This window comes from Eulemur rufifrons, chromosome 4 (genome assembly GCF_041146395.1).
Source record: "Eulemur rufifrons isolate Redbay chromosome 4, OSU_ERuf_1, whole genome shotgun sequence".
Classification (NCBI taxonomy): Eukaryota; Metazoa; Chordata; class Mammalia; order Primates; family Lemuridae; genus Eulemur; species Eulemur rufifrons.
Genome location: NC_090986.1, coordinates 44,233,545 through 44,377,723, shown reverse-complemented (window position 1 = coordinate 44,377,723; position 144,179 = coordinate 44,233,545).

Below are 144,179 nucleotides of genomic sequence, written 5' to 3'. Positions count from 1 at the left end.
TCCTTTATGATAGTGGCCATTTGTCTATCTTGTTTTGAAAAGCTCATGTCTTTTGCCCACTCTTTAATGGGGTTTTTGATTTTGTTCTTGCTGATTTGCTTGAGTTCTTTGTCAATTCTGATTATTAGCCCTTTATTGGATATATATCTTGCAAATATTTTCTCCCATTCTGTAGGTTATCTATAAGGAAAAGAAGCCAATTTTATCAAAAAGACACCTGTACTTAAATGTTTATTGCAGCACAATTCACAATTGCAAAGATGTGGATTTAACCCAAGTGCCCATCAATTCATGAGTAGATTAACAAAATGTGGTATATGTATACTATGGAATACCACTCAGCCAAAAAAAGGATGAATTAATATGTTTTGCAAGAATTTGGATGGAACTGGAGACCATTATCCTAAGTGAAGTATCTCAAGAATGGAAAAACAAACACCACATACACTCACTATTAAATTGAAACTAACTGATGAGCAGACATGTGTATAGGGGAAGTAAAACTCAGTGGAAATCAAGCAGGGGGAAGGAGGGAGAAGAGGATGAGTGAAAACCTACCTAACGGGTACAATGAATACAATGTACAATGAACATCTGGGTGATGGACACACTTATAACCATGATTTAAACATTATAAAAGTGATCCATGTAACTAAAGACATTTGTACCCCCCTAATACTTTGAAATAAAAATTAAAAAAAGAAAAGGAGGGAACTAGAGGTAACAGGAAGCAAAGGACAGGAGAAGGTCAAATCTGAACCTGGAGTTAAAGATAGGGAGATTGGAGGGATGTACAGTTGACCCTTGAACAACACACGTTTGCACTGTTTGTGTCAACTTACAGACGGATTTTTCTCAATAAATGTATTGAAAGGAAAAAAAATTAAGTTGAGGATTGCTCTAAAATAGCATTTGAAAAAAGAAAACAAGAAAGGAGATTTAAAAAGAGAGTGAGAAACCATTGCATATTTAGGATCCAGTTGGTTAAAAATTCTATCATTTCATTTGGGGAAAAACATTAAGTAAATCAGTTGCTTGGTCTTATGTAGACAAAACTGACAGTTCATTACTGAATCCAAGCTCATTGCTTTTGTCTCTCTGTCTATATGCACAGTGGCAGGATCATGTTATCACTCAGAATTTGGGCTCCAAAAATAGGCCATGTTGGTTCAAATCTCAGCACTTGCTGGCTAGGTCCCTTTGGAAATTTAGTCTAAGCCTTGGTTTCCTCACCTGCTAAAGGAGAAGGTAATTGCATTTCATCATAGACTTCTTGGAGAATTTGATGATCAATACATGTAATGTACCTCACAGAGAGCCTGGTATAAGTAAATACTTCATAAGTGATAATCATTATTATTTAACAATCCAGCCAGTATTCAATGCATGTATGAATTAAATGATAACAAAATCCCCCAATGTAAAAAAATTTATAAAGCAAAAGACATTCAGGCTTAAGATATATATTTGGCATTACAAAATGACTTAACCAGACTTAGAATTTTTCCTGCATGTCCTTATAATGACAAAATATCCTTCTGAAATGCCTAGATTAGGAATTAAAGACGTGGTTTTATACCAGGCAAGACATTTTAAAAAGACAGCAACATCTCTTATATTACTACTCTTGGAAGAAATAATTTCTATACCAATAAGATTAGATATACCAGTTTATAAATTGTCTCAAAATCTGTATGCTGCTGAAATCCTTGCTTTGACTTTTAAATTTCAGTGGTTGTACCTTTTATTCTATAATTAATAATTGGTTCTTGGCCGGGCACGGTGGCTCACGCCCGTAATGCTAGCACTCTGTCAGGCCGAGGCGGGAGGATTGCATGAGGTCAGGAGTTTGAGACCAGCCTGAGCAAGAGCAAGACCCCACCTCTACTCAATACAGAAAAAATTAGCCAGGTGTGGTGGCGCGTGGCTGTAGTTCCAGCTACTCTGGAGGCTTAGGGAGGAGGATTGCTTGAGACCAGGAGTTTGAGGTTGCAGTGAGCTAGGCTGATGCCACTTCACTCTATCTGGGGCAACAGAGTGAGACTCTGTCTCAAAAAAAAAAAAAAAAAAAAAAAAAAAACCTGGTTCTTTTTCAAAATTTTCTGTCCTTCTCCCCTTGGTCCTGTTCTGTTACCAGATATTTTTATAATGATTTTTACTCCCTCTTTCCAATATATCTGAAATATATAAGAAAGAGAAAAAGAAAATCAGCATTCTTTTTTCTCACAAGCATACCACCTCTCAGCACTCCCAGACTGTGGGGTGTGTATGATTAAGAGAGAGAAAGAAACTGGTATTTACCAATTTTTTAAAAAGCACTGGGAGAACTATCTGATGTTTTTTCACTTTAGAAAAATTTAGGACAGCTGTGGAGGCTGGGATCACAGGAAGAATGAGGTAAGATTCCAGGTGCTGTCTTTGGCTGCCAGTTCTGAAAAACAGTATTGTATTAAAATAAATAAATATATAGATAAATAAACACCGCTCTTTTAATTACCAAAGAGGTAGGTTTTGGAAAAGATGTGCCAAGCCACATATGAGTGCCCATGCAATTCGGATTTTAATTTCCTAATTTGTGTCCGCCAGAGTGATGGGTGCCTGCCAGGGGGATGACCAAGCTATCTGGGGCATAATTGGAATAGGAGAATCATAAGAACTATAAAGTGGGATTGCTTTCCCCCTTCTTCCTTTTCCTTATTGTCCCTCAAGACTTTTAAGAGCACTTATTGGGTAAAAAAATAATGTTTGAAATTAATTTCTTGGAACTATGTACTGAGTCATCTTTATTTCAGCTTCATCATTTCTGAGTTTACCAAAACAAGTCAGGAATAGAATAAAAGGGGTTATACCTTCTCAGAATCCAGTTCACTCTGTGAGTAAATCAGCACATATTTATGGCACATGTGTATAATTTTTCAAAATCTTGAACATAAAAAGATATTGTGGCTGCTCAGATTACAAGATCAGGTATACAAGGTCATACGTGAGGGTTGGGTGCACTTGTCTTCTGTGGCTTCAAGCACAACTCTAGAAATTTTTTCAGGTTCCTTTAGAGAGCATGACTAGGAAATCAAGTCATGATATAAAGGAATGTCAAGTGTGAGGACCCAGGTGTAGCTAAATAAGTTTATACAGGAAATAATAGGTCAACTTTCTCCAGAAATAATCAACTGTCTGAAAATACGGGTAGAAAAACAGTGTTGTGGTCAAACAGGGCAGATGCCAGTGTAAAGTTAAGGTAGCAAAGGCATCGTGGATGAAGATGGCAGCTCCTTGGAAGGATTGGCCATGAGTTGGTGAAGGGAAGAAAAGCCAGGCTACACAGGAGGGTGATGATCTCTAAGATTCTAGGAAGTAGTTGGAAAACTAGAAGTCAGCAGAGCATAAACATATTTTTTTTTTTAAATGAGAGATTTGGAGAATTTGAAGGAAGAACAATTTTAAAATTTAATATCTTGGAAATGGTTGTGAATTAGGATGAAATCATGACTGTGGCTCTGCCTAAAGACTCCTAATATAGAATAGAAGTGAGAGCTGCTGGTTGAGGAGATGAAGGAAGAGCGAGGCCCAGGAGTTGAAAATGTTGTCTATATTGAAGATGGAGTTGAGAGAAGAAGCCTAAGAAAGATTATGGCCCAGGCCCTGCAGCTATGTAAGACATTGGTGGTTCATCCCCAAATCCTTGTATTCAACCACAATGAGGGCCAGGAAAGAACATTGCAAGTGGATCATGTGAACTTATAAGAACGATGCTGTGAGAATCATGGTCCAGAGACAGCAGCAATTCTGTCAGCTTTGAGACATTTCCTTCCTTGCTTCCCTCTGATACTGTCCTCTCTCCTACCAGCCTGAACTTATCAACAACACAGTTGATTCTTCAAATTAGTCGTCATATGAAGCAGCATTCATACCAAAAGGAATTATTTAAAATCAACTACATTACCTGGAAAGATGGCAAGTACCATATTTAGATTGCCTTCTATCCTTTACATGTTAACACTCAGATTAGCTAATTTTCAATTTGGGAAATTCTGAGGTCCTAGGTCCAAAGGGATAAGATATCGGGGTTTGGGGGTGGAGGGATACAAAGGTGAGAGCACCAAAAACTTGGTGGACATTTGTTTTAGTTTCCCAGGACTGCTATAACAAAGTGCCATGAAGTGGATGGCCTAAAACAATAGTAATATATTCTGTCACAGTTCTGGAGTCTGCAAGACCAAAATCAAGGTGTCAACCAGGCATTGTTCCTCTGAGACTCTGAGGAGAATAATTCCTTGCATGTTCCCAGCTTCTGGTAGCGTCTGTCAGCCCTTGACATTCCTTGTCTTGCAGCTACAGCCCTCCAATGTCTGCCTCTATTATCACATGGAGTTCCTCGTGTGTGTCTCTGTGTCTGTGTACAAATTCTCCTCTCCTTAAAGGATGCCAGTAATATTGGATCAAGGGCCCACTCTACATCACTGTGACCTCATCTTAACTCATTATATCTACAACAACCATATTTACAAATAAAGTCACATTTTGAGATGCTGGAACTAGGACTTCAACATATCTTTTGGGGAGAAATTCAACCCACTATAACATCCTAGGGGGGCAACCTCAGAGGCCAGGCTGAGGAGCCAGGGTAGGGTGTTGGGAAGTGAGAGGATGTCAGCCGATGTAGTAGTTTCTGAATAATGGAGCATCATAGAGTAACACCCGAAGTTTGAAACTGACAAATGCTACTAACGCAGTAGGGTGCAGAAATTAGGACTGCTAGGTGAAGCACATGGTCACCAAAACTAAAGTCAGAATGAAATGGGGGGAGGAGAATAGAGCTTTCCATACACTTACTAGAAATGGACTTATTTTATTTAATTTTAGTATATATATCAAACTTTGAATGTCAGGATATACATATTTGCAGTTTAGTCAATTGTGATATTGATTGATTGATCAATAAGTAGCTTTGTTTGTTAATATTTAGGTGTTAGTCCAGTAGCTCAGCGTGGTGGTTAAGGACAGCCCCCGAGGCCAGGTTGCTTGGCTTGGAAAACCATCCCATGTCTTATTAGCTATGAGACTTTAGAGAAATTACAGAACCTTCTTGTGCCTCAGTTTCCTCATCTGCAAAATGAGTACCTCTCTCACAGTGTTATTGTGAAGATTAAATGAGTTAACCTCTGTAATCTATGTCTGGCACACAGAAAGTGTTCAAAATATATTGACTATATTTTTTATTTTAATTTATGAAGTACCTCATTTTTATAAATGAAATTCTTGAATTACATAAAACTATAATGAGTGTCATTAAATTATTGAATTCTATTTCAGCTTAATGTAATTTTAAGGTAGCATTTCTGTTTTTTTTTCTTTATAGAAACATGGTTTGTTTTGCATAGATCTGGAAGAAACTTCTAAATTATTTTATTATATAACTTCGTCAGAAGCTATAATATAGCACTTATTAAAATCTAGTTAACTTTTTTGCATGCTTAACAAATTGTGTCTTCTTATGTTAGTTATTTTATGTATTTTCAGCGTTCGAAACAGTAGTAATTAGATAACATTGATCAATTACTAAGTGCCATTCTACCAAGCACATTATATACATTTTCTCATTTCGTCTATAAAACAGCCCCATTAAGTAAGCATATTATTTCTTTCTCCCTCTCTCTTTTAAATGAAGGCAGTCAAGCACAGAGTGGTTAGGTAATTTGCCTAAGGTAACACAGCAAATGGTTTGGTGAGAATGAAAACCAGTTTTATCTGATACTAACGTTGGAGTTCTTAATCTATTTGCTCTCCTGTAAGGCCAGATTCTGGGCCCCATTTTAATATATAGAGATTTTTAAAATATGAAATATATGGTAATAAAAATTATTTTTTAAAATAGATCCTTTTTGGAACACTGTGGCACTTATTAAACAGACTGGAGATGCTCACTCATTAGGGCTCTGGAAGGATCTTGGAATCTCTAATTTTAACCAAAGTTCCAGGCAATTGCTAAGGTCAGGCAAATACAGAAATCACATGGACTCCTTAACCTGATGGTAAAGTCTGACCACTCAGCTATTGTCAGTTTCTCTCAATAAATTTAGGGACTCTCCTAGAATTAGAGGTGGGTGGAGGTATGTGTCAATGAAAACAAATCTTATGCCAATTTCACCAAACATGAGCAGGCAGGTACAAAACAGCCATAAAACCTCTTCTTAGAAGTGCAATAAAGTCATTACTGTGTTTTTATTTTATTTTATTTATGTTTTTGGAGACAGGGTCTTGCCATGCTGCCTAGGCTGGAGTGCAGTGGCACGATCATAGCTCACCGCAACCTAGAACTCCTGCGTGCAAGCGATCCTCCCGCCTCAGCCTCCAGAGTAGCACTAGAAGGATGTGCTACCATGGCTGGCTAATTTTTTAAAATTATTTTTTGTAGAGTCCCAACCATCTCTGCAATCCCAAAATGCTGGGATTACAGGCATGAGCCACTGTGCCCGGCCTCTCCTGTGTCTTTAGAACTCTGACAGGCACCTTGCATTCTGAGGAAGAAGCAAAGATATCCTGACATCAGAACCAGACAACCTTTTGGTCATGTCAGGCACAATCTGTTGTGAGCTAGGACAGTGCCTCTGAGCACCTTGAACTCTACTCAGAAGGGTCAGCCAAATTCTCATACCTGTTTATGCAAAGACTGCATTTGCAAATGTACAATTGTAAATATGTATAATTATTATGTATCAATTAAAAATAAGTAAATAAATGGGTGTAATACAATATGGCTTTCCTATCTCACAAGGTTTTTTAATCAAATAATAAATATGAAAGATACTTTTTCAATCATGAAAGTACTACATAAGTAGAGTGTTATTATTAATTATAAAAAGGAACAAATCATGTACCTTGAAAACACAGTGCTAAGTGATAAAAGCCAGTCACAAGAGATCACACATGATACAATTGCATTTGTATGGAGTGTCCAGAAAAGTCAAATCTAAAGAAGGAGAAAGTAGACTAGTGGTTGCCTAGGAGTGGGAAGGTTGAGAGGAAATGGAGAATGATTGCTGATGAGTATGGGGTTTCTTTTGGGATGATGAAAATATTCTAAAATCGATTGTGGTGATGGTTGCACAGCCCTGTGAATTTACTAAAAACCATCAAATTGTAAGCTTTAATTGGGTGAATTGTATGATGCCTGAATTTCATCTCAATAAAACTGTTAAAAAATCACACAGGGCTTAAAAATAAAACAGGACCATCAGGTTGACTGTCAAAAAAAGTACATAAATCCATCCTTTTAGTGATTAATTAATCAGATAACCAGAAGGCTAAAATACGTTTTTGAACATAATTTATTTCTAATATTTCTAGAATGACATTGAATAAATTCATTAGTTAGTTCCTCAGTAAGGTTTGCCCATTTTTAAAAAAGTTATTTGCTTTCAGAAATATTAAAAATAGTAGATGACAATGACAAACTCTATTCCTATTGTCTTATAAAGTAAAGCCTTGGTCTAGAAAAATGTTCAAAGGCCAAAGGCCAGAAACATTGCTTTCTTGTTTTAACTTTTGCAGTGTTTTTGGTTGCAACAAATCCTGAAACAACATTCTTGAACCCCTTTGTTGCCTCTTCACTCCTGTGGATTTGTTTAGAATTGTTCTCTACCTCTGTCTGTAAGCACAGACTGATTAAAATGTTTTAATTAAAATTATGCCTACTACAGAAAAATTATTGAGCAATTCTTCAGGATGAAAATGCTTAGTGTTGGAAGCCTAATTCCACTGTTCATGTTCATACTGAGCAATATTTTTTAAAAGGTTCACCTCTGTGTTGTGTAATATTGGATTTAGTCCCAACAGCTAGAAGGTATTGTTTTTAAAACAAGGCCAAGCAAGCATAAAAGTTTGTATGATGATACAGATTTGATTAGCTCTTAAGCAAAACAAGTTCAGCCAGGTTGATCTGTGCAGTTATTCTAGACTGAATCCTATAACTTTCTTCCACTACCATCCTTTTGAGAAAGAGTGGGCTTTTGTTATATTCTAAAATCATTTTTAACAGGAAGAGGTGATGTGATTCCATGGGTCATAGTATCTTGGCAGCCTGCACTCAGAAAAACCGTAGAGACACTGGGATGGAAGCCAAGTTGCTTAGAATTGCAATACAGCTCATAAGAGATGAAAAGGAGTTTCATTAAGGAACCAATATTACCATTTCTTAGGAAGAATGGGGGCCTGTTTCCTAATTGATGAAACTCTCCACCAAGTAGAAAATGCCGCTGCTAACTTTTTGAAAGGCTCTCCTCATTGCCTGGTGCAGCATTCCTTCTACTAGCTGTTGTCAGTGCAGAAACCTGGAAGGACCATCTTGGGCCAACCTGGGGAATTAATTAATGTTAATTCTCCTAATCAAGGAGCAGGCTTTAACCAAGCCAGGCATCCATGCGACCTACAGAAGTGGCCCATTTAAAAACCTGCTCCATTTATTCACAAAGGCAAAGGCACAGAAAATGAGCTTGTTGCAGCGCATCTCAAGCTTTAATGCATATATGGCTCACCTGGGGATCTTTTTTAAATGCAGATTTTGATTTCATAGGTCTGCAGTTGAGGCCTGAGATTCTGAACTTCTATCGAGTGTCTAGGTGATGTGATATTGATGCCGTTGGTCAATGGATGTAGCCAGGCCTTAGTCTCTTACCTTATCTTTTTTTAGGCAAGACCACAGCTTTACCATACTGGCCAGATGAAAACTCACGTCCATTTAAAGACAATCATTTATAGATTGGACTTCTATCACTAACAATTCAATTCAAATTTAACAAACATTTACCGAGAACTAAATTCTTTCTTAGAGTTCCTCCAAATCTTCCACAAAACACCTTACAGCCATTTTCCCTTTCACATAACAGTTTTCTATTCTTTAATATAACCGCTTTCGTCTTTTAGTATAACAATTTTTGTTTAATTTGTAGACCTTTTGAGTTCTGGAGGCCATACCTGTGTGTAGCAAAGTGGAGAAGCTCCTTTTACATTAGACATTATCTGTTATGTTTAAGAATGAATTACTTCAAACAATTGTGAGAGTGGGCTTTGGTTCCAGGATCTCTTGTCAGCAAGTACAATTTGTATTAAATTGTACGAATAAATGAGAATAAGGTATGCTTGGGGCTCATTCTGTAAGGTAGAGGTTCTCAGCCTGAAAGAAGGAAGATAGAAGCTACACACACACACACACACACACACACACGCACACACCCCTTCTCTCTTTCTCACTTCCACCACTCAACAGAGTCTCACAGACCACAGGCTTTTCCCAGATCTTCACCCTCTCTCAAGGCGCCCCCATCGAGAACTACAGTTTTAAAGTCTCTTTGCTCAGGCAACATCTTCCTGAAACCCCACAAAGACATGTCCACCCAGAACCTGTGACTGTGACCTCATTTGGAAGAAGAGCCTTTGTAGAAATAATTATGTTAAGGACCTCAAGAGGAAATCATTCTGCATTAACTGAGCAGGACCTAAATCCAAGCGTCCTTATAGGAGACAGAAAAGGAGAAGACACAGACCCGGGGAGAAGGTCCTGAGAAAATGGAGGCAGAGGCTGGGGAGTTGCAGACCCAGGAATGCCAGCAGCCACCAGACTCAGGACGTATTCTCCCCTGGAGCCTCCAGAGGGAGTGTGGCGCTGCTGACACCCTGATTTCAGACTCTGGCCTTCAGAGACGTAAGAGAATAAATTTCTGTTGTTTTAAGCTAGCCAGTTTGTGGTTTTTTGTTATATGGCCCCAGAAAATGAATACAACCAGTAAGTTTCTACTCACTCTTTTTTTTCTTTTCTTTTCCTCTACTTTCTGTTATTCTTGTATTTTCTGGTTTTTTTCTTCATTTTTTATTTTTAATTGTTAAGGGTACACAATAGTTGTATAGATTAGTGATGTTTTGATACAGACATGGGACGTGTAATGATCAAATCGGGGTAAATGGGGTAACCATCACCTCAAGCATTTGTCATTTCCTTGAGCCAGAGCTCTAATTATTATTTTCTTTCAGCCAAGGGATAGTATTTATATATTAATAATTCTAGCTTGAGGAGATTGAAAATCACCTAAGAACACAATTTGCTTGTCTCTGTACAACACCAGAAAGGCCACTGAATCACTCTACTCATTGTTCTCAAGAATTCCAAATGATAGTTAAGTAAACCAAATTCAGATACTCTTGAATGTGATGTTACATATCCTTTAAAAATGTAACTAAGGGAGTACACACACACACACTAGCAAAAATAATTCAGAAACGGTATAATTACAGTTATGGTAAGTGACCTGAAGGAAGACTGATCACTGTGAAAGCAGAAAGGTACAGCAAAGCTCACTGAGGAGGAGTCAGGAAGGGCACCCAGAAAAAGTGATGTCTGCCTGAATATGTTAATTGACAAAGGGATGGAAGAGCACTCCTGCAGAGGAGGTAGCACGGGCAATTGTCCCATGGTGGGAGGACACCTGCCACTTTTGAGCACTTAAAGGAAGTTTATTGTGAGTGCCTAGAGTAAAGAAAGCAAAAGGGTAATGCTATCGAATGAGGTTAGAAGTGAGGTACAGCATGTATTAAGAATGTGGGTGTTTTTCAAAGTGCAATGGAAAAACAATGTAAGAATTGGATGGGTTGAGGAGTATGGATGATGGTAGTGGAGGAAGAGTGTGAGGATTATGTGATCAGATTTGTAGTTTACAAAGAGCACTCTGGCTGCCCAGTGAAGAGACGTGTAGAGAACAGGAATGAAAGTGAAAGGGACTACTTTGGCCAGCTGATACATTCACCCAGGTGAGAGAGGACCAGCAGGATGGTGATGCAGATGGAAAGAATGGAAAAGTTGAGAGATATTTTGATGAAAAACCACAGGGGTTACCTTTAGGAAGAAGGAGGTGCCAATGATGACTCCTAGCTTCTGTCCTAACTTAAGCAATGGTGTAAATAATGTACTGTGCTATTTATTAAGATTAAGAGAATTAAAAGACCAAGAAAAGGGAAAAGGTCATGACCCAGGTTTGGGAAATGCAGAAATTGAGGTACATTTGAGATATCCATCTGGTGAGATCAACCTGAGAGTTGCATAGATGTTCAGAGGAGAGAATTAATATACACATTTAGAAATTATCAGTGAGTAATGGTATTTGAAAGGGAGGGACAGTATAATGTTCACTGGGAAAAAAGTAAAGAATGAAAAACGAAAGCCCAAAATGGAAGCTGTAGTAGCTATAACATTTTAAGTTTAAGTAGAGAAGAAGAATGACTAAAAAGGAACTGCCTGAGAAGGAGAAAAATTGGAAGAGACTTCTGTTCTGGAAACAAGACATTATTTTAGGAAAGAAAATATGGAAAGCAATGGCCAACTCTGTTGAGAGGTCAAAATCGATGAACTATGTTGCTTCCATGGCAGAGAGAACACAGCATTGACTTTTGCTCCTTCCAGAATCCTTCATTTTAGAGAGTTTATAAAATGAAGGTATTTTAAAAAGTAGCCATAAACCTACAAAGATGGAGATCATGTGAAAATAGATCACAGCAACACAACTTTTGAAATTGGAAAAAAAAAAAAAAACTGGCATACACTATGGGAACTCTTATATCTTATAAATTGAAATCCTAAATGGCCACATAAAAAGCCAAAACCAAACAAACACACAAAACAAAACTCAATTTGTACCACAAAAGTATCAAAGGACTCATGGATTAGATACATCAGCTAGCTCTATAACTGAAGGTGAAGAAGAACTTTTAGGGTAGAATAAAGGCATTTTCAGACATTCATGTTCTCAAAACATCCACCTTTGCCTCTTTTGTGCAAGAAGCTGTGGTATGTTTGTCAAAATGAGTGAGTAAAACAAGGAGAAAGAAAGACATGCATTACAGGTTGCAGGAGCTCCCACAGTGGGCAGAGATAAAGGGACAAGCCAGGGCAGGGGACCCCAGGATGTTAACTGCCCAGCAGTCTGAAGATCAACCCATCCAGACTGGAGCAGGCCATGAATCTCCTGGAGAGATGTCACCAATGAGATGAAATCAATAATGTACCAGGTGCATCTGAATACATCAAGAAGAAAGGTGAATTTAGGTGAAGAGTTTGATGAAATTAGTGATAAATATATAGAAAATGAAACAAACTAAAAATAAGTTAGTTATTAGCTCCAGGAAAAAACTATGCAGGAATATTTATCTAATCTAAACTATGATATGAATATATTGGGAGAATGGGGGGTGTTGCACATGTGAGGAGAGAGTGGGGAAGAAAAGAAAGTCAACAAATAATGACTAAAACTGAAAAATCAACAAAATGTAAGAATATTATTTAGTGACACTGTTGTAGATGTAAAATAACCTGCTAAAAAGGTGAAAATTGTTGCCTTTGAGGAGAGGAAAATGGAGATGTGTGGGAACTGTATGTGTGTGTGCTCTCTCTCACACACACACACACAAACACACACATCTCATGGAATTCTTTGACTCTTTAAGTCCTTTGACTAAAATTAAAAAATACAGGGTAGAGAAAGAATTTTAAAAGTCCATTGAGAAGTTGGTTAATGGGAACAAAAATACAATTAGATGGAAGGAATAAGTTCTAGTATTTGAGAGTACAGTGGGGGAAATTACAATTAACAATAATTTATTGTATATTTCAAAATAGCTAGAAGAATTATAACATTCCCAACACAAAGAAAAGATAAATGATTTAGGCAATGAATATCCCAGTTACCCGGATTTGATCCTTACACATTGTATACATGTATCAAAATATCATATGTACCCCCAAAATATGTACACCTATGATATATCAACAAAATATACCAAAAAAATCCATTGAATTTTTGAAAACAAGTGATTTTTTGCATGTAATCATTAGATTGCAGTTGAGACACAGAAACCATTTAAGGATGAATTTGATGGGTAATGTGCTCACAGGAGATCATTTTAAATCACTCCCTGGGAAGAGACAGAACTTTATTCCTTTAAGTGTGGCCTCTAAACACTTATCTTAGAATCAGCCAAAGTGTTTGTTAATATTTAGGTTCCTGGGCCCAGCCCCATTTTCATGAATCAGAATACAGGCAGAGTATTTCTTATCCAAAGTGCTTGGGACCAGAAGTGTTTCAGATTTCAGACTTTTTTCAGATTTGGGAATATTTGTTGATATTGAACATCCCTGGTAAAAAAAAAATCTGAAATTCAATTATATAGGTGCTCAAAAGTTCTCAGATTTTGGAGCATTTCAGAGTTTGGATTTTTGGATTAGAGATGTTCAAGAAACACTCCGGGTGATTCCTTTGCCTCCTGAAGTTTGAGAAGCACAGCCGTAGGGCAATGGTTCTTAACCAAGTCATCCCATCCAAGTGACTAACGAGCATTTTTAAGGTATCCATTCTTCCTCCTGCCACAAGCAGCAATCCCAATTCAGTAGGTCAGGATTGGTTCCCAGTAGGAATATATTGCCTTGCAAAAGTTCACTGGACACTTCTAATGCTCATTCCTGGGTAAGCTCTCCTGCTGAGGAGTTGCAGAGCTGTCAGCCTCTGCCCTTTTACCACGTCCTTTTTGGCAACTAGACTGTTGTGCAAAGACCTGGGGCCATACCTTTGAAAGCCTGCAGCAGTCAATTCTCTCCTCTGTAGTGGAAAGACAATCCACTTCATTGTCCCTGAACCTTTCCTTATGCAGGCAAACTTGTATCAACTATTGTAACTTATGTTACTTCATTCAATTATTGTCACTTCATTAAGAACCCTAATGTTCACAGACACCTTTTAAGTTGTAGCTGGATACTATATTCCACTAAGTGTCAGGACTATGGAAAGGATCTTTTGCAGCTCTTATATGCTTTACTCTACCACTCTAAGGGAAAAAAAAAAAACAAAAAAAACCTTAAGATATATGCTCACTTCCAACCTGGAGTTTAGAATATATTATCATCCTGTAAAAATCAGTATCTTTTCCTTTTAAAAAATTCCAGTTAGATGAAAAAAATAAAGTATTAAAATATTCTTTCTCATCTCAAGTCACACAAATGTGTATTTGGACTTTTATTATGAGACATTTATTTTGATGATAATGATGTACTATTGTTATCATAAAAATATTCTTTGTGGTATTTACAGCTCTCACACTATCTTACCAAAAAATGTAATTGATGGTAGAAACCTTAAATAATCAGCATTCCCAAATAATTAATATTACATTATATTATCTCTAAGACCTAGGCTTCTAATCTGAAGTAATATGGTTCAAAAAAGCACCCAGTTAACAAACACGCTAAGGAGTGATTAAGAGATCCTCTATTAAACTAACAAGGCCATTTTAGGGAGGTGGCTGAGCTGGAGAACAGTCACACTCCACTAAGGCATCAAACCCACAAGGGAAACGTCCCCACGAATCCCCTCTCATCCACTGGAGCTTATCCCAGAGGATCACTGGTAGTTCTAATATGTTGTGAGAGGAAGACGGGAAACAAATCCCATCAGGTAGGATCAGCTTACATTATTCAAAGCTTAATATTTATAATAAATTCATAGGGCCCTGAGATTATTGACTTTCGAGGAATAAGATTTTCATAATTTAAGGAGTCATGCAGGTTTTCTGCATTAAATGTAGCCTTACAAGTGGTTCTACATGATAAGTTAAAAAGTACCAATTAACAGAGGCAGTAAAAGACGACGCATCTATATTCTCATAATATATGCCTGGAAGGAATCGTCATATATTAACATTTTAAGCTTAAAAGTAACACTTCTACTTCTAAGCCAAAACAAAGTTTTCATATTCAGTTTAGAATTAAGACAATAACACAGAATCCTTATGTATTATTTCTTAAATAGTTAGAGAATGTGTGAAAAAGATGTTTTTAATCTCTCTTGGGCCACCACAGTAAGACCTCTGGGTAGTAAGCTTCCATTAACTAGGTACCCAGAGTTTCTCTGGGTCTCTCCAGACTGGATACTGACAACGTCACAAAAAAAATCATTATGGAAATGGAACTCTTTCTGCCACCCCTACAGAGCAAATCTTGAGAATTTAGGGACGCCTTCAGGTTGTCAAGCATCATTCTCTTCTACCAGGCTTTGTGGTCCATGTTTTGTTCTATCTTATTCCATTATAGTGCCAGAGTGAACATAGGTAGCTTTGTTGTGTGATTCTCTGTCACACAAGGTCACTTGGAGACCTGCACAACATGGTCTGGGCATTCCCTAGTGACATGAAATTAACTCCTTAGTTTGTGCCTGGGGGGCAGAAACCAGTGCTTGGGATCCTGCTTCCTCTACCAATGACTCTGCCAACCCTCACCCCCAGGTCTCCATGAAGGCCACCAGGGCTTCCACAAATGCCTCTGGAGTTTCCCATCTCCTTCAGCCCAGGGGCAGGCAGAAATGATGAACCCTTAAAGGAAATACCCATCACACGGTCAATGAAGAATATTGCTCAATGTAGAATGAGTGCTCCATAGAAACTCATCCTGAATAACAGGAAATTTACAAATAGAGTTTATTTAATATAGAATATAATCCTGAATATCAATAATAGAAAATTTTATTTCCTTAGACCCTTTAAAAACTATCTCTATATATAACCATTTATCAGAAGATATTTTACAAATAAATGATTAAATATATGTATTTTTCATATTCTCATAGTTTTGTAAGATTTCACTACAAGGCTGGATATACAAGAAAAGCGTACAAAATGCAGTTAGAACCTACAGCATAGAGTAGTTAAGTCTGGAACTCAAGGAAATGCTTTGCTGTAAAGATGGCATTTATATCAAGGTTTGGATGATGAATAGGAGCATTGAAAGAGAAGAGGGCTTGGGGTGGCACTCAGAAGCGGGGAGAGTGAGAAGGAGGGAGGGAAGAAAACCACCTATCAGGTGCAATGTACACTATTCAAGCAGCAGCTACACTAAAAACCCATACATCACCTCTATACAATTCATCCACATAACCAAAAATCACTTGGACCCCTAAATCTATCTAAATTAAAAAAAAAAAATTCCAGCCAGAGAGAACAATAAGTGTAAAGGTACACATGGCATATTAAGATATTTTAACCCTGGCTTTTCCCCAAACCAGTTAAGGGTTTGCCTGCAGCTAGTTTGTTTTGCAAACCAATCACATAGAATGGAAGAAGAAGACAATGAAGTGTAAAAGTTGGAAAGAGAAAACTCCATCCAAAGATGCATTCCTGAGCTAGTTACTGTGGACAATTGGGGCTCAAGCCCTTTGGGGACCCTCAGAGGAGCATGTACTTCAGAATTTTCTGCTCAGGACATGGAAAAGGAGTCTATTGATTGGCTGTTACACCCAGTGGTCAAAGGTTTCCCCAGGTGTGTTAACTTGTTTGCTCTTGAAGATTTGAACATGTGTAGAATGGCTGAACAGATTTCTGCTGGAGTCTCAAGTGCTATTGGCAGAGAAGCCCTGGCGGGGGAAATGAGAGATTTATTGAGCAGTGGAGGCAAGATGTCAGAGTACACCTTAGCACAACTGGTTGCTGCAATAAATGCTGGAGTAAAATGTTAAATCAAAAAGATGTGAGGCTGAGTAGAATATGTGTCAACATATAAGGTAAGAATAAATTGTCTGATATGGCTAAAGTGCATATCGGAGTATAGAGAAAAAACTTGGGTGCGAAATTCAGAGAGAAAAATCTTAAAAGTTAAGTTGTGAATATGTTGTGAAGGGCAAAAAAATACTTCGTAAGAATGTTATACTTAATCCTGTACTCAATGAAAAATAAAGATAAAAGAGTAACTCAATTATATTTGTAGTTTAATGAGATAATGCTGGTGTCAGTAGTTGCTTATTTGACAAAGATATTGAATGGAAAGTTTGTACCAAGCCCTGTTCTAAGTCTTGAGCATACAACAAAAACAAAATGAAAAAGGTGACCCTACCTTCACAGGCCTTTCACACTTATTGAGGAAGACAATTCCACAAGCCATTGCAATAAACAAAGGTAAATTTTTGGATGCAGATATGGGTGCTCTTGAATCACATGGCAGGAGTTCCTGGAGGAGCCTAGGGGGCTCATAGGAGGTATTTGAGGAGAACTGATGCTAAGTTAATATTGAAAGGTGAGTGGAAGCTATATGAGAAAGAAAGCGGAAGAACAGCCCGAGCAGAGGAACCAGCACGTCAGATGGAACAGAGGGAAGTAAGCATGCTGTGTCCAAGGAAGTGCAGGGAGTTCAGCACGGCTGGCAGCAGTGGAGCACGAGTTAGGGGTGCTGAGAGACACCTGGAGAGATAGAGAGGAACTCACCTGTGCAGCAATTTAGAAGATGCAGAGCAGAACAAATAATCAAGAATCACTGAACTCAATGAACAAAAATGTTGTGAATCATCCTTGTCCTTTATCGCAAATAAGTTAACTTTTATTTAGATCGAGCCTACACTTTCCAAGCCACACTTTCAACAGGTTTACTTTTGGTAGGCAGAATGGAGCCAGGGTTCCCAGCTCAGCACTCCCCATAGCACTGCATGCTGGGGTGCTATGTATGTAGCCATGTCCCAACTCCCTGAGCTGGGCTCCTTTCTATAAGGCTGGAATCTCATGGCTCACAACAGATCATGGCATTAGACCTTTGAAAATGATACTGAAATTTGTATTATAATCATCATCATCATCATCATCACCAAAACCACTCAGTCTGTCACACTTTTGTTCCACCCTTCTCTCATTCCATACAACAAGCAGGACTTCCCTGAGCTGTTGCATATTTGTTTCACATTTTACCATCTTTGCCATGTATTATGAATAGACTACATCCGCTCCTCTCCTGAGGACTCCGGGTGTTTTGCTGTCTACTACCATCTTTTTGGAGAGAAAAATAAATATGGCATGCAACTCTGAGACAGGAAATATCTGTCTGCTACATTTTAGAAAAATTACAGATGAACAAACGTTCTTACGGAACAGCAGATTATTTGCTTTGCATCACTGGTAGTTTACGAGAGCAAACGCGATGCTCCGGGAATGTATAAAATGTATGTTATGTTAAATTTGAGGTCATCCTCTCACTTGTCAGAACATGGCTTCTAGTCCTAAGTTCCAAAACTTTATAGAGGCCTGTGAAATACTTGGACAGGTGCCAAAGGAGAGCAATGAAAGTGATAAAAGATTTGAAGGCTAATACCTTTGAGGGAAAGCTAAAAGAACAAGAATTATTTCTCTTCTAAATGAGAAGTCAGGGATAATTTAACAATCTTCAAGTATATGAAAAGTTTTATGTGTAGTGTGATGGTGTCCAAATCTGTGGAAGTTTGAGCAAGAGGCCACGGTCCAGCAATGGAGCCCTGGCAGGGAGGGTTGTTATGTGCCAGCGCTGGGTATTTTGCCATAGAAACCCCTTTTTCTGAGGCCTGGAAGACTGGACATTATGCAGCAAGGTGTCATGTATGTCTGCACAAACACTGGGGTAAAATAAATGACTTCTAAGAATCTCTAAATTCAGTAGTTTTCAGATTTTTAAAAGGTCTTCCATTTGAGGGGACTCTGAGGACAAATAAATTATTGGCCAAGACTTTATTCTTACACGTTCTTGAAATAGAAGCACATCCTGATCATTCCTGGTAATAGTTACAACCAGAATTCCAGAAGCTTCTATCGTATTACCAGTTTAGAAATCTTTCTCATATACAATACTTTCAAAAATATTTCTATTCCTATGTTCCTTAGGTCATCTCCATTGCACTTATCTTTCTACAATTTGATAAGATACTGTTGTACTGAACCTCAGAACTGAGGATGATAAATATACTTCAGTTGAAATAAACACTTTTCCATTTCAGGAGCAAAATCTACGCATAGAGACACCTGCATAGTTTTGAAAGTATAGTAAGTTATAATTTTATGACAGACAGCAACATAGCATTCCATTTACAATCTTTTTAGAAAGGTGGATGATAACAGAAGCTAGGACAATACAATAAAATACTATATCTGCAATAAAAAGTCAGACTTCACTCTCCTGAAATGGGCTCATGCAGATCACTATATCTCTGTTTACGGGGAATTTTAAGATAGTCACAAAACAAAACTGCCAAGCATGAAGGAATAATTCATTTAACAGCTGTTCAGTAAGGTCAAAAACACAGAAACTACTGAAGGTTACAAAAGTAAAGCTAGAACTCTTGGGAGTTTAGCTCCATTGCAACAGAGATTTTAAAATCATCTTCCGGTTTTCCCCCACTTCATGTTAGAATGCTTATGATTGGTAATCAGATTTTAGGAGCTCAAGATCAATTGTGTTTTTTGACTTACCACCCCATGACATTATGACTGAGGAGACAGAGCTAATAAATAAAAGCATAGATGTCTCTGATGCTTAGTACAAAAAAAAAAAAGACACAAACGTGGATCAATAGGAACAATCTGACACCAATATCCCAATTTCTGTCCAGACATCAGCAATAGGAAGGCTACTGTACACAATCCTGAGAAGTCTGCTCTCCAAATGCACTATTGACAAAAAAGCTGGACATAATAAGAAATTAAATGAAGCTGAATAAACACCCATACTGAGGGCTAGACATCAAAACTATATTTGGTGAAAAGTAAACAAAAGAAAAAGAAAACACAGATCAAAAGGTCACCATATGAAACATTGCTATTTTTGTGGTTCATGGCTCCAAACTGAAATATAAAATCAGCCCAAAGCCAGATTTCTTTCTTCTCTGGTATTCAATTTGAATAGATTTCTTGCTATTTTTGCATTTATGGAGCTTTGCCTCTTTTACTTCTTTTCTCGCCAAAGTTTTTAATTTTACTTTTTAAAAAAATTCTCAATGAGATCCAAATTTTATGAAATAGTAGAAAATAGGTATAATTTTGACGTTAAAGTCACCTCAGGGAAATTCCAAATGTAAATTTTTTTTTTTTTTTGCAATTCTGTTCAAGAGCATAGAGTGATTAAAATAGAAGTTAACATATATCAGTATAATGTAACCATGAACATAATGTTTATCACGGTGACTCCTTAAGTGCCTTATTAATTAAGCTTATTTGATCTTAAATTTCATACATTACATATTGTGCTTTCTTTTTATTTATTTATTTATTTATTTATTTTTTCAGCTCATTATGGGGGTACAAAAGTTCAGGTTATATATATTGCCCATGCCTCCCCATCCCCCCCAGTCAGAACTTCAATTGTGTCCATTCCCCAGGCAGTGCGCATCGCAATCATCAAGTAGGTATACACCCATCCCTTCCCCCCAGCCCCCACCTCTGTCCGATACCCAACTGGTGTTATTCCCAAATGTGCACTCAGGGAAACCAGCATTACCTCAATATTCCAAAAGCCTCAATAACTTCATATTGTTAATACCACATTTGATTACACTTGTTATTAAAAAAAATAAAGTTGTGCTTGGACTGTGAAAACTGCTTCTCATTTGCATAAATGCAACAAAGCACAACCCTTTGCAAGTCTTGCTTACAATTTAGAATTTTCTTCTATTATAGTGCCACTGACTTGCAATGAAACAAAAACAAGAATTGACTGGAATTAATCATACTTTGACAGAGATTTTTTTAAAATTCCTCAAAGGAAACAATTCAGAAAATTTTGCTTATAAAATGAATCAAAAAATAAGTATGAAGGATTTGACACACTTTCAGATTTGACAAATTTCTCAATTCTGAAAAATTGATAGTTCAATTATCACCCTTATTTTAGAGATAGAAAAATCAAGATTCTGAAAGGTAATGCAATTTATCCAAAGTCATGGCAGTACCAGGTCTAAAAACTAGGTCCTCTGAGTTGAGCCCATGAAACTTGCCTCCTCAACCTCAAACATGTTATGACACAAAGATACACTGGCAAGGAATGCCATTTTTTCCCCTTAACACTGTGGTGAAGAGAATTTGATTTTCTAGAAAAGTCTTTAATTGGCCATTTGTCTAAGAGAATATTTGTGGTAGCTACAGTTCCAATCTCATCTACAATGATGCTTCTGAACAAAGAGCACGTAGGGGTCTACTTTGGGGCACAGGATATACCTCACTTAGTACAGAGGATCAAATTCTCCCTCACTTTTGGGCAGCAGGAACAGGGCCTTTATTAACTGCACCCTAGCTCCAGCAGAAACGTGGTTTAAGTGGGAGCTCCAAGGAACTACTGTGAGGAGTTACCAATTTCTTCAGCCTCCCTTAGATAATTCATCTTAGCTGACTCTCCATTACTCCCATTCTTTTATTTTTCAGGTATCAAAAAATGCCTTCCTTTTGCCTATCCCTGGAAGAAAGGTACTCCTAATTTTCAGAATTTCTTCCAATTTCTATCTTATTTTAATCTCTGAAACACACACATTTCTTTGAATTCTTTTTTAAAAACAAAAAAAAATGTATGCATGAACAAGTGTTTCCTAGCCCTCAAGCCTTTGAAAAGTTTGTTCTTTATTTAGTATCCAGTTAAACTCCTCAGGTATCCATCCAACCTACAGCAGGATGCCGGGGGTGGAGCGGGGGGCGGCAGGGCGGGGTGGCCCACCTCGCAATGTGTCTGTGTATTACCAATTGTCTCATGTTGCCCTGTCTCCTCTCACTACCATTTCACACCCTGAGGAATACTTGACGCCTTCCCATGTTGTGATCTGCCCTCCAACTACAAACCTTGTTAGCTCCTGTTTTCCCTTCCTCTTTCACATGGGACAAAAAAATTACTTAAAAGTATGGAGATTACCAATGACAGTGACAACATGTTGAAAATCTCTGGTCTGAAAGCCTCATGGCTATCTTCATCTGTATTACTTTCTTAGAGTAACAAAGTTTCACAAACTGGGTGGCTTAAAACAACAGAAATTTTATTGTCTCACAGTTCTGGAGGATAGAAGTCCAAACCCAAAGTGTGGGCAGGGCCATTTTCCTTCTGAGACACAGAGGGGAGAATCCTTCCTCGCCTTTCCCTAGAGCCTGATGTTGGCCATCAATCTTCGTGTTCCTTGGCTTGTAGCTACCGTCCTCAATCCCTGCCTCTGTTGTCACATGGCATCTTCCCCGTGTGTCTCTGTCTTTACATGGTGTTCTCCTCTTTGTGTGTGTCTCTAAAGTTTCCTCTTATGAGGACACCAGTCCTATTGGATAAAATGCCCAACCTAGTCCAGCGTTACTTCATTTAGCTTAGCTCATCACATCTGTAACAACTCTGTTTCCAAGTAAGGTCACATTCTGAGGTGCTGAGGGTGAGGGCTCCAAAATATCTTTTTTGGGAAATACAATTCAACCCATAACACTGGTACACGAAATTTCTCCCGGTCATTTCTTTGCTGCAGCCACACCATTTTGGGGGCCCACTGCTATCTTCTCACTGAATAAACCTGTTCTCTAAGGATTTCTAAGACCTGGCTCTGGCCCTCTGCAACTCTCCATCTGGGATGCCAGATTCTATGATTTCATTCATACAGCAAATAAGTGTGTGTGTGTGTGTGTGTGTGTGTGTGTGTACACACATGGGAGCATGTGTATAATGTTCTTAAAGGCCTTTTTTTTACTACATTTATTTAATATTTGATTCTTTGTCTTGTGCTTTCTTGGAAGTGTTTGTGTTTCTTCTAATGAACTGGATTACTTTTTTTTCCTAGTGGTTATCTTTTACATATTAGCCTTCATCTACTATTTGTTAAGGTAATATTTATTGACTACCTATTAATGACCAATATTTAGTAAATTTCCCCTCCCCTTTTCCCTCTTTCCTCTACTCCACCATCAGATTTTAGTTAATTATTACATTTTTTGCTCTTCATTACATCTTCAAATATACCTATGCTTCTATTACTTGATTTACTAGCCTTAAGGAAGTCTTTTGATCCCAGGTTACAAAAGATGAGATATTCAGGATACTTATAGGTCCACTCCATTCTCTCCCACCCCTTCCCAACTTCTGTTAGTTATATCTACATTGATAAGGTTCTGACTTTAACAGTCTGTTCTGCAACTATAGTTCCTGAATTTATTTTAGACATAGTCCTAAATTTAAACACATTCACACATAACTACCAGGCATTTTGCCATAGCATCTTTGTTCATTTTTGGAGGGCACTTATTGTTTGTCATTAGTTCTAGACAATTTTATTAAATTATTATTTTTTAATAACAAAGTCTCTGTTTTTTCTGTTCTTTACCTGAGGAACACTAATTATACACATATTGTATCCCCCTTGTCTGTATTCCTGCCTTTTATTTTTATAATCAGTATAATCACTTTTCACTCCTGCTTAGTTCACGTTTCATCAAACCTTGAAATCCATCTCCCATGCTGTGGCTTCAGCAATGACCATTCTTCTTTCTACTGCTTCTAAAGCGATCTTCATTTCTGATTGGTTGTTCTATTTTTTTCTTCTGTTTTTTTCTCTTAGTTCTGTCAGCTCATGTTTTATTTACTCCTGATACTTTGGTCTATTTTCCCTTTGCTTTGAGATCCTGACTTACAGAGATAATCTATTTCATTAGAGATTTTTTTAATATTTATGCCACAAAGCTTAATCATAATTTCCATATGTTTCATGGCAAGTATTTCTGAAGAGAGTTCTTTTACTACTCTTTTTTTTTTTCCCTACTTTTCCTCTTTTTTCCATTAGAGTATCCTTGTATAGATTTCCAACTATCCTTTTACATAATTATTCACCTTTGAGTGAGACGCGTTCTTCCTAAACTCACTATGTTGAATGAAGTTTGTGTTGGGGATCTGGGGTGGTCAGGGCCATATTCCAAGTTTTAAGAGCCCTTCTCCTGAGGACATAGGGTCGTGTATGTGAGCAAGTTCCTTTTGCTTTTTCATCTCCCAACCCATCAAGATTGATAGCTGTAGTGTTAACTATAATGTCAAGACTCTATCCTCTGGCCTGTCTCACCCACAGACGGCTTCCTGCAAACAAAGGACAAGTCTGTGTGGTTCTTCTATTAGATCCACCTCCCTGTTTTTCCTCGATACCAGCCTGGGTCTTAGGACGCAACTAGGACCAGTTCAGTAGCCAGTTTCTATTTTTCTAAACAATATAAAATCATTTCCCCCTTCATAGCAGGCTACTTTTTTGAGGAATCATGCCTGTTGTATTCATCCAAGTTCTACAGCCATGGGCACCATTTCTTAGCATCTGGCTGTACCACCGTTTGACCTTCTTGTACCAGGCAGCCATATCGTAAGTACTGTGTCTTGGGTTACAAAGGGCTTCTAGTTGCATCAAAGATTAAGGGGTTTTTTTCTTTCAGTTTCTTGTCATCCTTACTGTTTTGGGGTTATTACCAAGAGGCAACCAGGGCAGTACTATTTAATGCCACTATTATTTAAAATCCAAAAATGAAGATTACGCTTTTATTTTTGTTTTGTTTCAAATTTTATTTGAAACCTTTAATTTTTTTTTCAGGAAAAGCCACAAAAATAAGAACATTGAAAACCTACTTTCAAAGAAATTATACATGGTCATGATATAGCACTTATAAGACAAGAATTCTCTTGTTCTACTTCTTAAACTCAGAGAGCTTGCCACTATATCATACTTTGACATAGTTTTAATGGTAGATTTGACCTTATTTCTGAGAAAATAAACATAAAATCTGGACTTTCAATGTACTAAGAACCTCACATTTAATTTCATGCTTGAAAATACAATTTCTATGAGATTTCAAAAGTTTGGAATAATAAATGTTTCTCCAGTGACTCTTTCACACATATTCTGTTTACCCTTAGAAGCAGATTCAGGTAAAGAATAATTAATATATAAATTTTGAACTATGACTATATTTTTCTGAATCTATTTTATTGAAAGGGTATTTACTTCTACATTATCTACACAGCAGCATTTGCTAACACCTGACTTCTTAGAACTAGTAAACTAGAGTGGTATGCCACTTTCATAGTACTACATATGTTGATTTTTTTTTTTTTGTGAATACAAAAGAAAAGTAAGTATCTGATGCCCACCTTTAGATAGGATGTGAAAGAACTTCTGACACTAATCAAGAAACCTAAAAATTCGTTGCCCTAAAGTAAATGAAACTGAAAAAAACTAATGAAAACATTGATGAAAAATGTTTTGGTTCATCGATTTATATTTTTGGACAAAAAGTTAATGAAGGATGACTATTCCTATATTGTTTTATTCAATAAGACCTGGACTTTTACTCACATACATGTCACTAAAGTCAGTACAAATAAAGACTGTGAGGTAGGAATTATCATGGCTAAACCTTGCAGACACTTGAAGAGTTAGGGCAATAGCGTTGTACATACATTGTTTCTTTCAACATGTTCTAACTTTTCTCTTGCTGTTGCCTTTGCTGCCAGGGGTGGGTGGGCAAATACCTTTTAGCTTCTGAAAATCCCTTTGTTTGGAAGCAGAGAGAAGACTGGTTTGGCCTGCCACAATTGTTTCGCTGGTTGGCACCCAGTTTTAGTTATTCTGTGATACATCACAAGATACACTGATCACACAGTAACCACATTGTTCTTCCTCTAGGGTCCTGTCTTGTCTACCCTAGTTTTTGCTTAGGACTGGGTGTTTCAGCTTCTTCATGAATTTTCTATCTGCCCTCTGTGAGTCTTCTTCTTATTAATGTTTTTCTTAATACATTCTGACAGTGAATAGAAAGAATACAAGAGTGGTCAGACATTTATGAAAAACAAAGATAAGGAATAAATTCTTTTGAGGAGGGTCGCTTATGACACAAAGAGCAAACGAGGGTCACATAGATATATTGTCCGAATTATATGTGTTTCGATTCCATCTGTGTGGAAATAGCAGTATAGGGAAAGTTTTCTATCGAAGATCTTTCTGACCTGTCCTTTGATGTTAGACATAACATTAGATACGACCTTAGTTATGTAGATAACAATGAAAATGAAAATATTTAATTTAAAAAGTAGAATGCAAATGGAATAGTTAGAGGTTAAAACCACAGGGCAGTAGCCATCACCATATGTTTATTAAGCATAAAGTACACATAGTAGTATGTGCAAAACAAGTTGTCCACTGTTGTGGGCTGTGTGGATATAAGCAAATGGACACTTGTCTCTCAGGAACCTTTTAACACATTCCTCGAGATAACACAAAAATAAAAAGAAATACAGACTAAGCCAGAAATAAATGATTTCCGTGAACATTAAGTGATTAAATTCTAAGACTAATAAGTTCAGAAGAACTATATCAAGTCAGGATCTGAAAAGGTCTCATGTAGGAGTGGTTGGGCTCAATTCAGTCTTGAAAAGTAGATAGGAATTGGATAAGTAGAGATAAAAAGGAGAGATTTTAATAGTGGAGGAAGGCATGAATAGATTTGGAGGTAGGGAAGTTCTGAAAAGTTATGTGGTTGGAGAAAGTGGTTTATAGGGGTGAGTTGTAGGAAATAAACTTAGAAAGGAAGGTTAGAACCAATTTTGAAAGCTTAGTGCAAAAAAGGATCTCAGGGAGTTAACTCTTGCCCAAAATCTTACTTTACTTTTTTTTTTTTTTTTTTTTTTGAGACAGAGTGTCGCTTTGTCGCCCTGGCTAGAGTGAGTGCCGTGGCTTCAGCCTAGCTCACAGCAACCTCAAACTCCTGGGCTTAAGTGATCCTACTGCCTCAGCCTCTCGAGTAGCTGGGACTACAGGCATGCGCCACCATGCCTGGCTAATTTTTTCTATGTATATTTTAGTTAGCCAGATAATTTCTTTCTATTTTTTTAGTAGAGACGGGGTCTCGCTCTTGCTCAGGCTGGTCTCGAACTCCCAACCTCGAGCAATCCACCCGCCTCAGCCTCCCAGAGTGCTAGGATTACAGGCGTGAGCCACCGCGCCCGGCCCCAAAATCATACTTTTAAAAACTGCATTTAGATGAAGACTTATTTTCCATTCTTGTGAGTTTTATAGAAATGGTAATTTTATTAACTCTCACTTCAAAATTTCTCTTACTTCCATTTGGACTTATTTTCTCCTCAATGCTGAATAGAACTCTACAGAATGCTTCACATTAGTCAAAATGGGCTAATTAATGCTGTGGTAAAAAGATAGCCTCTCAAACGTCGGAGGCTAAATACAACAAAAATGTATTTCTTATTCAAAGTAGAATAAATGTGCAGGGTGGGCTGACTGGAGACTCTTCCACATGATCACCAGACATCCAGGCCAACTGAGGCAATCTAATCCCTCAGCTGCACTACCTGGAGAATTTGGTTTTCTAGGTTGCTTTAGCAAGGGAAGACCTCGCTGTGGGGTCCCAGTGGCTCTTCATGCTTCGGCACATCACTTTCCCATGTCCTACTGGTCAGGTCACGTGGCCCTCCAAGCTGCAGAAGCTGCAAAACATAGGGGAAGAGCTGGAATGTTTGGTGAGTTCCATTGTCTCTTTCACACCCTTTTGTGGGAGGTACATCAACTGAAGTCACATCACAAAATTTCCCCTGCCTTTTGTTTTTTAAAATACCTCTTTTCCTCAAAACTTAAATTTGCACATTTTATTTTCCTAGCCTTTTAATCCTTAGTGTGGCTCTCTTCTCTGAACCATCTCCACAAATCCCTATTCTAACCATAAACAGAAATTAAAATTTAAGTTAGTTCTCTAAGAAATGTAAGAAAAAGCCAAATGTGATTATTTTATTATCTGTATATAGATTTTTTATTTCATAGCTTACCTATAACCAGAGGTAATTTCAGGATAGCATCTCTGGCTACTCTCTGACTCATCCTGCTTTGTTTTATGTTTAAGATTTTGCTCCAGCTCCTTCAACTTCTTGGCCTACCCATTTCACCCTGTCAAAAAATGTGTCCTTTCTTAAGTCCTCTGTCAATCTTACCTTTTCCAAAAGGCTTCCATAGATTCTCCCAATCAAAATTAATCTCTCCCTTTCCAAACTACCAGAGTGTATTTTTTGAATACCTATTACTTCTCTTGGCATACTTTATATTTGCATCTTCGTAAAGCATGCAACAACAACTTTGCCCTCAGACATTAGCAATGGCTAAAGACAATTTTGATTGTCAAAATTTGGAGAGTAAGGACGGCTACTAGCATCTAGTGGATAGAACCAGGGATGCTGCTGAATATCCTTCAGTGCACAGGATAGCCCCCACAACCAAGAATTACCCAGTCCAAAATGTCAATAATGTCAAGGTTGAGAAACCCTGTGGTAGAACACAAATGCCAGAGTAAGAATCATTTTTCCCATCTCCCCTACCCTCAGAGTGTCAACCACAATGCTCTACAGGCAGTAAGGGATTCAAAGTTTGTTAATGATCAAATTTCACAAGTGCCTAAAAGAGTCACCAGGTAGTATTATTAAAAAGGAGAGATTAATTTTAATAGTGTCTGTGGTTGAGTCTTCTAATGTTTGCCCATGGTGTCCTCCTTCAGGCTTATGAAGGCATTTATAATTCCCCATTCTCTTTAAAGTTCAGTATAACTGTTACTTACAACCATTGTGTTATAGGTAGAAGTGACTTGCTGGTGGGAGATCCTCCAGTTCCCTCTTCTTCCTGCTGCTGAAATTATCCTGGATCCATTGTGGATGCACCAGAAACATGGGAAGGATATGCAAGGTGAATAAGAGCTCATTGCTCACCCAAAATGCTACATGCAGGTTCTTTGGTGTCATGCTCATATGAATATTTTTTAAAAATCTCATGTTAAATTCTGCTCACTTCTACAATTCTAACTTAGCATGATTTCTCTAATGTCAATGCTATTGTTGCTGCTTGTATATTTCTTTGTTTATATTGACCTACTATTCTCTGACATAAACCTGTTCCTTGGATTAATTTCCTGATAAATCAACCCATTTTTTAAATCAACAATTTTTGAAAGCTTTCTTAATCAGTCTTTACTGTGCTTCTGAATTTTTGGTTTATGACCCTCCTGCACAGGGCTGGAATATTATTGACTTTACCTTTTCCAGCCAAATGTAGTTTATATATGTTTTTAATTGTGCTATATTTATTACAATTTGCAACATGAATCGAATTCTATTTGTGTCTCTTGGTTTGTAAAATATAGTCTGTTATCATGAAAACACGCATGGGACATGGAAATGCCATAAAGTTATAGAGAGTACAGGAAGTGAGACAGCATGTAGTGCTTTGTACCCAAAGGTAGAAAAACTGGATCCCAGTACAACTCTACCAGCTTATTGCTGTAAGATGATGAAGTCTATACATGCACTTTGTAAACCCTAAAGCACTATACAAAGAGGAATTATCATTAATGTGCCGAGAGATCTCTTGCTGTGTTTCTGTTGCCATGGAACTGCACAACCATGATTAAGTTGAATTCTTGGTTTTCAGTTTCCTTATTCATGTACTAGATTGTACAATAGTTTTTGTCCCTTTTTGCATGCATTGAAAGTCTCAGTTTCTAAACACATTGATTCTTAAATTAATGCTTTAAAAAATCCCACCCTCTTAAAAATTGTGAATTATTCCCTCATTTTTCAAATTATTAAAGTGTCTGGGAGATGAGCAACTTCTATGCACACATCTCATTTTCATTACTTTATACAACAAACATAGTACATGACCTATGGTATGTTCTCAAAAAATGTTGAAATGAATGACTCCTTAATATTAAATCATAAATCAAAAATAACTCACTTGTAGCACAGATTTAATAGTATTAAATACTAATCACAATAATAATAATAGCTTTTAGGTAGGCAGTTTTTCATGGGCATTATATTGATTATTTTATTTAATTTCATAACAATGGTACAAAGTAGATAAAAATAATAAAGTAAAAATGAAGAAAATATTATTTTTTAGATTGGAATATATGACCTGTTTCTTCATTTTAAATTTTCCAAAGCATTTGTGATCACTCAGTGGAATCAGTGTACAAACTATAATCTGAAAGAAATTGGTGGTATTTTTATAGTACGTGAACACAACCATCTGATTTATAGTTCAATCTGTTAATGCACTCTGTTATTAGGCCACCTGGCAGTTTTATGCATTGTGAATTTAAAGAGGAGCTCAATGTAACATAAGCTTTACAAGCTGGGGAAATATTATTGAAATGAAACATGAATGAGGACCATTTAAACAATAAAATAATGTGTATAGACTATATATTTTTTAGTTTTAGCTAATACGTGCCTTAGGTATAAATTCTGAAATAAGTTGAGGTTCTTATGAGACTATAAAAAAGAAATTAAGAATAAACTTATTATTGTACTATTGTTAATCATGTAGTATTCATGTGCTTAGAGAGAAGCAAAAATACAGCCACAAACTTCCTCTGAAAAATTAAGATCGCATATCAACTACATTTTCTTTTAGTACTCACAGAAGTGTACTTGGGGAAATGCTGTCAGAATGAAAAACCAGAATTGGGAGATGAAAGAAAAAAAACTGTAACTTATTGACCATCTCTTTTATGTCTCTCAGTTTTATTATCATTTAAGGAATTTGATCCACCACTGTTGAAGTACAAAATAAGGCCTTTACAAAGATAATCCTAGAAAATATGTCATTGAGATTAAGCAGTGGCATATCAGTGAATCTGTATTAGACTTGAAAAAAGTATACCTATTGTAATGGGATGATATTCATCCTGTATTGTTCTAAATATATTTATTAGTGGCTCATGCCACTTATGAAAAGTATTATATTTTAAGTAAGCTACATTCTTCACAGTGATCCACAAAATTTGAGCTCAATCTATTCAATTTTATATCACCATTGTAGTTCTTTTTAATTAAATTTATGAACTAGGAGTTATAAGATAGTAGTTATTTTTATTCAGACATTACATTACAACCAAATTGCATTACCTGCATCAGGCTTTCAAGGAGATCTTATTATATGATTCATGTTTATATAATTTCAAAACATTTTTCAATATATATTTGCTTTGAAATACATGCAGACAGTTTAAAGGAAACTGTATTTTTGTTTGTACAAACATATCTATTTTCTCTCATTTTTAAAACCAGGAAAATGTGAGAGATTAATAAAAATGTCATGAGTTCTATATTTTGAATTATAAGACACTCCTCAAATAATTGTGGAAAACAATGCCTTTTCAAATAGATATTTCTTTTCTAGAATTTATGGGGAAGAATCAAAACGCTTCTTATTGTCTCAAAGTTTTCAAATACTTAACTGTCAAGTGAAAAAAAAAAAAGAATTACACTTTCTTATACGTTAGAAAACAAAAGCAAATACTTGAAATATATCCAGTAACTGATAGGTTACTATGCTTTCAACCGTAACATTTACTTAATCATTAGATGTTTGGATTCTCTACCCTGATTCTAGTGTTTCTGTTTAATCTTCTAGTTTTAATATTTCAATTCAGAAATTTTGATGCTATGATGTCCAGACTTACAGAAGCAGCAAACTATGAAAATAAACGATCAATTAACAAATGAAATTGTCCCAAGTTTATTAATCACAGCTTATTATTTGGGTTAATGTTTGAGAGTTGGTATTTGGATACTTATTGTGCCATTTATTGAGGTTACTCTGTATTTTTTGTCAGCCTAATGTACCCTGAAGACTTTTGGTTTGGGAACTCGAGGAGGTCACAGGATAGGATAAAATTCATTTTATTGAAGTATACTGGTTATGAAAATTGCTTGTTCCACTGGACGATTTCACTACTTCATTTACAGCGTAAGTGCTCATTGTGTTTCCACTGGCTGGGATCTGACCCCTATATTTCTCATTTTCCTTCTGAAACGTGGGTCAGCTGTGTTGTCAGATTCCTTCTCTCCTGTAAAACATTTTATTTTTAAACATTTTACACTGGAGCCTTCTAAAGAACAGGTTAAAAAAAAAAAAAGTTCTGCTGGCTGGCATTTATGACTCAGAGAAGTATCATTGCCATTGACCTCACAACTCTTCTTAAATAGTCAGAGAAGGGCAACAAAATTGTCAATTAGGCTTTCGGGGAACAGCATTCAGCCCAACTCAACTCGTGCTTGGCAGCATAATCATGCAGATCTTGCTTCTATACGAGAAGCCTTTCAAGCCTATAATAACGAGGGTTCAACAGATTTGAACTTCCTCTCTCAACGGCAGATTTAGAAGCTGTTGATTTGTTATACATTTATTAAAAGGTTTTGTAAGCATTGAAATGTAGCATTGAAATGTTACGTCACATGTTCAACCTAATCCTCTGATTCACAAACCAGAGGTCAGACTTCTAGAAGCCTTTAAGAAGTCCATTTCTGCTTCCATACAGATGGTAGTTTAAAAAACTATAGATGTAAATTATATGTATATTTTTACATATTTATATATAAAACCTCCCTTCTTCTTTTCTTTCTTCTTCTTTTTTTTTTTTTTTTTTTGCCTGATGATGCATTTTGTGCCCTTATTTTTTGGAGAAGGTATTGGGCCAAGGAGGATTTGTCAGTATTCAGTAAGTGGTTACTAAGAAAAATTAATTCGCTTATAAACCACATTTTACACAGTATACTCAGCAATAACAATAAGAAAAAAAAGAAATTCAATTATAAGTTATAACTTTGTCTTGATATTTTACTAACCACCACAATATTTTTATGATTTAAATAAAGATGAATTGCCCTTAGACTAGGGAAAAAAGTAATAGGAAAACCATATAATTTATGTAAAATTCAAAGGAGAAAGAATATAATCAATATACTATGGCAGAAAGAAAGAGTCAGTAAGAGACGCTCCTCTTTTCTGTCAAGTCATTTTCCTAAAACTGGACTTCAACACTTCAACTAGTAAAGTGATATCCAGTTAAAATACTTTGCTTCATGGAGAAATTGTGTCTAGTCTTACCCAGTATAACCTGACCCATTTGTTTTCATTTGTAAATGCATTTTTTTCTTTTTAAACCAGGCCTAGACCTGTTTCTCAAAGGGAGAGACAGAAAGAAAGATGGGACCAAGGCCAATGGTACTTGCTGGGTCTATAAGAGAAGAATTATTTGCCCTTCATGGGAAGAAAGCTAGTTGTAATAATCCTACCTAAAGACAAACAATAGAGGCACACTGTAGTATCTGCCAGAAGCTGAATTAGGAAATCAAAAGAATAACAACAGCTGGGCTGGGTCTTGTATTGGTCACCTATTGCTCTGTTGAGTTCCCAGCCAGAAGAGATCTCTTCTATCTTTCAGGGCAATATATGCACACAAAATCCCAACCACGCTTTTTCATCAGAGTCTGAATTCCTTAGCCAATTAGTGTTGTGATTTTATCACAGCAGTTGTTTGAAAACTGAACTGAAGTAGTCATTATCCATGATGGTCTCTGCTCCCTAAGGTTAGTTGCGGAGGTTGAACAAACCATGAAAAACACCTCAGAGAAAATTCATGCTAGAAAATAACTACTATGTTGGTGTTTTATCAAATAGAGTGCTAGGGCCAGATTTAGCCCCCAATGTTCCTATTACCCGACTTGGTAATAATTAAATCAATTCACAAGAATGGTATATATTAACCAATCCACACTTAAGTGCACATATAGTAGTAACACTCATTGGGCGTGGGCAGATGGGAGGGGAGGAGGGGATGGGTATATTCACACCTAACGGGTGCCGTGTGCACCCTCTGGGGGATGGACACACTTGAAGCTGTGACTCGGGTGGAGCAAAGGCAATATATGTAACCTAAACATTTGTACCCCCATAATATGCTGAAATAAAAAAAAAAATTTTTAAAAAAGGATGGCATATACTTAGAATAGAAGAAAAAGGAATTCTCTAGCTGTTGAAAAGACCTCACAAAATTCTTCCCAGAAATTGTGCAAAAAGTTTGCTATCAGGTGCAGGCATGGAGAACATACATAGCAATTATAAGCCTCAGTTTTTACATATACTAAAAATCTACTGTGGTGATATGTCTATATATTTCTGAACACTTAAGCTCTCCTTTTTGAAAAGGTTAAAGCTATATTGCAGTGCTTAGTCACCCAATAGAAATTATTCCATTTTCCCACATGTACATGCTATATTCACATATGTATAGTCATATGCAAATTGATCAGTTCTGTCATATTTTATGTTGACTATTACAATGAAAGAAGATGAAGGACTACCTAGATAGATTTTCTGTAAGCTTATTCTAAACTGTCTGTAAGTATTTTAAAAATTTAGTTTATAAGAATTCCCACTGCCATCATCTCGTCACTTGTTTTTCATTTTCTCTTCCATTCCCTGAGGTCTGTGCTCAGCAAAAAAGTCTAGATTCCTACCCACCATTAACGTAGTGACTTGTAATAATTATTTGTACCCATACATCCCTCATGTTTGTTCCTTTATCAAGAAGTTTCCTCGGGGTTTAGGGATTCCCCGAGAAGTGTCTAGCTATATGAGGTAGAAATGTTGTCACCAGCAGATCTGAATCAGTATATTTTTAACTTATGGGAGACTTTTAGCTGAGTCACTTGCCCTGGGGAAGAAAAAAGAAAATGAAAAGCAAAGAGCAGGGTAATGATAGTGGGAATTCTTACACACACTGGAAAAAAAAAAAAAGAATTTTGAATTATCTAGAGGAAATGTAGTAAAACTAGCCCTTCATTCTTTCATCCTTTAATATAACATGTGTACAGATGTGGTGTCAATCTTTCAGGTCCATAAACATTTTAGCACATACTCTTTGCATAATATATCAGGCATTAAAAGGAAATATGTAAACTTCTGCCTTTTAGCAGCTGAGACACTAAAGAAGCAACACTCAGATCCAGTAGTAATTTTTGCTGTCACGGTGTGCCTGTCATTACATTGGGTGTTGTCATGTATGTTATTTCATTTACCTCTCATAATGACCTTTTGATATCTGATTATCATGCACCCACTTTTCAAAAGAAGAAGCAGTACTACTCTAATGTGAATTTGCTTTTCCAGCCAGTGGTGCCTGTCCCTGAAGCTCGAAGCATTACTGTGTCAAAACTCCAAACATTTAAAGTACTGTACCTGAAAAATAGGAAAACTACTTAAACAATAAGAAAACTTCACTTTTGGCAAAGATACCACAGAACAGACATAATTTATCTCCTCATTCACAGCGAGCTCTTCCTACCTGCAAATAGAGAAATTCATAAATATAAGAGCAATATTCACTCTTCAATCCCTCTTTGTCCACTTTAAGTGACAGTATTCTTCTATGAATGTAGCAGTTCCTAAACAAAGGGTTATTAAGCAGAGAATCTGCACTGGGAAAATCACAAATGCCAGTGTCTACACTGAAGGTTCCTGCCTGCGGGACTGGGAGCTCAGCGGCTGGAATCAGGGGAGTTAGACTGCAAAGCTCTGTTCCTTCTCGCTCTGTCTTGCCTAGAACCGCCTGAGCCGGGAAAGCTTGGCTCAGCCCTCTAAAGCACAGGTGTTTTATCTTTCCTTACATAAAAATAGCAACCAAAAGCAGCGTTATTTTCTTCAGAGCCATCTTCTTACCATCACTATGTATTTCCTGTTGCCTAGATTAGGAAAAGCAGAGTTTTTATTAGACTTAGGTTGGCACATTTACCTGAGAGGAAGCTGAAATATCCTCAGCTGTTCTAGAGACTTGACTTGCCTAGGTACTTCCAGGCTCTGTAAAAGGACAAATTAAGAGGTATTTGTAGCAGTTGCCAAGGATCCAAGATACCTGTGATTGGAAACTGCCAGGCTGGAGGCATGTGAGATGGCAGCACCTCCCCAGAAAGAGACCCAAGGACTGAAAACAGAGCCTGAGTAAGAGGAGAGGCATAGGAGACCCCAGTCCTGTCCCAGGATAGGGAAAGGGGACTCGCTAGGGATGTGATATATGCAGTATGAGAGCATTTGCTTCCCTGACACACCTCTGGAGGATTTGAATAAGTTCTTGAAAGACTTATTCCTTGCAAGAGCAGAGTAACATTGCAGCATCAACGTGAGATTTTAGTGCACAGATGGTATGAACCACCTTGCACCATCCTGGATGAGTTATCATGTCCAGCTGTGGAGGATGTGACCAGATACTGGAGAACAGAAGGTTCCCAGAAAGGAACTAGATACCATTTCCTGAGATGATTGACCAGAAAAACAGAGAGCAGCCCATGGAGAGCCCCAACGGATGCTGTCACCCCTGAGACATGTGGCTGACAGAGAGCCACGTGGACACTGTATTGCTCAAAGTTCCCTACCATTCCAGTGTGCACCACCCTGTAGGAGCAAGCAATTCAACCCCTACTATTTACTTATCTCTGGGAGAGTAGAGAGAGCTCACTCTTTGTCATGTTCTTTCTCGAGAGAGAGAATAATAATTATCATTCAAATTCTGGAATGGGCTTCAGCCAATTAAGGATGGCCCTTGCATTGAATCCAACCTGCAGGACTGACCCAGGGGGAAAACATTATTACTAACAATTCTAACGAAAGATTTGTTTTAATGTAACTTTTAAATCTTTTTTTTTTTCTGCAAATCTTGACTCTTCAGATTATCTCTATTAATTGGTAACACCAACTATATAAAATAAAATTACTCTGTCATAATTTCTTAGCCAAATTGGTATTTGAATCATAGACTCATTGTTATATAAGAGATTTATTACAAAATCATCTGACTTCAAGTCTAATGAACAATTTATTCAATTAATATTCACAATTGAAAAGCAAAAGAAATCCTGTGGGGGAAAATGAGAAAAATTAACTAGGGGTGGGAGACTACATAATAACATCAATATATATGTTGGTTTTCTTTTTTATTTTTTTCTGTTAAATTCTATGCCCTCTCAGACTTCATACAAAAAGAAAGTGAATATTGAATCAGGAGAATTTTTAAATTATGTAAAATTTCTGCCTATAATAGTCATGTGTGGGGAAAAGTATACTATTATAGAACTTCTTAAAAAGGTTATTACGATTATTATTCTCAGAAAACTTGTGCTATAGAAAAGTTAAATTTGTCATTCTCGGAAGCCAGTTCCACCAGCAAGAGGATCTGCATTGTGATTAAATATATATATAAGATATATGTATGTGCGCAAACACACACACACACATACACACACACACTAGTGCTAGGACTTTGCTGCTCTGGACATTTTCCTAGCATTTGAGAGTGGTAGTTGAAGAGATGGAGGGCTGAGGGGAGGGAGTGGTTTGCAAACAGCACTGCCAGTCTGACCTGCCCACAGCAGAGCAGAGCCATGAGAAACGAACCCTGGGTGCCAGAAGGACTATTGATTTGTTCTTGCCTGATACTCATGGCACTGGGGACAGCCAGGGGATGCCAATGGTCTATAAAGGATTCTTGAATGAAATTCCGGGAAACTAAGTAGTCTGACAGCAGCAAGAAGGTCAGTTCCAGGATAGGACAAATAGGAAGTAGCTAGGTTATAAAGCTTAAAAGGTTCAAAATAAACGATGAGGGGCTTCAGTGGTTATGGGAACCAGTTTGGTAGACCTGAAGAAAAACCCTAAAAGCCCAAATGACCCTGACTCGACACTTCCATAGCTGCAATCGTGAGCCAGCATAGGTGACCGACCACTGCTTAGGACTCCTCAGTCAATGTTCTCTTCCTTTATTCACTTACAAAAAGTCCTGCGTCCTGTGTCAGATGCAGGAGTCTCTGCCCAACACCTGAAAACCCCTGGGATAGAATAATTTGTGGTTCAAATACTCATGGGATTAAAAAAATATTATGGCACTGTGGTTGAGAGTGACCCTATGAAAGACTTTGTAAATATTTGTACAAACACTGAAATGTTTTTACAAATAAAGTAACAATAGAGACTACTGTAGAGATCATATCTTGCTCCTGAGAAATAATCTTGGTTCTACTTTCTCAGAAGTTTAAATAAAATGCTTACAGATTATTTTGCTTTATTTCACGAAGTTGCATTCTCACAGTTTTTTTTTTCTAATCTGGTTCTCCAAACAAATATTAATACCTTTCAACTGTTAAGATTCAAGAGTGTTGACTGCTGCTTCCAATCCCAGAAATCAAAGTAATTTAGATGCTTGAGATTTAAGAAAGCTTTGGTTAGCCATTCTGAAATTGCTGAAAGATATTTCTCAAATTCTCTCAACTGAGACTCCCCCAACAACTCAAGCTCCTCCTGCAAAGGGACTAGGTTCCACCAATTTCTTTTATGTGTCCTAAGGCAAAATCTTTAACTACCTCTTTTAATGTGGGGCTTACTGTTCTTCGTTTGCTCTTCCTAACACTCACTTCCATGTCTGTCTCTTTATCATCAATAGAAGAAATTCAGAAGTTGTATATACTGGGATAAAATTCTCATAGTTGACAAACAATTTATTGGGTGCAATAGAATTTGCGTAAGGGAAACTCAGAGCTTTGAAGGGATTACTCAGTAGAATCCCATCCTAAAGGTTAGGATCCAAAATCATCACACACAATGCCTATAGTCTAAATTAACTTTGAGATATCTTTAAGTTCTCCATAAAATAGAATATTGTACAATTTTATGGTGTATGCAATATATATCAATAATATCTAGTGTGGAACACTGCTGGACACCAAATGAGGCAGTTGGCTAGCATTTGGGCTCCATGTTGAAATGCAAGCACAGAGAGCTGAAATTTTTCAAGGTCAATGTTCTTGCAATGTGAGTTCTATCCTAATCCTGGAGAATAAGTTAATAATAATAAGGTACACCTGCCTAGAGTTGTCACTTCCTTTCCAGACGACAGCAAGATCCAGTGGAATCTATGGCAAATCCAAGAACTATCTTTGGAAAGGTAAATGAAGCTCTAGGCTCAGAAGTGGCACCAAAGCAACTCAACTCCAGTGTTCATTGTCTCAACATCTCTTCAATGCCATTTCGATCAAATTTTTCCTATGGTGAAGAAAACTCAGGAGAGCATATCTGCAATATTCACAAGGTTACCTTAAAATCTCCATAATTCAGGTAAAAATAAATAATTTATTAGATATTTTAAGTGGCTTATTTTAAAAAAATGACAATTTTAAAAATCATTTTCCAGTAAAAAGTAAAAGATTCCTATTGTACTCAACGAGCTATAAATATCCTGTCTTTTCTTTCTCTAAATTATAATTTCCATTTGTTTAACATCTAATTTAGTTCTATAAATATCCAATACCATTTTGATATTTGCTCAAATGTGCCAAGTACTGACCTCTTTACCAAATTAGGTCTGTGATCAAATCAGGGAAAAAATAATACACTTAAATTCTGAATATCTTTATTATTTGTCTAGCAAAGATAGCAGTTAATCTTTAAATATTCTAAACCTTTCTAGAATTCTGTGACTACAGAGGACTTGACAATTAAAGCTCTTCAAATCATCTACCTCAAAAATATTTTTAAAACATTTATAAATTAAATAAACCAAAAGAATTTATTCTAAAATTTCAAATTATAATTTCATGTTTATATGACTATCAATGTTAATTAGATAAGAATGTTTATTTTAACAATTTGCTTTCAGAAGGCCGTTTAGAAACTATCACAGAAATACTACTGAAAACATAAATAGCCTTTTAAAACTTATAAATATAGGACAAGTTCATTGTAAATTTTTGACACAATACAGTTGGAAAGAAAACACCATCTCTCAGAAATAACCACTATTAATATTCCAATGCATATCCTTTCATGTTTTTTCACACACAAACACATGCACCCTTATTAACAGGCCCCAAAATACTGAGATCAGTTGATACATACAATTTTGTAACATACTTTTTTCCATGTAGACATTTATCACATATACATTATAATTTTAAATATGTGTTTGGTATTTTAATTATATGAGCCATAAGTTATGCAGATTTCTCTCTGATGGATATTGAGTTTCTTTCTCCTAGAAGTTTTCTTTTTCTTTTTTCATTTCAACAGAAAGTCAAAAGATGTTTGCCAATGAACAAAGACCTGAATCCTCAAAGAGAAAATTGCATTTAAAGATGAGATCTGGGCCGGGCGCGGTGGCTCACGCCTGTAATCCTAGCACTCTGGGAGGCCGAGGTGGGCGGATCGTTTGAGCTCAGGAGTTCGAGACCAGCCTGAGCAAGAGCGAGACCCCACCTCTACTAAAAATAGAAAGAAATTATATGGACGGCTAAAAATATATATAGAAAAAATTAGCCGGGCATGGTGGCGCATGCCTGTAGTCCCAGCTACTCGGGAGGCTGAGACAGGAGGATCGCTTGAGCTCAGGAGTTTGAGGTTGCTGTGAGCTAGGCTGACGCCACGGCACTCACTCTAGCCCGGGCAACACAGTGAGACTCTGTCTCAAAAAAAAAAAAAATAAAGATGAGATCTGTTTTTGTTAGATTTTTAACAGATTTTATATTCAGTTTAGGAATCAATAACTTTTAAGAGAATGTATATGTTCCAGAGACTTTCCTAGATGTTTGCCTGTACAATTTCATCTAATTTATAACTCTACAGTCCCCAGTTTTACAAATAATGACCCTGACACTGAAATTCAGAATAGTTACCAAATTTTACTTGTAGAATTAACATTTCTTGGTAGCAACTCAAAATTACAAGCCACATTGCAGCTTTCAAAGTTTTTTGTCACTTATGTCATATTATTTAGCCAGTTTTCTCAAAAATGGATACAAAAAACTAATAATAGGGTTCTTTTTATTCACTCCTGACCACAACCTATGAGGTAGTATTAGTTTTATTTGCTACAGTTTGCAGAGGATAATCCTGAAGTTGAGGATGTCAAGGAGCTTGTCCATAATTCATCAGTGAAGGGACAGGTATAACACACACTTCTGCTTCCATCCTGGTCTCCTTGCACTCAACCATCGCACCACTGAGAGAACGAAACTTGATCTAGAAGGGAGCCAAAATAACTATGCTGTGTCTATGTTCACTAAAGGTAATCATGAAATTTGTGTGAGAAATTGAGTTTTCTAGAACAACTCTTTATACTGATTAAGCTAATCAGATAAGTTTTATATCTTTTCTTCATTTTTGGCTATGAAATATCATATGTATGGCACACTAAGATAGAAATAAGCCCTTTCCAGAATTCTATACTGGTGACTATTTTTCTGATTCTTCTCACAATTGGCACACAAATATGACCTCTAACACAATATGGCAATAAACTCATCTACAGGTATCTGTGCTTTGATGGATTATGTTCCTTGTGATTTTACGAAGATACAAAAGAATGGACCCATATTCTGAAATTACTATGCAATTGTTCTACATTATACTATATAGAGTATTATATATACACACACATTATATATATATATAATATATATTACAAATATATACACTAAACTAAGAAAGAGACACACTGAACTCTGATAATCACCTTTTGTTTCTTCTCATGAAGGGAAATGACAACCTTTTTTGGTATGTCTAAGAGGATTGTTCAGGCACAGACTGGATTGTCTTCTTGGGTCCCACTTGCTTTTCCTCCTTTTCAGGTTAGTCTGTGCTGAGATGTCCACTTCTTGCATTAAAGCCCAACTGTGGTCACATATAGTTCTTCATCTTTGCCTTTTTACTCTGCAAAGGACTATGCAATGTGCTGCTTTCCATGCCTTTCTAACACTCGGTATTTGCCATCTCTCTATCAGTGGCTGGATTCTGTTCCATCAGCAGCTCCTTGGCCCAGGGAAAACTGGAGTAGATGCTTCAAAGTCTATTTGCAGGAGGACTCTTCCCCTATTTGGAGTCCAAATCTCAAACCAATTCCCAGCAAGCAGCCTTATGATACTTTCTGAGTAACACACTTTAGTATTCTCAAGGCCATAAGAGCTTCAGTATTATAATGTGTTACTTCATACCCACTATCTTTCATTTATTGCCAAGAAATGGAAATAAATTATAAACATTTTTCCAGATGTCTTACTTGATTTTACTTGTTTTGTTGTGTGTTTTATGGGCATAGATTTCAAGCTTCTCTGTTGCAACACCCAACACATGATATGTCTGTCTCCCCAGCAAGGATGAGCTTCTCATGGCTCATGTACATTTATGCCTCCAGAAGCAAGCCTGATGCCCGACACATAGTGGGCAGCAAAAGTTTGATAAACATAGGAGTGAATGAATGAATTGAGGCTGTCGTTTTGTGCTACTAAACAGTCTATTTCATAAAAATAATGATTTCATGTTGCTATTAAAGCAAATAAAATTTCAGTTACCCTGTTTTTAGAATTGATTATTCCACACATTCTAGACAATTAGTTCTTACATTTTATAATATTATACAGTAGAGTTTAATGTAAAATTGTAAATAGGAAAACAAGAAAAAGCCAAGTCTATAAAAGAATTCAGCAATATTTAGCTAAAAACAGACATGGTTCCCTTCAGCAAGCTTTCCTGTTCAAATCATTTCTGTAAATAAATATTTAACAAGCAATAAAACTGATGTTTATATTTACATGGCAGTCAATTTATGTTCTACAAAAGCTAAATTCACCATCCCCAATAATACTTTATATTCCTTGACATTAGTCTACAACAAATGGCACAATTGTGCTTAAGAAAAAAAAGAAAGAAAAAACCCATAATAAAAACCATTCACTATGCCAAATATGTCATTACATTTTTTTTCCTGTTCAGCTGCCAGATGTATTGCATTATATTATCAAATTGATAGATCTAGTGTTATTTCTACATTTACCATTTTACAACAACAAATAGAAATATAAGGAAGCTTCGGTAACAAATCTTGCTTAATATGTATGTGAAGTAGACAGTTTGTCTAAGAGAAAAATATAACTGATGACAGATTTCATTTCAGTCTGCTAGTGCTTATTAAGATGTCTACAAACAAAAAGCCATATCTGGGTACATCTCTTTCTGCAAACAAAGGAAAGTTTTAATTGCTTTAATCAGCATTTGCATTGTCTTTGTGGTGACATAGAAAAACAATTCAAGTCTAATCAGGAAATGTCTTCCAGAGGAGAATTCTTCAGCTTAGACTTTAAGTGAACCTAATAACATATTTCCTATAATTCTTGAATAAAGCTTAACAATGTAATACTGTGCTGGCTTCTATTTAAATTATTCCTAAGCCATTAATAGAAAGACTGGTGCTGTTTTTTGCTATGTCCTTATTAGGAATATCGTTTTCAGATATGAAAATGGTTCCCATAAAATGAAAAAGCAGACTGAGCAATCAACCCCAAGTGTCAGCATTATAATTTTTTTCCATCAACAATATTTTAAACATAAAAAAAGTCTTTGCTTCCCAGGTAGTCTTTTCAATTTAGTTTCTCCAATATGTATTACATCCCTACTGGGTGAAAGACACTGTTATAAACTAAAAAAAAATTAAAAAGAATAAGAGAACTCTACTACATTTAAATAAATCTGCAGCCTGAGGTACTTGACTGGGAGCATTTTCAAAAATCCTGGAACTGAAATGTGGTGTGTTAAAAAAAAAAAAAAGACCATTTACTAAATATAAATGTTTCCACAACCTTCAATAAGGCAAAAGATCCTTCAATTCATGTTCTAGTACCTCATATTTATCAATTGCATTCTGTAAATACTGCATTGACTTCATTCAGGAAATAAATGTTCTTCTTAATGGATGGATGGTATAAAATGCAGTATGGACTGGAAAGTGGGCTTTGAAATTGAAAAAAGCAGGATTGAAAGCCTCCTCAGTCTGTCTCATTTGAGTTGTATATGCTTGGGCAAGTCATTTCTCACCTCTCTGGGGCTCAGTTTACTCATTTGTAAAATGGGGATTCATTCAGTTTTGTTAAAAAAAAAACTCACGGAGCCTCTCCTGGGGAACAGGCGCTGTGTTAGCACTGGTGACACAGGCTTTGTCCTCATGGAGCTTACCATCCAAAATGTGGGTGCTATGAGGCCACTCATCACACGGAGTGACTGCAGTGTGCCAAGGGCTACACAGGGGAAATTTATAGTTCTTTGGGGGCCTATGTCTTCAGAAAGTACAGTTAATATTGAAAGTGGGCTGGGTGCAGTGGCTCCCGCCTGTAATCCTAGCACTCTGGGAGGCCGAGGTGGGAGGATCACTCGAGGTCAGGAGTTCGAGACCAGCCTGAGCAAGAGCGAGACCCCGTCTCTACTAAAAATAGAAAGAAATGATCCGGACAGCTAAAAATATATATAGAAAAAAATTAGCCGGGCATGGTGGCACATGCCTGTAGTTCCAGCTACTCGGGAGGCTGAGGCAGGAGGATTGCTTAAGCTCAGGAGTTTGAGGTTGCTGTGAGCCTGATGCCACGGCACTCACTCTAGCCAGGGCAACAGAGCCAGACTCTGTCTCAAAAAAAAAAAAAAAAAAAATATATATATATATATATATATATATATATATATAGAAAGTGGAATTGAGTCAGTGATTCAAATAGGTATTCCTATGAGAAAGACCTGGAGGGGCAGTGTGCAGGAAAATGCTTGCATGCATTGAAACGGATTTAGCTTTCCATGTCTTTTCATCTTTTTTGGCTTTAATAAATTTGCTGCCACAGGATGAAGTCCCAAGTCATTACTATTCTCTTCCTCACAAGATTGTGCCACTCTGGGCAGATTACTTAATCTCTTTGTGCCTCGGTTTGCTCAGTTCTAAAATAAGGACTTGTCACAGGTTTATTTGGATTAAATAAGTTGATATTTGTAAAGTTCTTCAAAGGGTACCTGGAATGTAAGTGTTGTCGCTGTCCACTGGTAGTCATGGCATGTTCCATGAGACAAAATGCTGCAAAAAAGAAAAAAAAAAAAACAACTTTAAACATGCATGCCTTACGTTTTCATAAAGAAGATAAAAAGTTACATTAAAGGTACTCTTTGCTGGGGTTTAGAGAAGATGATGCTTTTTTTCTCAAGGCTCTTCCTTCCTTCCTCCTCCCTGCCCTGGGCCAGAGATGCCGTGCTGTCCTGTGCGTGGGAAATCCTGTGAATGGGGGGAAATAGGAAAGTGGCTGCAGCAGATTTTTCTTTCCTTCCTGGGGTCACATCATGACTTCCTGCCTAAGAACTCCACAAACATTGAGCACAAAGATAATTAAGACCTTTGCTTTCAAGGAGCCTACGTCCAAGTTGGTGAGGAAAACAAAACAACAAAAGCACACGTCCCAACCTAATAGCATTGTAGACTAATCCACGTGATTATCAGCTCCATGAATATAAAAATTGAAGCTTATTTATCTTTATGTCCCCCAGAGACTGATAATAATGCTTAATAAACGTTTTCTGGATTGAACTGAATACATTAACAAGCACAAACAAATAGAGTTGGAGCGATTAATTGCCAAAAGAATGTCGTGTCAAGGAGTGATCATGGTGGAACTCCGGGGTCCTCCTCATAACCCTGGTAGACATGGGAGCCCTCAGCTGTTTGTGAGCTCCTGATGATCCAAGCAACTTGGAGTCACTAAGGGGCCATGCAGCCAGATGGCACGTATCAGGTACCATTAGGCATTCCAGAGAGTCCCCCTAATATTTAATAATTTAGTAGTAAAATGTTTCTTCCTTCAAATAAAGTGCCCTTTTTGAACAACTTGTTTTCTGTGAATGATTTCATGAGTTATTTGATTTATAAATTAAAGCAATGGTAACTATTCCTAATTTCATGCTTTAATTTATTCCTGCAAAGTTAAACATTTGCCTAAATGCAAATATTTAGGTGTCAGTCTTTGTGGCATCTGGGCAGGGAACAGAGTTGTCACGTGGCACCTACCAATCTGGAGCAGGGAGTCTCCTTATCCACCCAAGGGTTATAAAATTCTGGCGCTGGTGCTTTTGACGTGGGCTCTAGGTTAGACAGGAACATTCTGTCTTTTGGATTCTCTTGTTCCTTACTTGGCCCTTTTTCTCTGAGAAGGATAAACGTAACACTTTTCAGTTTATCTTCCCTGCCAAAAGCAGAGGTTGACTCTCCGTTTTGAAAAAAAGATTTATTTAATACATTGAAGACACAGGTTACAATGCAAAAATACTTTGTAGAATTCAAGCAGGTGCTGTCTAGTTATCATCAGTTATTCTGACTCTCTTAGAGCCTTGTTACTCAGAGTGTGGTCCTTGGACCAGCTGCATCAACATCATGTGGGAACTTACTGGAAATGCAGCATCTCAGGCCCCACTTCAGACCTAATGTACCTGAGTCTGTATTTTATTAGGAAGCCAGGTGATGTCATGTGCATTACAGTTTGAGAATGCACTGTCCTACGACACACCTTTGGAGGCTCCATTGGGTCAAATGCCCCTGGGAACACAGCTAGACTGAAGTGTGGTTGGGTCACTTGCTGATCCTGTGATATCAGATGGCCACCCCTGACCAGAAGGGCTCCGAGGGATCTTTTGAGGGCTTAGTTACAAAAAGTTCATTCTACCAAATGGATTTTTAAAATGAGTCCCTGACTAATCTCTCTTCTTTCTGAGAAAGAGAGGGGAAGATGAAGTCCGCTATTGATTTGGAGTTATTACAGAGCATCACAGGCAAGCAAGGGAAGGCAGAGATGTCCGGTATGCTCCCCTGTTGGGTGACCACCATCGGAGGGACAACGGAGCATTTACGCAGAGACAGAAAGGCAAGCGCTTACCTTTGTAAATATTTTCCAACTAGGAAGTCAGAAAAGCCTAGAAAAGGCATGCATTAGAAGGATATAATCATCGAGCAGGAGAGTTTTGCTGCATTTGTTTTGTGATGTTTTCAAGATAATCTGCTGTATTATGGTAATAGGATTCCATGTGCATTAAGCTGTTGAAAAACTTTATATAAAAATATTTGTATTTTATCTGCTCTTGAATAAAACTTTATTCTATCCTGTGGGACTATTGTCTGTTATACACCTTTTGCCTATTATCAGTCACAAAGTATCAGTACTGAATTATTCTGTCAAGTGTGAATTTAGGAACTTTACACCTGCCAGTTCAGACTGATTTTCAATATTGTGTGAAAATGCTAAGGATTGGCCTGTCAGTCTGCGTTTGTGACAAGAGTCCTGTTCATGTTGCTCAGTGGTTTGTGGAGTGTATTTTTGAAGAATTATTTTTATATGGTCCAGTACATCACAATATCCCAGGCAATAATTATCTTGTATGCTAGGCCCTGAATAAAAGTGGAGGAACTAAAATGAAAGGGTTTCTTTAATTGGTAATTAATGTGAATATGTTGAAGAAAAATGTATCATCTCATTTTTGTCTGATACTATTCAAACTCTAGTTCTAAATAAATGCAATTTTTGAACATACGTAAGTCTGAGGCAGTTGTGACCGGGTAATGCAACTGTACTTCCACAATGGAGGGTCTCCTATTGTTATGATAATTTATATAAGATCACGCTAACAGGTGAAGGAAAATCTGTGGCAGAAGCAGTCGAACTTCTTTCCCTAACTCGCTAAGGCTGTCTTAAAATTAAAATGAAGCTTTCAGAGGTTTGTGGTAAATTTTGCTGCATCTTTCTTTGACTACATTCTTCCTTCTTATGTTGAACAGGGTCAACAGTAACGGGGCTTGGAGGTGATAACCTGCTGGCAGGCTTGAGCCAAAAACTGCTTTCCCGATAGGTCTGGGGCCAAGCCTCAAGGTTCAGTCTTCATTTCTTGCCCACGCAATGTCAGAGGCCTTAGGCCCCAGTTCCAAGCAATGATGACAGTAGCCAACACTTTGTGAGTGAGCACTGTGTTCACTAGCTCCTGTAATCTGTCCGTAACAGACCTATATGCCAGGCACTGTCCTCAGCTCTCTACAAATATTAGCACATTCAATCCCTGTAATGAATTGATGCCCATTTTACTGATGAGGAGACTTAGGTACAGAGAGTTCAGAGACTTGCTCAAGGTCACACCACAGTAATGACAAAGCCAGGACACCACTCCAGGCAACCTTGCTCTGAAGCATGTCTTCCTAACTGCTCAGCTGTGCGAGGCACGGCACGGCAGTAATATTAAAGCTTCAGTGCTTTCCCCACATCACCTTCTACATCTCATTTGATCCTCACAGCAGCCAAATGAAATAAAGTGTATTATTATAACCCCTGTTATGGTTTATTTCTCTCCTCCAAAACCAGTGTTGGAATTTATTTGTCAGCGTAACGGTATTGGGAGGTGGGGCCTTTAAGTGGTGAGCAGGCCATAAGGGCTCTGCTTACATGGGTGGGTTTTATGCCTTTGTAAAAGGGCTTTTGGGAATGGGTTTTCTCACGTTTTGCTCCTTCACTCCTCGGGCACATGAGGAACAGTGTTCCTCCCCTCCAGAAGATGCAGCATTCGAGGTGCCATCTTGGAAGCCGAGACTGGACCCTCACCAGACATCAAACCTGCCAGTGGCTTGATCTTGCACTTCCCAGCATTTAGAACGGTAAGAAATAAATGTCTGCTTGCCACAAATTACCCAGTTTCAGGCATTCTGTTATAGCATCACAGATAGACTAAGGCACCCCTATTATCATACAGAGACCAGACTTTTTGAAGGACGCAGAGATGGTAGAGGAGAGAATTATGAAAGGTGGACTATGACTCTAAGTCCCATGTTCTTAACCAAGTTGCTCTTTCCAGATCTCCATATCCAGTAGGGAGCAGCAAAGAGTCCTTGTAGCAAGACTAAATTTATTGACTGTGAAGACTAAAGATGGAGGGGAATGATGATCAGGTCTGAGGTTAGTTACCAGAGGTGAAGCCTGCTACCTTTCCTAGAGGGTCACTTCTAAACTCTCAACCATCCGAGCTAAACTCTTGTAGCTTTGGGTTATTACTCCCCCCCTTAGTTTTATTGCCTGTTGTTCTCGGTCTCCTTCTTCTCACTCTAACTTCAGGAAGCCTCTGATGCTTCTCATCAGAATGCCCTGGGATACACTGTCCACTGCCTGAAGACTTTCTCTGTCCCCTGCCCACCTCCTTGGCTACTGTCCTCCTTTCTCAGAACAGAATATTAAGATGGCTCAGGGGTCACTTCCACCAGAATCTCCACCTTGACCTTTCCCTTCAGACTGTTTGGGGTACCTATTCCCCTTTTCTGGGCTCCCCTGGTATCCTTTCTACATCTCTAAGCGCTGTAATTTTCTATTATGTATCTGTTTACCTGACTAGAACATGTCCTTCTGGAGGGCAAGGATTTTGTTTTACTTCTGTTTGAGTCCCACTGCTTAACACTGTGCTTGGGAGAGAGGGAACTCTCAATATATGATTACATGCATGTACTAGCACAAGCCAGAGACACCTCTTAAACCCTCATGGGGAGGTCCTCAGAGCCTCCAGAAAATCACAAGCATCTCTGTTGCTTGTCTATTTTCAGAAGACAGATCATGATCAAGTCTGGAATTTAGAATGCAAATCGTGAAAGGTGGAGCGGGGGAAGGATGTGTCCAGGATCTTGTGTGTGGCCTTAATCTTGAATAGAAATAGAAAAAAGGGGAGAGAGTGTCCTGAAGTTTTTCTCTATCGTGACCTAAGTTAATGCAGAATTCATTCATCCCAGATTTTTCTTGTTGATAATCTTGAATTTGTGTTGTAATCCTCTGGTTTGACTCGAAGTTCAACAAGATTTCAGCAAAAGAGCAACATTGGATTATAATCTTTGTTATACTTTTCTGAAACATCATGAATCCTGACAGATTAAATCTTTGTCCAGTTCCCAGGCTCCCCAAGCCAAGCAACTCTTTAGCTCATCCTGAGTGACCTTTTAGCTATCAGTCCCCAGAAATCATAGCCTCATGAGCTCCCTATGATTTAGGTATCAGTAACAAACTTTTTTTTTTTTTCTGTTCATATTTGAATATTTTATTTTATTTTTATTTTTATTTATTTTTGTTTGTTTGTTTGTTTTTTTCAATTTAATTTTACAGAATCAAAGAGTCTAACAGTATATCTTGTTAGATACAGTATGTCCTCATAATGTATACATTATTTCTTGTACAATGATATGAAATAATATGGGAAATATTCATGATAAATTATTAAGTGAACAGTGCAAGTTAAAAACAATAGTTTCATATTTTTTCCCCACCCCCCCTTTCCCGAGTCAGCACCTTCAAGTGTTACCACTCCCCAAACGGTGCGCAATGCACTCATTGTGTAGGCATACCCCCATCCCTTCCCCCACCCCCCACCTCAGTCTGATGTCCAATTGGTGTCGTTTCCAGATTTGTATTTAGGTGATGATCAGGGAAACCAATTTTCTGGTGAGTACATGTGATGCTTGTTTTTCCATTCTTGGGATACTTCACTTAATATAATGGGTTCCAACTCTCTCCAGGAGAACCATAGAGATGTCGTATCTTCATCATTCCTTATAGCTGAGTAATATTCCATGGTATACATATACCACAGTTTACTAATCCAATCATGTATTGATGGGCATTTGGGTTGTTTCCACATCTTTGCTATTGTGAATTGTGCTGCTATAAACATTTGGGTACACGTGCCTTTGTTACAGAATGACCTTTTTTCCTTTGGGTATATGCCCAGTAATGGGATTGCTGGGTCAAATGGCAGGTCTACTTGAATCTGTTTAAGATACCTCCATAATGTTTTCCACAGGGGTTGCACTAGTTTGCAGTCCCACCAGCAGTGTATTAGTGTTCCTGTCTCTCCACACCCACGCCAACATGTGTTGTTTTGGGTTTTTTTGATAAAGGCCATTCTCACTGGGGTTAAGTGATATCTCATTGTGGTTTTGATTTGCATTTCCCTGATGATTAGAGATGTTGAACACTTTTTCATATGTTTGTTAGCCATTTTTATATCTTCTTTTGAAAAATTTCTATTCATGTCCTTTGCCCACTTTTTGATAGGGTTGCTTGATTTTTTCTTGCTGATTTTCCTGAGTTCTAAATAGATTCTTGTTATCAGTCCTTTATCTGATGTGTAGTATGCAAAAATTTTTTCCCATTCTGTAGGTGGTCTGTTTATTCTCTGGACTGTTTCTTTGGCTGTGCAGAAGCTTTTTAATTTAATCATGTCCCATTCATTTATTTTTGTTGCTGCTGTGATTGCCTTGGGGGTCTTCTTCATAAATTCTTTGCCTAGGCCAATGTCTGTAAGAGTCTTTCCTACATTTTCTTCAATCAATGGATAAACAACACAAGGAAAACACAAAAAAAATACAGGATTTGGAGGAAAAATTCACTAAAGAAATTGAAATATTGAAGAAAAACCAAACTGAACTCCTAGAAGTGAAGAATTCACTCAGAGAGCTACAAAACACTGTGGAAAGTCTCAAGAGCAGGGTAGATCAAACAGAGGAAAGAATCTCAGAAATTGAAGATAACTCCTTCCAACTAAATAAGTCAGTCACAGAGATAGATCGAAAAAGTAAGAGAAATGATCTGAGTCTTCAAGAAATGTGGGATTATGTGAAGAAACCTAACTTGAGAGTTATTGGCATTCCTGAGGGTGAAGAAGATAACAAGCAAGGGTTGGACAAGCTATTTGAAGACATAATTGAGGAAAATTTTCCAGGCCTTGCCAATACTCTAGACATACAGCTTCAAGAAGCTCAAAGGACCCCTGGGAGATTCATAGCAAATAGGAAAGCACCACGCCACATAGTCATCAGGCTGACCAAAATATCCACTAAAGAGTCCCTTCTCCGAGCTGTAAGGAGAAAGAAACAAGTAACTTACAAAGGAAAACCCATCAGAATTACGCCAGATTTCTCAGCTGAAACCCTACAAGCAAGAAGAGGTTGGGGCCCCATTTTCACGCTTCTGAAACAGAATAATGCCCAGCCTAGAATCTTGTACCCAGCTAAGCTAAGTTTTCTATACGAAGGAGAAATCAAGACATTCTCAGATAAACAAAGGTTGAGGGAATTCACCAAGACAAGACCAGCCCTCCAAGAAGTACTCAAAAGAGAATTATACACGGATCAGCTCAAGAAAGATCCACGAATGTAAAACTACTCAAGAGCTAAAGATCAAATTCCAGATACCACAATGGCCCAGGAGAGAAAAAATCACAATGAAGTTCTACCCAACAAGCTGAACAAAAAACTGTCTCACTTATCAGTTTTCTCAATAAATGTGAATGGCTTGAACTCCCCGCTCAAGAGACATAGACTGGCCCAATGGATAAAAAAATATAATCCAAGTATCTGCTGTCTTCAAGAAACTCACCTAACCTGCAAAGATGCATTTAGACTGAAAATAAAAGGATGGAAATCGATATTTCAAGCAAATGGTAACCAAAAGAAAGCTGGTGTGGCAATCTTAATTTCCAATAACTTAGCTTTCAAACCAACAAAAATAATAAAAGACAAAGATGGCTACTACATACTGATTAAAGGCACAATTCATCAAGAAGCCATGACTATACTCAATATATATGCACCCAACCTAGGTGCACCTAGATTCATAAAGCAAACCCTACTAGATCTCAACCAAATGATAGATAACAATACTGTAATAGTAACAAACTTTTATTCAAAAATACAAGAAAGGACACAAGGTCTGAGTCAAAGCAGAATTGTTGCCGATGCTTATTGATACATACTACGTCTTTCAAAGATTGTTCACACTCCACATGTGTTAACCTTTGAAAGATGAGTTCACCACAAGTAATGAAATAGAAAGAACTGGCTTTGGAATTTAGAAACTTTCAGTACATTTTCCAACTTTGCCACTTGCAACTGTGTGATTTCAATCCCAGCAATTAACCTCGATAATCCCACATAAATCCATCTGTAATTATAACTTTCTAATGTGGTGATATATGTAAAGAATTTTTCTGACCTCTGTAGCCTGATACAAATTGTTTTCATTGGTCACCATTACTCCTAATGCAGGTAAAAACACTTACAGACTAAAAAGGTTTCTTGAATGTCGTAATTTTCTATTTCAAATTGCTCTTCTTTGTTATGTTTGATTCTGGGATAGCTGTGAAATCTACTTTAGTTTCCATAATGAAATTTTAGCCTGTTGCTGCTATTGAGTGCTTACTACAATGTACCAAGTACTTGTTGCACCTTCACTGCAACCCTACCACATAAGTAGTAACAAGACTCCAATTTTAAAGGGACTGACAAGGAGGCCCAGAGAGGTTTATATAACATGCTCAAGATTACACAGCATGTAAATAGAGAAACCAGGAAAGCAACTCAGGAAGCCTGGCTCAAGCATGATAGCTTTCAACAATTAGTATATATCACCTTTTAAGAATCTTCTCTAAAGGTATGTCTAATCACAGAGAATACTATGAGAATATGCTCTTCCACCAATCTGGGAAAAGTATAGCTTAGAGTTAGTATCACCTGGGCTTCATACCTCTGTGATTGCAAGATTGAAGACACCAGTTCTGCCTCCTTGATTATCTCTCTTGTTAAATATAGAATTAATACTTTCCAGGTTTCCAGACCCTTAATGGCCAACACATTCTTTCCATAGTTGTTCAAGTCTTGATATAACTTAAATATATAAAGAAGCTATAACTATAAAACATTTAAAGAAATAAATGCTATATGCAAATAAACTATTGTTTTCAATATGTAGAGGGAAAGATGCAGTATTCTGACCATTTCTTTTAAATGTGGAGCATGAAGCTTATGAAGGGCTCAGAAATCATCCACCTTCCCTGAGATTCTTTGTGGCTGCCCCAGATGCCTGGAATCTATCCTGGGATAGCTATATTCTGAAGAATTCTCCAGCATGGAGCCAGCCCAGGGTGTGTAGTATGGGTGGAGTCATCCACAATCCTGCTTGTATCTATCAAATAGCCTCTTGAATGACACAGTATGAACCTCCTCCCCAAAAGCAAATATTATCCAATTGATGCAGTAATTTGAGAAGTAAGATTTTTTTTTCCAACTTAGCTAGCAATTGTCACAATTAATATTGCTATGTTCTTACTTTGTATTCTACTTTTTCCTTTTCATGGTGTTTTCTCGGTGCTGCCCCTCAATACTAATTCAAAATGGTGGCACAATGAACTTTAGATATGCTTTGATCTGCACTGTATCCATTAAAGAAAGCACATGACCAGGGATTGCATTTTATAGCATGATTTATTAGCTTATTTAAGTAGGAAGAAATTAAATATGGAACTCATGCTACCCACTTAAGGTAAAGCTACAGTCACCATGATTATTGCTTTCTCCACTATATCAATTCCTTAGGAAGCCCAATCACCTCAAACTCTTCCCAAATATTTCTGAGTTCTCAGGTGGTGTTTTATGTGATTTCCACTTCCTATTCCTTCTGCTTATCTACTACCAGGCGGTGGTGGTCATTTTTCTCTTCTGCTACTTTCTAAAAGGTGAAATCTCCTTTCTCAGCTGCTGCTCTCTCAAAGCACCCCTACTGCCCTACTGTTGCTCACGCCTGCAGCAAGACCGTCAGTCACATCTGGGCCAAGATGCCATTTGATGTTGCTGAGTTCTTTCAATTTCCCAGAGAGATTTGACTTGAACTCTTCTTTGAGTGTTTACATGTTTTACATTATAGTTGTACCTTCTTCATCCTTAATGAAGTAGACAGTGCTATGATCAGACTCTCTCCTCTCCTAACACTCGATTCCTCTGCCCCGTTCCTTCCCTTAGTCTAAATGTTTCCCCAGTATGCCCCTCATTCACATGGACCCCGGCAGGTTTTCCTTCACCAATATTTCATATGTGCCAGGTTTGTTTGACTCTTAAGGTGAACATCATTTGTGCTCCAGTTTTCGGTATCACTAGCTAAAGAGGCCAAATTTCCATAATGCTGGTAATGCAACAGTCATAATGAAAATGCATTTCCTTATTATATAAGGGCTGCTTATGAAATCCCAGTACATTTCTCACAGCCAGATTAAACATTTTTATTGCCTGTATTTTTCATCAAGTATGCAAATTCTTTTTAGCAGGTTTCAGTTTTGATTTAAAACCATTTTTCATGAAAAACTAAATCATTTACGGCCATATGGTCTCATGACAATCCATAGTTAAGAAAAAACTCAGTAAATTTTATACAGGAATGCCTCTTTGATGTCCTTTCAAGGGAAAGAAATACACTTTCTAGCCAAAGAGTGAGATGCTTTAGGAAAGAACTCTTAAATGTCGATAAACATGTAATGTGGGTACTTGCCAAAGATAAAAGATGTAAGTCAATACCATCCTTTTCCTTTTACAGAAAAGGAAGATATAGTTTGGTTACCAGCAGGAGGAGTCAAAACAATTCCCTTATGTTATTTTCTATATGGAACCAAAAAAAAAAAAAAAAAAGACACGGAGAAGATGTGTGTGATGTGAGAACTAACACGCGATCTGTTGGTATTTTCTGTACTGACATATTCCACATGGTTTCTCTCCTGGATTCCTGGATGCAAGGAGTTCAGGCAAAACTGTAGGAACTGCCAATAATAAAAATAGTTACCATTTAGTGTAAATCTACTACGTACGAGGCTCTGTAACGTGAGCTATACATTTGTTAATTCATTTAATTAAGCCTCACCACAATATTCAAAAAACATGCTAATAGCCCTACATATAAGCAAGGAAACTACCAAGGGTCAGGAAGGAAAAGCAACTTTCCCAAGCTCGTAAATGGCAATGTTGGGGCATGACCTCAGGTCTGCTTGCCTTCATAGCCCACACGTCTCCGTAAGTCTAGGATGCCTTTCAGTAAATATATAAATAGATAAATAATCAGTGCTGTTAGAGATCCTTTACTCTCTATTCCTAACTCCTACCTGTACTGCACAGCCAATTAGAAAGCAAGTACCAAGCAGCCAGGAAGCAATGCATCATGGCCACAAGGAACCCCTGTACTGGGAGCTACCAAGGCTTGAGTTTGAATCCCACAAACACCAATGATTAACCTTGTATGATCTTAAGAAATTATTTAATTTGCCTAAGCATTTTCTTCCTTATCTGAAAATGGCGATAACAAACCTATTCTCAAAATGTTTTTTAAAGAATTAAATGATGTAATATATACGATACCTCATCCTGTTCTTTGCTGAAACAAAGGAGAGAATATTAACATTGAGGGCTACTGGAGCCCACCTGCATGGTCAGGGTCTTGCCTCAATGTCCTCTCAGCTACCTCTGAGAGCCGCATCTCTGTCTCATATTATGTTCTTGCCATGGAACCTCATCATTACCTCTTCTTCCTTCTCTGCATGAGAGGACTGAACTCTCAGACCCAGCCCTCCTCGGCTGATAGCTTCCCTGATCTCTCAAGCCGTCTGATGGTCTGCGATACAGCCAGGAAGGAAGTTGTTTTCTTCTCAGTTTGAGATCATACTTTATCATGTGAGCCTCTCAGACAGGCTTTTGTTTCTTGCTGAGAACAAAATTTCTTTCATAAACATTACTGCTTTACTCACTGGTTCTAAATCACTTCTTTCACTCACAAAACCAGTTTCTCCAGCTAGCAGAGGACAGATGCTATGCGTTCCCCACACATCATCCATTCCCTCCTTCTCCCTTCCCATCTTCTTTCTCTCCGTCTTTGTTCCTCTGCCATCAGTCAAAATACAAAAGTCCCCTTGTGCCCTTATTTCCATGAGGAAATAACTAGAAGGGTCACCAGCTAGTGCATTTTGCCAAAGTCCAGACTCTGAATCCCAACTTGGCTTAACTCTGTCTGATGGGAAAATTTCATAGCACACTTTCTGTTCTATGGCAACTATCTGGTAAGTGCTAACTGCCTCATCTAATCCTTGTACTACATGGGAGCCTTTACAGATTGGAAGCCATGCAGTCTGGGCCCTCTAGGGTGTGGCGGCTGAAGACAAAACATAGGACAAAGAAAGAAATTTACTGCTATAAATGTCTTGCTGTTAAATATACAAATATCATGACCTAGCAATAGGGCAAATGCCTACAGAGAGACTATAAGTAAAAGTTAAATAGAAAAATTATGTATTAATTGACAAAAGAATTTTCCCCTATCTTCCTATTTGGGGAAGATATTCATGAGGGAGTTCGGATATCAGGATCTGATTCAAGGAAGGTGTTGGAGGCTTTATCCATCCCTGGGAAAGGGTCTAAGGACTAGTGAAGCCTAACAAAAATTCTGAATGAAGTACAATCAACCAAGGAATGGGAACAGGCAGAAAAGCCTATGGAGGTAGAGAAGCTGGGTTCCTTCTGTTTGAAACTTATGGTGAAGACAGCCTAGAAGCAGAGTGTTCAGGCCTGGAGGATAAATAAAAGTGGTGGGAGAGGTACAGGAGAGAAACCGTCACGAAGACAAGGGTTGAAAACAATCTGACTAGAGAACAGCATTGTATCCTGAATTGAGAATAAGGATATATGAGAAGTAGAGAGTCGTATTACTCAATGGAAATATTTTAAAAATGCATCTTCTTAAAATACCAATGTAGGCCGGGCGCGGTGGCTCACGCCTGTAATCCTAGCACTCTGGGAGGCCGAGGCGGGTGGATTGCTCAAGGTCAGGAGTTCGAGACCAGCCTGAGCGAGACCCCGTCTCTACTAAAAATGGAAAGACATTATATGGACAACTAAAAATCTATATAGAAAAAATTAGCCGGGCATAGTGGCGCATCCCTGTAGTCCCAGCTACTCGGGAGGCTGAGGCAGTAGGATCGCTTAAGCCGCGGAGTCTGAGGTTGCTGTGAGCTAAGCTGACGCCACGGCACTCACTCTAGCCTGGGCAACAAAGTGAGACTCTGTCTCAAAAAAAAAAAAAATAAAATAAAATAAAATACCAATGTAATGCCATTATCCTTCGTTGTACATCAAATGTCTCTCATTACTCTCTAAGTCCCTAATATGGCCTTTAGGACCCCGCATGGTCTGCCACCTACCTAACTCTACAGCCTAGAAATATAGTTCTTTCAGCTCCCTGGACTGTGTCATGTCCTTAAATCAGAGCCTTTGTTTGTGCTGCTCCCACCAACACTTGGCTTCTGGTCTTGATCATACTGTTAACTTGCTGGGCAACCTTGGGCAAGCTACTTCCAGTCTCTGAGCCACAATGTCTGCACCTTTATTAGAGGGAATTAGATGAGGGCATCTCTGACTGCCTCTTCCTATCAAAAATTTTTGAGTTTATGAATATTCAGGAGAATATTATTAGCATAATACCAGGCTCAGGGAAAAGGAATGGTAATTGACATTTATTAAGAGGCTACCGCAATGCTTTGTTTTGACCTAATAAGAAAAAAAGCATGCTTCATTTATAGAATTCCTCCAATTGTAGATATTGTAAGGAAGGAAAAGTAATCATCATAGAAGGTAAAAATATGTTATAAAAATGTTACCTTTAAAATATTGTTTACTAAATATATGTAGGTTAATAAAGAAGTCATTTCTGTTATAACTGTTAATACTACAGTCATTATCCTTGCCTGTAGTTTGACAAATTCATCCCCTTCCTTAAATATTTCTATAACCTTCTGTTTACACACCTTCTGAAGATTTCTCTAAACTTCTCAAATTCTTTGTTCTACTTCTTCCACTAAGAGTATGAGATCATAATTATTTTCAATTGATTTTCAGATATCTGTCTTAAGTCTATTTTCTTTTTTTCCTGTCCAGAGATTCCCCCACTTCCTCAATAATGTCAGTTCTCAGTAATATGACTTGCGGATGTGAAAAATGGTAGAATCTGAAAAAGAAGGAAGGGACAAGAGAGAGGTAGAGAGTCAGCCCCCAAAGAAAGCCATCCATAGAAAGGGGTCGGTCATCACAGCTCTGGGTTCATAGAGGTCATGGAAACATAGTGAAATGCCAGACAGTTGTTAAGATTGAAGGACTCATCGATCTGGGAGGACTAGACCAGGGTCCAATTCAGAAGTGTAGGCAGATGCCCTACTCAATGTCTGGAGCACAATGAGTGGTGAAAAACCAGGACCTTCCACTCAAATCAGAGAAAGAGACACCAGAAATGGAGTGGATGGAGATGTTGGAACATAGCTAAATGGTGCAAAAACAGGGAACTGAGACTGAAACAGAAGATATGACCCCTCTCTTAAAGCAAACTGAACTCACAAGTTCTTCAGTATTTCCTGTCCCCACAGAGATTTCTGTCAATCTTTCCTTTCCAAACATCAATTAAGGATACAGACTGTGAGCATAAAATAAACAAAGTGGTTATTTAATTCCTTTGTTTTTGCCAAACAAATATTTTCTTTAAAAAAATGAGTAGCATATATTAATATAAATGGGATCATTTAATTTAGCCATAATATGGAAATAATAATAGTTCTATTAATATAATTTGTTTTAAATTCAGTGCTAATTCTGACTTTTGAAGTATTGAGTGCAAATTGAGAGACCCTAACAATAACGTGGGCATCTTTAATTACATATGCGAACAGGAATTCATGTATAAGGGTATTGTGGAAATAAGACTTTTACTGTGGTATCAAGAATTATAAAACCTGACCATCACCTTGTAGCATTTACTCTAGGGAAGCTTTCCTCTCATTTAATAATCCTGGTTTACCCAGTGAAGAGGAAAACTAATAACAATGAATAGAAACATACTGTATTTCTATCTAAAAACATATTCTAACTAGGTTCCTGGATTTTTTTAAATCCTAGATTCTTGACACCTATAATATGGTACCAGTTCACTATGAAAGGGTGAATTTGGCAACTTACTCATGTTGGCAAATCCGTTACAGTGAAGTCTTACTCAGAAATCACTTCTCCTACTTGTTGTTCTTTTTGTTACTGAGATGTCTAAAATTTATCTATGTTTTATGACATAGAATTTTGGGGCATTAGTTCATTAGAGGTATCTATTTTAGAAGAGTTAAAGATGTTGTTGGGAAAATTATGTGCTCTCTCCAAACATACACCTCTACACCAGCTACAGTGAATTTCCCATTACCTGTACGCCTACGTTTTCAAAGCATTATCTAATTTGCTACTTTTACAGTTGATAAGAAAAATATGAGCACTTTTATTTAATCAGCCGCTTAGCAGATGGGCACTTCAGGTCATGATGAGTAAATTCAGCTTAATTTGACTGTGTTAAACCATTTACCGAAAGTTCCGTGGAGGTGCTGATTTTCGAGACAAAAGAAGTTGTTCAACAAGTGTCTAGGGAGGGTGGCAGCACAGTACAGCTTGAGAATCACCTTGCATACTTTTGCAATTTCTACATTATCTGCTAGAAATCAGTTACTACGGGTGACTCCATTCCTCCCAACACTGCCTTTTCTCATTCTCTAGAGTACCTGGACCACATGAGCCCTAACATCCAAGTTGAGAAGCACATCTTCAGTACTACTATTACTGATGGAGGAAAATCCTATTCCTCAGGTTCATTAAGGCCATTAGAGGCCAAAACATTGAAAATATCATGGTCCCCATTGACATTAGTTGAAAATTAAAATACTTTGTTATAGTCTAAACAAAAATCAAACTGTTCAGAATGACAGAATTTACATGTATGTAGAATTTAAAGCAGTATCTTTCCAGGTTTTTCTGTTTTATTCTTTTTCTGATAGGCTTTGCCTGTTGAGTTATTCGGCACTAGTTGGTACAGAAAAGATTTGAGGACCATTGATCTAAGGGATGTTCACTTTCTATTCCTCCAAAGTTCTCTAAATGCTATTACTGACCTAGGTGAGGGCATCTGAAAGTAATATACCTGGACTATATTATCTTATTTTCTGGAAAAATGCCTTCACTGAATTATGATTTAATTTTATGCCCTCAGCTTTTACAAAAGGTCATTTTTGAAGAATAGTCATTCATCTATTTGGAGAGCTATTCTGTATCTTTTGAAAAAGCTAGTGGAAGAGTTTGAACATCATGTAACTCTAAGTCTCTTATATGAGCATTCGTGTGACAAATTTTTTCCTATAATTTAGTGACAGGGAAATATTTTTTCTCTCCAGTTAAGTTTGCTTTTGGGGGACCATTTAAAACTGTATAATCCAAAGAGTTTTCTTTTTTATTTGGCTGTTAAAAAGTGCAAAATTAGTTTTAGTTCTTTATTGTTACAGCTGGCTCATCATCCCAAAGGAAAAATGTTTCTCTGATCTCAGAATAAAATATTATTCTGACAGTCCTAAACAATGGTGTGTTTTTTATCTAAAGGACACTGAATCTTACCTGTGATGATTCCCTCTTCACATTACTTGTAAGAAAGCTTGAAGCAATTTTGTGCTCCATCTCTAGTAAGTACATAAGGTTTACTGGGATGAATTTTGTTACTAATCTGTTAGATCCACCTTACTGCCTCCTTTTTTGCCTTTACATTTCCCCATTTAGGTCTATAATATTATAGTATATCTGACCTTACTGTTAATGTCTGCATAGCCAGTTTTAAAATCTCCCTGTTTCTTTTTATTTTTCTGGTTAAAGGAAAATGAATGAATGAATGAGTAATTTTGAATGGCTCTTCAAGATTTCTGTTTTATTTATTCTTCTTATAGTTATTCCTCAGATTTCAATCTATTTATTATCACATTTTAAAATCATATGACTTCTTTCCACAGGCATGGTGCAATGATACTTAAAAATACTATAACAAAAATAATACCACTAATAGTGGGATTTAAAGTTATAAAGGAGTAAGGAAGGCAAAGAGCTTGGTTTGGTAGGTAGGCTGAGAGAATGATAAAAGCATCTGGCTCAAGCTAGAGAGAAATTGTGAAAAAATATGGAGGACACACAAAGCATGACTAATTTTTATTAATGAGACATTCTCCAGTTCTCTCTTCTTTCTGATTTTCTCTTTGTCTTAGCTTTTTTTCCCTCCAGATACAACTGCTTTGTTGAAATCTCCACATTTACTACTCCATTTCTCATTTCTTTAACACTATACTCAGTATTAAAAATAATCTCAAGCATGGACATACTCAGGTCCACATCATGAAAATATAGTTAGTGCAAATAAAACTCCATGGAAGCTACATAGCTAAACTTCGATTTCTCATTGAAATACATATCTTGACAGCAGTGATTATAGAATGCCTAGCCAAGGCAAACTCATTTTACTGTTAAGATACTACTCTCAAAATCACATGTGGGGAAGAGAATATGGACATAAAGCTCATACCACCTGAATATAATGAGGACATATTTTTGCATGAACCTGAGCAAATTAATGAGAAGTGTTAATGAGAACCCATGAAGATGGTGTGGGGGAGGGAAAGATACAGCTTTGAGGATTTGTGAGCATAACCAATGAGGTGATTTGATAGGGCTAAATATTTCATAGATTGCGTTGATAATTTATAGCTTCCTTCAGAAATACTGTAGTAGCCTTTCCTTCTATATTTTGTATGTGCATATGTATATGTATGTATGTGTGTGTGTATATATGTGTGTGTGTGTATATGTGTGTGTGTGTGTATATATATATATACATACACACATATATCAGTGACTCTCAATGTGGGAAGGAGGGAGTGAGGATTTTTGCCTCCCCAGGGAACATTTTACAATGTTTGGAGTCTTTTTTGATTGTCACAATTTGGACTAAGAGTGCTACTGGCATCTAGTGGGCAGGGGCCCAGGGTGCCACTAAAATCCTATACTGCACTAAACAGCCCCCACAACAAAGAATCATCGGGCCTCAAATGTCAATAGTGCTGAGGCTGAGAAACCCTGCTATGCATTAGCTCTGTATTGCTATCTGCTGCTGCACTCAGTCATTTAGCGCTTTATTGTGCAGCACACTCTGTTCACAATACCTGGTGCAATGAAGGGCACATAGTTGTACAAAATAGCCTGACCCCTTCAAAAGGCTCACAGTAGAATCTGGTATATAATACACAAACAGTTTTAATTTGAAGTCAAAATGATAAATACAATTAGGGTGATTTTTTAAAAGTGCTATACGAATACAAATAGAAGGAGATACCATTCATTTCTCACTTGGCAGAGATAAGAGAAATCTTCCATCATGAGATGGCATTTGAATAAGATTTTTAAAGTTGTGGCGCTATGACCACATTATATAAGTATATGACTACACAAAAAATATTTTCTTTCAAATGTATGAGTATACTTAAAAGACCAAGTTCCTTTCATTTACACCACAATGAGAATGTAATACATCTGCATGGAATTTCTTTCCCTGTTACTTATTTTTGTTGTTTAAGAGAAAACATGCATGGAGATGTCCTATATTATCTATTTCACTGTCTTGGAATTCGCTACTACTCCTTGGCCCAAGAGAATTTTACTGACGATCTTGAACTACATTCAGCATTTGAAATCCACCTGACCAAAATGTGATTTTGCACTTCTCTGTTAAACCAGATCAGCCAGGGAATGCATCTCTACTTTTCAATCACCTGCAGCAGTTCCATTGAGAGAACAAAGTCTACGCACAGGTGGCCTGGTTTATGCACGATTTTCCTGCAAATTTGATCTTTCTGAGAATACAAAGAGTATATTTTAATTTTTATTTGGGGGCACTGAATAACCTAAATGTTTACTTGCAATGGCATAATGTTTAAGCAAGCACGATCAAGACATTTTAGGATCCTCACTAGATAAAAATAGAATCTGTGTACTTGGAAACCAGTAAGATTCAAATGGAGTAATGAACCATAGGTCATTCACACTGAGACTCATCCAAGAGGGTACAGCAAATTAAAATTTCTGTGGAAGTGAACCAAGAAGTCTTTATTTTGTTGGAGACTTTTAATCATTCTAGTATGCAAGCCATCTTTAGCCATCTTCCTAAAAGTATATATTTGAATAATCTCAGAAGCTATTGAAAACATAATAAAGCACATATTTTTCCCTGATGCTAAAGTATTAAAGATCTCCTCTAATCATAGCATTTATGTATTTTATAAATATGGACAGACATTATGAGCTATAACTCAAATATACATTTGTAAAAAAGAAAAGGTTAAACTGCACATATTTAATAATGTCTCATAAGATTGCATGTGTTCCTTGTTTTATGAACCACATTGTTCAATATCTTACAAGCTGCACTTTAATCCCAATAAAATTTTTTTTAAGTGGGAATGACATTAGGACCGTAAGTGAAACAGCAGACCTGGCTTCCACACGCTGCCATGTCAGCTGTTTCTAACTTGCCGATACAGATCTGCATTCGAGTGTCGCGAGTCGGGTCAGAACCAATGTCTGGTCTGCTACCTCAGAAAAGTAATAACTCTTACAACTGCCTGGCTAGATAAATATCTGATTAAAGGAAAGTCTAAACGGATCTGAAGATGAGTTTGTCCACACCGAGATGTAAAACTGTTATTACTCCGGGCTTCCAGCGAGGTTTGAGGAAGACAGGAAAAATGTAATGTAGGCCACGCAGAAAGGCTGAAGGCGCCGGCAAACTGAGTTTCAAACTGTCTAACTTTTCAGTTGTGTGTTTTTTCTATGTTAAATATGGTTCAGAAGATTAAAGTCTTCATTTTAGGCAAAGAAAGGAAATAATGTTTCCTGTCCCATTTGCCAAGCTAAGTGAACAACTGTTCCTGCACAATTAGAATTGTTAATTGATTTGAAAACATAGGGCTTTGAAGGTGGAAAACTGCTGACATTATTTCAATGGGGAAATGCACTCCTGAGAGAGAGTACTGCAGTACAATTTCTCTCCTTGTTTTGTTGAATATACATCTATAAAAACACTGTGAATCATGCAGTAAAAACTGCTGTGCTGATATCATAAATCTCTGATAATAAAAATTTCATTGTTGAAACAATAAAATAGACTTTTATTATAACACAGAGTATCCACCTAAACATTGTCCTTTTAGCTTCTTCGAGTTAAATGTATGCACAGTTTTACAGTCTATAAACAGATCTGGAATAAAAGTTAATAAATGTCAAAATTTGCATTTCAAAAAATTCTTGCTGCATTTTAGGGAAGATCAATCTATGAACCTTTCAACATTATGTCAAATGAAATGCTAATTGTACCTTTAGGAATTTCAGAGACAGTGACAAGAAACTAAATGCTCTGTTCCTTTGCATCAGCAAGTCGAGGATAATTGTATATCTACTCTTGTGAACTTCTAAGAAAAAAAAAGAAAAAAAAACTAAGAAAAAAGGGTTTTCTATTCTTTAACTCAGGAGGGTAAACTCCTTCAGCCACCCTCCATCAATCTAGCTTCAAATAAAGTGTGTTAACATGTTGACAGTGGACAAATCACACAGTGCTGCATTTATTCATTTTATAATAGGTTTGTCAAATGAGCTTCAGTTAAAGAGATTTAAGAGTAAGAAAAATTTTCAGCCAGAAATAACCGACTTATTCCATTCAAATTGATGTAAGGTTTAAAGGTGTACTTCTTAAAAGCCTAATCTTTATTAAAACGCACAATTTTTGAAGGCTAAGTCACAAAAATAAATACCAGGAGCCCAAAAAGTGCTTTTATTTTCCCTACCCTTAAGATAAAACCCTAATACATGCCTTTCCTTTTCTGTAATAAATCTGAGCACTGTATCTCTAAGAGATACAAATTATGCTCTATACTGTCTTACAAGTGTGAGTATAGATTGAACCAATGAGCAATGTTATCTAGAAAATAGCACTTAGTGTAAGGTTTGTACCATTTTTTTGAACATTATCCTATTTGTGGCACTGCCTTCATTTCAGAGTCAGGCTGCTGAAATATTTGGCACACCTTCAGAGCAGTGAAAAACGAAGGTCCGTGCAACTGAGAAGCAGCTTATGTTGTTAACCTGCCGTGTTTGGTCACCTATCACCACTTTAAAAATAAAATAGGCATTTTCACCTTCTTCAAATACCATTATAGATAATGTGGAGTCAAAAGCAAAGATTGTCCCCTCCATGTTTCTGGGTCTCTACACTGCCTATTGATATGTATTAGGAATATGAGGCAAAACCACTTCAAGCATTTAAAAGACTTCATTTACAAAGTATATTACACGGGGCCATTTCCAGGCTCCTTTCGGACAGCCGATTTGTAATCCTGCTGCTCATGTGAAAGAAAAACACTCAAGCATCCTGACAGAGAAGTCACGATTTGATTTAATGAATTCTATGGTTTGGAATATTCAGATGGAAATAATACATATTTCTTGCTCTACTAGATGACACTATTTTATACAAACTCTAGGTTGCGGAAAAATATGTATATTTTGGGTTTTAATTTACTCCACAGATTTTTTTTCTCACTGAATGGATGAATATGTTTTATTTCTAATCCTGTTAATCCTTAATAAAAATTGAACTTCTCTACAAGTCAACAAAAATAACAATATATTTAATGAAGATATGTAAATAAATTAGCAGAGACATTAATGAGCATTATCACAAAATATAAGCAGCTTCTGCTCACTTCAGATGTCAATATTTCTGTAAAGTGAGCAACTCTTTGTGATGGCCCATTTACACATCCTTCTGCACACGTGACCTGCAGAACTGGATATGGATTCTATTTAATTTCTGGATATAAAACAGTATACTGTTAGGGGTAATGAAACAGTAAGGGATAAAATAGCATATGCCTGCTCTAAAAAAAAGTTTAATACACAAAAGTGGTTTTCAGACAAATTATGAAAAATTTGTCCAGCATAAGAAAACAGTAACATAATATTTTATAGTACATAATGCTTTACAGACATTTCCCAACTCTTTCTAATATGTACATTTCCCAAATAAATGCAGAGCTGGCGGCTATTCTGAGCAATCTTCAAGCAAATTTTTCAGTACTAGTTTTGTTATCAATCACCCTGATTTTGTTCATGTTGCATTGCAATGGTGAAAAATAGTTGTGCAATGGATAAGTATACTACTAAACAAAATGCTCATCTTTTGCTTAAGAGTCAAAACGGAAGGCTAATAAAGACCATTTAAAATAAAAGGGCCCATTACTCCTCAGTTTTATATGAGCTTACATGCTTTCATTGTGCAGAGTGTGTTATTAATTTAACATGCCAGATTCATAGGTTTCTGCAATATCAGGTTTGATGTATTCATTATCGGCACTCAGTACATTAATTCACGCTGAAGTCCGGTAAATCAAAATTATACCATCTGGCTTCCTGTTCTTAATGATGAATTTGATGTAGGGGTGATTAAGATTGTTAGGCTTTTGAATTTTAATGTAAAAATTAGGGGATTAAAAAGGCATTTAGAAATGACCAATAGTTAGAATAAACTTACTGACAGGATCTAATTTGTGTACTTGCTAGTAAAGCTCCATTTTAATTAGCAGCCACAGTCTTTCAGCACAAGCTCAAAGAGACAGAAGTTTAGTGATTAAGAAGATGAAGCTGTTAAATTGATAAATTGACCTTGAAATACTTGTAACTGTGGGGGACGGCCCAGTAACTCAAATTGTTAGTGTGTTGCGTTGCTGCATGGGGAACTGAGTCCAGGAGTGACCCCAGACACAGAATTTAGCCTTCTCATTCTCCTACTCCTTCTTCTTCTTGTTCTTTATGTATTTCTTTCTTTCTTTATTTATTTTTGGTTGGCTTACCATCCTCATCTTGATGGTAGAGGCTGGGAAGCACAGATAAACAAATATAAAAACCTCCCAGTTGGTGCTATAACAGTAAGATGGTGAAGATTCTATCACTGTTCCAGAACTTCTTGACAGGTGACATTTCAATAGTATGTCTAAACTTGAAAGCATTGTATTTGTCCTCTCAGTTTCCTGCTACAATGATGCTATACACATACAGCGAGGTGTCTGGGAGAACGACACTCAAATAGTGATTAACTCAGGAAATCTAGGACACAGCCACCAATAGTCCCCCTTTTGCACTATATTTCAGACGAGGAGCTCCCAAGATGGAAGATTTCTAAACATCCGCAACATAGAGCATATATATAACACACAGTCATTGCACTCAAACTTGACATGAGACTTCTTTTAATTGAAAGACCAATCTGACATGGATGTTCCTTTGACAGTTAAAATTACCTCTGATTTTAACAAAAGCACTTGAAATGTTACACCGAACTCATTACACATTTTCTGCATAAAGAAGTTTAATAGTTAAAACAAGTTAAGACAGAATAGAATCTTAATGTACAATATTACTGGAATAATATAAAGAAACATCCTCATTTTTTCCTAAGACATAAAGCTAAAAGTGCAAGAAGCCATACAATAGAAAAGTAAGGTTCAAAATAGAATTATTTCCTAAGAAGAAAAAAAAAAAAAAAACTACTACCTTGTGCACTTTCATAAAATGAGATGCTTTAGTTCCCGTGAAATTAATAAATGCAGTCACTAATGCACTAAAATAAAATACAGTCAGAATGACTTACATCAGAAAACAAGTACATCTGTATATATCAACAATTTGAAGGATTCCGATTCCTGGCAAGTCAAGGAATATTTTAAATCTTATATTTTAGAGGAAATCGAATCTTGACTAACCACTGCAATTTATGTCATTTTAAATAAGATATATTTGAATAAGTATATTTTTCATGCCCTAAAAAGACTGATGTCTTCTTTTATAAGCTCATCCTGTGACACACTTGAGTAGGTAGGTATATTGATTTTTTTTTCTTTTTCTGATGGCAATGAAGTGTAAATGGAAAATATCAGACTTGGCAATCACTTAAACCATGTGAAAATTTCAGAGTGAAGGCTATTAGAGTCACTTTGTGATCTCCCCAGATGACCAGAGGGAGGGGGGAAGGAAAAAAAAAAAAAACATTTCTACATTTCTTCAGATCCTTTGTGTGACAGCTAAGGAGAATAACATTCTTTCTAATACGCCAGTTTTCGTCTCTAGTTGAGAATAACCTCAGTGCTTTCTTATGTCACTGGCTGAGAGAAGATGAAAGACCCAGCCTTGTGTAAATGGCTTTGTCTAACCATCAGTCTTTAGCTCTGCATGGCAGCTGTACTATTGACATTAGCTTGTGCACTGGGTGAAATTGAAGTGAGTTAAATGTGACCTTGGCTTAGTTGTTGAAGTAGAAATGAACTCTACTGGGAGTGAAAAAAAATAAGACCAGTTTCTCTAACTTCATTTTTTCTTTAATGAGTTTAACAGCACTCTTAGGATTTGATACATTTTATAAAAACGCTTTATTTCCTTTTCTATTATATACTGAGTAATCAGCATTTAGTAAGGTTAGCTTGCCCTTTTGTTATGAAATCCTTGTTTCAGGTATTTATATGCCATATTCTTTAAAAAATGGCACACTTATTTTTCCTTTTTTCCCCCTTATTAGTCATACCCATAAATATGAACTGAAAGTTTTCCTGTATATATGTCCATTGACTTTAATAACAAATACTGGGCCACTGAAACATTTGTAACTGCTCAGTGTTTCTGGTGACATTGTGTTGTCCACTAGGATACATGTGCACTCCGTAAACAATCTGCAAGTAAATCATGTGCAGTGACTATGTGAGACCTGCAGGTAGATGGGCTAGGCTGGAACACTTCTAATACTGCAGCTCCTTTATTTTTTCAAATACAATATGAGATAGTGTTTTCATCGAAAGATTATATTCTTTTAATGGAGACGATGTAGAAAGTCTTCAGAGTTTTATTTCTATTTCCATCATTCCTAAGTCATATAGTATATACATGTATATCCATAAACAGACTAATTCTATATGTTTATATGTGTATGGATAATTATGTGTATACATGTATATATAGGTGAGTGTGATACATGTGTATACATATTATTTTAGCTTACAATAATGATACATGAGCAACAATTCAGACATTTCAAGTTCAATATCTGCCACCAAATTTATCAAAGCAGCACATGATGGGAGCTTTAATTAGTCTATCTGATTGAACTTGAGCAAGCACAATCTAATCGACTATCTTCCAATCCCTGTTTTATCAATAATGCCTGTCTACCTCTGCCCTATGATGATACCTTTGTTGGTTGTTAGGGGAGCCTTACCTTTTGACTTCTTTCTTTAACCATCTTTATACTAATTTAATGCTCCAAACTTTTTTCTTCTCCCTGCTTGTTTTTGGTGGAATGATATCTCCCCAAAGACATCCACATTCCAACCCTCAGGACCTGTCAATATGTTACCTTATGTGTCAAAAGGACTTTGCAAATTTGATTAAAGTAAGGATCTTGAGATGAAGAAATTATACTTGATTATTGGTTGAGTCCATTGTAATCATAAGGGTCCCCATGAGAGGGGGACAGCAGGGTCAGTGTCAGAAGCAGAGGACAAAGTGATGCAGGGCCATGAGCCAAGGGATGCTGGCAGCTTCTAGAAACTAGAAAAGGCCAGGAAGGAAACAAATTCTACCCCCCCCCCCCCCCCCCCCCGCCAAGAGTCCCCAGGAGGAGCATAGCCCTGCCAACCTAATTTTAGCCTCTGACCTCCAGAATTGCAAGATAATAAATTTGTGTTGTTTTAAACCATTATTTGTGATAATTTGTGAGAAAAACAGAAAAAAACTAATACATTAATGCAAGCGTATTTCAGTTATTTGTAATGCACACTGGCATGGTTATTAATACCAATCATTTAAGTAATGTATTTATCAATTATTGTATTCTCACCTTTTCACAAGTAAATACAGAATTCATAGTTATGTTGTTTAGGAAGCATTTGTCAGTGAATTTCAAAAAATTTCAAAAAGGAATCACTGTGGTCTTTAGAAATAGATAACGAATTAGAAAACCTATAGGTAACTCTGCATATATCTAACTGTAAAAAGAAAATGTCAATGCCATCTGTAGAAGGTCAACACAGTGAGAACAGAGACTTGGGAAAGGCCTTCATTTGCGTAAAGTATTGTGGAACAATGCCAATGTGGACAGCTGGCCAGGTGCCATTTCTTCTAGAGCACAGGGTCAGAATTGTTTATGGTGAGGCCTTTTAGGCAAATCAAAAGGAGGAGGAGGCCAGGAGGTTTGTGATCACCTGATCTCAGCTGAATCACCCAGGAAATGTCCAGGGGACAGCAGAGAAGATAACCAAGGATTTTAAAGCTCAAACTAGAGATGGTTGCTATGCTTATGCTTGTGCATATATTTGCTTACAGGGTATATCATGAATTTGGAGATAAAAGCTAACTAGGTCTGAAGTGAAGCACTTTTCCTTCATGCCATATCTTTGGAGTGTCTCTGATCAGAGATCACACTCAAGCTGAACAGGCTGTGGCTCTTACCTTCCCAACTCCCAGGGAGGCAGTGCCCTCCCAGTAAGGGAGCTTGGCATCATAGACTGAGCAAGGACTTTGGACTTTTAAAGTGGGAGAACCACAGTGGGTGAACTCCAGCACTGCCCCTTTGTGGGAGTGCGTGCTTGACTAAGTAAGCTCCCCAACCTCTCTGAACCTTACTTTTCTCCTTTGAACAACAGAACTAGTAATGCCTTCTGAGTAGGCTTTTTATGGAGAGTAAAAGAGATAAAGTAAGAAAAGTATCTAACAATGTCTGGCATGTAAGAGGTGCCCAGGAAATATGAGTTTCTTTCATTTCCCCCAGGTTTCAGTTAAAGGAGAGAGATCATTTTGAATGACCAGCATAGCCTGACATTGACTATCCTTTCATACATACCTTCTTTGGGGTTTCTGCTGGGCTTTCCACAGTCTTTATTCATCTTGCCTCTTCCCTCGTCATCATCTTTGTGTATCTAGCATTCTGAAGACCTATTCAAGATAATCATATTCCCCAATTCTCCAAGATATTGAAGACATGAATTTAAAAAGGAACCATGTATAATCTTTTCAACATTAGGCTGACATAATTTGCAGGCTCATTTATCATGTAGATATCATTATCATGTATAAATGAAAAAATTTTCAACGGCTGTTTCATATACATATATTGTGCAAGGGACCATGCAATAATTTTTCAGCTGGCCAAGGTGAACCCCACTACTAGAGTGTGTGGGGGGAGGTGTGGAGGGTATCAGACTAGCTCAGGGACTTTTCAAATTGTACCCCTCTCATCCAGATTTTGATGAACTCCCTCAATGGAAGAAATATCTGCTTTCTCTAAGATGAGGAGTACACATGGAATATCCAGAGGCATGCTTCAAATGGTACCCGGCACCAATGGTTGAATACCCTCTTGGAAAGGTGCCTCCTCTCCTGGTGTTGAGAATAATTTCCCTGCGGTGAGTCATTGTTGCTGGTGCCCTATGTTGGCATCTTGCTGGCATGCTAGTGGGAAAGCTGCCTGGAACCACTTTGATTCTTAAGCCTTCTTAAATTCTTAAAATTGTCCCCAAAGTCATTATGAATGTTGAGAAAATATGTATTCCCTTAAGGTACACACACACACACACACACACACACCCCATATGTATACACATGTATGTAGTAATCCATAAGATAATTCCATTACAGATAGATTTATTGCAAATATATACATGCAATTTTTTAAGCAACAAGTGAGGGTCAAAAAAAAAAAAAATACACACACACACAATGGAACATAAGCAGAGATTAAGATTCAATGATATCCAGGAACCACAGTGGGCACTTTTATTAGATTTATGTTATCTATCTTACCTTAGATTTATTAGTTTTATTCCATCTTGATGACTTAGTATCACCCCTCCTTTGAGATAAAAAACCTGACTGACTTTCCTAGTTCATAAGGTGGCAAAAAGTAGACCTATAGGCTCTGAGATTTACTTTATTATGCTATATTTTAGAAGATAAACTGACGGTCTCAAGGAGAAACTGGGGATATATAAAGTTCAGGGGAATAGGCCCCCAGGGAAATCCCTGCCGTCAGAGGGCAAGGTTTCCAAAGAGAATGAAGAGCAGCCATAAGTGGACATCTGTGCAAATCTAGCAAGAGGTAAATGAGCAGCAAATGGCCAGAGCAGGTAAAAAAGACAACCTGGAAGGAGCGCAACATGGAAATCCAGGGAGGGTGAGTTCTGGAGTGGACTCCTGCGTTTAAAGCCCAACTCTTCGGCAACGTGGCCAACTCTCACTCTCTAGGACTCCCTTCCTTGTGTTCCTTGTGTGCAAAACGAGGACAATGAGGCATCTACATCAGAGAACAAAGAGCTGAACACTTGTCTCACACATACTAAATACTTGGTAAATAGCATTTTTTTCTTTTTTTAAATTTCAGAATATTATGGGAGTACAAACATTTTGGTTACATAAATTGCTTTTGTCAAGGTTATAAGTGTGCCCATCCCCTAGATAGTGTGCATTGTACCTGTTAGAAGTGAATTTACCCTTCCCCACCTCCCCTCAACCTGTTTGATTTCCAATAAATGTTATTTGCATATATGCACGTGTGTGTTAATTGATTAACTCTAATTTAATAGTGAGTACATGCAGTGCTTGTTTTGCCATTCTTGTGATACTTCACTTAGAATTATGATCTCCAGTTCCATCCAGGTAAATATAAGAGGTATTAGTTCCCCATTTTTTATGGCTGAGTAGAACTCCACGCTATACATATACCACATTTTATTAATCCACTCATGTATTGATGGGCACTCGGGTTGTTTCCATATCTTTGTGATTGTGAATTGTGCTGCAATAAACAGTCAAGTACAGGTGTATTTTTGATAAAATGACTTCTATTCCTTTGGGTAAATACACAGTAGTGGGATTGCTGGATCAAATGGTAGATCTACATTTAGTTCTTTAAGGTATCTCCATACAACTTTCCATAGAAGCTATACTAGTTTGCAGTCCCACTAGCAGTGTATGAGTGTTCCAGTAAATAGCATTTTTTTTTTTTTGGTCTTTGTTAAGTCAGCAGGGAACAGATCAATCTGCTTCTCAAGGGAAGCAATATCTACTCTCTCTTAGTAAAGGAGAACACCAGGCACAGAGAGGCCTTCTTTTTTTTTCCTTTTTCACCTGTACTCACCTTCTCAGGGAAAACAGAGGCTTTCTTGAGTAAGGCTGGGTGACAAGAACTTTGGTACATGGCTAAGAACAAAGCAAACATTCAGTTACTAAAGCCAGGGGTGCAGCTTTAAAATATAACAGACAAGGAGTTTGACTTGAAGTTGAGTCAGCTGAACAACCAAATTGGGGCTTCTTGCTGTAAAGGTGGGTGGTCCCAGGACCTGGGGGTGAACCTTATCTGTTTAGAGGGTCAAGTGGTCCCTAATGTGGGCAGAGGTTGGCTGCAGGAGTGAAGGGTTTGAGAAGGGGGCAGTTAGACGATCGAAAGTATAAAACTCTGGGATATTTCTCTCAAAAGATTTTAGAAAATAACTGAAAATTTTAGCCACCTACATAACTTTTACTAAATCTCTGTACTTGTTAGTTTCAGAGAAATAGTGCTGTGTTTCTTGCTATGGGTCATATTTCCCATATAAATAAAAATTGGTTCTTGTGGAAAAAGAGCAACACCCCTGCCAAACCTAGGTGAGTCACCCTGCTGTCTGGGTGGCTGTCTGAACCGAATCGAACCTCTCAGGAATGTGGAGGGTTTACCTGAGGAACAGGTCAAAGACTTCCCCAGATATGTAGCCATTAGGACAATAACCATAGTCTGCTGCCTGCCCACTTGATCTCACTTGTTCTATTTTTTATTTTTTCTTATTTATTTTCAAGTTCAAATGTACTGTATACTTTTGGTTTTGTTTTCATCTAGCTTCTCCCATGGGAATATAAGCATCTTGAGGGCCAGAATCTTTGTCGTTCTATTGACTCTTGTATACATCTAGCACTTTGGAGAATGCCTGACAGAGGGTAGGTGCTTGGTCCACATGGGTGGCCCAGCTGATGGACCAAATGATGTAAAATTGTGAATGACTTTTGCCCAGGTTTTTGCTCTAACTTCAGAGTTTTGCTCTAACTCTAGAGCCCCCTCTGACTCTGACTTGTTTATTTAAATTGTTTTTCAAGTTTGAATTAATCTTGGACTTACAGAAAAGTTGCAAAAGTAGTACAAAGAATTACTACATATCCTTCGCTCATATTCCCCAAATGTTAACACTTTACCATTTTTGCCTTATTCTGTCTCTCTCACACTCTCTCTCTCCACACCTCGTGTTCAGGTGCACACACACTTATGTATGAGCTTTAGCAACACTTCCGAGCAAGTTGCAAACATAATGCCCCTTTAGCGCTAAATATTTCTGTGTCTATTTCCTAAAATTAAGAATATAACTACAGTATAATTATCAAAATCATGAAGTTAATATTATACAATATGATTTCTAATATACTAACCTGGTTCAAATTTCGCCAATTGCTTCACTAATGAACTATGTAGAATTTATTTTCTCATTTCTCACATCCAGGATACAATCCAAGATCGTATATTACCTATAATTATCATAGCTATTTCATCTCTTTTGATCTGGAAAAGTCTATCAGAAATTCTTTATTGTTTATGTTTTTAACATTTTGAAGCATGCAATTATTTTTTAGTGTCCCTCAATTTGGATTTGTCTGATGTATACTCCTGATTAGATTCAATTTAGGCATTTTGGGCAAGAATATATTAAAAGTGATATTTTGTCCCACTCATTGCATTATTTCAAGAGACATATGATGTCTTTTTGTCCTCTGATTAGTGATGTTAATGTTGATTACTTGGTTAAGGTGATATCTACCAGGTTTTACCACTACAATATTCTTATCTATCCCTTTGTAATTAGTAAGCACCTCGAGGGGAGATACTGTGAGACTCTGTAAATATCCTGTTTCCCATACTACTTTCATTCTCATTTCTTGGAGGGTTTTCATTCTATATAGATATATATGTAACTTCTGTAAAAGTTTTAACAGGGAGATGTTTTCTGGGTATCTGGACTTAGTGATCTAAGAATAATTGTCACTTGACTCATTATTTATATAAATCTAGTCTAACTTGCCTTCTTACCTTGCCCACTCATGCAAAGTTATTGGTGAAAAAACTGAACTACATCATAGAATAAAGTGTCTTGTACAAGGGTGGAAATTTTCAAGAATATTATGCATGATACTAGATAATTGGGTCCAGCAGATGCAAATAATTTTGTTTGGATAAAAATATTGCTTTTATTATTGGGCCAATATTACATAAAATTCTGAATTTAAATAATATGTTTGGAGACAAAGGTGTAGAAAAGAGATAAATCAACCTAAAGAGTTTTAAATTAAATTCTCAAACTTTCCTTTTTCTCACTATTGCCCTGGTATGTCAGTCTAAGAAGGAAACTATCATTTTTATAATTGTTTTTGCACATAAGAAAACATAGGTATGTGTGCTGTGTGATGGTAGAAAACCATTTACCAATCAAATATTGAAAGATGTGAAGAGGTCACTGCTGAAAGTAAAAACCTGGCGTTCTCATAGTGGTAGACGCATAGAGAAATCTAATCACATTTTTATTTCTTCACTTTTAATTTAAAAAATAAAATTTACATTCAAGTTGCCCATCATTAGCCAGATACTGAGCTAAATAGGCAAAAATTAAAGTTTGGAGCTTACTGATTTGAATTCTTGCCAAGATTTTTGCAGAGTTGTCCCCTTCTTATTGCCTTGGCTCGGTAACTTACCACAGATAGTCAAGATATTTCTCTGTGCCTTGGTTTCTTCATAATTAAAATGGGAGTGTTAATAATTGCAATAACATCATGAGGCTAGGGTGTGAAATTAATGAGTTCATGTGCATAATGTTCTTAGGAAAGTGCCTAGAACAGAGTAAATGTGATGTATCAGCTAGTCAGTATAATTATTATTTATGTCAGTGCATGAGGATTCACCAGGCCCACCTCCCAGATTTAATCTCAGTGGGACTCAACACATAGATTCATGGCTATGACATATTACACTGAAAGGATACAAAGCAAAATCATCAATGGGAAAAGGCACTTTGGTTAGAGTCCAGAGGAACCCAAAGCTTCTAAGAGTCCTCTTCCAACAGAGTGACACAGGATATACTTAATTCCCCTAAAGATGAGTTGTGACAACACTTGTGAAGTGTTGGCTACTGGGGAGGCTAATTAGAGACTCAGTGCCCAGGGTTTTTAATAGGGGATGATCAGATAGGCACCTTCTGCTTAGCATGTACAAAAATTTCAAACTCCAAGAAGGAAAATGAGTGTTGAACATAAACCATACAGTTTGCACGAACCATTTAGGCACAGTGAGCCACTCATATCAATTAAGGTATTAAAACTCTCCTGAAATCCAAGTTCCTAGCTGCCAGCCAAGAGCAAACCATGTAAACAGGCTTTTCTAAGGGTAAAAGGGCTGCTGTGTTTATTCTTTTCTGTATAGTTAGATTTGCTGTCATACTGCTCTTCATAAGGATTCTTGCTGAATGCTTAACTGGTCACTTACCAGTAGAAAAGTAATGTGCCTTAGAAGCATAAATCAAATTGGCTGATATGTACCAAAATTAGTTGCATGCTACCAGGTGTTACTTCTAGACATTGCATTCATGCAAAATATTTTTCATGTGCAATGGAAACAAGGCAATGTAATGATAACCTTCTGCAACAACATAAGGCATCTTTAGGTATATATAAGCTAGACTTATATTTTAGTTTAAGCAAGGCTTAAACAAAAGCAGCTTGAATTTAATTCCTTAGTCTCTTGCTTTTACATATCCAATTTTCCAGTTATATCTCTCACACCCAATTCAAAAACAGGCTCAATTTAGAACTCTGAACAGCTAATTGTCAAGTGTGTTCAGACTATAGTGGTGAGTAAGATAAGCCCTCCAGTATCAATAAGTCAATGGAGGTGCTATAGCATCATGAGGCATATTCAGGGATAGAAGACTCAATATCCATATTTAATAATGCATCTGAACCTTACAAAGAAATAGGCACTGATGATCTCCAAGCAAAGAACTCAACTATTGCTTATGTGGTGACATAATGAAGGGGGTATGTTAATCCTTAATTATAAAAGAGGCATGTGGTCAGATAAGCTCATCAAACATCTATATAATGTCAAATTTTGGCTAGAGACAATGAGGTTCTCACCTTGAGGGGCTTAAAATCTCTGAGGGAAACAGCCATGTGATGTAAATACAATTCAGTAAGTTAGAAAAAAGATGCATGGTAAAGGTGCTATTGAAAAGGCTAAGCAGAGAAGTTCCAACTTAAGGTATTTTGTTTTGTGAGCTTGAGCAACTCATTTAACTTCTCTAAGTTTAAGTTTCCCCATTTGGGAAGCATTATAGAACTGTGCTAAAATTATATAATTCAATTAAGAAAATTTTTTTCTTAATCCATTCATGTATTGATGGGCACTTGGGTTGTTTCCACGTCTTTGCAATTATGAATTGTGCTGCTATAGAATTTACAAGGATGGTAAGAGTCAATGAAGTAGCTATGATGTCTCATATCTTTTTTGAAAAATAATGTTAAGATTTTATTATATAATGTCTGAAATATTAAGAATGTTTTCAGTCAAGAAATTTTGCTCTGGGAAATAGATATTAAAAATCATTTATTTACCTTTAGAATTACTCTGGAATTAGTATGATCAGTGCATATTTGTGGTAGATGTCAAAGGCAAGGTTGATAAACTTTGTGATTTTTTTCTACTAAAATATATTTTTGAAGTAAAAACTCTTTCACAACTAACTCTTCCTTCCTGGTTTTATTCAAAACTACTGGAACAGGCAGTTGGTTTCCTACTTGTAACCGACCTGGGTAGTGCCACCAAGATAAAGTAAGAGCCCTTAAATTGTTGACTTCAAATTTCATGGGAAAAGTCACTTAATAATTACTAAATCATTAGTACAGAGTTTAAAACAGAAGCTCCAAAACATCTTACACAGCATTTAAAGATTTAACAAAGTGTCCTGGCTGGACAGAATTTTTGCCATGTAGGTTGCGACATCACAAGATGCCTTCAAAGCCCAAGGTAAGGCTGAGAGAATTGATATATGGATAGTAATTAGGTCTAAAGAAAGTGTAGAGCCTGGTGAAAGAAGTTATTGCTTCTATTCTCGAACAGAAATGAAGAACTGATTATTATGCAACAACAGAGTATGCTTACTATAATATAAAGTAAAGCTGAATCAACTATATCTCTTGAATTTACCGACAAACACATGAGCTACACTGTAATAAAATAGTGCCTTTTAAAAAACCATGTAACAGCACATAGTAAGGAATTGAATCCCTGGACATTCCAACTTGAATTGTTTTCTAACTGTGATAGCAAAGCCATCAAGGAGATGAAAAATATAACATCTGAAGTTAATTGAATCATTGCCAGAAAAAAGAAGAATGCAAATGATGATTTTGCACTATGGACAATATTATTTCTAAGGTCCAATTCATCTCTAAATTTCTATGAAATGCTAATTTTAAGAATCCAGAACAATTAAAAATATCACATTAGGATATTATAACAGCAAATCGCTTTGAGGAAGTTTGTAATTAAGAGCCTAGTGCAAAAGTCATGGAATCCCAGGGAGGTGTTTTGAAACTAGAAAAAAATCATCAAGATCATCTCTTTCTATTATTTTCCATTGTTATTTTTTTCAGTAAAGATTTTGTTATTTACCTGTCTCTTCTTTAGTCCTCACATCTCTTGTTAACAGATTATTTTGGAATTGAAGTATTTTTAGAAAATCAAAAAGCACACCCTCATGATGGCTATTGTTCAAAAATAAAGTCAAAAAACACATACCTCTTTATATTATCTTTTTAAAAATCTCATTTCCTAATCTATCAGCTCAGGAGAAACACCATGGAAGCTACTCCTCAACTATGAAGTTCCACCAACATTTTTCATGATTCTTTGCATGTTTCATGATGTTCAATCTTCAAGGATGTCCTCAAAACCCATTTAAATAAATGAAATTAATTGTAGCATATTCCAGACCAACTTGGGTCTGGATCACTGCTGCTTTCAAATATTTCTACTGTTGAAAAGAGAATTTAGGGGAAGAGATTAAGAATTTTGAGAAGTAATGTCAACAATAACAAAAAAAGGAAATTTAGTTAAGATTGCTCCCTGTCCATTAAATTAATAAACTTCTTATATCTGCTACCCAAGATATATCCTAGTCAGCCATAACCAGCTAAGTCTCATCAGGTATTTATGACCACATAGATAATACATTCATGGAAGACATTATCTTCGACATCATGAGGAATTACCCAATAATACATTTAAACTGTCTTTCCAGATTGGTTATGGAATTTTATATGTTCTATATCTTCATTCCTCCATTCCTCCAATAGTTAGCTCAGTATTGTGAATCCCTGAAAATAATATTGGTAAGAGTAATTTTCTTATATACAACAGGAAATCTTTGATGTTGTGGTTGTTATGTCTCTGAGTCTTAAGGCAAGGAAGAAAATAAAGTTTTGAAAATAACACGTATCTCTCCGTCTTTCTTATATAACATTGCCCTCAAAGTTGATACAATAACCACAAATTTTATTAATATACTTCTTCCCTGACTCCAGGATATGGTTTGAAATTTTGTAGCACCTCATTCACACATTCAGCCTACCTTTCTGGAGGTATCACCTCTCCTCTTCCCATATGTCTACTTGAAACTGTTCAGATTACAAATCACAAACAATATGATTTGAAATTTTACAGGAAAGAATAAGTATGATCTTTGTGGGTTGAGACAAGTTTAGTATACATCTGTAAAAGGATGTAATTTGCCTAAAACCGGGTGTAAAAGAAGAGACAAAGAAGCAGCACTCTACTTAAAAAATTGTATACACACAAAGGTGAGAAGATAAATGGATAAATACTGGATGGTTCCCCTGAAAATTACCCCCAGGTAGTAAATATGAGCTGGGCCCTGGGCAGGAAGGGGGAAGACTTCCCTTGATATGATATTTGGTTATAAAAATAAAATTACTTACAACCCCACCTCAAAAGAAAATCTGAGATCCAAGCCATCCACATTAGACTTTTAAAATCTGAAAAAAAGGTTGCTGTTTTTTATTTTCCATTTAGTATATATTCTATAGCACAATAAATATTTTCAAAGCTAGAAATTTCAAAGGCTTTTCAATTTTATCATGTACTTTATTTTCAAAATCTTGAAAGGAAAGTGAAATAGCTATGCATACACTGAATTATCTACTCTCACAAACCAACAATCTTAGATCCATTTTTTAATTCATCTCCATATACTTCCCTCTATTGTCAAAGGAAAAGTCCATCTCTTCTTCACAAGGTAGATAATTTCATCTGTACTGTATTCTACATGCTTTCCCACATGCTTGGGTATTGTGTGCCACCAATTATTCTCCTGTCATTTGCTTTTCAACTGTTCATGCCCACTGAGTCATACTCCTGAGTACATTAACATACTTTGCTTCACAAATGACAAAAACCAAAACCAGCTAGACCTACCTGACATCCACGGCACATAGCACCCAACAACAACAGAACATACATTCATCTCACGTGCATATGTAACATTCTCCAGGATAGACCATATGTTGGGCCACAAAACAAGTCTCATTAAATATAAAAAAGACTGAGATCACACAAGGTATCTTCTCTAAGCATAATGGAACGAAGCTAGACAGCAATAACAGAAAGATAACAAATATGTGGCAATTAACCAACACACTGTTAAGTAAAAAATGGATTAAAGAATAAAATATAAGGAAAATTAGAAAATGCTTTGAGAAGATTGAAAATAAAAACACGACATACCAAAGATTGAAAGCTTTCCGCCTTAAATCAGGAATAACAGAAGGATGCCCACTCTTAACACTTTTATTTCACATTGTACTAGAGGTTCTAGCCAGGGCAAGTAGACAAGAAAAAAAAAAAGCCATCATATTAGAAAGAAAGATTGATGGTAGTTACTAATTAGCGGTTCTATTATATTTGTTTTGTTTTGTTTTGTTTTCACTTGTCACTATGTTTGGGAGACTCTTGCATGGTGCTATTTATAGATAACATTCATTCATTTTCACTGCAATACAATTAAAATAAATATTATTTTATTTATCCATTTTAGTGTTGGCCAACATTATTGATCGTTTCCAATTATTTGCTATTACATAACAATGTTGCTATAAATATTCCTATACGTAGGGCCCGTGCAAAAGATTTATTAAGGTATTTAGGTAAGAGTCAAATTGCTGAGTCATAAGGTATACACATAACCAAACTTAGTATGTAACAGAAAATTGGTTTTCAAAATTTGTTAAAGTAATATATATTTCTATTAGCAGTATGTTATGAAAAGAGAATGTTGTCATGACTTATGCCAGTCAGGAGGATGTGAAATGGTATCACATTGGGGTTTTAATTTGCATTTTTGTTTTTTCCTAACAAGGTTGAGTGTCTTTTTTTATATTTGAAGTCCATTCGTGTTTCTTCTTCTGTGGAATGTATATAACTTTTGCAATGATGTTATTAACTTATTTGTCTTTTCTTACTGATGGATGAATAGGTATTTTTACATATTCATTATACTAATATTTTACCAGTTATATTTATTATAAATATTGTCTTCCAACATCTTACTTGCTTTGTACTCATTTTCAGGGGATTTTTTTAGTTTATAATTTTAAAAGTGTCAATATTTTCAAATCTCTCTCTTTTTCTGTTTGGTTTGTGCTTTTTTTCTGCCTTAAGAAATCATTCATTATGATTCATGAAGATATTTTCTTATAACAGTTTTCAAGTTTTTGCATTTCACACTGAATACCAGTCCATCTGGAACTTATTGCTGTTTATAGTGAGAAATGGGAATTCATTTCATTTTTCCACACAAATAATCTATTATTATCTAAATTTTATGGAATAGTCTATTCTTTCCCAGCTGATAAAAGAGAGTTCTGATATACTGTTTGGGGATTCCTAATTCTGTTCTATTAAGTTATTTGTCTATCCCTTCACTATTACCACACTTTTAAATTTGCTATAGCTTTAAATATGTGTTAATTCCACTTCTAACTTGTTCTTCTTTAAGAGAAGTTGGTTTTTGGACCTTCTATATAAATTCTAGAATAATTTGCTAAGTTCCAAGAAAAATACTTTTGATATTTTGTCTAGAATTTTTTTGAATCTACGTATCAATACAGAGATTTTCAGCATCCTGTTGTTTATGAATAAGGGTGTCTCTCCATTTTTCTTAAATTTCAGAATATTAGGCGGGTATAAAACATTTTGGTTACATGATTTGCTTTTGTGTAGTTTGAGTCAAAGTTATATGTGTGCCCACTGCCAAGATAGTGTGCATTGTACCCCTTCTCCTTTCTCCAACCTGCTTGGTTTCCATTGAGTTTTAATAATATATGTGCTCATAGATGTTGATCAATTAGTTCCAGTTTCATAGTGAGTACATGTGGTGCTTGTTTTTCCATGCTTGTGATACTTTACTTAGAATTATGGTCTCCAGTTCCATCGGGTTAATATAATAGGTATTAGTTCACCATTTTTTATGGCTGAGTAATACTCCATGGTATACATATACCACATTTTGTTAATCTACTCATGTATTGATGGGCACTTGGGTTGATTTCACATCTTTGCTATTGTGAATTGTGCTGCAATTAAATATTTGAGTGCTGAGTCTCTCCACTAATTTAGGTCCTCTTTCATATCTTCCAATGACATACTATAATTTTCTCCAGATAAGAGAATAGATATATTTTTAGGTACCTTATTTTTCTGTTGCTAGTGAAAATATCTTTTTAATTGCCCATTTTATTTTTTGGTACTGGTTTAAGAAAACACAATTGGTTTTGTAACTCATATCTGGAAAACTTGCAAACCTCTCTTATGTTTTCTAATGATTTATATATAGATTGAGGTTTTCTAGGAGACTGTCATATTATCAGTGGATAATGACCTCTTGTTGTTTCCTTTCAAATTCTTTTCCTTTTTTTTTTTTTTTTTTCTCTCATTGGTTGTATTTGTGCCCTGGGACTGTCATAACAAACTACTGCAAACTTAAGACAATAGATATTTATTCTTCCATAGCCAGAAGGCCAGAAGTCTAAAATTGAGGTGTTGGAAAATCCATGCTCTCACCAAAGGGTCTAGGAGAGAATCTTTCATTTCTTCTTCCACCTCTGGTGGCTCCTGACATTCGTTGGCTAGTGGCGACATAACTGCAATCTCTGCTTCCATCTTCACATGGCCTTCTTCTCTCTGTGTTTCTCTGTGTCCAAATCACCTTCTCCTTTCTCTAGGAAAGACACTATCATATTTTGGGCCCACCCTAAATCCAGAGTAATCTCTTCTGGGGATCCTTAACTAATTACATCTGCAAAAACTCTGTTTCCAAATTAAGGCCATATTCTAAAGATCCAGTTGGACATGAACCTCCTGGGGGGCATAGATTCAACCTGGTATATTGGTGTTGATATGAGCACCAATTTAGTGCTTAGTAGACATCCTTATTAATGCCTTTTGAATGAATAATTATAACAATTCACCATCCCATATGATATTTTGCTATAGCTGTTGTAGATGTTCTTTATCAAGCCAAGGAAATTTTCTTCTCCTCCTAGCTTGCTGAAGTGTTTTCTTTAATCAGTTATGTTTATTAAATTTTGTCAAATAGTTTTTTTGAATCTATAGAGAATATATATTTTTTCTTCTTTAATCTATTACTTAGTAAATTGCAATAATCAATTTTCCTATATTGAACCAAATAAGTTTGCATTCCTGTAATTAAACTCAATTATTTTACACTAGAAGAAAAATGAATTTGGCACTGGACCTTATTTCCTCAAACCGTTTTATTTTTATTAAATGTTTGGTAAAGCTGAATGGCCTTGATCCTTTCTTTTTGAAAAAAAATGTTAAAATACTAATCCAAATGTTTAATAATGATAATTGGATCTTTCCTTTTTTAATTTATGTTTTTTCTAGAAATTCAATCTAATATTTAGTTTTGTTGATTCTCTCTATTGTAGGCTTGCTTTTAGGTCTTTTTGCATGTTCTTGTATTTCCTTTTTTCCACCTCTTTTGAATTTATTTTGTTCCTTTGTTACTCATACAATTCTCATTGAATTTTAGCTCTTAAGTGTGTAAATTCCTCTCTAACTATAGCTTAGCTGCATCCCCCAAATTTTGATAGGTAATTATTTATGGCTTAGTTTTAAGAATCTTCTTCCTTCCACTAAGATTATTATTTTTTTATTTTGTTTAGTTCACCAATTAGTCAACTTTTAATCCAATTTAGTTAACTACTAACCTGAAGCCTAGTCCTGGATCAAATAAAAACTGAAGCTTTGCTCAAAGAATGCTAGTTTCAAGACACTGAATTGCTCACTGGAGTTAGAACAATGTTTGGAGATAAGTTAATGCAGAAATCTTCGAATTAGTATTTGCAGACAGTCCAAAGACATTCTTTTGAGAATTAAGATCCTATCCCCTTATTTCAGTAATCCTGAGGGCTGCAAAGAGTAAAGTTCTGAACAAAATAATCTTCACAAGGCATAAGACAGTATGTGCATACAACTTGTTCCCACAGCAGCCAGTATCATGTTTATACTTCAGTAAAACAGTAACATCAATTCCATTAATACTGTTTTAGTGTTATTGTTCTTGAATGCATTTATTTCATAAATCTTTTCATTAAAGCTAGAAATAAAATTTATATCAACTTTTATGTTTGTATAAATTTCAGAAATAGAAAATTAACTTATGTCAACATTAAGTCAACATACATAGTCATAATAACCTTTGCCCTTTATACAGGGTGCATATAGAAGGGAACTTCAAAAAGTTCATGGAAAAATTGAATTAAAAGATAAAAATAAAAAGTATAAATATTATTTCTCAACATAAACTCTATCAAGTTCAAGACCCTTTGTAAGCCATTTAGTCCATCCCTAAAGGATTTTGGGTCCTGGCAATTTAACTATGTCAATGCAGTCTTGTTTACACTATTAACTGAAGAAAAATGAGTAGCCTTTAAAGGTTTTTCCAAGATTAGGAAACAAAAAGAAGTCAGAAGGAGTCAAATCAGGGCCTTAAAATGGATGTCTAATGATTTCCCATTGAAACTCTTGCAAAATACCCTTGGATGATAAGGGAAATGAAAAAAAGAATTGTCCTGGTGAAAGACTAGCTGGTGAAGCTTTCTCAGGTGTTTTTCTGCTAAAGTTTTGGCTAACATTCTTAAAACATTTTCATGATAAGCAAATATTATCATTCTTTGGTCCGTCTGAAAATCAACAAGCAAAATGCCTTGAGCATCCCAACAAACTGTTGCCATGACCTTTACTCTTGATTGGTCCTCTTGTTTTGACTGGATCACTTCTACCTCTTGGTAGTCATTGCTTTGGTTGTGCTTTGTCTTCAGGATTGTCCTGATAAAACCATGTTCCATCTCCTATTACAATTTTTTGAAGAAATGTTTCAGGATCTCAATCCCACTTGTTTAAAATTTCCATTGAAAGCTCTGTTCTTGTCTAGAGTTGATTTAAGCTCAATGGTTTTGGCACCCATCAAGTGGAAAGTTTGCCTAATTTTAATTTTTCAATCATAATGGTGCAAGCTGAACGAATTGAGATGCCTACGGTATTGGTTATTGTTTCTGCTGTTAATTGTTGCTCCTCTTCAATCAGATCATTAACAAGATGAATTTTCCTCACAAATTAATGTGTGCCACAGTGGGCTTCATTTTCAACATCATCTCATCCCTTCTTAAAACAAGTTATTTATAAACTGGTCATTTCTTTGGGGCATTGTCTCCATAAACTTTTCATAAACTATCAGTGATTTCACCATTCTTTCACCCAAGTGTCACTATAAATGTGATGTTTGATGTTTGTTTTTGTATCAATTTTAGCAGATTTCATGTTGCTCTGATCGGGGCTCTTTTCAAACTGATGTCTTATCCTTCTTACTGCCTCAAACTAGATCTTTCCATGAACCTTTTGAAGATTCCTCATCTCATATTTCTCAAATTTGAGAAACACCCACAATAACATGCCTTGTTATAGAAATCCTAAAGTTCTTGATCAAATAAATCTGACAAATGATGTTCTCTAAGAAAAGCACCCTTCAATTTTATTTCTTCCCTGGATATTTTAAGTAATTAGCTTCCCAGATCCATGTATCTTTTCCCAACATCTCTGATGGTGTAATTCCTTGATATGAATCTTTTTAGCTGGATTCTTATTTCCTTCTTAATTCCTTCATTGTGGCAAAGTGTGTTTCAGAAAAGGGTTCACTGAATTAAAAGTCAGCATGAGCCAGGCTCTCACTATAGCTCCTCTGGAATCACATACCTAGGGCCAGCCATGCCAAGAGCTCCCAGGTTATTTCCACAGTAGAGAGCTGGAGACTCATTGGCACTGTCCCAGATTCATCTCAATTTTGGTCCCCTCTTTCTGCTAAGCATTCTCAGGCACAGCCTTACAACAAGTACAATTGTACCAGATTAAGACAGAATGGGTGAAAACAGAAGGAAGATGAGCCAGTTACAGCAAAACCTACTATCCACACTCCAATGAAAAGGGAGGAGCAGTCCAGATTGATTTTTGACTAGTGGGTTATTTAGAATTTTTTTCAAAGATATATTTATATGTTTGTTAATGTTTTTTTAATTAATTGTATTTATTTTGGGAAATTTGAGATTCTAGTAATTTTTTTTATTTTTAAATTTTGCCATAAAGTCTATTTTGTCCAATAATAATAATAGAATTACACCAGCTCTCTTTTGGTTATTTTTGCCTGACAATTTGCCCATAAGGATTTTCTGTTCAGCTTTTCTGAATTCTTTTGTTTTAGTTGTGTCATTTACAAATAGCATATAGTTAAACTGTAAATTATGGGCCGGGCACAGTGGCTCATGACTGTAATCCTAGCAATCTGGGAGGCTGAGGCGGGAGGATCGCTTGAGGTCAGGAGTTCGAGACCAGCCTGAGCAAGAGCAAGACCCCATCTCTACTAAAAAATAGAAAGAAATTATCTGGACAACTAAAAATACATAGAAAAAATTAGCTGGGCATGGTGGTGCATGCCTGTAGTCCCAGCTACTCGGAAGGCTGAGGCAGAAGGATTGCTTAATCCCAGGAGTTTGAGGTTGCTGTGAGCTAGGCTGACTCCATGGCACTCTAGCCAGAGCAAAAGAGTGAGACTCTGTCTCAAAAAAAAAACAAAAAAAAAAACTGTAAGTTATGAATACAATCAGATAATCTCACTTTTTAGAGAGCATAAACTATTTACATAGATATTAATCAACTTATTTTGTGTCTTCTGTTTTTTTGTCCTCTTTCTTGCTTTCTCCTAGATTGACTAATATTGCTAATATTACTATCCTTGCCTCTATTCTTTAATTTTCCCCAATTTCTCCCTTTCCTGTTTTGGAACTTATGAACTTTTTTTTTCTTTCCTTTTCTTTTTTTTTATTTCTACATATTATGGGGGTATAAATGTTTAGGTTACGTATATTACCTCCTCCCCCCTGAGTCAGAGCTTGAAGCATGTCCATCCCCTAGACGGTGCACATTGCACTCATTATGTATGTATATACCCATCGCCTCCTCCCTCCGCCCATCTGCCTGACACCTGATAAATGTTATTCCTATATGTGCACTTAGGTGTTTATCAGTGAAACCAATCTGATGGTGAGTACATGTGGTGCTTATTTTTCCATTCTTGGGATACTTCACTTAGTAGAATGGGTTCCAGCTCTATCCAGGAAAATACAAGGGGTGCTATATCACCATTGTTTCTTATAGCTGAATAGTACTCCATGGTATACATATACCACATTTTATTAATCCACTCATGTATTGATGGGCACTTGGGTTGTTTCCACATCTTTGCAATTGTGAATTGTGCTGCTATAAACATTTGAGTGCAGATGTGTTTTTTATAGAATGTCTTTTGGAACTTATGCCCTTTTTTCTGTTCTATTCTTTTAGTAGTTATCCTAGAAAATTTTAACATATACATATATAACTTACATTTTAAAGTTAAACAATGTGTTTACATTCAACCTAAAGCTTATCTTTGGGCTTATCTTTGATGAATACTCTCCTAACATAAATGATAATTTGTCCAGGATTTCAGTATTTCAGTTCTAGCTTCATTTTTTTTTTTTTTTTTTTAGAAATGGGGTCTTGCTATTTTGTTCACACTGGAGTGCAGTGTCTATTCTCAGGTGTGATCATAGCACACTATAGTCTTGAACTCCTGGCCTCAGTGATCCTCCCAGCTCATCCTCCTGAGTAGCTGGGAAAATAGATGAGTGCTATTGCGCCCAGCTTCTATTTTGATTTTTTAATTACACAAATGAGATGTTATCATTATTCTTTTATAAGTTTCCATGTTTATTTACTATTTTTTTCTACTCATTATTTTTAATTATATCCCAGTCTTCTCTCTTAGGTTTATTTTCCTTTCTCTTGAATTCATCCTATAGAATTATCATCAGTGATAATTCACTGGTAGTGAACTCTTACAATTTTTGTCTTGCAATATATTATTTTGCCCATGTCTTAAAAGAGAGTTCATTGATATAAAATCTTAGTTTCTCAGCTAGTTTCTCTGAGTGCATTAAAGTTATTATTGCACTGTCTTCTACCTTTCATTGATGCTGTTGACAAGTTAGCTGTCCAAAAGTTATAATCTGTATATGGTCTTTTTCTGATGGTGTTAAAGGTATTTTCTTTATTTTGATGAGCTTCAGTTTCCTATTATGTGTCCAGGTTTGAATTTGTTGGGGTTCTTTGGGATTCCTGAATCTGAGGATTATTATCTTTCATCAATTCTTGATAATTCCTGGATATCATCTTTTAAAATATTGCCTCTCTGCCATTTTTTTCATTATCTCTTCCTGGAATTCTTTTATATATATACACACACACACATATATACGATATGTTATCATATATAAAAATATGTTATGTAAGTATAATACAAAAGTATATTTATAAATACATAGTGTAAACATAATCTTATCATGTGCTTATGTGTTATACATATGTAATAACCTTTCTGCTGTATCATCTCTGTTTCCTGATTTTCACTTATTTTTCTCTCTGTGCTGAATTCAAGAAAAGTTTTTCAAATTGCTCTTTCAATTTATTAATTCTCTTTATGTCAAAACTGCTGTTTAATTTCATTGAGTTTTTAATTCAATTGTTAAATTTTTTATTTACAGCATTTCTATTTTTTTCAAATTATCCTAATCAATTTTAATATGCTCTTGATATCTTTTAAAATATCTTTTTTTATTTCATGTCTCAGCCTTGGTTTTCCCAGAAAGCTGAGATTGAAACAAAGGGTTGCTTGCAGCTAAAGTGATTTGATTAAGTGATTCCAAGAAATACTAATAGGTTACCAGGAAAAGAGAAAACAGGAAAATAGGGAAAAAAAATTCAATGTCAAGTTTTCTCCTCAAGCTGGTCACTATTATGGAAAATTGGAGTATGATCCTACCAGAACTATCTTAGGAGCTGTGTAGAATAATCTTTAGGATCATTTACCTGAGGAATTATAGAAGGGGACATTAGTCCACTAGTTCCTATTTCTTCTTTTTTTCTAGGGATTTTAATTCCCTATATTTTCAGGTTAAGTATGAAAGAGTGAGTGTTAGGTGGTAGAAGCTATTAGGAGAAATAGCCTTTCCCACTGTGTACAAGAGAGTCTCTAAACCTGATAACATTAGTACTCTGTTAAAAGGCTCATTTCAGGCAAGACTGGAATGACTGCAGAAAGAGGCTGACCAACATTCATTTGACAAGTCCTCTGTTCAGCCTGTTAATCAAGAAATTTCTCTACCATGGATGTTCTCCGGTGGATATTAAGATGAAACCCAAAGATCTGCACCCTTTTTGCCCACTCAAATGGGTTCATTCTCATATTTCTTTCTCAAAATCCCTTGTCCCCAATCTTCTGTGGTCATTTCTTCCAAATCTCAGCTAAACCAGTTAAGCCATTTTCCCCTGCCTAGAAGTCCAAGTTTATTTGTAACTCAGGCTATTTTTCCTTCATATAAAGCAAATTGCCAAATGCACTTTTTACAGTTCTTCCCACTAGAGGAATTTATTTTTGTCATTTTCCTTCAGGCATCATAAACTAGGGATGTAGTCATACTGCAATGCACTGGCAGACCACTGACAGCTAGTATCAATGTATTAGGCCAATCCACTTTTGAACCCAAACTGAATTTTCCACTTGCTGCCCATTGGTGCTGTGGAATGCCTGCCCTCCTCACGAGGGCATAGGTGTAAAAGGAAGGAGAGTCATTGATAAAACAGAAGTGGGTGACAAGAGAGTCTTATCACCACTTAGTACAACTTATTTGTGCTCTTTGGAACTTCTTGGTCCTAATCTTGAAAGTACAAATAATTTCCACTATATGATGGATATTTACTTCACCCAGTTGACTTAAGGATTCAATGAATCTAATAAGACCCAGTTCATGTCCAGTTTTGGTGAAATGATCAGTTGGTATCCCGTGATCAGCTTTCAAGAGTAGGGAGAGCAGCACACAAGAAGCTGCTTTCAAATAGTTAGTAGTCCTCTGCTACCGAGTGTGGTTTTTTTTCTTCAGGAACCTAGTGGTCCATAATGTGACTCTTCTATTGGAGTTTGCTAAAGATTCCAAATACAACATTAGCCACCACAGTTATTACTAGCACTATTATATCTGCTCTGTTATGTGACCTAATCAGCAGGACAACTTGCAGCCCAACCTGGTCCTGCTACAGTTTTCTTTTTCTCTTGGCCCAATTCAAAAGCCACCCAGTAAATAGGTCAGCACAATATTCCCAAAGACGGTGCCACTAAAATCCAAACAGGATTTTATGTCTTGACTCTAAAATCCAGTTTCACCAAGGACTGTCTGGCTAAAAGTTTCAACAACCTGTTCTTTACTTGGAAGAAATTTCCTGACATGCTCCAGACCAGTAAATCCCTAAAAATTTCAGTGATGTGTCAGGCCCTGGATCTCTGTGGCATACATCTTTCTTATTAGGCCATTCAGAATATATGTCCCTTCCTGATCTCCAGCTATGATCAGTGTGGGGTTATTAATATAGTGAACAAGTATATTGTTCGGGTGTCCATCAATATGAACAAGGTCCTTTCAACCTACATTGTGAGAGAGAAAAGGAGAGTTAACATAACCTTGAATGTGGACAGCGAATATGTGTTTCTGCCTTGCCCATACAAAACCAAAGTGCCTCTGAGTCTCATTATGAATAAGAATTAAAAAGAGTACCTTTGCCATATCTAACCTATGGATCAAGTGCCAGAAAATTAGTAATATTATGATGTATATTCTTTGTGATATTGTCTAAAATATATTAAGGATCCAAGGAGGTTATAATTTTGGGGTCTTCACTGTGCCCTTCTTAGCATAATGGCTCTTAATGCAGAAGGTAGAGAACAAATGTCAATTCCTCCAAGTTGATAAGTAAATCCTTTCCAACTATGTACTGGAGGCCAGAGAAATAGTCACCAGGTGGCTTCTCGGGTCCAGTGAACCAATGTGAGATCAACCTGGATTAATCTCCATTTATTATTTGGCCTCCACAAGCCTTCACTCTGGATAGGGGACGAGGATGCCCTCTTGAATTTCCTGATATACATGTCAACTGAGAATCTCCTCAGTGCTCACTTAATCTGGTATCTGGCTGCAGGTCTATTCAGGGAAAGATTGGAAAATATTTGTCATATATACTTGTAGCAGTGTGTTACATTTTTTACTCAAGGGAACCCATTCCCCCCTTTAATAAAGACTCTCTCAGTTGGAGAACTAGCTCAGATCTAAAAACTAATGCAGGGCCCTGATATTTCATTGCAGCAGCTGATGTCACCCTTCACCTTAAAAACTCTCTATTTTTTTTCTGGATAAATGAGTCAAAAAAAACCCTACCTGACTACCCATCTCTGTAACCTCAAGAATACAACAGGCTATCAGCAACAATTTGGCTGTACCTGGAGACCATTATCCTAAGTGAAGTAACTCAAGAATGGAAAAACAAATACCACATGTACTTGCTATTAAACTGGAACTAACCAATGAGTACACTTATGCACCGAGGGAAGTAAAACTCAGTGGAAATCAAGCAGGGAGGAGAGGGGAGGAAGGGATGGGCAAAATCCTACTTAATGGGTACAATGAAAACTATATGGGTGATGGGCACACTTATAACCCTGACTGAACCGTAACAAAAGCAATCTATGTAACCACCATTTGTGCCTCTGTAATATTTTGAAATAATAATAATTAAAAAAATAGTAATTATATCCACCCTACTCTGTTGGTTAGTTGTCACAACCTGGCCTCTGAATTTTGAATCCTTATTCTTATTGTTTCTAAGGAACCCAGTATTATGACACTACATGTGACTCTCAACTCCAGCCTACAGAGGACAGCCACCACCTAGTTTCTCAAAGAAGCAACCTCTTGCCATTGTATTTCTTATTAATTTATTGAATTAGTTGAAGGAAATCTTTTGTACCTTCCCAGGGAATCTAGGTGGTGGGGACTCTGATCTCATGTAATGAATCCATTGTATAATTACCATTTACCTGAGATTTCTGAGTCTTCCTCAACACTCTGCTAAAGCACCTCCTGTATCTGTACTTCATTTCCATCAAGCTAGAGGCATGTCCAAGCATCAGGGACCCACTAGGAAGCATAACGATCACTTTCCAGGACTTTAAACACTGAGTCATGGGAAAGTACTCCCCTGACAATTAATATCCCTCTAATCTATCACCCTCAAGTTCTACTCAGCCCATGTTTTTGCAACTCCTGCTGTTATATGTTTTATAACATTGGAATGTATATTCTATTTCCTCCCAGAATGGGATCAATATTTCTCTGCTTGGGCTCTTCTGAGATTGGACCCTGGTTATCCATCTGGAGGCAATGAAAACAGGCAGCATGAGAGCTTGAGGAAGACATACCAGCTTGTGAGGCACCTGCCCCAGCTGAGGTCTTTCCAGGTTCTCCAAGTGAAGAAAGTCTAGTTTAATTCAAGATTCAGAAGAATCTGTAGCTCAAGATTATCTAGCTTATTCGATTCATCAAGTGTCCCCATGCCAGTTCTGAAGGTACCACTCTTTATCTATTAGGGGCCTGCACTTAACCTAGTGCTGTGAAAGGTGTGCATTGCCTGCTTTTGTCATTCTGTTAACCCTACAATTAAATCCTGGGTCTGGTTTTCATCATCTGTTCTATGGCTACATGAGATAAGGGGCCTTTTAAACACTGACATACAGACCCCCTTAGTTTCACAGCACACCTTGAAATGATAAGGGGTTAGCCTGAATCTGCCATTTTCTCTCTCTTTTTTAAGGTTCCTAAAGCAGATAACAAAAGCCAGCAAACTGCATAGTCCTTATAATTATCATTGCTCTTACGCCTATCAAGTGCCATTGCTACTGCATAAGCCTCCACTTGCATTTTATCTTTACCTGCCAGTAAGAGTCTTAGTGATTATAATGCTACTGTGTGCCAGGGGTTATCCCCACTCCACCTTTTCTCATTAATGATTGCTCCAGAATTTCATTCTGAAGGTCAGTTTTTAAGGTCACTTGCAGTCCCAACTGTCTTTGCCTAGGGTCCTCTTCCATCACAGAGAGTTGAGTCTGGATCATTTCTCCTCCTCAGAAAGCAGAGCCTGAGATACAGACTTGTATGTAAGCAGCTTATATTAGGAATTTGAAAGAAGAAACCAACAAAAAGCTATGCCATCAATATGGTCACTGCTGTGGGCAGTTGGGGTTTGATCCTTTTTAAATCTTCTGAACAGCCACATAGAAAGTCCTTTGGGATTCCCCCCACCAGAAGATGAAAGAGGGAAACATGCATTTACTAGTTCCCATCCCTAATTGGTCAAAGCCTGCTCTCAAACTTCATGCATGTGAAAACATGTATGTACAGGCAGCCCACACTTGGCATCAGAGATGCCTGCAGAAGAAAGGCAGAGAAACGTAGTTCAGCTAAGATGAGACATGTTCAAGTTACAACAGTTGAAAGCTGGTTACCACAGTGATGGCTGGAGGAAAAGGTGGGCTAAGTCAATGTCAGGCAGGATGCAGGGAAGGTCTGATACATTTATATAAACTTTTTAAACAGATTTATTTTGTAGTTTGTAACTGATAACCCCAAAATCCACAGTTCTTGCCAAATTCAGCATTTTGTTTTGCTAACGTTCATCCATGGTAACTTGTTACATCATGTGTTTAGTAATTTAAAATTGTGAACTCCTATTTCTTGAAACTATCTGTGAGATAAAGCTAATTTTAGGCCTGTGTTTAAAAAATGTCCCTCCAGAGAAGCTATCAATTCCTCTCCACCAAATTTTCTGTGAGCATTATCAATCAGAGGCTACTGTAAATGAAATTTTTGACTTGGTTTTTCTTGGACACATAAATCATGTGACTTTTAGTTTCAATCCTATTGTGAGAGCTTATAACCAGAAATTCTCAGGGGACACTTTCTTTTTCTTTTTTCCCTTTGCTGATAAGCAAGGTCAAGATAGATAAGCTTTACTACCATCTTCTATTATGGCAGACTTTTCTAGTTGTTCACTAAAGGTGCCACCCTTTGGGAGAGCCAGCCTTTTTAAGAAATCCCAATTTTATCCTTCCTCTCTCCTCCACCCATATTCCTTAACCTACAACAGCGTGGCCCACTAACCCAGCTCCTAAGATGGGGAGATTCTCTGAAGGTCAGAACAGGCTCCAATGCTCAATTACCTTTCTGGATTCATGCTTTACCAGAATACATATACCAATTATTTCTTTTCTTTTCTTTTCTTTTCTTTTTTTGGAGACAAAGGTCTCACTGTGTTGCCTAGGCCGGATTCAAACTCCATGGCTCAAGTGATCTTCCTGAGTAGCTGGGACTGCAGATGCATTCCACTATTCCCAGCTTAATTACTTCTTTAACTTTTCTAACAACTCAATTCTATTTATAATATTTTGAGAATTCTGTACAGGGAGAGTTTTCTTCTTTTTCTTTCTCCCTGTTCAGTTTAATTTTTTTTACTTTTAATAGATTTAGGGTGCACAAGTGTTTTTTATTACATGACGAAATGTACAATGCAGGGCTTTTAGTGTACGCTTCACCAGAATAATGTACGTTGTACCTAATGGGTAGATTTGTATCCCTAAACCCATTTGTAGTTCTCAGTGTCCATTATGCCACTTTATGAACATATATACCCCTCATTTAGCTACCACTCATAAGTGATAAAATGTGATATTTGATTTTCCATTCCTGAGATGCTTTACTTAGGATAATGGTCTCCAGTTCCATCCAAGTTGCTACAAACGATATTATTTCATTCCTTTTTATGGCTGAGTAGTACTCCATTGTGTGTGTGTGTGTGTGTGTGTGTGAGCACGCGCATGTATCACATTTTCTTTATCTACTCCTCAGTTGATGGGCACTTAAGTTGATTCCATTATCTTTGCAATTGTGAATTGTGCTGTGATAAACATTCAGGTGCAGGTGTCTTTTTTGTAAAATGACTTCTTTTCCTTTGGGTAAATACCCATTAGTGTGATTGTTGGATTGAATGGTAGGTATACTTTTAGTTCTTTGACAAATCTCCATACTATTTTCCATAGAGGTTGTACTCATTTACATTCCCACCAAAAGTGTACAAGCATTCCATCTTTACCATATCTACACCAATATCTGTTGTTTTTTTAATTTTTAGTAATGACCATTCTGACACGGATAAGATGGTATCTCATTTTAATTTGCCTTTCCCTGATGATTAGTGATGTTGAACATTTTTTCATGCTTTTTGGCCATTTGTTATCTTCTTTTCAAAAAAATCTGTTCATGTCTTTCATCTACTTTTCAATGGGGTTATTTTTTTCTTGCTTTGATTGGTTCGAGTTCTTTGTAGACTCTAAATATTAGTCCTTTGTCAGATGTATGATTTGAAAATATTTTCTACCATTATGTAGCTTTTCTATTTAGTCTGTTGATTATTTCCTTTGCTGTGCAGAAACTTTTTAATTTAATTAAGTCTCATTTATTTATTTTCATTGTTGCTCTATTTGCTTTTGGGGTCTTAGTCATAAATTCTTTGCTTAGGCCAATATCCAGAAGAGTTTTTCCTGTGCTTTCTTCTAGAACTTTTATGGTGTCAGGTCGTACGTTTAAGTCTTTAATCCATCTTGAGTTAATTTTTGTATATGGTAAGAGATAGGGATCTTGTTTCATTCTTCGGCATCTGGCTATCCAATTTTCCCAGCACCATTTATTGAATAGGGCGTCCTTTCCTCAGTGTATGGTTTTGTCTGCTTTGTTGAAAATCAGTTGGTTGTGGCTATATGGCTTTATTTCTGGGCTCTCTCTTCTGTCCCATTGGTCTATGTGTCTACCTTTATATTAATACCAGTGCCACGCTGTTTCGTTACTATAGCCTTGTAGTATAATTTGAAGTCAGGTAATGTGATGCCTGTAGATTTATTCTTTTTGCTCAGAAATCCTTGGGCTTTTCAGGCTCTTTTTTGGTTCCGTATAAAGTTTGGGATTGTTTTTCGTAGATCTGTGAAAAATGGCATTGGTATTTTGATGGGAATTGCATTGAATTTCTAACTCAAGTATGGACATTTTAACAACAATTTTTCCAATCTACGAACAAGGGATGTTTTTCCATTTTTTTTTTTTTTTTTGTATCATCTATAATTTCTTTCATCAGTGTTTTGTAGTTCTCCTTGTACAGATCATTCACTTCCTTGGTTAAGTATATTCCAAACTATTTTATTTTCTTTGGAGCCATTGTGAATGTCATTGAGTTCTTGATTTGACTCTCAGTTTGCCTGTTATTAGTGTATAGAAATGCAACTGATTTATCTATATTAATTTTGTCACCTGAGACTTTACTGAATTCATTTACCTAGGAGTCTTTTGGTGTAGTCTTTAGGGTTTTTTGGATATAAGATCATATCATAGGCAAAAGTGATAATTGGACCTCCTCTTTCCCAATTTGGATGCCCTTTCTTTCTTTCCTTGACTGATTGCTCTGGCTAGGACTTCCAGTACTATGTTCAATAGAAGTGGTGACAGTGGGTATCTTTGTCTTATTACAGTTCTGACAGGGAATGCTTTCACCTTTCCCCCGTTCAGTATGATGTTTTCTGGGTTTGTCAGATATGGCTTTTATGATTTTGAGATATGTTCCTTCTATGCCTGGTTTGTTGAGGGGTTTTATTATGAAGGGTGCTGGATTTAATTGAATGTTTTTCTGCATCTATTGAGATGGTTATATGGTCTTTGTTTTTAATTCTGTTTATGCAGAGAATAACATTTATTGATTTGCATATGATGAACCTTCCTTGCATCTCTGGAATGAAACCCACTTGATCATGGTAAATTATCTTTTTGATGTGCTGTTGGATTTTGTTTGTTAGTATTTTTTTGAGGATTTTTGTGTCTTTGTTTATGAGGGACATTGGTCTGTAGTTTTCTTTTTTTGCTGTGTCCTTTCCTGCCTTTGGTATCAGGGTTATACTGGCTTCGTAGAATGAGTTAAGGAGGATCCCCTCCTTCTCCATGTTATAGAACAGTTTCAGTAGGATAGGTGCCAATTCTTCTTTGTAGGTCTGGTAGAATTGGGCTATGAATCTGTCTGGTCCAAGGCTTTTTTCAGGGAGAGATTTTCTTTATTACTGTTTCAATCTTCCTATTCACTATTGGTCTGTTCATGATTTCTGTTTCTTCTTGATTCAACTTGGGAGGTTGTGTTGAAATTTATCCATTTTCTCTAGATTTTCTAGTTTGTGTGCACAGAGGTTTTCAGGGTAGTCATGGATGATATTTTGCATTTCTGTGCTATCAGTGCAATGTCTCCATTTTCTTTCTGATTGAGCTTATCTGAGTCCTTTCTCTTACATTTCCCATTAATCTAGATAGTGATTTATCAATTTTGTTTATCTTTTCACAGAACCAACTTTTTATTTTGTTGATCCTTTGTATCATTTTTTAGTTTCCACTTTGTTTAGTTCTGCTCTGATATTTGTTATTTCATTTCTTTCTGCTAACTTAAGTTTTGGTTTGCTCTTCTTTTTTTAGTTCCTTGAGGTGTGACATTAGGTTGTTAATTTGTGATCTTTGTGTCTTTTTGATGTAGGCATTTAAGGCTATATATTTTCTTCAAGGAGATTTTGGAAGCTTGTGTCATCTTGGTTGTTCAATTAAAACAATCTTTTTGTTTCCTTCTTGATTTTGTCATTGACCCCAGTATTGCTCAGCAGCAGGTTGTTTAATTTCTAGGTGTTTGTGTAGTACTGAGAGTTCATCTTGAAGTTGATTTCTACTTTTATTCCACTGTGGTCTGAAAATATACATGGTATTATTTCAATTTTTCTAAATTTTCTGAGACTTGTTTTCTGGCCTAACATGTATGCTTTATCTTGGAAAATGTCCCACATGCTGATGAGAAGAATCTATATTCTGCCATTTTGGGGTAGAATGTTCTTAAATGTCTGTTAGGTCTGTTTGTTCTAGAATCCTATTTAAGTCAAGTGTTTCTTTGTTGATTTTTTGCCTCAGTAATCTGTCTAGCTTTGTCAGTGGCATGTTGAAGTCCCTGGCTATAATGACATCACTGTCTATTTCCTTGCTTAGATCTAGTAGAATTTGTTTTATAAATCTTAGAGCTTCTGTGTTAGGTGCATATATATTCAGGATTATTATATCTTCTTGTTCAAGTGATCCCTTTATCATTTTATACTGACCATCTTTTTTTTTTTTTTTACCATTGTTGATGTAAAGTCTATTTTATCTGATATGAGAATAACTATTCTTCCTTGCTTTTGATTTCCATTTGTGTGGGACCTCAAAGTGGCACCAGTCACAGCACCCAGGATTTGGGGGCCAGTGGGACCCTGCTGTGCCTTCTTTCTGGAGCAATGATGCTGCAGTGTCCACTTAGCTGCTTGTATCAGACCAGAGGGCTACTGCAGTGGAGGGGCCTTTTAGCAGCTCTAATTGCAGCATCCATGGGGAAATGTGGAGTCACAGGGTTCTCTCCTCTCTCCCTTCCCCACGTGTGGGTGCCTTCCCAGGTTCCTCTGATCCTGCCAAGCAAGTCACCCTACTTCCCTCTCCTTCACTTTGGGTGCCTCCCATTGCCTCTCTGTTGATTCACAATGCTCTGTCCTAGACTATCAATCTGAAAGTTAATCTACTACTTTTGATCCTGTCTGTGAGAGCAGCACTGAGGGCTGTTTGTAAGTCCACCATCTTGGACCCCCACCCAAGGAGAGTTTTCTCTGAATAATTAATGTACCATACTGCCAGAATAGAAGTCTCTAAAACTTGAATGTCTTTACCTGAATATCTCAGAAAACTTTTAAAAGTTTATGTCTAAAACTACACTCATCCCTTTTCTCCACAAACCTGCTCCTCTTCCTGTATTATCACCCACTTATTCAGAAATGGATTTTAGAAGCCACACTTTTGCTCTTTCTTTCCATCATGTTACCACTTACATCTCTTGAGCTTTAGCTTGCCCATACTCTATTTTCCACTAGCATACCACTACTACTTTAATTCAAGTTCCTTAATATTTCTCTCCTGAACTACTAAAATAGCCTAATAAATAGCCACCATATTTTTGTTTACTTTCTAAACTATTCTCCAGGCTGCTGTCATAAGTGGTATTTCTAATACCTAATCTAGTCATGATATTCACTGGTAATATCTTTGTCACATTCTTCTTACAAAATACTATCCACACGACTTAGAATGGTATATAAGGTCATTTTTCACCTACCTCCTGGACTTGCATGCCACTACTTTCTGGTCTATACTCTTTACTATGCCTGGAACAGCCTTCTCACAATCCTCTTATCTACTTTGAGTACTCTTGATCATCCTTTGACTCCATCCCCTATGGCCTTAGTAGATATCCCTTTCTCTGGGTTCTCATAACTGTTTTGGCATACCTCTATTTTAGTGCTTTCCACTGTCTGCCTCCACCACTAGGTTATAAGCACCTTTGTATTTTATACCTCCAGCAAGTAGCAGATGCCTTAGGTTATGGTATATTAAGTAAATGTGTGTTAAATGAATACATAAATGAATGAATGAATAGGTTTTATATCTCCTCTGAGATCTAATGCTAAACAAGGTTGGAGGTTGTTACTGTCGAAAAGGAAGAGATAAATAATACAAGTTTCTCTAAAACAAAAGATAAATGAAAAATACTTCTTTATATCCCTTACATTCAATTTTTATTCAAATTTGTTTCCTACTATTTTTAGTCTTTCATTTAAATTTAATCATATTAAATTTTTATTGTGTAAAGACTATCAGATGATAGCATTTGCTTCTTGAAAATTATTATCTAGTGTATTTTTGCAGAAATTACAATTTATATTACCTAATAGAAACACTCTTTGAGTAGAATGTTTTCACATTAATGTAAGTTTAAATTGTTTTACATGGAGAAATGGCAAGCAATAATGTTCTAGTGTTACTTTAATGTATCACAACATTAAATTTTTCACCCTGATTTCACAATGTAACTTACAAATATGTAAAAAAAGGAATATTTAAAATGATTTTTGTATTAAAATAGTGTCAAAGTGTTTATATTTTGTAATAAGGATAATGAGATTAAGCAATAATAAAAATATATGAGGTACTAAAACTGGTGTATAGGTTCAGAAGAATAAAGAAGATAAAGGGATGTGGAATTCACACACTACAGTACATAGTATTACTATAGAAATAAACAGAAGATAAAAATACCAATGGATATAAAATAAATGATATGAAATAAGCTCACAATGTGACCTTAAAGGATGTAATTAAGTCTCTCACAAATGTTGCTTTACATGTAATATATATCGCAAATATATGTTACATGTATACACATATACATATATATATTTAATATGCAAGTCAACATTATGTTAAGAAACATATTCTTGCACAATGTAGCACTGCTGGAGTTTCATTAATGAACAGGTAGGATAAGCCCCCCTCCCACCCCAACACTTCCTATCTTCCTTTTATTGCTCTGTATTTTTCCAAAGCATTTTTTACCATCCAACATGCTATATAATTTACTCGTGTATCCTTTATTCATCTCTCCTTCATCTATAATTTAAGCTCCAAGAGCTTACAAAGTAGATGTTTAATTAGTATTTATTGAATAAATGAACACTGCCATCTCACTCACTCAGTCTTTAGTCTACGCTTACTATATAACTACATAGCTCTCATGGTTTAGCATTGCCTACCATTCTGCTAAAGTGAGAATGGTGAAAGAAATTTTACACATATAAATAAAATATAAAATATATTGTGTGTGTATATATACACAATGATATATTATGTATAAAATTAATATGTATATGACTATATGAGTTATTAACAAATATTTAATTAATTTCTATAGTTATCTAGAGTGAAATGAACACAATTCATCCCTCATATTTTTAAACAAAAAGAAATAATGAGTATAGTAAAAGCAGTTGACTTGGCCAGGTATTTGTAGGTTCTAATGAAATCACCACTTACTTCTTATATGCTTAATTGTCAATTTTAAAAGGGCCTCACACAGCACCCTCCATTTAGGAAACTTACTGAAATTGATATCCATTTACTTGGAGGAATTACATTAACTATATTATAAAAGGGATCACAGAATTATGTTAAGAATTATTTCCAACTGCTTACTCTTAATTGATTCTATATTAGAAATGGAAAATAAAGAGGACAGAAACACCATCCAACATTTTACCAATTAGACTATACTACCCAAGAGAAAATTAAAAATACTCATTTCTTTTATGTTTCTTATCCATTATAAGTAGTATTACCATTTGGACATTCAAAACCAGTAGTCAGTTAAACAATTCTTTATATTTAAAAGAATAAATAAAGCTTTTTGGAAGCTCTTATTACAAATCAAAATCCCAAGTAAATTTTTATTATCAAAATATGAATTTTTAAATATTTAGAAAAATATTCTCCACTTGCTTTCCTAAAAACTCTACTAATCCATGGAAAACTAGTGTCCCATAAGATGTTAACCAATTTTTTAAAATATATACTTTTGATTGACTCATTTAGAAAATTCCACATAAAGCATATTTAAATAAGTTTATTGCAGAATTTCCCATGTCTTATCTCAAATTTACTTGCTCTAATTGTCCTGAGCCTACCCCCAACACACACATACCAGAATTACTTACCTTGAGGTGCACTTATGTTCTGAGAACTGCAGCATCAGTATAAACATCATCAAAACAATTGTTTCTTTATTACTATTTCTATGGAACTGTGGCTTAAACCAAGAAAAGTTTTTTATGACAATAAATATTGTAGTGCAGGAATTTGCATAATGTACTATTCTTTATTTCATCTGAGGGCAAAACTCAAAGAAAGGAATCTGAATTACAGTAGAAGGATTTTGAGTGGTTATAATGAAAAATTAATGAAAGTCACTGCTTATAATTGGTATCAACAGTGCTTATATAGACAACTTTAAAATAGGACTTTGAAGATGTAGAGGATGATAATGGCTACTTCTTGGACGAAAGGGAAATTTTCTGCACTGATGGGTGAAATACTCATATATGTGCATAAGAGACTTATATAAAAGAGCTCTTTTCGGCAATGTTTCTAACAGTAAAGAACTGGAAACATTTCAAATTTTAATCACCACAAAAATGGATGCATATATGGCAAAATTTTAATATAATGGAGTACTACACAACAGAGAGCCAGAGCTAAATTTTCAATCATTAAGAATGCCCACATACATAAAGAACAAAAAAATTGTATATGGATTATATAGAATTAATAATTTTAATATAGTTTTAAAGCATATAAAATAATGCCATATATGATATATATTATATACAAATGGATATATTTGTGATAAAATATTAAAACATGTGTGAAAATAATAAACACCAAATTCAGGATGATGGATATACTTCTTGGCAGGGTGGGAAATGCAATCAGGGAAGAATAAACTAAGGGCTTCAACTATATTTGTAACATTTTATGTCTTATGTTGTGTGGTGGTACTCAGATGTTCATTACATAAATACACTATCTTCTTATTTTGTCTGAAATATGTCAAAATTTAATAAAATATAAAGAATGTTTGGTGAATCTTATCTTGGGAAAGAGAGATACAGTGGAAAATCTTTCAATGATGTATGTTTAATATTTCGATGAAATTAAGAACAATTAGGTTTCATTAATATAAACATTCCAATTTTTTGGAAGAAGAAGAAGATTTCATTCCTCATTTTTCATGTCTCCTCAGTTCTCCCTGTTTGGGCTTTCATTCCTACTGCTATATTGAAACTGTCCCTATCAAGGCTATTCACTGGTACAAGTTCTGCTTTTACATGACCCAACATTCCAGCAACATCTAAGACACTCTTCTCTTTGAAACATTTTGAATATTGTTTTCTCTGTAATCCAACCAATAGTCATCTTGCCACAATGGCCAATCATTCTTTTTTTTTTTTTTATTTCATCTTATTATGGGGGATACAGAATTTCAGGTTACATACGTTGCCCATGTACCGCCTGTCCCCCCAAGTCAAAGTCCAGGCGTGTCCGTTCCCCAGACAGTGCACATTGCACCCATCATGTAGGTATATATCCACCCCCCCCAGCCCCCTCTCCCCGAGTCAGCACCTTCAAGCGTGACCATTCCCCAAACGGTGCGCAATGCACTCATTGTGTAGGCATACACCCATCCCCTCCCGCACCCCCCACCTCAGTCTGATATCCGATTGGTATCGTTCCCAGATGTGTATTTAGTTGATGATCAGGGAAACCAATTTTCTGGTGAGTACATGTGATGCTTGTTTTTCCATTCTTGGGATACTTCACTTAATATAATGGGTCCCAACTCTCTCCAGGAGAACCATAGAGATGTTGTATCTCCATTATTTCTTATAGCTGAGTAATATTCCATGGTATACATATACCACAGCTTAGTAATCCATTCATGTATTGATGGGCATTTGGGTTGTTTCCACATCTTTGCAATTGTGAATTGTGCTGCTATAAACATTCGGGTACATGTGTCTTTGTTATAGAATGACCTTTTTTCCTTTGGGTAGATGCCCAATAATGGGATTGCTGGATCAAATGGTAGGTCTACTTGAATCTGTTTAAGATATCTCCATAATGCTTTCCACAGGGGTTGCACTAGCTTGCAGTCCCACCAGCAGTGTATGAGTGTTCCTGTCTCTCCACATCCATGCCAACATGTGTTGTTTTGGGATTTTTATGAAAAAATGCTCAACATCCCTAATCATCAGGGAAATGCAAATCAAAACCACAATGAGATATCACTTAACCCCAGTGAGAATGGCCTTTATCATCATTCTTTACCGGTTCCTCAAGTTCTAAACTGTTCTTAAGTTCATACAAGACCTCTATGTGGCCAAATTTAATCATTAATTCTCAGTTCTAACCTGCAATGGTCAATTGTCAACTTGACTGGGCAATAAGATGCCAAGATACCTGGTTAAATAGTTAAATATTTTTTCCATTTGTGTCTATGAGGGTGTTTCTGGAAGAGATTAGCGTTTGAATCTGCGAACTGAGTAAAGCAATTTGCCCTTCCTAATGAGGGTGGGCATTACCCAATATATTGAGGACCCAAATATAATAAAAAGACAGAAAAAGGGAGAAATCTTTCTCTCTGCTTGACTGTTTGAATTGAGACATTGGTCTTTTCCTGCTCTTACTCTGAGACTTACCCCACTGGCTCTCAGAGTCAGAGTGGAAATACACCTGATTCTCATGCCTTCAGACTCAGACTGGAATAACACTGCCGGTTTTTCTGGGTCTCCCATTTGCAGATGGGTAGATTATGTGACTTCTTAGCCTCCATAATCTATGAGACAATTCCTTATAATAAGTCTCTTTATATATGTATGTATCTATGTCTATATACTGTGTGTCCCATTTCTCTGGAGAAGCCTAACTAATAACTTTATTTGATCAACTGATAACATTTACCATGTTGGATCAACAGGTATATTTCCACTTGTTCCCTTCTCAGTGCCCTTAGTCTTCTTTATGGCTATTTTATTCTTTTCCCTCAGATCTTTATATGACTGTCTTTTTTTCACCATTCGGACTTCAGTTTCAATGTCCCCTCTTCAAAATAGTCTACTATGAGCCTCCAACTACAGAATCTCCCCATTGGTTTACATCATATTAACATGTTTTATTTTCAGATAGAATAGATTTTCATCTAAAATCATCTCTTTTTTTGTGCATTCATTGTTTATCTCTTTACGCTAGAATATAAGTTGTTTGAGGGCAGGGACTTTTCAGTCTCATTTGTCAATGAATCTCCACAGCCTAGAACAATGCCCAGCACAAAGTAGATGTTCAACAAATATTTGTTGACTGACTTCTTGTGAACACCTCCACAAGTTACCAGGTGAGTCAATCATTTTAATCTCATTTATTTTGGGAGTATCTTCTTTCCTCTTAATAGTCACCTAAGGGTCCTAGGAGGCTTAACAGATATTAACAGAAAGAGTCTTTTGGCCTTCAGTGAATATTAGTGTGGTAGCCAGACTAAAAGATGGTCTCCATCTCCAGAAGACCCTCATCTTCTGGCATCCATACCCTTGTGTAGTCCTCTTCCACATTGTACCAGAGATACAGCTAAGTAAGATCAACAGAATATGGCAGAAGTGACATTGTATAACCTCTAAGGCAAGTTGGAAAAGATGTCACCACTTTCACTTTGGATCACTCACTCTGTGAAAAGCCAGCCACCGTGTCATGAAAATCCTTAAGCAGCCGCTATGGAGAGGCCCATGTATTAAGGAACTGAAGCCTCTGGCCAATGGCCAGAAACCATTTATAGACATGGGAATGAGCCATCTTAGAAGCAGATCCTCCAGCTTCCATGAAGTCTTCAGATGACTGCAACTCTGGACAACATCTTGGCTACAACTTCAGGAGAAACCTTGAACCAGAATGACCCAACCGAGATGCTCCTGAATTCTTGATCAACGGATATTATATGAGATGAATGTTTATTATTATTTTATGCTGGTAAGCTTTGGGATTATTTTAATATAGCAAATAGGTAACCAAACAACTGATCTCTGCAGATATGTTCATTTCTGAGCCCCAAAATTTCTTTGAAGGTGAGAAATAATACGTGAAATAACAACTTCATCCTGTCTCCTTGCATTTCTCCCCTATTTGGCTTGCTGCTCCTTCTTAAAATGTTAGCCCACTCTTTCCTGCAATCCCTGTTCCTCAACAAACCAAGAATATTCCAATTAAGAGACAAGAGAGGAGGGTCTTCTGGGTGTCTGATAACTTTGCTTTCAGCTCTATAACACAATGCCCCTCAGCCACAACTGCAAAGATTGGCTGGTTTCTTGGGAAGCAAGAAGAGAAAAAAATGACATATTAAAAAAATCCAATTTATCATACGTAAAATGGAAAAAAAGAATAGTATCTACTTTATAGGTGTTTTGAAAGGAACAAATGAGAGCATGCATATAAAGCTCTTAGCATAATGACTGATCCATGGTTAGTGCTAAATAAATACTGGCTATTATTATTGACTTTCCTTTTTCCTGGCACCTTTTTATTTGAACAGGCTTTTAATTTGCTAAAATAGATTAGTGAAAATAGTATATTATAAACCCCTAACACTACACAATAGCTGATGATTTATATGAGAGAAGTGTTTTCTAAAACCTGTTATCATAAATTGAGAATAGACTTTTTAATACATACATATTCAGAGAAAAAAATTAGGCTGAAAATTAACCAAAGGCTATGTTATCTAAATTATAATAAGAGATTGTCATCTTAACATATTGAAAATAGAGAGGGATGAGCAAGAGACTTAAAATGTAGTAAGAAAGTAAAAGCAGCAAGAGATTGACTTGAATGTCATTATCTTATTGCCTTTTGGAACTAAAAATGTATTGTTTCTCATATAAAGCAAAGCACTGAAAACTATTTGGCAGCAAGGTTATTATTTCACATATAATTACATCTCATACAGAGGTACACTGGCAGACATGTGGTGGCTAAATTGTCCATTTTCAACTGGAAAAAAGAAATGCAATTCTTTTTTCACTTCCATCAGTCAAGAAGATAGCCGCCCACAGGAAGAGATAAAGACTTATTTGACACTAGATCTATAACCAATGATTTTAGTTATCACTTGAAATTAGTGAGAATTTTGAAATAGGCTTAAGAATTTTTGAAGAGCAATTTGGCACCACAGTGAAATAACAGATGAACTGCAAAAGTCAAAAAAAAAAAAAAGAAAGAAAGAAAAAAGAAAGAAAAGAAAAGAGAAAATGCTATTTTCATTCTGTGACTGTGTTTGGATTTAGGGATTTCTAAAATAGGATTTCTCATAGACAGATAACCTCTAAAAGTACAGATGTATTAATCTATCATTTCTTAAAATAAATTAAGCATTTGATTAAATTATCTTCTGTATAAACCAATTAGATAAATCCTGACTGAGTCAATGAATATACTAAAACATTATCCAGGATACTAACAACTAAGGGTATTATTTGTAAAATCCAGGCAACTAAACTCTAACCCTCTAATCTGCCTGTTCTGAATATTTATTCAATCATCAGAACAGTTCTGGTAATTACAATTTTAGACTAAGTATGATCTGCTGGTATCTGTAATATAGATGTAATACCAAATAGTTATATACTTGAAAAACTGGGAAAAATTTTATCATCTGAATTCCTTTAGGGAGAAAAATATCTATATGAAAAAAAGCCTTGTGTTAACTGAGGTATGCAGGGTGATATTCCTAAGGCATGTTCAAGTTATAAAACTGTGCCTGTAAGTTGCCAGGTATGAGATATGGAGGGGAGTCTTTTTTCCATTTTGGGGGCTGAGAGGAAAGAGAAGAGATGGAGATGATGGGAAAAGAGGCTAGACCTAAGGAGATGGAAGCTGGTTGTTCACCATGACAGGCCTCACAACCTTCCAAAGTTCAGTGAGGTCAGCCGTACTCACAAAGTGTTGAGTGGATGCGTGTGTGCGTGTGTGTGTGAATTGATAAAATATCTGATTTTCAAGGATAAGGGAGCATGCAACAGATAGAACTGCAAAAACATGAGCCCTAGAGAATTCTCAGAAATCATGGGGAAGGATAGATTTAGACATTCTCAGGTCCTAGAATGGAGAGTTTGAGGTAAATTCACTTTGTTCTTCAAAGAACAGAGAGACAGCAATCAATTGCACAGAGCCTGGTTTTCAGTGAATAGTTCCTTCTTTACACCCATGATCTTCCATCGTTAAGTAAGCAATTTTCACATCAGTTAGGCTTCTGATCTCACCTTCCATGAATTCCGAGTTTTCACTGTATAGTTGATGTCATAATTATACAGTTAACTGCTGAAAGGAACTTTTAAAATATGAAAGAGACTATGAAGAAGAAAATGAAAGTATAGACAATAAGCAAGTAAATATAAGAAGAATAAGAGAATACAGAGTGAGCATGTTGAATAACATCCTTCCGAATCCCATGAGATAACTTTTCCTCTGAAAAATCTTCAAATTTCCAACTGTTTACATTTTCATGATCACTTTTGTTAAGAGTTTCTATTTCTGCTGACCTGTCTCATCTCTTACAGCTTGTATACACTGTTCACAAGCAGTGCATAATAAACACAGCCCCTTTTCCTGTTTTCAAAGGGTAGGTGCAGATATATATGTATAGAGCATATAAGTATAGAAAATTTTACTGAAGATTTGGGGTAGTATGAAGATTAAATTTCAGAACCACACAGCAAATGCTTTACCATATGATACTAAACACTTTTGATCACCAAGAATTTCCACCACCTGTATTTTAAGCAACCATCCTGACTCTTGTTCAGAATGCTCTTCTCATCACTCCCTTTACCTTATCACCTCCTTTTTGGGCTTTCACCTTTAAATTCTTTCTTCTTTTTTATTTAGTTTATTTTTTTATATCTGTTTATTACAGGAGTACAAATGTTTAGGTTACATACATTGCCTTTGCCCCGACCCAAGTCAGAGCTTCAAGCGTGTCCATCCTCCAGACAGGGAGCACCACACCCATTAGATGTGAATATACCCATCCTCTCCTCCCCCTCCCATCTGCTCGACACCCGATGAATGTTACTACTACATATGCACATAAGTGTTGATCAATTAATACTATTTCACCCTTAAATTCATCTTCATTTGTTACATGGAGAAGCCTCTCTATCTTTTTGTCTTGGAGTTTTCCTTGGTGTCATACCCTAGAAATCTTACTTTGTGATCAAGTCCTTCTACCCTTGAAACAAATCATATCACTCACTTAAGAGCAGAACTGTGTTTTAGAGTAGCATTTTCCCTCTCCTCTACGTGTAACTTTTCTCAAAGGCAATGGCAAGAACCTGCACTTTTAGTATACTTCCTTCAGTTCTGCACATTATTGGGTTTCAAGCATAATAAATGCTTGTCAAAGATTTAACAAATTTGGTGACCAAATTCAGACAGAAGCATGAATTATAGTTATCTTTCCTTATAATATAGTTTGACTTTGCTACTTATGACAGGCTAATCATTTGATTTTTTATGCCTCATTTTCCTCATCTGCAAAATGGAATTAAATGGTAATATGCTATGCATCTCTTAGAGAGTTACTTTATGTATCAGAAGAAATACCTACATGAAATTATTTTGAGAGCTGAGAAGTATCCCACAAACAATTGAGGACATTACTAATCTTTATCTTCCACACTGCAAAAAAGACTGATATATAGAGTACTTAAGCATTTTGTGAGAATAGAAGTTCTGCTTTTATAAACACACACACACACACACACACACACACACACAGAGAGAGAGAGAGAGAGAGAGATCAGTAGAATCCTGTATACAAATACAAATATTTATAAATTATGATGACTAGTATATTAGGGTAATTCTTACAACAGTCAAATAATCTACTTCTTTATTTCTCATACTGCAAAACCATTTCTTCAGTATCAGTGGCATTTTCCTTCTGAGATGAAATTTTATCAGCCTAACATTACCTTCTCTTTAATTCTCCCTTGCTATGTCTTGCTAGATGCCTGAGAAGGACAAAGCTGGGACACTAAAGGCCCATCATGACATTTATCTAGGTCTCTAGGATAAAAGGAAAGTTGGGGGTGGACCCATCCACGATTAATCATGGATGGTGATGTCTTTATTGGCTACTGACCTTGCAATGAGTTGCATGAGTTATAAGAAGGTTCTCTGTTACCCCAATCCCTATTTTCTTGAAGGAGGATATAAATCACTTGAGCCTCATGAATTTCTCATATTTACAAAGTATACTTCCAAATTTTCCACAGAGGATGCAGTGTAGCCACTTATTTTTCCAATTTAAAAAAAAATAATTTTTCAGCTTGTTCAGATGTCACATAAGCAGGCTGATGATTGAGATGATCTGGCTGAGAGTGACCCGAGGATCCAAGGTGGATGTCAGCAAGAAGCCCAGAGAGAAGCGGATAGTTTCCATCATCCCCATTTTGAGGTTGTTTGCATTACTTCTTCTCTAACCTTATGCTCGAAGCAACAATCATGGTAGATTGCCTTATTCTGTTCCATTAAGAACTGAAGCATGCAATAAATCAAATTCCATAGTGACATATCTTGCTTCAGTGGCATGATAAGTTGCTTCTTGGCTGAAATTCAGATGAAGAATATCTGGATTTTGTAAATACACTTCTCCATGTGTTCTTGAAACTTAAACTTAAAATTTAAGTATTATATGGTGCCTGGAAAAATTAATAAAAAGAGAGAAGAGAGAAGGAATGCATCCTTCAGAAATATCAAAAGATTTCAGTGGGAAAACACCATAGTGTGAATTCTAAATAAGTGTGTGTGTGTGTGTGTAATAATGCTCATGAGGAGAAAAGTAGTTTAAATACATTCACTCTTGCTCTTAAAGATTCTATTTATTAAATGTGAATATCCAAGACCACTATGTAATAACATGCTACACAAACAATATATTCTATCATGTAGCAAAAATAGAGTTATACTAAAGTAGAATTTCTCTCAAGAGATAATCCTAGTTTTGTTTCACTAAGTCTAGGAAAAAACCTATGCTGACAAAGATGGTCTAGTAGAGAAATTTTTAACACAATTTCAAAATTTCAAGCTACAAAAAGGAGTCTAGTTACAGACTAACATGACAGTCACATTTTGAAAGACATGGTATTAAAATAGTTAGTCATTAAAGAGATATTTTTCAATATTTCCTCTGCCTGATTGCTGTTTTGTGACAATCATGGACACAACAACATATACAATAGAATGTCATTTGAGCCCTAAGGGTTCCGTTACCCATGGACAAGATAAAGACACCTGTACATGCAAGTAGGATACAGGGTAAACTAAGAGAAATGTGCACTATGATTAGAATAAACCATGCTTTAGTAATTTAGAGCACAACATTTTGTTTTAATAATCGTACAATTTTCATGATAGATACAACATCTGACCCCATCCTTGGACAGGAGTGGCAATTTGATATGCAGAGACTGGGTGACGTATCAGATGGTAACGACTGCACAAACAAGCCATGGGGACAGCAGTAGTAATAGTGATATCTGACATTTAATGTATGCTTACTGTATGCTAGGCATCACCATGAGCATTTTCATGTTTTAATTCATTTCATTTCCACTAAAGCCTCGGGAGGTGGTACTGTTATCGTCTCCCCCGTTCAACAAATGAGGAACAGAAGCACAGAGTGCGTAAATAATTTGTCCGCGAATGTCAAGCTTGGTATTCAAACTCAGTCTGGTTCACACCCATGCTATTTTCAGTGTTCATTGGACCAACTGGATTTTGAGAGAATAGGGGGATAAAGCTAAACAACACATATTGTGGAGGATCTCAGACAACCAGGACTCACTGATCATTTCTGAGCTGAGAAAACTAGAGTCTTTAGAAAGACATCTGACATCCACATGTATATTAGATTTGAAAGATAAGCTTTGTAATCAAAGGGACTGGTTAAGAAGCTATTGCAATAACCTAAGAGGTAGAAATGGGAACTTGAAATTGTGAAGAAAAATGCTGGAATGCCAGTCCAATCTTCTTTTCTCAATTTAAAATGATATTTACCTCCCACCACCACGACTGGGTTATCTAGACTTGAAGGAATGACAAGATAATCCATCAAATAGTATATTTAGTCTTATTTTCTTAGGGAATTAAGTTGCTTCCTCGGAGTAAATTACAAACCTATGGAGAGTATTACTTAATTGCATCAAGGTAATAATACAACAGCTGTGCCTAGTGGCCTGAAGGAATTAACATACCTTTGAAGAATTAACTACTATGTATGCAATAAAATCAAAGCTTATTAATACACAAACGCTCTGGGTAGATATTTCCAATTTTTGAGAATGTCCACAGTTTTAAAAACTTTGCAAGAACAATTTATTATTGATTGATATCTAGTAATTATTACATTTTAATAACAATGGATATTATATGTCTCTTCTTCACTTTTAAACTTAAGGTCCTAATGATCTTTGTGAAATTCTTATTATGACATTATATTTAAGAAGGGTTCTTAGCTAACTTAAAAGTTTTTATGTGAATTTTCATTTAATTTTTTTTCCCTGAACTTTGAAAAAAACAAAGCAGGATTTCACTGGTTTGTTTTTGGTGCCATCTGTGTTATTAGCAAAGAAAAGCTAGCATAAGCTTAAAACAATGCAAGAGAAAACTATGTAAAATTAAGCCAAAACTGTCACAATGAAGCTGCTAAATTTCACAGAGACCAAATTCCAGTACACTGAAAATAATTCTTGGGACTGCCTAGAATTTCTCACCTCATTAGGTGTGAAAAACATAATTTGAGCACTGTTGTTTGTTTTGTGTGTGTGTGGTTTTTTTTTTTTTTTTTTTCAAAATTTTGTCCATGATGGGAACAGTTGGAGAAACAAAGATCTTTATAGCTTTTAGGTCTGGTATTTGGAGAAGTGAAAAAAGTGATTGAAGGCTGCACCCTTTATAGATTCTGGGCACTTGCTCAGTGATTGTTTTTGAATCTTCAAGTCATTTATGAAATAATTAATTCATTCCCACATTTTCACTTCTTTCTAGAACACAAAATTAGCACTCTCTTTGTAAAAGAAAAGGAAGGGAGATTGACAGTCAAAATATCTGGTCAAATATAATATTCCAATGCCAGATCTGAGGTCCAGAACTCCTGCTTTCTGAGTCAAACTGTTCAACTCTATATACTGCATTTTTTAAATATTCCCCATCTTTAAATTTTAGGAATACCTGTCTGCTTGCCAGACATCTAGGTGGGATTTAACTGTACGTGCATATTAATGCATTCAATTTATAAAGGTTGAAAACTCTGACTCATTGCCCATCAAGTTAACGCACAAATTCAAGATTTTTAAGTACTTAATCTGTACCATGTAATGAGATTTATATTACAAGTTGAAAAAAGAAGTGCACTTAGGATACAGTCCAAAATAAAACTACCTAGCATAAGTGTGAATGTGTGCTTCCAAACTGTTTCTTTATTTTCCACACATTCTCCCCCAGTGTCTATAAATGGAACATCTTTTATTATCCCCTAATCCTGTACCACAAAATCCTACTTTCCTGCAAGGAGTGTAAAATTCCCTGTCATACCACTAAAATTGGGCATCTTTTAATAATAATGTTTAAGAGCATACTGAATTTTCTACAATTTGACTCAAACATTTCTCCTTACCTACGAGGACAGTAGAGACCACTGAATGTACACCCACGTTGGATACATATAACCATCACACATTGCCATGGCAACTTGTCCTTTTTTTTTCTGCAAAAAGTGAAACATGGCTCAAAAGTGAATAATACAAAAGGTCATTTCATCTTCCAATACCCAAAATGTTTTTATACTCTACCTCCTACATACTCCCACCCTCAAAAGCAAAGGACTTTGAAGATTGGAGTAATAAAGGGTAATTATAATAGAGTTTAATGAAGTTGGAAACTAAGGTATTTTATATTAGTGAGTGTGTTATAATTAACTCTAGTAAATGATACCAAAATGAGTATTTTAGCATTCACTATTCCAGGCAAAAACCTGAAGGGAGAAATAAGTGTAATCATGCTTTCTTCCATAAAATAAAGGGGAGGAATAAATCTGTTATTATGTTAAAGCACGGTTTCTAATATATTTTGTTGGAAAAAAAAAAAACTGCTAAGGAGGGAATACCTCAGCTATAGTATTTACAGAGAAATGATAACTTCCAGACAATGAGGTTAATGTTGGTAGATAATGTCCTGTGGATATTTCAGAAGACATGGTATTGATCCGTTGTCTGTTTACTTAACTAGAGGATAATAGTTTGGCTTCATTGGAAGGTTGACACACTTAGAATTTGTAACTTTTTTTCTAAACAAAACGAATCTACTTTTATCAACTGGAGAACAGTACTAGAGGAAAAATGAAGGGTAGGGCAGGGAGACACAAATTTACTGCCTACAGAGCAATGAACAATGAGAATTGAAAACTTATTATATGATCAGTAACATACTAGAGTTTGTGAAGGAGTACAAAAGATGTTCTTGTCCTCACTGAGCTTATACTATATACAGGGAAGTAAAAAAACACAACTATAGAATATTTAAGATGAATCTTGTCAGCATGAGTAAGAGTCTTTTCCCCATGACAGTTAAGCAAATTCTCCTGCCTCAGGATTCTCAGAGGAAAGGCTGTTTACCAAACCTGGGATCTTGGTGAACAGGGCAAGTTAAGACCTACACTTCATTTTCATTTCAAAGTTCCAACAGGAAATACAATGTTGAGACCAGAAACTAAATAGAAACACATCATGCCATTTTTTGCTTGTGCTAAATATATGTATACATATACACACACACACATATATACACACACATACACACACACATACACACATAATGTAGAATATTCCCTTTATCAGAAACTTTCATCTTCTTGCTATTTATATATAACCAAATCTCCATGGGTTGGGAGAGAAGCAAGGGATATAGCTATTTGTGCAAACTCTCAAATCTCCAAAATCTGTAAAGTATGTTCTGTTTAAGGAAGAGCTGCCATTTTGGAGCTCTTCCTCCCCAAGATCTTTTTGCACAAGGGAAATTACCACTGAAACATGGAATGTAATACTTTTCTTTTGCGTTTATATGTGTTTGGGCTTGAATGGTCAGCCAGTTGTGAAGGCACCTCCTATATAATCCAGGCACCATTTTTCCCATTTTACCCACAATGCTTTCATGACAAATTCTCAGATATACTCTATGCTGCTTGCTTCATCTCCCAATCTAGCCACACTGTCAGAAAGGAAATGAGATTAGCATAGTTTTTGAATCCATGCTGACTGCTAGTGTCACTTTTCTTTGTTCACTAACTATTCTAGAATACTAGCAGGGATAAACAATGGGATTACAGATCTATATATTTAAAAATATATCCTTTTCTTTTTTTCTAAAATTAGGACAATTTCCCATCTATAATACCCTAACTTCTAATTTTCTTAAAGATTATTGACAGTAACACTTCTAAAAATTCTTTAGAACTGAGAAAATAATGGCGCATACCTATGACCAGATCAGATGAGGCATGACGCAGGAATGCAAAAGTATTTTATTCCTAAAGTGCCACCACCGGAAGCCCTGTCATATTGGATGGCAAGGCTTTCCCTCAAGCCCACCTAATAAGTTTATGACTTAAAAGCCACTTCAGGAAGGGTATGCTCTCGCTGCCCTGCCCGAACTCACCTTTCTACTCATGTCAACTTCTTTCTGTCTTCCATGTCTCCGGAGGGGTGGACATAAAATTGGATATGTTAGGACACCAGGCCTCATAACCCTAGGATTAATTTTCAGACACAGAGACAGAATTGCTTCCAGTTCGTTGTATGAGCGTGGAAAATTCCTGACTGAATATTAACATACGTTAAGAAAGAAAATACAAAACTGCAAAGTGGGAGTAGGTTTCCAGCCTCAGATGTTGAGAAAAGGGAGAGGGACAGAGAGGAACATTAGTGCCACTCACATAGGAGCTGTCCAGGACGTAGAAAAACTTCACCACTTGGACTTAATTACCATCGTGCCTTTTCTTCCACACAGGTGTTTCAGCTAAGAAAATTTAAGACCAACTTGTCATTATTTCTGTTTCACACTCATCAGGAAAATTTCTGATGATTTTGCTTCACAAGTAGTTTCTTTACTGAGAGAAGTGCATTTTGCTGAAAATTTATATTTCCAATGGGAGCCACTTCACGAAATCAAGTTCTCAGTATTGAGTACTTAACCTACACCATGCATGGTTCTAAGTGCTAGGTATGAACTTGTTTAATCCTCACAACAGTCCTATGAAGTAGTTGTAGCCACCACTCTTTCTCTCTTCCAGCTAATATTTTGAAAACCTGCACATCACTCTCTTATGGGGGAAGTTCAGTCTTTGTGGCTTTGGTCTATGATTGTCTGATCATCCTGATGCCCATCAGGTCTAAAGCAGGCCAGTTCACTTGCTAAACCCTTCAACAAGAAAGAACTGGAGAATCTGCTTATTTCACTACTCCTGCTGCTTCCACATACAACGTTGTTGAAAATTGATCTTGTATAGTCTAACAGATCCTCTTCCATTACTGCTCCGGGCCTCGAGCTATGCTGAGTTTACATTCATATTTGCAGTCGTTTTCCTGAAAGCACAATACAATGCCAGGAGTTCTTATTCCTAAATGGCCCAACCCCACTGGTACCAGATCTGCCCTCCTCAATATTTAGGTCCTTGGATTCTGCTCAGGTCGCTGGATTTAAGTTCCCTTTTGCAGCCATCAATGTCTTCTCTTTCCTATAGCTTGTATCTTAGCCACACAAGTCTACCCTAATGGGTTTCCCTAACTTTTAACCCAAGAGATCGTGACTTTGAGGTCTCAGTCTCTTATTCTACAGAAGGTTCCTGGACACCACTTGCCAAATTGTTTTTTCCTTCCCTATAGTTAGCATATCAGGTGGTAATGTGTGGGCCTTACCTTTGTCAGGGTACAGAAGGTTCTATTACACTTTTCTCCATGTATAATAAGTGAAATAGGACCTTTACATAGCCAAGAGGCCACATAGTATCACTTCCATGAAAAAGATAGATGACTTATTAAATCCTTCTTGACCAAAAATATCTGGAGTTATTTATTTTTACCTAAACTTGTATTACTGTCACTTATACATACACTCATTATAGTTAAGTAATTAGTGTACTTATTTCAATTTCCCCCTAAGAAATGGATCCACTTTTTGTGCACTAGTATGATCCACATACATCAAGGTAAAGGAACAAAACTAGAACTATGTTGAATTGAGAACATGCCACTCCGCTTCCTCCCGTCTTACTAGGCTACCCCCTTGAATATGCCAGGTTCCCCCTGCCCTCAAGCTTTTATATGTGCTACTTATCTTGTCTCAGACATTCTTTTTCTACTCCCTTTGGCCTGGTCTACTCCCCCTCTCCCCAAAGATCTCAGTCTGACTTCACTTCCTTCCTCAGAGGCAGGAAACATGTATTTATTTTTCACCATTTCAGAGCTCTACTGCCTAGTGTGTTATCTAGCACTTGGAAATGCTCAATAAATAACACTGAACGAGTTCATGTTCTGCAAGGATGGCAACCAGATTCTACCAAGTGACCCCAGCTTTGTCCACCCAAAATCAAACTCTGTCCTTTCCCTCAAAACTAGTTTTCCCTCCACACTTCCCTAACAAGAGACACAATATTCTTCTTATCACTATGAATCAAAACCTTCTAATCCCTCCCTTTCATCCTCTGTTCCAATTACTTTAAAATGTCTGATTCCTGTCTTTATAATGTCGTTTGGAGTCTGTCTTCCTCCCTTCTGACCATGCCATTATGGTCTTATGATCTAATGTGTGAATTACTGCTATCATCTCTTAAATGGTCACCCAGGTTTCAGACTTCTCTCAACATTCCAGATGGTCCTAAATATCACTGCTAGGTTCACTTCCTAAAATACTGCCTTCAGTATGTCACTTATGTGTCTGCTAAATCAGGATCAAATTTTCCATTTTTTTTTTAAGGACCTTCATAAGGGTACCCATGCTAATCTCCAAATTACTTTCCATTTACACACTCTAGTGAAAGAAAATTCCTTACTGTCTCAACAGGTAGAGCATCTAGTATCACTTTTTGGTTCATGCTCACTGCATATTGTAATATATATAATATATGAAATGTCATCCAAGGATGTTCAAGCCCCAGTGCCTACATGAAGACATGAAGACATCTGTCACTAAACCATAGGAATATCTTGGTTATCTCAACACCCTTACCAAAAAAAAAAAATCATTTTGTAAGACAATTTTATTGGATTTCATAACTTATCCTTTATGCTTTCCTAATTATTATATGTCATCTAGGGATCATTTTTAATAACAGTGGGCATCTTTATGTTTTCTTTTTAACTGACCAAGTCACTAGAACAATATTACACACAATAGATATTCCACAGGGTCTTGGAGGAATGGCTGTATTCATTCATTCAGTAAATAATGTCTGATACTATGTATCAGACATTGAGGATACAGCAAAAAAGAAAAGAGACATTATATTCTAATGGGGGACATTGAAAACACAAAAGAAAAAAAGTAAAAACATAATCTCAGGTAGCGGTAAATGTATGGACTGCATATTAATAATGTCATATTTACATTAAATCGTGCTACAGGTACAAATAGCCTCTTGTAGTCATGTGTTATACTTGACAATTCTTACGTCCTCTTATCACTATCACTAAATCAGTCATCACTTTCACCGCTTTTTAGGTGTAGATTAGGTCCTTGTTTGTGCAAATAAACGTTGGTAAGACTTAATGTCTTCAAACCAGTGGAACTGAAATATTATTTTTAAGAATTAATTATAATTGAACATATGCCAAAAGTACATAAAGAAAAGAAGCTCTGGCATGCTATACTGCCAGAATAGAAATAGATTTTGGACTCAGTTCAGTTCCTAGTAAATTAATGTCCAAAAGCACACAGAAGCAAATGTGCACACATTTGTAATCTCAGCAAAGAGGCCAGGGTACACACAGGCCCTAGAATTTCATCTTTTCCTCCTCTCCAGAGGGTAATCTCATCCATGGTCTCTATATAATATTTACCAATCATAATCTCTATGATGCTTCCTGAAGTCCATTCTTTTAAAGGACTCTGTGTACATGAATTGGGAGTGCGGTTTTATTGTTATTTGCAGTAAGGGACACATTTTACCCCTTCTCTACAGTGAAAATGAGTCACAACGTGGTTAACTCATTGGCCTCCATAAGGACCTACAGTGTGATGCTCACTGAGCTATTTACTTTTATTAAGAAGAATCATAGTTGTTGTATATACTCGTCACATCTTATCAGGTTACCACCCTGTGCCAGGCATTGTGCTCAGCTCTAAGGATGCTGAAATGAAACGTTACAATTCCTGCTGGGAAAGAGTTCACACTCTAGTGGGGATGACAAAACCCACAAATGATCTACTATGATTCCAGCTGATACATGCAGTACTAGAAATACAAATAGCATCACTTTCAAGGAATTTTAGAGCTGAAAAAAAAAAAAAGAAAACACCTTTACCTCATTGACTCCAACCCAAGTGAGAGAAAGGAGTTCTACCTACCACGTTTGTTCCTAAAGGACGACTGGAACCCAGGTTTCTTCTTATCAGGAGGATGGTCACTCCACTATTACTTTCTAATTCAGCCATTTGCTAAAAGGTTGATTTTGTCTTCTAAGACTGGGTGGTTTGCACAATCACTGAATTTGTTTCAACGTATGAAATTATTTAAAATGCATTCATATAGTAACACAAATTATTTTTAGTTAATATCTCACAAACTGTGATGATAAATATTGTCATAGGTGACATTCAACACACTGTTAGTCCTTTTTAATTTCCTGGTTCCTCCTACTTTTGTGGGTTAGGCAATTTATTAAATTATTTTCAGGGTTTAGTTCATACTGAACCATCGCCAAATTCTATGACAGGGGAAAAAAGATAGGAGAGGCTATATATACATAACTACTGTGGACTTAAACAAATTATCATTAAACACACATTATTCTGGTGAATTTTCTCACCCAAGTATGTGAGATTCTTATCATATGAGTTTTACGTTCTCAATCTGTTTCTGCATATATATTGAATATATTTGGCTTTTTTCATTTACAATTGCTTGTATTACCCCAAACTTTGTATGTATTTATGAGTAATTCTGATGTGAATATGTGCATATTGTGTGTGTTTTCAGGACCTAACTAAACAAGCTCAATAGGACTTTCTGTTGTATTTTATAAGAAACCCAAGACCAAATTAGGGCATCTTCTATAACTATTGTAATATTGCATTAGATTTATTAAAGTGATCTTGCTAATGCTTCTTTTCAAAAAATACTAATGCTTTCTGGTCCCTTCTATCCTTACCTTTTAACAAAGACTATTTTAAGATGATTGTTTCAGATTTTAGCCACTTATGCAGTTTTAAAGTATATGCAATATTCCAAAAGAGCCACACAAAAATAGAATATATATACAGTAGCAATCACATCAGACAGAAAAGAAAAAAAACATTTTAAAGCAAAAGAGGAATGTTACTTATTCAGGAAATATAAAATATTTCTTAACCAATGATAGAGATTTTTGAATTTACAAAGAAATGGCACTTTAAAAAATAATTATTTGTTTGAAGGAATATTTTTAAAAACATAAACTACAGAAATTAGTTTAATATCCTATTAATTCAAAATCAAACATATTTTCTTCTTGTGAAGTATCCAGATAATTGGGGTAATTTAAAGAAACTTTTTTTAATTACCTGGGAAATTGCCTCAATCTTCCATCTCAATCTTCTATTTCACTTTGCAGATTAAATAGCCTTTCAAAAAAAGTAGAACTATTTCCTCCTATCTCTCCTTTTGGGTCATTGTAAGTTCCCCGTGGAGTCGTAAGATTAAAGGTGTCAAGGATGTGCAAAAAGATTCCAACTTTTAAATAAATCTGATTTCCTGTTTTAATCAGGTAATTACCATATCAAACCTTCTCAAATTCTGTTTCCTCAAGCCATGAAAAAAAATGGAGTCCTGAATAGTTTCCATGGTAACTTCTACATGTCATCTTTATATTATTTCAGTAAACTAAAGTTTCCTTAAACACAATTAGCAAGAGTGTCAGTAAAACATGTTTGTTTGTTTGTTTTTTTAATCTTTTCAATTCTAAGTTAAGATGCCTCAATTTATGAAATCCTTAAAGTACTTGCTTCCAACATGTACTCCCTGTTCACTGGGACAGAACAGCAGTCACTTTTAAGCCACAGAAACATCTGTAACTATATAAGCCTTACAATTATAAGCCTATTCTTCGGAAAGTAATATTTGAAGAGTAACAAAAATCATAGTTTATCCGACCTGCATATAAAACCATTCAAGGATACTACATTTATCATATTAAAAATGCATCATTAAAATTTAAAAGCAGGTGCAGTTGCTCAATAAGCTAATGGTATAGTCTGAAGACTCTACTCAAGATTATATTGTTGAATTCCCAATTGGATAAAGGAGAAAGAGAAAAACAGAGGGGAGGGAATTTGAATGACCTTGCACCAAGGTGGTAGGGCCTTAAGATCCTATGCTGTAGGCTGTGGTTGAGCTCCACTCTGAGGATCTTTACTGCACTGCATTCTAACAGCTGAGAATGAAAGTGTCCTTCTTAACAGATGAACTTGAAATCGCTTCACCTCAGAGCTGAAACCCCTGTGAGTCTCTACACGCATGTGAATGTGAGCACATATTTGTATTTATGGGGTGAATTTATGGGCTGTTTGCCTGTGTGCACCAATGACTCAATGCTTGTCAGAGAACACATTGTAGAAAAATGGCATAAAGAAATTTAACGAGAAAAAAACTAATGGAAGAAAATTTAACCTTCATAAGAGTTGTGTCAATCTATAAGCTATTAAATGATCACCTTTATTACTGGTTGGTTTATTCACCTCACATCATCTTAGGAAGAGCTAGACAAGATTCCTGAAATCTATTAATTAGTTTTCTCTAGCAAATATTAACTCAGCAAAATCCTATTCTTTCATTAAATATGTTTAGAATTTTAAATTGAAATATCTAAATCTGTATACCTATTTCTTGATTAGATAAATCTAACTTGTATAACCTTTGCTTTAAAAATATAATTTAATGGAAAACTCACTTTATTGTTTTCCGTAATTCTTTTCAAACAAAATGTGCATATCTAAAGTTACTATAGTTAACATACCTACTCATTGGTAACAAGAACACAAAATAATGATAAATATAATTTCCACCTAAAATCTTTTACAGAGGAGATGCCCACAGAGTAGAAATTAAAAAGAAAGAGAGAGATAAAAGAAAAATAGTCATCAATTGCCTTCTCACTCCTTGGGATACTGTTTTTAAAGTGGTGGTTGTAACATAAAATAGTTGGTATATCTGTATGGGGTCTCGTGGGATGGTATTTTCCATGACAGACATTTTAAATACTGTATGGGAAAAATGCATTGTCCCACACTTTGTAATATAAATACTATGGTGTAAAAATCCAATTTATAATAAAAATAGATCTACTTATATTTTTTTTTTGCAGTAGTAGAACTCCTTTAGTTCTCAACAAATATCCTCAATTATTAAAAATAAAACAACCACATCAAAATATCTATTAAGTTACTAAGTTAGTTAAATTATCAGAAATATTATTCTCCCTTTTGGAAAAATCAGTCTATATTTTGAATCTAGGACACCAAAGTAATCTTTCAGAGGCAAAAGCATAAAAATCTAAAACCTTTAAACATTATTTAAAGTAATCTTTCCATTTTCTCAGGTAATTTAACATTATTTTCTAAATTTGTGCTTTGGGTTTCAGTGATTTTAGGAACTGTGTCTCTTCCTTCTTATTTATCATATTTTCTTGATCTTTTCATATTCCTCTTCCTCTGGTTGCTCTCTGTAAGCAATTATTTCCTTGCATATATAAGCTGATCTAATACCCTACTGTGAGATAATTTACAGTTCTTGTGAAATATCTATCAATGTGCCTACTTTTTTAATGTAATGGATTTAAGAGATACGCAGCTTGAAAGATAAACTTCAGTAGATGCATTTTACATTAAAAATTAGCATCTCCTTGCCTTCTAACGCTGAATACCTCAGCATTGACCATAGCACCATTTTCTCTTCCACCAACTTTGTGTACACCTGCACATGTATCTCAAAAACCAAAATATTCTCCTGTTTACTCTCTCAAAAAAATCACACAGGTTTCATGAAATTTGCAGTTTTACAAAATAAGGAAATGTATCACTGAATGTGAAAAGTTAGAAAGTGATTCATTATTGTGCTCCAGTGAAATATTTTTGTTGGCTATTGTATTTTCTTAGTAGCGATTAAGTTCTCAAATGCTCATAACACTTGCTTACTACTAATCTTACCCATTCAGGAAGATTATTTAATCTAGATAAAGATAAGATTTTCACTGAAAAAGGATAGGCTGAATGAACAAAGCATCTATTAATTTGCTTATTTGTTTGTTTGTTTAATAAACCATCATTTAGCATTTTCAGCGTGCCTGGAACTACAAGGTGCTTATTTTCATATATACTCTCTTTAGTCAAAAGAAGCCTGGAAATTCTCAGCTGGAATTTTGAAGTAAATTTTTAGAGATGATTTACAGAGATGTAGGCAAAGTTAAGAAAAATCAGCAATGATTTTTTGGATCTTCAAGATTAGAAACAGTGGAAATCTGGAAAGTCATTAATCTTAGTATTAGGCTTGGAGGAGCAAGAGAAAAAGATGGCATAACCCGGAGCCTGGTTAGATTTGTAGCCATGAGGGCGTGAGGAGGGAATACCTCCAACCAGGACCTGTAGTCCTAGAATCCTGCAGCTACAGCAGCAGGAAGTTAGTAAACAGCAGGAGATGAAATACATGAACCTTCCTTTCCTGCCCACTACCTTCCTTCTGTGCTTCCCATGGGCTGAACTCCACGGGAGGCTGGAGAGAAGGAAGCCCAAGTGATGTAGTCCACAGTCAGCATTCAAGGACACAGGGCAGGGCAAAGAAAGGCAGAGAATTGAGGAAGGGAGTTGGCAACTGAGAATGGCCACCATGGAGCTGAAGATAGAACATAAATAATAAAAGGGGCTCACAGATTAACCAGGTAGTTGGATATGTAAATAAATATAAGCAAATAATTTCAATACTGTAAAAGTGCTATACCAGAAGAAATTTATTAGCAATGACCCAAAGCAGGCAGGAATTCATTTCCATTGATTGAGTCCATGTTGGCTTTATGGAGAATGGGAGCAGCCAGAACTAGGAATCCACTGAACTGAGTTCTCTTAAAGAGCACAGCAGGCTGGGCGCGGTGGCTCACACCTGTAATCCTAGCACTCTGGGAGGCCGAGGCAGGAGGATCACTCAAGGTCAGGAGTTCTGAGACCAGCCTGAGCAAGAGCGAGACCCCCATCTCTACTAAAAATAGAAAGAAATGATTTGGACAGCTAAAAATCTATATAGAAAAAATTAGCCAGACATGGTGGCACATGCCTGTAGTCCCAGCGACTCGGGAGGCTGAGGCAGAAGGATTGCTCGAGCCCAGGAGTCTGAGGTTGCTGTGAGTGAGGCTGATGCCACAGCACTCTAGCCGGAGCAACAGAGTGAGACTCTGTCTCAAAAAAATAAATAAATAAATAAAGGGCACAGCAGATGGGTGAGCTGCAGTGATATAGCATGAGGGTGAAATTCTAAATAGTGAAATTTCACAATAAAAAAGTAAGGTGGACCAATATAAAGGTCTGCACTCTGTACCCTTTAAAAGTGCATCTTTTCTCAAAAAAAAAAAAAAAAAAGTGCATCTTTATTTCTTCACTCAAAAATATTTAAAGCATTTCCACTTTCCAGATACTGTGTCAGGTTCTCACGATGTCTAACATTTAGTTAAAGATATCAGCAGATTGAGGATGTGGAGGATGATCTGGAAGTGCACAGTAATGGCACTGAATCTACTACCCAGGTATCAGACATGATGTCCATCAGGAAGTGATGATAAGTTGAGACCCAAAAGATGACTAGAACTTATTCCTTGAAGAAAGAGGAAAAGATTTCTTCAATTAAGAAGCATCTACAAATGTGCAAAGATGACAGAGAGCATGGTGTGGTCAGAAAACTGAAAGGAGTTGAGTTTGAGGGAACATAGGGCATCCATAATAAGTGTGTACATTTTGGGGGCACTTACTGTGTGCCGGGCACTTCTCCTAACTTATTCCACCTAATTTTTAAAACGCTTTTGTGCATGGGTACTACTGTTGCCTGTATTTTACAGTGGAAGAAACTGAAAGGTGGAGAGGTAAAATCACACCGGTAAAGTAAGTCCTGGGAGTGACAGGATCAATTTTGAATATTAGATCCCTCCAATAGCCAGAGAAGGAGAGGATCAGAGGAGTGTAGGACTGGCTGCTGGGAGACAAATTAGAAGATAATTGCATTAGAGCACATGGTATTTGATGATGACTTAAACTAGGGCAGTGTGGCTTATGTAATGTAGAGAAGAAAGAGATGTAGTTGACATCACAAAGATGGAACCACAGGATAGGGTCATGTAAGAAGAACAAGGTGCAGAAATGAGAACTCTAGGGAGAGCCTAAGTTTCTGGTTTGGTTAACTGAGATGAAAGCAATGCCATTAACCAAAATATAAAATAATAAAGAAGAAACAAATTTGAAAGAAAAAAAAATCGGGTTCTTTTATAACATGAGAAGGGGCACTTATGAGACATGAAGTGGAAAGTGTCTGGGAACAGTAGGATAAATGCAGGAATAAATGGTAAGAAAGCTGGACTGAAGCTATAGATGAGGGAGTCATTCTCATAGGTGACGCACCTGTTTGATGAGACAGAAGGAAACCCCGGAAAGGGAGTGGACTGCATAACCTGTCCAGAGAGTCAAGGGTAGAAGCCCGGTGAATATGCTAGCATTAGAAGAAGAAGCAAGGGAAGGTAGAGAAAAAGCAAGACAGAAAAGTTACAGTCAGAGACAGGAGAAGCAGGAGAAATGATTCTTACTGATGCTAAGCAAGAACAGAATCTCAAATAAGGATGAAGAGACATCACCAAATACCATAGATGAGTTCAGAAAAGAATCCTTGAGTTTGGGAATTTGAAGGTCATTCATAAGCTTTCCTGAAGTATTAACGGGTCAGTAGCAGAAGACATCTTGCCACAGGCCAGAAACTAAACAGAGAAGAACTTCCCCATTCTCCTCCTTTGCCCCAGATAAAACCAAAAATAAATAAAATACCAAGAAAATTGTCTTTAGTGACAGTAAGAAATAGCCACAACTCCAGCCCACAGATTTCAAAACAGCTCCAGATACAGTGGAATTTGATGAAATCAATGGAGCTGATGCCCATTTGTACAGATCTCATGCACCACCAGATTTCTTTGATGTGCATCCCTGTTCCTTGCCTGTAAAAAGAAGTTCCAAAGTCACGGTCAAGCTTCAGGGGGTTTCCTGGATTTGGCTCTACATCTCAGAGCAGCAGGGACACCCAGGCTGAAGGAAATTTATGGACACATCAGAAAATAGGGTGTGATCGTGGCAAAGTGGTAAAGGGGGGGGGGGGGAGTGGCAGTGGGTTTGCAGCTGCTGATCACAGTCAACTGAAGATGATGATCAACCTTCGAATATCCTAGACCACGCAGGGCTGCACACACCCAGGTTAAAGAACAAAGCAGATTTGGAGAAAAAAGTGATCAGAAACTCCACTCCTAAATTGAAGCTGCCGGCTCGATTCTTCAAGTTAATTCCTCTACTCTTTCCCTCAAAATTCTGGAAAATACCTAGCTTTATAAAGTTTCCTTCACTCAAAGATGAGTAATCCACGTAAAAAAACAGCCATAGAACTAAACAGTTTTGTTTTAATTCACTGAAACACACATATACACACAGAGAGACACAAATACACACACACATGCACGTGCAAATTACACAGCAGCCAATAAAATAAGCCAGGGAGCAAAAGGACATTTCAAACAGACCCTTCAGGCCGGGTGCAGTGGCTCACGCCTGTAATCCTAGCACTCTGGGAGGCCAAGGCAGGCGGGTTGTTTGAGCTCAGGAGTTTGAGACCAGCCTAAGCAAGAGCGAGACCCCGTCTCTACTAAAAATAGAAAGAAATTATATGGACAGCTAAAAATATATATAGAAAAAATTAGCCAGGCATGGTGATGCATGCCTGCAGTCCCAGCTACTCGGGAGGCTGAGGCAGGAGGATCGCTTGAGCCCAGAAGTTTGAGGTTGCTGTGAGCTAGGCTGACGCCACGGCACTCTAGCCTGGCAACAGAGTGAGACTCTGTCTCAAAAAGAAAAAAAAAAGAAAAGAAAAGAAAAAAAAAACAAACAGACCCTTCATTATTTCAAAAAAAGTTAAATAGGCAGTAATGGGTAATGGTTTAACACACGGACTCTCACACAGATGGTGTGGGTTCAACCTGAGTTTTGCAGTTTATTGGCTGCACGACCTGGAAGAGTGCTCTTCATTTCTCCTTCAGCTTCTTTGTTGGCAAAATGAAGACAATAATAGGTTCTTAACAAGAAGTAAATGATTTGATAGAAGTAAAGTGCTTGAGGCTGTGCCTGATAAATACTAAGTATAATGTAAGTGTAAGCGTTTATTAGTATTATTATCCTCTTTGAAATAAAAGCTCAAAATAAAAATAAGGATTAAAAAAGAGATTATATAACAAAAGACAGAGGAGATTAAAAGCCAGGTAAATGTACTTAGGAAAGAAATAGTAAAACAAAACAAAAGTAAATAAATCGTTGCAAAAATCTTAAGCTAGTACAGCACATACATAAATACTGGAAATATGTGAGGCTTACTCTTTTTGGGTAAAATTAGAAAGTATTTTAAAATATCAAATAATTAAAATTTTTGCACTTCTTGAATGCAAAGACATTTAAGATCTTATTTCATGTTATATATATATATATATATGCAGTATGAAAAAATCATATGCTTCAGACGTTTTTGCATTTCCTCAAAGTATTAGCTTAAATGCACACTTTGAGGCTTTCCTTTTCAATGTTAATAAGCTCTTTTTCTCAACCTCCTTCGGTTAAATGAAGAGGAGAGTCAAGTCATAATCAATCAGTGAAGACACTAAATCATCATATTTTTAGGTCAAAACTTTCTCTTTTTCATCAATGGCAGCTTATTAATATCTTTAATTTTTACTTTACCTTTTCAATATAGATTTAAGAAATAAATGAAAGTCATGGATCTCATCTTAACACCAATGTTTCTGGTTAGGAAAAAAAAGGCATTTCTAAGATTTAAAAAAGGCACCTTTTGTCTGGAGAAATCATCAGTCTGGCCATTACCTCTCTGGAGTAAAATTTATTTATTATTTTTAAAACATCTCATAAAGGAATGCCATGTATTTTTTGATAATATCTTATTTTGAATTTTGTTTGAAAAGATTATCTGTTAATTGGTAAAATGGGATAATAAAAATAAGTTAAATGGTTATTTTTGTGCAGTCTTTATCTCATCTTAATGTCTAAATTTCACATGCATATTTTAATTTTTAGAATATAGTTTCATTTGTATTTTTCCATAATATCGTACAGGTAGTCTTAGATTCATACCTGAGTTTAACCAACAGTTTTAAAAGACTATAAAGCTAGTTTTAATTCATTATAAAAATGTGATGCTCTCACTTTTAAGCATTCTTACTTAAACATGAACAATGGTAAACCATATATAACAAAAATATCTTAATTTTGAAAATAGACCATGGCTGTTATTTTCTAATAATGTGACATATTCTGTTTCTTAATGTGTGTGTGTGTGTGTGTGTGTGTGTGTTGTGTGCTTATGTGCTTACAATTTAAAAAGAACTGGGACTCTGATGATGTGATTTTTGTTAAAAATATCTTTGTAAAATTTTGGACATTTTTAGCACCCAAAAGAAATTTCACTGCTTATGAATTATAAGAGGTAGCATATAAGTTAAACATATCACCTAATTTTAAATATAATTAAGTAAAAGTAAGAAGACAATGTACCTGAAACTCTGGAACTTCAAATGAATAAGCAAACAGTATTGAGGGTAAATAATGTTTATGGAGGTAAATGTACTTGGGCTGCAAGTAAAGAGCAGTTACATATTTAAACAGAGTCAGTCATCAGTGAAGAATTTCTGGAGGAGGTGAATTTGTTGGAGCTATGTGAATGAAAGAAAGGGAAGACATTCTTGGTATTTGAATCAATGCTAGAGGGTGAGATCGCACAGATAGAGTGTGAATTGAGTGTGAATTGAGAAGAGTGAAGTGGAAAGCAAAAAGGGCAGATGAAACAATGTGGGGGAGAGACATTTTTTAAAAATGTGCAGAGACAGTAAAGAACATAAGGAGCAGTAACCAACAAAACAGGGCAAGGATCAGGAAAAAGTAGCACCTTGGAGGAAAAGTACTGGAGCAAAAAAAGCACTTGAAGCAAAAGGAAAACATATTTGTAAAGGAGCAAGTGTTCAACCCATCAGTGTTACAAAAAGTTTAAGGACAGGAATGTGCCCACTATTGATTAATTAGGAGTTCACTGGTGACCTTTATCAAAGGATGGAACAATAGGTGGTATTAGTAGCCATATTTCTGGGTGATTCTCACTGGTGATTGTTGGTAATGAAAAGTGGAGAATTAGAGACAGCTATCATGGACTATTCTCTCTGGAAATTTGGCTGTGAATGAATGGGGGTAACTGGGCATGGGGATAAGTCACATAACCTTAGAGTCATAATAATGGTAATAGAAAAATTAATTTTTATTATCCTCAAAGTATTTCAGTGTTTTAGAAAATCCCTGAAAAATGTCTCATTTGCAATGAAAACTCCAGTCCTTGAGCATCATGGAATCCACTCTTGCCCCCAGCATACGTGTGTTAGTGTAGTTCTCTTGGTTTTGATGACATGTTTTCTCTCCTGCTTTGGCTGCTTTTGCTATTGCTAATAACACTAATTTCTTTTATTTCAAATGTATATTAATTTAGTTGCAACTTAGGTCACTGAGTCCACTTTTTCCTCACTCCTAATGGTTGCTGTCTTCTATTTCTTTGGCTTCTGGTTTAACAGTGTCTTTCTGTAGTAGGAAAACATCTATTACCCTGAATTGTTCTGTCTCTATAACATGGATAAAGTAGCTGGGATTTGTTCCCTCTTACTAGTGTTATATTATTTTTAATGTCTTCTCTTCTCAGGCCTTGAGCACAAGATATTGGAGCAGATAATAGAGCCATAAAATAGTCTGAGCAGTGTACACTCTACTAGTATGGGTGGAGCAGAGCAACTTGTACAAGCAAGTTAGAAGTAATCCCACGGCCTCTGGAAAGCAGAATGAGAAGCAGTTTGGAAACGACTGGAGACGAATGGATTGAGAACATGTATGCATTTCTTGGCTTTTGTTAAACAAGTGTATGTTGAATGTCTATTGCTTTGGGAGAAAAATTAGGAAGAAGGGATTTCCTCAGTAAATCCCCTACAACACCTAATGCAATGTATGATTTACCTACCCTAAAAGATCTGACTATGATATTGACTAAATGATATAATTAAAGTACAAAAATTAAACATATAGCCAATAAAATTACACCAAGAAAATCAAGGTGTATAAGTCCCAAACACTTCATATGAATTTCAGAATCATGAAAAAAAATTTTACCTGTCAATTTAATTTAAAAATAATTTTTAGAAATTTCAGAATCAACATTTGATAGGCTAAGACAGTAGTTCATTCTCGTTAAAATACTGAAATAAAATTTTGTTAGTTTTTTTAATAAACATGAAATTAAATGTTTCCAAAATTTGTTGTCATTACTCACTAAAGATAATTAAGTGTTTTATTATTTATCACTAGTGGTCCATTTATGTCATGTGACTAACTTTGTATTTTTCTTCTTTGAAAATTAACAATGAATTAGAATTCATTCAAGCACCAGATCCTTATAGATACATGTGAAATAGTTTACAGAATATATTTTATGTTATTCTTTTTGAATAAAATATTAAATGAATATTAGGCAGCACTTTTTCCCTAAAAACTTTTTATATTCTTACAAAATTCATATCCAGATGATTTATTCTTTTCTGATTAAAAATGAAGAAGACCATAAGTTTATTAATTGTTAGATTTATATCTGCAACATAAATGTGAGTAAATCAAATGTAAATTCCATGTCATATGCAAATGTATTAGATTTATATAACTCAACAAATTTACCAAGAAAATTTAATGGCATGCACTAAAAATTATTTTTGCAGCACACATAACATAAAATTGTTACTGTAAACCAAGGTAATGTCTGAAACTCACACATGTAGAAAAACATGCTTAAAATCTCCAAGTTATTCATTTCATCTTACAAGTACATAAATAGTTTTACACTCTGGAGAAGGCATTGCAATTTCCTTGAATGGAAATTATTCATTTCAAACCACAAAACCAAACTAAATTCCATCTTCCACAAAACCCAAAAAAGTAGAATCCTAAGTGTTCACCAAGGTTAGTATCTTGCATGAAATTCAAATCCTACATGGAGACATATATCTTCTGGATTGGACAGTGTCCTGGTTGTTCTAGTGTTACATCATATAAAGTCCAATGTTCTCAACATTTTACAGCAATTTTCATGCTTTCCCCATCTTTGAATTAATTTTGTTCAATGTTCACTTTAGAAATAGACAGAAATGATAATTCATTTATTTCAGATGACACTTGGTTTATAGAGAACAAGTAATTTCATATTCTATGAAAATTAAAATATTGTGATTATAAAACTTCTAGTGAAAATCAAGATTTATTGTTAGAAGACACTCAAATGATATTCTATAACTTTATAGTCATCCAGCCAAAGGGTAGTTTGGTTTCATACATAACTATGTTAATAATAATTTTGTAATTCTCCTGCTATTAGTATAGCTTTATATTTAGAAGAATTAGTGAACAAATAATTATCCATCTTGCTAGCAGAGATTTTCTTTCTAACTGTCCTACATAAAATCTTTAGAAAAAATCAAAACTTTATAGAACAAATGAATTAATTGAGAAATTAATTGGGCCATTTTTCCACTTTTAAAAATCAAGTACATTTTAGTGAGTCAGTGAAAACTTACCAAAAAATCTGTAATCAGGCTGAATATACTAGTAAAATTGTCTCCCTACATTTTTTGGAAATATTTTCTGTTCTTACCAAGGATGCTTAACAAATATTATATAGAAATAATAAGAAAAATTTAAATAATGGTGAAATATTTTACATGATTTTCAATAGATAAGAAATATCACTGATATTTAGATTGGAAGGCTCAATTTGCAAAGATTTCACATTAAGAAATTTTTCAGTTCCTACAAATACTAAATCCATAATGAAAATATAAGAAAGTATGCTTTGTACTCCAGTTGGATAATATTTCACTCATTTTATTCACTGATTTTTAAATCTTGCTTAAATATTTGCATTGCTCAATCTTGTAGGAACTTCTTCCAAGAACCGAAAAAAACTACAAGTCAGGCCCAGTTGGGAGAAGAAATGGAGGGAAAATTAATCCACTTACTCCTGTAAGTCAAAGGTATGCCCAAGGCTCATTGACTCCCTTGAACTTCCAAGTTTGGCTTGCAACCCTGAGAAAGAGGAGCAATTTCCTTCACTCATACATAAACAGGGAAGCCCCAGAGCATTAAACAAAAGTTGTGCTTTCCCTAATTTGAAATGTTGAGATGGTATACCACAAGATTGATGCAGAAAGAATTTCTATAAGGAGTTGATGCCTTGATCCTCATCTGAGCTTTCTATGAGATGGAAATCCAATTTGGGGGATTAGCTGCTGATATTTAGGGGTTGTTTGCTGTTAAAGCATAACCTAGCTTATCCTCACTAACACAGAACTACACCAGAATGGAGTGTTATCATAACAATATGTGGCATTGGCTTAGATATTGGGTTGGGGCAGTAAGGGAATAGATATTGGAATTTGGAAAAATGGCAAAATATTCAGTAAAACTGTTACCTGCTACAATTTGTGAAGTAGTATGTTGCATTTCTGAACTTATACCGTTAGGGTAAGAAGCTAGAGAACAGACTGTGCTTTTTGTGCAAATGGCTGCATTTGAGAAGATGTGCATTCAGGAAAAAGCACGTTGAAAGGTAATGAAGGGATTTCAAAAATTGGGAGACTTACAATTTTAGAATTGTTCACACTTGTTTGTACAGCAAAACTTGATTAAAGCTTGGTTTTGTGAAAAAGATCAGCCTAAAGATGACCTTTACGCTTACTGTTAAAACCCCTTAATAGTTTAACATGACTCAGGAATGATCAGGTTGAGGTATTGGTTTCCCACAGACACTAGATAACCCTAGAGCTGTGGTCCCCACCCTCCCGGGTACCAGTCTCCCACCTGTTAGGGACCAGGTGGGAGAGCTTGGAAGCCACCCCCTCCCAAACTTCTAAGTCTGTGGAAAAATTGTCTTCCATGAAACCAGTCCCTGCTGCCAAGAAGGTTGGGGACCACTGCCTTAGAATATCTTTCTTCAGCTTAAGAGAGAAGTAGGAAGATGAAAAAGCAGAAAAATATAACCGATCTATGAACTATTCAAAAAAGAAATGTCTGTAGACGTGGTTACTGGCTTATGGAACTAATGGAAATCAATTTTTTGAGAGAGTTGCACTGCCAAAGAAATTCTGAGCCTAGACGAAAAATTCCGTGACTACTGGAGATTTAGGTGACTGCGGAGCCCCCAACCTTCCTTGAGCAGGAAGTTGCCTGAGAAATCTGTTCATCAGACAGAGCATATTCTCCAATGCCTTTTCTGATTTTAATCCAAGAAGACAATAGAAAGGAAGACCTTCCTGCAGGGTGGAGCCAAGAACCACGGAGAAAACTGGACAAAGCAAATCATCCCGAGAGAGTAGGATTGTGTCTTCGTCAAGGAACACTCTTTGTGCCCCTCCAGTAGGGGTCCTCACCGACTCTTGCCCACGTGGATTTCAAATTTGTTATAGACCAGAGACTGCTGTTTGTCTCCCATTCTTCTCTTCCTAATTAGGAGTGTTTCATGCAGTTTCCCTTCCCTGTACCATCATTGTACGTTGTGTAAATGTGTGCAGTGGGGAGGGGACAGACAGCTTGTCATATTGGTCTCAGATATCCTAACCTTTAATCTCAACAGTGTGACTGGAGTGAGTTCAAGAATGGAATGGAACGTTGGGTGCGAGGTTAAATGCTACAAATTAGCTCAATTGCACTTAAATAGAAGCATGGCTCTGACTACTACATCCTGGAAACTCCCTGAGGTCGTCAATGCTCTTATGGTTTCTAAATCTGGTAAACTATCTATATAGAATCATGCCACAAAAATATCTTGACTTGTTCTCATGTGCTAAGTATTCTTCTAGACAGTGTAGATGGCAAAAATAAAATAAAAATAGCCAAAGTTTCTGGACTCCTGAAACTAACATTCTTGTGGGAGAGAGAGAAAGAGAGAGACCACAAGCAAATTTTAAAATTTTTATTATTATAAAAATAAAGTTTGTAAAAATAATACACCCAAACATATGCATAGGTGAGTGGATGGATGCAACTATATAAAAGAATTGGTAAATAGTTAAGATAAATTAAATAGGATCCGAGGGTAAGAGATTCAAGGGGGTTAGGGAAGGTCTCTCTGAGGTTGTGGTTTACCACATTTAACGCACTATCGCCATCTTAACTCTAACTAACTTTGAAGTTTATAACATTCCTCTTATTTCTTTTTTTTTAATGGAGACTCTTTCTAAGGATTTTTCATAAAATAAAGGTAATATCTACCTCTTTTTTTTTTTCCTTTGACATTTAGAAATATTGGTGAGCCTCTGTCTTCTTTTCTTGCTCTACCTGCTTTCCTTGGGCAACTACATCATTCATTCATTCATTAATATATTACACAAACATTTTTGAACAAATACTATATACTAGGCACTGTGCTAGTCTCTGGGGAAACAAGATTTGCTATTATGGTGTTTGCAATAGAATAGGAGATACAGCTGTTAAATAAATGATGACATGAATAATTATTTAATTATGATTGTGATAATGCTAAAAGGAAAAGTACAGGCTGTTCTGAGAGTGTGTTAAGGATACCCAGAGAGGATCGGGCAGGTGGGAACTTTCTAGACAGAACAACCTGTGCAAAACCATGAGGCAGAGAGGAGCCACTTCTGGACCAGTAACCCTTTGAAGGGAGGAATTGAGAATGCCTCTAATTTCCATTTGTATCCCTAGAACTAGCACAGCATTTGGAGCGAAATAAATACTGAACAAATTTTTAATTAGTGATGAAGAAAAATAAAGCCAGAGAGAAAGCTATTGGAATAGTTGAGAAATTAGCAAAGATTATATACAGTATAATTTATATAATGTGAGTTGCTAATGAAAATCTGTTAATTCTTTTGTTAGGAGCAAAATATTATTTAAAGACAAGTGTTAACTTTATGAGTAACCCGTGTGCTGTATAGAACTAAACTAATTCTCAAATTCAAATTAAATTCTCAGGACTTATAAAAGAAATTATTTTTTTCTTGCTATCTGAAATGAATGTTATGTTAAAAAGAAATATGGGCTAGGTTTACTTATGTAGTACTTCTAATATAAAGTTGGGATTTATAGCCTACATTAATTATATAAGCTATAAAACAATGGTTCTGTGCTCTGGCTTTAAAAATCACTTCCATTCCGTAGTAGCAAGATGGTTTCTGGTTGTTGGTGGTTCTATTTTTTTGTTAAAGATAGAAAGAATGAAGTTAAGAGTCTTATATCTTCCCAGTCTGAGACCTACTTATCACTTTACACTAGGTAGTACAATTTAATTTCAAAATGCTTTTGCATATATTATTTCAGTTAGTCCTAACCTGGGAAGAAAATAGTATAGTTATTCATATCCTGTTTTAAAGCTGCGTGTTTTATAGATTTAAATGGAGTTACATGGTTGCCAGGGTAAATCACTATTGCAATTCTGTCTTCCGAATACCTCCCTGAGTTTTCTACCTCTTGCCATTCCCACTACCCCATTTTTACAAGCTCCTAGACCTCTGGAAAAGTATCCTAACTGATCCCACAACTGTTTTGGTGCCTCAGTAACCAGAGTGCTTATATTTTATACCTACCTGAGACTGTTATTCCTTCTCTTAGAAATGTTTGAGAGAAAGTGGAAACATTCATTCTGTATTTTAGAGCAACAGGAAGAGGAGTCAGATTGCAGTGAGTTAAAGAACAAAAGTAAAGGAAAGAGAGTCAATGAGTGTAGATTGAATTTGCAACAAGTTTGGCCAGGAAGGAAAAGAGAGAAAATGGAAGGTTAAGGGAACAAATGAACCAGGAGAAATGTACTAATTGTTAGGAGAACGTCTTAGAGAAGTCTAAAGGAATAAGAGAGAAGGCATAGATGAAGGCCTTAGTCTCAAAGAAGAATGGATGAATAGGTTGAATATTTATCTTGCTAATAGAGGAGAGAAGGAAGAAAAGTGGGAGATGGTACAGAGATATTAGAAATTTGAAAAATTACAACATGAATAAAAACATATTGGATGATTTTTACCTCCTCATTTAACTAGGAGATAACATTATCTACAGAAAAAAATGTAAAAATTAAAATATATGACTTCCATTATCAAGCAGTCATTGAGATTTCCTTTCATTTTATAAACTGAAAAAAATGCACTGTTATTTTACTGTAAGACTAAGACCAAACAACTTCTTCAAATGCCTCTTTAGTAAACCTACGCTAAAATGAGCACAAACTATGAATGTAATTCAACTGAAGATTAATTATATATCTATGCCAGTACCATAGAAAAATAATCATTATGGAAGCCAAGGTTATGATCAAAGACTCTTGAGTCTAAATTGAAACTATGCCCAGATCAAATGTGGGACACTTATAAGATGTCATTTAAAATAATTTTTAATGATTATGATAATAGGTAATATATTTTTAAATCTTGTGTTGGGATAAGTTCTTTCTTTTGAAAAGGTAAATTTAATAATATTTCTCTGATACAAAAAAATCAAATAACAAATTCTAAATGGTGAAGATGATAAATGGTAAAATATCATTTAAATTAGTGTAAATCATTGGAAAAATCTGATTTAAAAAAGCAAAGCAGTTTAGCACATGGTCATATTTCACATCATAACTGTGAAATATTATAATTCTATTGTCTATTCTTTCTATGAAAGTTAGCTCCTTCAGGAATGTCTTAATGAATAATAAAACTGACTTGATTTTTCCCACTGCAGTCAACTTTTCTGTCATGCTATTAATGATTAATAATGACTGTATGCACAATCATTTTTTCTACTCCAGACAAAAGTAGCATTCTAACTGAAGATTTTTGTTTTTTAGTTGTATGGGGGTAAAAAAATACTCTGAACATACAGAAAAGCTGACATAGAAAGAAAAAACGTCTATCAAAAAAAAATCATTCTACTAAAAAAATCAACTTTTTATAATACCTACACTTCAGTAGGTTTTTTTCATTCTGTTATAGAAGAGATAGCATATTTTTTGCATATATTAAATTGTCTTTATTGGTATTTTTATATTGTAATACAGTAGATTTGAACTTAAAGCTAGACTTTTTTTGAATAAGAAAGTACAGAACCAATTCAAGAATATATAAGCTTAATAAAAAATGACAACCCATATTTTTAGGACTGTAGGAGTTCATACTTGTATAAATGTTTCTCAACACATTTTCAAGAACAGTGTCCTTTAACAAAGGTCTAAAAATGCCTGTGAAAGCTGAGCATAATAACATTGTTATTCTGCTACTTATTAACAGAACAACGCATGCTATAACAATTAGATATGAATATTGCAAACTGAATTTAATATTAAGTTGTCTTTGAAATGCCACTTTGCAGCAGGTTTTCAAATGCTTAAAGCACAGCAGGAGGTTAACTCTGTCTTCAAATATTAAATCAAAACCTTTTTTTAACCTGATAAATCTTACTGAAAGCAAGGGTTCTTTTTCAAGAGAGAATTATTCAACTATCAGAAGAGAAAACTAAACCTCCCAACTATTGTTAACACATGGTCTGTTTCCACAATGAAATAAAAAGATTGAAAGATTCGAGAGACAGAATAGATAGATACAAAGAATAGTCATCATTCTTTCTGAATTAGTCTCAATAAACGTGTTTGCATGCACTTTTGTGACTGAAGCCCAATTTTTGTCTTAAAATGGTAAATACTTCATCATTTGACACTTGCTATGTTCACACATTATCTCCCATCTACATAAACTCATTGAAGGTCTTATATTTCTTTGTATTCATTAAGGATGCTCAACATTTACTGGTTTGATAGTTCTTTATAAGATGTTACAAATACATTTATGCTCAGCATAAACATACCTACAAAGTAATTTTCTATCTACATATCTAGCTACCGTACATTCATCTATCTCACTAATTTCTACCTATCTACACATCCATCAATTATAAATTTTTTGTCATTTGCAAAGCAATGTTAGTCTAGCCAAGAAGCCAGTACTTGATCCTCAAGCTTGTCACATGAACTCTAAGAGTCTGTTGTCAACCACATTGCACCTGTGTCACGGGCAAACTGCTCTGATGCTGACTGGCAGCCTAATGTGGGTAGTTTCTGTGTTCCACATTCATTAATTCCCTTGTGGAGCTGAGACTTCTTCTTGAACTAATTCTACAGATCAAAACACCAGGAATTTTGAAATAACTATGTCATTTGCATGACAGAAAAATGCAATAAAAAGCCAGAATGAACATATTGTGAAATATTGCTAAATGTCTTATATAAAGAGTCCTACTTAACTCATTTGAGTTTAGGGAGAAATGCTAACATACTGACACTATTTTTCTTTCTCTCGTTTTGCTAATGCCTACCTTTATTTTTTTCTAGCAGAGAAATGTCAAGTATGGGGCCAACTGAAGAAATTATTTTTTAAGTGGATGTTTATTTCCAAGAATTTATAATAAGATGATCGGTTTTATTTCTTAAAGCCAAAGAGCTCAGTGACAGATAGTAACAACTCACCCCTAACTTATCAAATATAGAGAGGAAGATTCACTTCACTCTCTATACACGGTTATTTGCTTTTTCTATTTTATGGGCATTGCCACTCTCTTTAAAATTGAGTCTATAAATAATATATAAGTGGGAATCTATCAGATGGTGCTTGTTTACTTGTGTAATACTAATAATTCAAGATTTATGTCTTGTATTTTAACTGAATCTGATTAAATCATAGGCCTACTGAATGTAATTCTTCAATTCTATACATTTGTGCTAAAAAATTTAAACTATATGAACTGAACAGATTTACTTGTTGAGCTAAAATACCATAGTGTAAATGTAAAAGCAGTTTCAGAGAATGACAGATGTAATTCCTTACCCTAGCAAAACCAACTATCAACTGTGTAACATGAGTTAGGTTCCTCTGCCTTCAAGAGATCCCAGTTTCTCTATCTCTAACACTGGAGTACCAATCATATCTACCTTATGAGATAGAGCTAAATATTAAGTTTGATAATATTTTAATAGAATGTTGACAGAGAATTTCTGTATGTACTGTAGTTGGCCATTTCTCCCCCAAACTCAGATGGATCAGGAACTCAAAGGCCTAATTTCTCCAACAAATCCACCAAGGCTAACTAAGAAAGAGGCAGAACAGATTTTACCAACATTGGCAGCTACCCAACCCCAACTTCACTGGCAAGTAAGAACAGACAAGAGAGGAGAGATTAGTCATATTCTGCATTGTAAAAAGTGTTGTGTTTGTGGTAAGAAGATTTATTCACCCTTTCCTCTGGAAGAGAAGGGTGGGGTGACACTCACCAAGTCATATTGGAGAAGACTTCAAGATACTCACTCATAGAGATGAGGGCTTTGTATAAAAATGGGAGCTCTTTGGCCGGATGCTCTTTGAACTGGAAAATCTGCTGCTCCACTGTGGTACTACAGTTGCTGTGGGCCTTGGGAGAGCAGGACAATGTCTCTGAAAGTTTAGAAGATAATAATTACAGACACTGGTGTTTGGTTATGAAGCGAGAAGCTACTATGGTGTATGATGTGTGGAAGGAAAATCAGATCCACCTCTACTCCAGCTCAGTCCTCTCAGAAAGCATAATAAGAGAAAATCATGGTTTCTCTTTCTCCATCTAAAAGCACAAGGAGATCAGAGGAGGAGGGAGGAGTTGGGGAATTGCCCAGGGGGCTCCTAGTCCAGTCACGGCAACTTTACCAGGGGCATGCTTTAGGGGCTTAGTCTTCTGGCAGGACAAAGAGGAAGAATGGCTGTCTTTGCTGAGTGGATCAGCAAATGTGGAGTAGGGAGGTTAAGCTGAACAACACCCAAGGAAAAAATGGACAATAGCAGCAGAAACTTCCAGAAGCAATAAGAGGAAGTCTTAGTATAAATAAAACCCAAGGATTTAGCAAAAATATTCAAAACTTTCACTTGATAAGCAGTAATACATTGCAAAATTTTAAGTAATAAGGTCAGGAAATTGAGAGGAAAAAAGAGTGTATGGAGATTTAACACTTTGGTTAGTCTAGTACTTTCGTGGTGGACACTATCTCACCAACCTATATGACAGCCATGCACCAGACAAATCTTTCTTAAATGTGCGTGTGTTATATGTGTACATGCCTCATTTGACTGCTCAGAAAACCAGAGATTACTAGTACCTCAATTTAAAAAAATGTCTATATATTATGTCATCTCTATTACTGTTATTACTATTTGATGTTTACTATAGAGCAGGCATTTTGCTAAGAGCTTCATTATATTATTTAATTTTTTATTATCCCCATTTTTAAAGATAAAAAAACTAACACTTGAAGAAGATAATGAAGTAGTCTAAGATTACACAATTATTAAGATTACACAGGAATCAAACTTGCCTGACTCCAAAAATCCATGCCCTGAAACACTATGTGTCCTGATTCCCAATTTTTCACCAAAATAAATTCTCCTCAGTATCAGAGTGGCATTATTACATGATGACCTTCTCATAGTCATGCTATTCCTTCTACCTGAAATGTCATTCCCGTTTCTTCTGTACTATACAAATCTTAGCCGATATTCAAAGCTCATCATCTTAAGCCCTGTTGGCCTTTAAGAGTGCATGCAAAGCAACAAAACTTGTATGTAGAGTGTGTTGGGTGGTGTATACACACACACACACACACACACACACACACACAAATATTTGAAAAATATATATATGACTGATTCTTCAAAAATAAAACATTTCCCTGATGATTAGAGATGTTGAACAGAGAAATGCAAACCAAAACCACAATGAGATATCACTTAACTCCAGTGAGAATGGCCTCTATCAAAAAGTCCCAAAACAATACATGTTGGCGTGGATGCAGAGAGACAGGAACACTCATACACTGCTGGTGGGACTGTAAACTAGTGCAACCCCTGTGGAAAACAATATGGAGACACATTAAACAGATTCAAGTAGACCTACCATTCGATCCAGCAATCCCATTATTGGGCATCTACCCAGAAGAACAAAAGTCATTCTATAAAAAAGACACCTGCACCCGAATCTTTATAGCAGCACAATTCACAATTGCAAAGATGTGGAAACAACCCAAATGCCCATCAATTCATGAATGGATTAGCAAAATGTAGTATATGTATACCATGGAATATTACTCAGCTATTAGAAATAATGGAGATATGGCATCTCTTTGGTTCTCCTGGAGAGAGTTGGAACCCATTCTATTAAGTGAAGTATCCCAAGAATGGAAAAATAAGCACCACATGTACTCACCAGCAAACTGGTTTCCCTGATCATCACCTAAGTGCACATTTGGGAATAACACCAATTGGATATCGGACAGAGGTCGGGGCTGGGTGGAAGGAATGGGTGTATACCTACTTGATGAGTGCAATGCGCACTGCCTGGGGAATGGACACGCTTGAAGTTCTGACTGGGGGGGATGGGGTGGGGGGAGGGGATGGGTGCATACCTACATGATGAGTGCTATGTGCACTGTCTAGGGAATGGACACGCTTGAAGCTCAGTCTCGGGGGGATGGGGGCATGGGCAATATATATAACCTGAATTTTTGTACCCCCATAATGAGCTGAAATTTAAAAAAATCCTTAGAATACAAAAAATAAATAAATAAAAAAAAAATAAAACATTTTCAATTGCTTACTTCCACAGTTAATTGCATTTCCCATCATCCTAAGTCTTTTTCTTTTGCCTTACTATTTTCTTATACATAATTTTTAAATTTCTGACAGTCTCTGATGTTCACTAACCTTTTGATTAATTGGTTAGATGAATATATTCTTCTGTTTGCAGGAAATTTTTTTTTGTATATTCTCCATTATTGAGAAAATATTATAGACAAGATTATAATTTATGAAATGGGAGATCATCCTGGAACAAGAGACTAAATAGATTTTTAGCTACTTAATTAAAACAATCCATAAATAAAACAAAACACAATGCCAAGATAACCTTTGTAGTTAAGTTTCTAACAATTACTTTTTTCTCACCGGTGGCAGTGATATCATATATAAGAAATAATCCCTTTGTTTCACTTTTCAAGAATTCTTTTCTTATGAATGTGACTCACTATCCAAGGTACCCAAATATGATTAAGTATACTGTCAATCAAATTTCTTTCTTAATCTGTCTTGATTTTTTTTCCCCATCCTCGAAACAGAACAATTTCTGGTAGAAAATTCAGGAGTTAAAATACCTATATTCAAAATCTTGCTCCATTCTTGTTCCAACATTGCCCAACTGTGTGAACTTTGGCTAACATCTTTTCTCCCTGTGTACTTCATGTCAAAATTTGGGTCATCTTACTTAACTCATTTAAATTGTTAGGAAGTTTACTAAAGTAACATGAGGTATCTGTAAATTGTTCAGTTCATGTATAAAAGCTTATTCTTTATTGAATCCAAAATAGCTCTATTTCTCAGATATTTTCCTCAATTTACTCATTAAATATATCCTCAGTCACCACTAACTTTATCCTTTGATCCCTTAAGCTTTAGATCATAGGATGTTTGAGTCACACAACAGACGTGTTGCCCAACTAACACTTTTCAGTAGTTGCAATGTGCAAAGCACTGTACCAGTAATTCTTATAGATGATATCATTTAATTATCACAGAAATCCTATGAGGCAAAAATGGCAGAGACTTGGCCGGGCGTGGTGGCTCACGCCTGTAATCCTAGCACTCTGGGAGGCCGAGGCGGGTGGATCGCTCGAGGTCAGGAGTTCGAGACCAGCCTGAGCAAGAGTGAGACCCCGTCTCTACTAAAAATAGAAAGAAATTATATGGACAACTAAAATATATATATACAAAAAATTAGCCGGGCATGGTGGCGCATGCCTGTAGTCCCAGCTACTCGGGAGGCTGAGGCAGTAGGATCGCTTAAGCCCAGGAGTTTGAGGTTGCTGTGAGCTAGACTGACGCCACGGCACTCACTCTAGCCCGGGCAACAGAGTGAGACTCTGTCTCAAAAAAAAAAAAAAAAAAATGGCAGAGACTGCTAGTAAGCACAAA